The sequence below is a fragment of the Rhamphochromis longiceps genome, linkage group LG20, assembly GCF_057381845.1.
Source record: "Rhamphochromis longiceps isolate RC_006_pf linkage group LG20, R_longiceps_female_GT1.1, whole genome shotgun sequence".
Lineage (NCBI taxonomy): Eukaryota > Metazoa > Chordata > Actinopteri > Cichliformes > Cichlidae > Rhamphochromis > Rhamphochromis longiceps.
The window spans coordinates 3,443,216-3,577,500 of NC_140576.1; the positions used below are offsets into that span (position 1 = coordinate 3,443,216).

Here is a 134,285-nt window from a genome sequence, read left to right on the forward strand (position 1 = left end):
ACATAGCCTCCACCTCCACCTGCTCCATACAGTGTTTTCTCTCGTCTGTCTAACTAATGGGAAACACAAACATGATCAATATCCCCCTGGCGTGCCTTTCTCATGCGGTATACTGTGAGGTTGTGGGGTGGAGACTTTGATATCATACCTCTGGGCGATTTACTTTATAGTGGACCACAAATAAGAGCGTCACCGCACAAATGGACTACATAATGATGGGGCTATAGTCCATCTTCTGCCTGCAAGGGGGTGTTGACACGGGCTCTTAACAAACTCAATAAGTCCATTACGTTTGAAAGGCTGCCTTTCAAGAAGCCAGCTCCATTTCACAGGATGCTCTGCGATTCTCCTCCATCCATACCCAGCACCACAAAAGTAAACTACACAAAATGGTGACCACATGAAGTGCACACAGTGAATGTGAAAGGAAGTCAGACATGGCACTCTAGTCAAAAAGAAATAAACGTCTCATTTAGAAACAACAACAGCACAGGAGGTGTAACTGGAAGGCTGCTTTATTGGTAATAAAAAGGTTCGTGCTCAAATGAAGACAATCTTTCATATATTCTTACCAAGAGTCCAAGTGGTTGTGCAACACACCATCATATTGTACTGTATAACCTCTTTTATCACGGTGTCAAATGATAACAACAGTTTGAAAAGCACTTTTTTTAATTTTTCAGCAAAAAAAAGGAAGAAAAAAAACGCCCATAATAAACCATGCTTTAAAAAAAAAAAGAATGAGTCCTATAATCAAATATTGATACAAAAATAAATTTCAGATGGAAACAGAAATATATAGAAGAAAGAAAACCAAAATATAGAAGGCAAGCTGCTTTTTCACAAGCCAAGTGGGTGACACACATAGCACTAAGAACAGGACTTTTTTTTTTTGAGTTAGCTGTTTTTCTGTTAACATCACACACTGTTGAATATTAAGATGAAGTGGGGTGTCTGGATCATCCTCTGGCAGTATTTCTAAGCCGACATCCCTGATTAATGTTGTGCTCACCCCCCAAAACCTCCTACCCTCCACAGTTTCGAAATATGTTTTGGTTTCTTTCTCTCTCTCGCTCTCTTTAACATTTTTTTTCAGTGTGGCACTGACATCCAAATTTGCAGAAAAAGCAGAAAAAAGGCACATGCCATAGAGTGGAACACTAGAAAGAAACCATTCAACGAAAATAACGTGAGAATGAGAAGCAAGTACGCGACTCTGTGTGTTGAGCTGCAATGGCACTGATGTGTGGGCATGTGAGGAAAACATTTTTTTAAAAAGTCCCCGTGGTAGGAATTGTCTCAGGGTGCGTGAGGCAGTCAGTCACACCAGCTGACGTCCTTCTTGGAAGAGATCACCGGTGATGTTGGTGGGCAGTGAGGAAAAGTCACCTTCGTGTGTCTGTGACTGTGGGTGCGTCCTGTATACTCTGACCGTGAGAGATATGACAGTTAAGTGAGAAATGTGCTGGTAACATTATCCGTTTGTCATGTTTAGGCTACATCCAGTAACATCGCACATGAGATATTCCCCAACATAGAAGGGTGCTGGAAACAACCAGTTTTAGACATCCACTGAACGTGTTGCACATAAATTAAATGTGACAAACAGTGTTCTTCTGTTTTACGTATATACATATAGACATATATGTATACATGTATATATCTTTTGTATTATATAATATCTATATTTCATTCAATTTCCGTCAACAAAGTGAAAAGTGTCTCAAAAAATCCAAAAGGTAACAAATGTGACAAAGGGCATAGCTGGAAGCCATTCTATATTGTTGTTATTATTCTCTTTTTTTTTCGATTATTAGTAGTAACATTTTTAAAATTCCGTATTTACAAAAAAACACAACAAAGCATGCCGATAAAATAAAAGAATATAATACAATATTTATAGTTTCTCTCAAAAAGTTCATTCTTTTTCAGCGATTGTGCCATTTACATCAGAGCCTGCACTGTACATATATATGTTTTTGTGTTCTTTTTATTTTTTGTCTTTTTTCGTTTTGCTCGTTTTTCTTTGTTTTTCTTTTTTCTTTTTTCAAGTGTGAATGCATCATTCTAAAACATTACATCCAAGATGAGCATGGGTAAATCTGATGACGTTACCTACACCTCCTGTGGTTCTCGTTGGGAATGTATTTGGTTTCAGTGTGCAGCAGCCAAACTGATTCAGAGACCTCATATTGTAAACAGACCTCAGTCATTGTTGTACAGGGGATTCTGGTATAGGCAGTGTTAAACACACCAAATGGCATTAGTGGTGTGATGATGGATGCCGGATTTAAGTCCGGTCATCCACTTATAAATAGGACCATCACTCCTGTGTAGAAAACAAATGGCAGAACACCTATGGAGGCAGTTGCGTCTTGTCTAGAAACAGACAATGCCTCAGTTTTTTGTCTTTGTTTTTTTTTTTTGTTTGTTTGTTTTTTAATATGAAAAACACCCACAAAGCTTATTATACAACATAACTGCGTCGATGAGAGGCCTGCTGATGTATTTTTTCGGCGAGTGTTAGCCCTCCTAACTCCATTCCTGGCTAATTACTTCTGAAGCAGGTGACAGCGTTTTGAAAGGCTGCAAATATGTGAAAAGATGGTGCGAGTCTGGGTCCAACACCACACAGTGTTTTGAGAGGTCCCACAAAAGCACATTGATACACTGACAAACATGGGACTTTCAGCACTCCGACTCAGACCAAAGCACTACTCTGTTCATCTGCATTCATCTTCTCATGGCAGTCAGTCTTTAACTCTGAAGGGAAGATCTCGAACTATTTATTGGTCCACCGTTATCTGGTGACGCTTATCACACAGCAACCTCCCTGAAATACCAAACAGCATCCATTCAACACTACAGCTGAAAACCTTAAGCCCTATCGCTATCCACCTTACTTATACGCTGGGCGTGTCCTGGTGATAATTCTGCTGCTAACTCTGAGGTATCAGATGGCCAGTGTCATTCCCACTGATAAAAGCCATTAAAAGGACATCAGAGAAGGACTTCAAGGCTTTTTCCTGAAGCTGGCAACTCAACATGTTTGAAAAGCACTGCCTAAGAAATCATTCACTGGGAAATTCTGAATCAGTAAAAGTGTTCAATGTTTTTACCCAAACAATTTTGAGTTCTCCCACTAGCCCTATACACTCACACACACAAAATAAAAGAACCAACGGGAAAGAAAAAACTAAAACCACAACCATATTTCTGTCCCCTCTGCAGGAACTACAGCAGTAAAGGGAACACCAACTGATGCACGAGCACTAGTGCCATATATGGATTCCTTGGCGTGAAACATCACCTCCTCTTGCTGCCCTAATAAGGACCACAGGAAACAACAAAAGTGACTCCATGGTGAGTAAACAAAGAGATGTATGCCCCAGATTTGGCCCTCTAAATCTGTGCAGCCTCAACATGAGGATATTCTGCTTCATAATACTCTTTATTGTTGATAAACATCCAAAGCGGCAAAAAAACGCTTCGACTTCGTGTTGTTGGCTGATCCGACTGAGACTTTGCATCTGAGTACTTACATCTTTCATTCACATTAAAAACAAAAATAATTAGGAGCTGAATCAGAAGATCTGTCAGTTCAAAAAGGAAAACTAGTGAAGGGTGACAGGGATCATAGGAATATCATTCCCCCAATACTCTTTGTTTTCCATCTAAAGTTCTTGTAATTTCCCGCGTGGACAGCCTCTAACTTGTAGTCAAGCCACTGCAGTGGTCTGAGAATTAGTGTCTTGTGGACTATGATTACTCATGCATGATTCCTGGTCAAAACATGCCTTCATGCAAGTCATTTCTATGCATTGAACGAGCACAATAATTATTATTTATCTGGAACTCGGTCTGAGCAAGTCTCCTTCAGCCCAAGTCAAAACGATGACTAATGACCCCTACCCAGTGAGTGTGAAAGCCCATGTAGAAAATGTCTTTTTCAATGTCAGTATAACAAAGAGAAGATGGAAAGACCAGTGACATGGGCTAAATGTTATCTTTTTTTTCTTTCCTTTTTTTTTTTTTTTGCTGCTCAAATAATGTAAAGATGCAAGTATACTCGGCACAAACAAACAAAAATCTTTGTCTACGGTTCTGGGTTCCCCCTCCCTCACTAGTGTTTCTTTCAAAGCTAAACTTGCTTGGTTGATCACTGTTTTCTCCTCGATAAAGATGGTAAACTCAGCATTTAAGACCCTCCTTTAGACTGCTAATACAGTTCTCTTGGGATCGGCATGATCCAGTCCCGCAGCAAAGCTCCGGGTTCCACACTCGGTGGTGGCAGGTATTTCGCAATTGTCCAATAATCTTGCAGAGATTTCTGTACCTTGGCAGTTGGTCCCCAAAGAAATAGTGTGCCAATGGCCAGCACACTGTGAGTTACTGTTTTTCAGCATTGTTTTTTTTTAATTCCTCATTTCTATGAGCTTGGTCTCAATGCAGAAAAAGTTCAGCAGTAAACTGATTGTGTTTGGTTCAGCTGTCTTTGACGACATAGGAAACCACATTGCCTCAGCAGTATTTGAATATGTAAACATTTTTTTTTTTTTGTTGGGTTTTTTTTTTTGTTATATTTCTCTTGCTTGCAAATGATCATCACTTTTTTGACATTTGTTGGGTTCAGGCTCAGAGTCTCATCTGACTGTGTTTATTGGGTTTTAAGAGTCACTGAATCCTAACACTTGGATTCCCACTCATCTTTTTGGTTTTTGTCCTTCTCTTTCCTGGCCCACTCCTCCTTGTTATCATCCTGTTTCTCCTTTTCGGGTTTGGTCACGCTGTCATAAGACGGCAGAGAGGCTGTGGATGGTGTGCTCTCCTTCTTCTCCTGATTGGTCCCACCGTTCTCCAGCTTATTGTTAGCAAAAATGCGCTTGAAGATGATGCCGCGCCTGATGAGGTGAGCGCGGTAGGCATTCTGGATAGTTCTGGCAGAGACATCCTCCTGTTTGCGGCGGAGGGTGGTGGTGATGGGTTCATACGACACTTTGGAGGGGTTGGCTGCCACGAAACGCTCCTCCATCTGCTGCCTCAGCATGTCCAACTCACCGCTGTCACCCAGCACACGCTTTGTGAAGGCAAACAAGATGTCCAGGCAGTGTATGCGATCGCCACTCACCATGGGCATGTCCATGGCAATTAGTTCTATAGTGTTGGGCTTTGGCACACGAAGTGGGTGCTCCAAAGCATCGGCAAAGTCAGGTAGCTTGGCAAAAGAAATGAACTGAGAGGCAGTGGGATCGAACTTCTCCCAGATCTCATAGAAGGTCTCAAAGTCGTCCTCGCTGAGGGGATCAGCACTTTCCTCTGTAGCCACGCTGAAGTTCTCCAGGATGATGGCGATGTACATGTTAACCACAATCAGGAAAGATATGATGATATACATGACAAAAAAGAAGATCCCCACTGACGGGTTACCACAGTCACCTTTCACTGAAGTCCCAGGGTTCTCCAAGTTGGGATCACAGTCTGGCGGGTAGTTGAGGATCGGCAGTAGCAAGCCATCCCAGCCAGCCGATGTGGTGATCATGAACAGGATGATCATGCTGTTGCCAAAGGTCTCAAAGTTGTACAAGTCATCAATCCCCGCTCCATGTTTTACGTAGCCAAAGTTAGACATGCCAAATATGGAGAAGATGAACATGACGAGGAAGAGCAGTAGGCCAATATTGAAAAGAGCTGGCAGTGACATCATCAAAGCAAAGAGTAAAGTCCGGATGCCCTTTGCTCCTTTGATCAGACGAAGAATACGGCCAATGCGAGCCAACCTGATTACCCTAAACAAGGTCGGTGACACAAAGTACTTCTCAATAAGGTCAGCCAGGAACATACCTGAGAAAAAGGAAAAGGGGAAAAAAGGAAGAAAGGAAGAGAGTATAATCAGTATTTAACTTCTTGAGGTGATATTTCTAAATCATGTGCTCTCTACTTCATCTTTCATGTCTCTCACTCACCAACAATGGACAGGATGACCACCACAACGTCAAAGATATTCCAGCCGTTGGTGAAGTAATAGTGGCGGAGCGCAAAAAGCTTCAGCAAGAACTCCGTGGTAAAGATTACAATAAAGATGAAGTTGACCCAGTAGAGGACGATCTCGGTTTCATCTGACTGATCGTCCGTTTCCACCATCATGGTGACCATGTTGAGGCAGATTAGTATCATGATGGAGATGTCAAAGACTTGCTGCGTCACAAAGTCAAACACCATCCCTTGGATTTTATTCTAAATGGTCAGAGGACAAGGAGATAGACATATAATCAGGTTTTAGCCAAACATGTTATATGCTGAATAAGCTAACACATTTGTCTAATGAAAAAATACTACCTGCGGTCGAGGAATAGGTTTCTGTGGCTTTTTGGATCCCAGTTTTTTCATGGCGTTGTAGTACTTCTTCTGTTCCTCTGTCATGAAGATGTCCTGACCTCCAAAGTAAAGGGACAAAGACAGATTTGGTTATAATCATATCCCAACAAAATGGAAACTCGCTGTACAAAACAGGAAATTAAAATTTTCTTATCTTTTTCTTTTGCTGGTTGAAGTTGTCAATGATCACACCAATGAAGAGGTTCAGGGTAAAGAAGGAGCCAAATATGATGAAGACAACAAAGTAGATGTACATGTAGATATTGACTTCATAGTCAGGCTGTTTCTCCACCTTGGAGAAAGGAAATCATGTGTGAAAGCAGTTTTGTATTTTATTAACACAACATGTAAAGGAACAGTTTAAGACCATCTTGCCAAGAGTTAAAGGAAGAGTTACAATTTAATTCTCCAAATTCACTATCAAGACTGGAAACAAGAAATAGATCGGGTGGCTCCGCCCAAAGGTAATGAAATCTGCCTCTCAGCACTTCTAAATACTAATAATAAACAGTAATTTATTTTATGTAAGAAACATAAAAACTGAAATCATCATTTCATGGAATTGGGCTATTTCCCCTAAAAAGTTATAATTTTTTTGCCACTTTATCACAATTCAGCAGAAGGTTTTTAGCCAAAATGTAACAAATTAAATAAACAAAATGTTGAACTACTTTTTTAAGAGCAATTTGCACACTTGCACAAAGTTATGTATCCCAAATTAGACTCAGACAGATATATAGATATACCTCTCTTGAATCCACAGCTGCATACATAATGTCCATCCACCCTTTGAATGTGGCCTTTTAAAAAGAGAGACATGGTTAAATATTTTTGCATAAACTAAGAAAATAATAAAAAGAAAATTATAAATTGCAATCATGGCAAACCGAAACTGAAGTACATCCTGTGGTACAGCTTGTGCACAGAAAGAAGCGAGTGAACAAAGAAAAAAGGTATATGAAGAGACGAGCCAATATACACCATGAATATGAACAACAGGCATCATAGTACTGTGAAAAGCAAAAAACAAATGGATTGTGAAGTAACAACAGATCTTTAAGTGTAGAACACGAAGAAACACAAAAAATGAAAGTAAATGAGAAAGGGGAAAAAAGGCAGAAGAAAAAGGAAATGGATTCTGTGAGCGACTAGGTGTGATGCTCTCACCACTTGCAGCAGCGCAAGATAGCCGGCGCCCACATTGTCAAAGTTGATTTTGACATTCTTCCACCTGACCTCAGAATAGTTTTGGTTAATGAGTTCGAAGCACTGGGTCTTGTTGTCGACCACGCTGGTGGGAAAATATTCCTCGGATGTCTCATTGAAACAGTAGTAGTACTTGCCCGCAAAGAGATTGACCCCCATGATACTGAAAATCAGCCAAAAGATGAGGCAAACCAGCAACACATTCATAATGGAAGGGATGGCACCCACCAAGGCGTTGACTACCACCTAGACCAGACCAGGGGAGACAGGACATGACAATGTCAGAACCGTAATAACGAACACACATCACTCCACCCCTGTGACGCTACATATTGTTATGGCTTTACAGGTAAAATTCAACCATTTGATACAGGTGTGTTAAGAGGAGCTGTGAAATTCCACTATGGCTTCATGTAGATGAAAACACAGCACTGTGTGGTGCATACTGAAGTGTGGGCAATTACTAAGAAGGAGAGTTGTATCAGTCCCAGCCTAATTAGAGCAGCACTGATGCGACTCTGATATGCTCTTTGATCTGCTGAAGCATGCAGCTAGAGCTGCTTAAGGGACACTCAAGCACACACACACACACACACACACACACACACACACACACACACACACACACACACACACACACACTATAGCTCTATAGTGCCACCCATATAAATACCTTTAAGAGTCGTATGTTTATGATAAAAATGGTACATTTTTAAAAATAAAAGTCATTTTTATTTTTGATGTTATCATTTTTACTATTTTGCACATGGCTTTCACATGTGATGTGGATGCATTTATTAAAACAAAACCAGATTGTAAGTTAATATCTGCAAGTAATGGTAGCATGTTAATTTGGCTTGACTATTTATACACTACAGTATATTTGGTTCTATTAGGTTGTAAATAGGTAATAAGCATCCGCACACAAACACATGTTCCAAGGCACCAACCTTACAAATATATTTTAGAATTGCATATTTACAGTATAAATGGTACTTAAAAAATAAAAACCAATTTTATTTTTATAATGATCTTTTCTCATATTTAGTACGTGACATGTACATGACTTTCACATGTGATGTCTAGTATTAAACTACCACAGTATGGCAGAAAATGTTATAACAGTTACTATAAATAAAAGTCATTTAATGTCTGTAAGTGACTGTAACATGTTGATCTGGCTTGACTATTTATACACTACAATATATTTGGTTCTGTTAGGTTGTAGATCGGTAATAGGCATCCAAACACAAACACATGTTCTAAGGCACCAACCTTACAAATATATTTAAGAATCGCATATTTACGATATACATGGTACTTTAAAAAAAAAATCACTATAAAAAGCCACTTTTTTAATATGATAGTTTCTATTATTTGGTGCATGGCATGACTTTTACACGTGGAGTATTAAACAACCACATTATGGCAGAATTTTCAATGACAGTTTCTATATTAAAAAACACAAGTTAAGTAAGTTAATTTCTTAAAGTGACTGTTACATTTTAATTAGACTATTTATACACTGCAATATATTTGGTCCTATTAGGTTGTAGGTAGCACTCACAAGCACCCACACATACACATAAACACACTTCCCAAGGTTTATCTCTGTTAAGACTCACAAAATTGCCAAGTGTTCCTGTTATTATTTTACATGTACGTAAATTAATTTTTTATATCAATTTACAAAAAACTAATAAAGATCAAATAATAAAAGAAAAATTTGACAGTTTTGCAAGTGTGAAATACAATTTCCTGAAAAGTTGATTCTGTTCATCTGGACGTAGCGTTTTCATTTGGAGAAATCTTTTGTCACTCATCCAAATGACCTATACAGGTCAAACTTATAAAGAGTACACTCGCATAATGACTGAAACTAGCACCACTGACAAACAATGGGCTGTGAGGTCAATGATCGTTGTTGATCGATGGTCATGACAATATGCATTGATCAAGAAACTGACCTCACAGGCCATTCTTCGCCAGTGGTTCTAGTTTCAGTCGTTGTGCAAATGTACTCTTTATAAGGTTGGGGAAACCTGCAGTTAGCTAAGGCTGAAGAAGTCACTTGGATGAGTGACAAAACATTTCTCCAACTGAAAACGCTACGTCCAGATTAACAGAATCAACTTTTTGGGATTTGCTTACCTGGATGAGCATGCATCAATACAATCTGCAATATTTTTGACTACTTGATGTGTGTAAGTTTACATCAAAGAGCTTTGGTTGTCAGTAAAAAAATTTAAAGTGTTTTAATGCCATAGCATTATGAAGTGTCCCCTATTACCACCCCAACCGTAGACAGTCAATATTTCTAATACAGCTTACTTTTGTTCCCACAACTAGCCCATTAAATAATATAACATTATAGCAGTAATACATTTTTCCCACCACCACCCCAAAATCTAGCAATCAAATCCAATATCCAATGTATTTGTCATTGCCAGTACTAAGCTCAGCACATAGTGAACCGCTCACTACCAGTGTTAGGCAGGCCGACCAGCAGCTCTCAGGCAGACAGCTGAGCATGCATGTCTTTGGCAGACTCGTTTTGTGGAGCCATATTCCCTCCTCATTGCAAACAGATAGGGAGGAGCTCTAGAGCAGGATTCTCTCAGCGTGTGCACGACCTTCACCCGCTGACTTGAGCTGAATCAGCGGGGATGCAAAGGGTACACTATTCAAATATTGTTTTTTATTGTTAAATGCAAACTGATAAAAAACAACAAGAGTTTTTCAAGTAACATTAAAGGACTAAAAGGCATGCAATTCACAAAATACCAGATTTCCCTTCACAGTGGCGCCAATGCACGTGCTGAGAGAATGACTCTTTTTGATTGAGCTAAGAAACAATTTAACCGCTCCCAAAAATTCAATGTTTTGAAAAAAAAAAAAAGAATTAGGCCATGCTGTGTGGAAAGCATTCTCAAAAGAGGGAAAATGGCTTTCAAAAATGCAAAATACATGCGTGTTACATGGCATTGTGCAATCTCAAGAACTGCTCAAATCAATACATAAATAAACAGAGAAGTGTGTGGATAGAGAGATAGCAGCTAAAGAGATCAAGGCTGAAACCATTATGATATGTGGAAAGCATCTACAGCCTAATGTAGCAGAGGTGAACGACCATAGCTTGACCATAGTGTATGCAGGAAATTAATGTCAATGGGGTTCAGAGGTTACATACAAAGACCCCATAACATTTAAGGCTAGAAAAGCTAGAAAAGCTAAATCTGCCAGGTTACTACAACTTCAACTTTAGTGGATTTGTAAAGAAAAAAGGGCATGTACTGAAGCTGCATTCCTGTGAAATGCATTTGTCAAAAAGCTGGAACTGAAATTGCAGGGCAGAATTACGAAAAAAAAAGAGAGCCAAGTACAAGGTCAGAGCCATTGCGTGTTAGGTAGTGCAATGCATTTCACTGTAGCTTCACTGCTCACTCGGATCGGCTCAGTTGCATCAGGACTCAGCCAGTGACTGTTTTTTTAAAAGATGTAATTGTTATAACTCCCCATAATCTCCTGTATTTGGTGTCATCTCTCTATTCATTTGATTCTCTATTCATTTATTTATTGTTTTGACCTCAATTTTTTTTCATTTCCAGTTCAAACAAAATGGTAACTCGATTGATGAACATAGACATTATCGTAAAAAACTGATACAGCAGGATTAAATTCCTCAAGTTTGTTTCCTTTCACATTACTGGGCCACCCTCACCTCTCTTACCACATACTCCCAGTGAATGAGTTAATTCATAGGGGCATTGGTTTTGGCAGCCGTTCACTATATTTAGGCAAATGTGCCAAACCCAAAAATGACAACTTATCTTTGTGCAGCTCAAACTCAAACTGCACAATTAAACCAAAGAAATTTCAGTGAAACGTTTATGACAACATCCATAAAGCCTATCCAGGGCCTAAAAGCGCTGATGTCTGCTCTTGTGCAACGGCATCATATTTTAGTCGCTGGATATGTAGTATGAATGAAATTTCACTACGAGTCAAATTTGAAGATTGAATCCACTTATGGTCAATCTGCCCTTAAAATAACCACCTAGGCCTTTTGTCTTTTATCTGCTGGTCTGTCATTTTTGGGACATGCTTAAGAAGGACGACACATTGTCTGTCTAGGGTTGAGAGTGTTGCTCGAACGCTGTAGTGCTAGCGAACCAACGGGGTACCGTCCACCCAGAACTCAAAGTCAGAGTTTAACTGGGCCTGTTGTTGCCTCCCAGTTTCACTTCCTGTGGGAGTGGAAGGCAACAGAAAGCTAGGGCCTGCTGTATGCGCTACAGAATGCGGTGCCATGACATGACAGCAGTAATGCCTTGTGTGAAATGGCAGCCTAACATATTTGCAAAGCTTCTGCCTGCATTCCCAAAGGAAGGCATTAAGACTCGTTATACATACATTAATATGCACAGTTTTGAGAAGCATTTGCATTAAGAAGCTGCCACCAGAATGAACTGTTAGCAGATCGTTTACTTTAACAGTAGAACTCAAAGTGCTGACACTGGCAGAAGCTTAACAAATACTTTCCTCCCAAAGCCACAGCACTGTGAGTGTGTGGTTTCTGTCTCAGTCCCTGATGCAGAAAGATCCTGGACAAGCAAGAGAGAGTGTGGTGACCCTCCAGCAGTCTGGCCCAGCTGAACCGGGTCGAGGTGGAGTGAGTAGTGAAGGGGTAAGGGTGCGAAGGAAGGGGAGAAGGGGGGAGGAAAGGTGGGTGCTGCACAGTGCCGCATATGTGGGGCTGAGGAAAAGGTGGGGAGAGTCTGAGGTGAAGAGGAGAAGCTCAAACTAGAAGACAAGGCAACCAGTCCCAGTATAAAGAGAGGTAAAGACGAATGAGATCAGGAGACAGAGAGAGTAAGAAAGAGAAAGCGACAGAAGGGACTACGGGTGACAACAACCAGGTGCAACCTACTACTACCGCCAGTCACAAAGATGACCAATCAGATCTTTGTATCATAGGAAGAGACAGCCCAAGCAACCAGAGGTACTGTAGCAGCAAATAATTTCTGCTCTGCAAACCGACTCAGTTTGTTCTTACAAATAAGACACGCTCCTCTGAGCGGTTGTTTGGCAGTCGTCCTGCACACTGAGTTTTTGGTGTGACTGGTTAGGCAGAGATTTTGGTGTCCCGCAGCTCCTCGGTTCCTGCTGGTTGTTCTCGATGCCAGATGCATTGAGGGATGGTGTGAGCTGAGGAAGAGGGGAGGTTATGGGAGCAAGAGGGAGCGGGGCATGTGGAGGGGAGAGGGGTTCTCAATTGAAAGCAGTGGTTGAGAATCAGGCCAAATGAACAGCTAATTGTTGATTTGAATGCTCTATGAGATGGCATGTAAGTCTGGTTAGCTTTGACCAATTTGGCATTCACTTTGGCCAATTAAGAAGAAACAAAGTAAAATGAAGTCATCGGAAATTGCAATTTGTCACTCGTGTGATGAGGCAGCTTTGTGAATAAGATTTCAGTTGCTCTTTGGGCAATTTTAATGATGAAACAAATCAATTTATGCTTTTTTTCTTTTTCTTTTTTTGGTTGCTGTTGTTAAAGAAATTCAATTGAAATACACGTTATTCTACTAGTAATACAACTTTAGTGTTACTTTACTCAATCTCCCAGCTGCATCATGACTTCTTATTTCGCTCTAACAAAGGCATGGTACAGGATTGCGCATGGAAGGGTGACTTTTTGGATTTCATTTCCTGTTCTTTTAAAAAAAACAATCTCCCAATATTTTGGAGGTTTTTTTTAATTTGTTTTGTTTTTTGTTTTTGTTTTTTTGTCTTCTTAGTTTGCTTTTAGATCAGTTCTAGCATGCTTTAAACTGTTGAATGGGCATGCGGAAGGATCAGCTGCTTAGCTTTGGATCTTACCCTCATCCCTTCAAAACGTGACAAGGCTCTGAGGGGTCTCAAGGCCCTTAGTGTCCTGAGTGATTTAATGGGCCCTAGATCGGAGTAGCCCAGCGCATTAGCTACAAGGCTGACTATAGACACCTACACAAAAACAGAGAAGCAAAAGAGGTTCCAAACTGTTAGAAGTGAGAATATTCACTAGGGAAGAGAGACGGCCCTGGTATAGGCGGAGAGTTGCTTGACATACACACATAAATCTATGCATGTATATGCATGTATAATATTGCATTTATACATGTATATACACTGAGAGAGAAGATCAGTGTTTAGTATAGGTTTTATGTGCGTAGTATTTTTAGAAGCAGTAGGCCAGAGGGATTGTTTGTTATTTTTGGGCAGTTGACGAGATGTGAAAAGTCCTTTGTACCTGCAAAGAAATTTGTGGTTGAGAGAGAGAGAGAGGAGGTAGAGACATAAGACTCAAATAGAGGGTCAATTAGACAGAAAAGAGTGCTACATGATCTAGTAAAGATACAAGCGAAGGGACTGGAAGAGCAGAGGAAGAGGATTTGGGGAGGGAGGGAAGGAGAGAGGTTATCCTGTTAAAAACCCAACAGACTTGAGAGCCTTACCCTTGCCCCTCTAACACTGTCTCTCCATGTCGCTCTTGGGCTGAGGCATAAAATCCCATATAATTTAAGACAGACAAACTAACGGAACCTAAGAGAAAGAATACAAGTGAACATGTACAAGTGTGTCATTTTACCATTTTCTTTCTCAGACATCAAATCATATTTGCTACACAGCATTTAGAGTCATAAAGGAGAGCCACAGTCACACGAAACACACACAAGAAACAGGGATGGAGGTTAAGGGCACATCAGATATAGTTATTAGCACTGGATGGCACTGAAAGGACAAAAATACACAGAGTACAGTCGAGTTACACACAGTTAACAATGGTTAACAATAACGGCACACAACCTCAAAGGAACTGGTGAGGGCCCTTATTGTGCCCAGCAGCAGTCAGGAAGAGATCGCCACAGCTGAAGAGCAATTAATCCTCAAGTTAACTAACTACTTCACAAAACTGTGCGCACATGCTCAGCAGTGGTAAATGTACAGAACTCTTATCGTAGCAATAAATCACTGTGAAATTTAGATCATGTCTATACAATTTTGCTCTGGTAACAGAATCATTTAAAGCACTGAGTGGTATAGCCATTCTAAGCTAAGCACATAAACAGCATTGTTTTGCTAAGCAAGGAGGAAATGGACTATGGAAAGTGTGGTCAATAAGCTGCACTCACGTTCTTTGAGTGCTCAGAAGTGCAGTATTGACAGCGCCTTGATGAAGTTGCCTTAAAGGCCCTAGCCGCCATTATAGCCTGTCTTCAGCACAGGAAAGCATCGCAAAGATAAAAGGATCGCTTGGATGGATGCACATTTTTCAAGATGGAACCAACGTATCCAGCTGTATAAGAATCTGGCCTTTTTTTGCAGGAATTGTACCCTCAGGAAGTCTTTTCTTTCCATAAATGCAATTTCCGTGATGCTGAAGGGTCTAAAACAGGGGGCGCACCAGTTCCTTACAAATAAGGAAAAATATCAACAGTAAACACATGTGAAAGCACCTCCAACCAGCCACCGACACCAACCGGTCAAACTCACCGCAAGAAGTACACAACATCCAAAGCTTACCAAAATCACGGAGGGAGGTTTATAACAGGCAAAATCTTCATTTTGACTGATGCCATCATCAACACAGACGACATGAGACTTAAAAGTCTATAAAAGCTACAGGAAAAAAACACCAGGAAAAGTATCGGCTTGTATTCAGATTTTCTTCTTACTATATATAAAATGAATAAACCAAAATAAATAGACAGAGAAATTGACATTTCTCCAAGCGCTTACTTTGTGGTACTTACTTTTTAAAAAATCGTTAACCTTGCCTCTTGAATGAATTAGCATCTATACTCAGGGGGAGACAGTAAAATAAAGATTTTGCCTTAGTCTGCACTACAGTGTTTGGGGTAATTGTCACCTTCAGCCTGACCCCTTGGAGAGCCCCCATTTGGGGTGCCTGGCCTCTGGCCCACCTGCTGGGCCAGCTGTGTGGTAGCGGCCTCAGTGTCTCAACGTCCTTCTCAGAGAGCTCTGCAAGGCAAGGCCAATGACATCTGGGGCTGTGATCCCATGATGACGACAGCACAAACCAAACAGAAATAAAACCAACTGAAAACAAAGGGAAAAACACAACAAAACAATGATAATAATCTGAGTGAAAAAGAAAGATGAATGAAGTATGACCCCTGTCACCCTGATGCTCACACACCCCAGTGTCAGTTATCTAGCCTAATTTTACTGTCGTATGATAAACAGATTATTTAAGACAAAAAGGTATATTAATGTGTACTCAAATATTAAACATCTGCTTCTGTGATTTCCGAAAAACGAGTTGAGTAAATGAATGATGACGATGCTGCAGACTGACTTAATGTGGCCGTAATATAATAATAAACACATAATAAAAATACAAAACACATTTTGAATGAAAATCAGTAAAACACAAATCAAATGAAAAACAGAAAGATACATAAGAGGGAAATGAAGAGGGACACACTCATAGAAAGAGCCAAGCACATCCACACTCTTAAAAGTCACAGGCTGGTCTAATGATGGTGCCCTCCCCACCACCACCCCTGCTTTCTGAGTCCATGGCGATGGTTTCACCCAACAACACAGGACGGCAGAGGCACATGGAGGCCATGACACAGCCCAGACTCATCAAGCACAAGTTCTTTGGTTCTTTTTTCTTTTTTCTTTTGTTTATTTCTTTGGAGGGGGAGCGCTAGTGAAGACCAAACTTACCATCGGCTGCCTGTCACCCACCATCATTACATCTCAGCACAATATCACCACATTCCTGAGGTTACACTTTCAAGAGGGAATAAAAGGAGGATGGGGGAAAGAAGGGAGGAGGGACATCACTTCTCTGAAACATGGTCACAACTTGGGAAACATAGCACCTCACATTGCCCAGAGTGTGTGATGAGACAACACACTTACAGGTAGGGAGTCTAAAGTGGCGAGAACCACAATCAGTACGGCGTGGTATGATTATAATCAATACTATCAATACAAGATCTATGTGAGCTTTATGTGTCAACATTAAACATATCAATAATAAATAGCTTCTGTTGTTTTTCTGAATGCTGTTTTAAACTGTACAAACATGAAATGCTTTGTTTAGGCTTAATGTGGATTTCCTAGAGGATGTGATACATATAATATGCGTGTATTTGCTGTAGGGGGTCTGAATAACACAAGCTTATAATGGCAACCTCTGATACGAGTCCATTCACGGGGGCTGAGGTGTTGGACACTGTGGAGAGGTGGTTAGTTCAAGCAGAAAGTCAGAAGTCAGGAAATTCTTTTTCTATCCTGCTCTGCTACCTGGTGCTGACTAATTCCTGAATCAACATGTAAAATTCAAATCATTCAGGCATCTTACATCCAGATGTTTACCCTTATTTATCCCCCATTAGACTGAATTTGGAAACTCAGAAGCATCTAATATTATCTTATATAAAATTGAAAGCATTGAAATTAGAGCAGACCTGTTATGTTTTCCCTATTTCATAATGATGAAAGCTCATATTGAACATGGCCAAAGTTTCAGAAAATGAGATTATGTGGAAGTAATCCCTGTGACTGCTCTAAACACTCATTTTCAGACCTTTTCTAGTCTTGGCCCAATGTGACTGTAAGCATAGGCACACAGCTCTGGCTGTGAGTACAGCAGCCCCCGCACGCCTACTGTTTATACCTTCTGTTTGTGAGGGGCAGCCAATCGAGAGGAAAATGGCTTTAAGAGGAAAGCAGCACCAAACTGCTAGTTTCAGATGGAAGATAAACTGAAGGGCTGTGTTAGGCCCTGTATAAAAAGACAAAAAGATTATTCTGTGACTCATGCACAGCTGCTCCATAAGAGTCTAATATTAAAAACGAATGAGTAGGACATTAGGATAAATAGGTCCCCTTTAAATCTTATTTATATGTGTAGCTTCCACAGAATAGACCGGAGAATCATTCCTGTTCTGGACTTTCAGTCTTGAGTGACACGAGGAGCACAGCAGTACACAGAGAGAGAGGATAAAGGTCAGAAACACAGGCAGAGACAGCTTAACAAAAACACATCTTTGACACTTCCCATTGCTCTGAGCATGACTTGAATATGATTGTAATCATTACAATAGGTGACTACACACCTATTGTAGTCGTTAGGTGTGCTCTGATTTGATTCTAATTTGAATTGTCATCAATACACCCAAATATCTGTGTGTGACTTCACTTTATTGCATGTGAAAAAAAACATGCGGGCAGGTTTGCGGCGCTAAGCGTGAGCAGTTTTTTGTTTGAGAAGCAGAAAATTATTCCACATATTCAAGCATTTCAGTGATAAACCAAGTAAAATATGTGAATAGCTGCTTGATGGAGTGGTAAAAGGTGGCTCGGGCATGTGTGCCTTCAATATGGACAGACTCCAGTGCAGCCTTGTAAAACACTGTCCTTGTATAATGGAATTACTGTTAAAAGAGATGCCCGCTCACATGCTGCAATCCATGAAGCAGATATTCAGTTAATACCCTGACCCTACAAACCTAACCACACCCGGTCAACAACAAAAGGTACAAGCCATACGCTGACCAGTCCGGACATTAAAAAGCAAGCTAGGTGAGGTGAGTAACACTGATCATTCAGGGGGACGGCACTTTGACATATTCCCCTCACCTAAACAGCGTTGCAGATCACATGGTTGTTGCAGCCTGTCGGTTTTAATGTTTTGGCTGGTTGGTGTATATGTTATCTGATACTGATACTGCTGATCAAGAGCCTGCATGAGTTTCTGTTGCACCCTATCGCTGTTGAACCAGGGTGTGGCTGCCGAGCAAGTGACTACTCTAGTCTGCAGCTCACACAGGAGGGAACAAGAGCCAGACTTACATCCACAATGAAGAAGTCCAGCCAGCACCAGGCATTGGTGAAATACTTGACAAAACCATAGGCGACCCACTTCAGCAACATCTCCAGGATAAAAATGTAGGTGAACACCCGGTCAGCATACTCCAAAATGATCCGAATGGTCTTCCTCTGCTCAATGTACACATCCTCGAAGGCCTACGGAGAAACAGGAAACGCATTAGTTACAGAGAGAAGACGGTGACAGAAATATTACACGAGATGATTAACGATGCTTCTAATGAAACTGTATATGGCACCACAGCCCAGCCGACGGCTGAATCCTAACTGTGATTTACAGGAAGAAAGAAAATTGTAAATAAGTCCACAAGAATTATATGTCTGCATCCGACCCGTGCTTTGTATTTGGCACATTTAACAAACTCACCAAATCCCCTGTGTCCTCTCCCATCCCATTTAACCACACCACTGATAGGCTTGTGTTACCTCCTTAATGTCACAAACACTCTGGTTTTGATTTCTATTCATTTTTTATTTTTGCTCCAATTTCCCCCAGTCGCTAAAATATATACTTCACTCATCGGTTCAAGTATGTGGAATCTTGAATTTAACATTTTCTCTTTTTATTCAACTGTACAGTTAGCTTAAGTGTGAGCAAATGCTAACGTAGGCCTCCTTACCAGAGCGCCACTGCTGAGGAGAATCATGAAGATGATGAGCGTCTCAAACCAGTTGTGTTCCACAATCAGGTAGCAGGTTTTTCTCAGGAACCACCAGCTCTTCCCCCATCCCATAGTGATGTCAACATCACAGCATTTATACTTGGCCACGCACGCTGAGGACGCACAGGAGAAGAAACAACAGCAGATGTACTGAGCCAAAACAAGATGGAATGAACCAGCCCTGAGATTCAAGTCTGAGGTTTCAACATGTTTTCCTGGTAAAATCTTAAAAGAGCTTTTACATTTTCAAACTGCAATTCCCACAATGCACGTCTTTGTTTTCATTTTGCCCACCCAAGGAACTTTGCCCAAGTTGAGCCTTCACATGCGGATTTAGATTTATCTAACATAGGGTGCAAACACATTATATTTGTGTTTTTCATTTTTTTAATACATTTGCAAAGAATTTTGAGGTAAAAATGAATTTAATTCACCTCGATGAAGCACAGTGATTACTTTCTGGATGAACTGTAAATAACAAAAATAACCAGCATTTTGTTTTCTTGTTCAATATAAAATGTACCTATAAATGCACTTTAGTTTATTAAAACCTTAGATTTATAGACAGATGGTTAAATAATATTTTATAATAAAGCTCCCCTTCAACCCTGGTGCCCTACAGTTTCCACCCAGCCCCTGGGGAGTCGAGGTAATGGGTGGTGTGGAAGCAGTGGTCTCACCATCTGTCCAACAGGACTCTGGTTCCATGTATTCCTCAACCGTCTCCACCACAACCACCTCCTCCACGTCTGGTTTGATGTCGATGGTGCTGCCCTCCGAAGAACTGGTGTCATCCAGCTAAAGAAAAGCAGACGCATAAACACATTTTGTTAATGTGGTGGTGTCTTGTTTTTTTTATATTTATGTTTTTAATCATAGTTTATTCTATTTGTTTTGGGTTTTTTAAATATTTTCTTTTGTTTTATTTACTTTATTGATCTATTGATTTGATCTCGTTTGCTTTGCAAAGAACTTTGATCAACCTCGTTGCTTTTAAATGTGCTACAGAAATAAAATTCACACTGACATTAAGAAACAGACACATGTGGAAAAACAATCTCACAAGCATAGAAACAAACATACAAAAATGCAAAATACAGAAACTTTTCACGTTTTATTTCGGTACCAAGAAGCGATGGACTCATAATGCCTCTTAGAGCCTGAGGAAATGTTATTTCTAAATTACATCAGCTCTATCTTTAAATGGAAAATCTTTGATCTTTGTTTCTTTTTTTTCTGTGTTTTTTTTCTTCATATTGTAATGGACTTCGTAACAACCTTGAACATCACCTATCATCCATTTGAACACTGAAATGGAATATCAAATGTCAGATAATCTGCTCTGAAAGTCTTCTAAATGCATTTCATCAAAACACATAAGTCAGAGAGCGTCCATTCATCCGCAGTGCCTGCCTGCTCAAGCCAGTCTAGATGGCTCTATTGAGTAATGGGGTTGTATTAGTGTCTGAGCAACATAGAGTGGCCAGCCACACCCAGACTTTCACTGGCATGAGAGAGAAAATGGCACAGTGCTGGATAGCTGAGGATTATACACAACAAAAACAACACGTGGAGCATCAGTTTTTACAAATTGACAATGTAATTAGGAAGCAGTGAAAGGGCCTGAATATCATGGACATATTTCTTTGTATGCCGTTCTTTCTTTCAGTAAAATCTCCCTGAATAAGATATGCAGTCATGTTAAAAAAGAAAGTACACCTTCTTTCATTTTCACAGTTTTATATATCAGGACATGATGGGAAAAATTAGCCATAACCAGGTTTAATCATTATTTAAATACAACCTGTGATGCATACATATAAAAGATTACAGCATGTCAGTATTTATTTGATACAAACTAAGCAGTCCTGTGAAAAACTAAGTAGACCCCACAATTCAATAGTCATAATAACTTTAAAGCTGAAGTAATTGCTTTCTGAATGACTTCATCAGTCGTTCACGTCGTTGTAATATGAGGCATATCATCTTACATCAGTTCACTGAGGTCTGCATGGGTTCATTTATGCACAGCTCTCTTAAGATCCTGCCTCAGCACTGCAATGCAGTTGAGGTCTGGACTTGAGTGGGCCTTGTTTTGCAGATTTTTCAGCCTTTTGGTTGCAGAGGTGCTGCTATGCTTGAGATCATCGTCCTATTCCATGACCCAATATCACCCAAGCCTTAGCTGTCAGACAGACAGCCGCACATTTTATTCCAGAATACTTCAGTATATGAGTTTATGGTTGATTCAGTGACTGCAAGGAGCCCGGGTCATGTGGTCTTATCTGTCCAATTGTCATTTTGTTTGTTTAGATTTGACTTTGCTAACCTAAGCTGTGTTTCCATGTTCACGTAGAGAGAAAAGGCTTTCTCCTGGCAAACCTTCCAAACCACCATATTTGTTTAGTCTTTTCCCAATTTTAATGCCATAAACTTTAACATTTAACATACATTAGATCTGTAGAGTCTGAGATGTGGCTCTTGGGCTTTATGCAGTTTTAGTATTCCACAGTCTGACCGTGTGTTAAATATGCTGGGAAATCCACTCCTGGCAAGATTAGCAATTCACTTGAATGCTTTCTTACTGTAGGGTTGGATGCAAGGCCTTTGAAATGGCAAATATTCTTCCCAGACTGATGGGCAGCAACAGTTGCTACTCTGAGATCTGTAATGATGTAACGATGATGTCTTTCCCCCTTGAACAAACACCTGAATGCTCCAGACCAGCAAACTCCTGCTGCACCCAGCTGCTGCTTATCCTCTTAATTTCTATGAAAGCAGTAAGGGTGCACTTAGTTTTTCACACAGTGCTTCTGCATTTTGCTTAATCTATGTTAAACAATGGAACAGTTTAATATGTCATGTTTTGTAATCAGGTTGTATGTACTTGATGAACCTGGATCACAGAATTGCAAGAGGACGTGCTTTCTTTTTCATGTGACCCTGTCCTAGCTGTTTACACTCACCTCTTTGCTGTTCTCATTGTCTGACTCGCTGCTGAAGTCCTCTGTGTTGAGGTTCTCAAAGTCGGACTCTCCCACAGCTATTGGTACGCAAACGGTCAGATTCGGGTTGTGGATAAAGGACATGTGGTCTTCGTCGATCATGTACTTGCCCACGCTGCTGCCAATACCACTGGTAGTGCCGTTACCATTTTTGGCATAGTCCAGGTCACGGTTAATGTCCACCCCAGTGTGATTAGCGATACAGTTCAGTTTCTTGTCGTACATGTCTTCCAAAGGCTTCTGCTCATCTTCCATCGGTGGTTTCCTCAGCAGACTGGCCATCAGTAATCGCATCTTGGCTTTTATCCATGCGATGCCTTTCTTGATGCGCATGACAGAAATCTGCAGGTTGTTCGGCTCACCGTCATCATCTGTCGCCGCCAAGTTGTCAGCACTGAATGAGCTCAGCAACAAGGCAAGGAACAGGTTCAAAACCTTTAAAGAGTAAATGAAAAACAAATACATAAAAAGTGGCAGTTTTGAAGGAAGCAGGAGGGAATCCGAGTAACCAACTGCACACTTGTAAGGTAGCACCTTGTGATTTACAAGCCACACCCTAAATCATGCCATGTTCTGATTTAACATTTACTGTATTGAAGATTAAATTACACACTGACATTATGAGCTCTATTAGGTAATGAATCTATGAATAAAGTGAAAAGGGGGGTCTTTTTATAAATAAACTTCTATACGTTCATTTCTTATTTTACAACTGGAGGAGTCGCCCCCTGCTGGTCAAGTGATAGCATGCGGGTCTTCCACATTGGGTTCCCCCATTACATACAGTGTAATATGCTATGAATATCAAATATTCCATACACATTGTTTCTTCCTGTTTTACTTGTGATGCTAATGAACTTTTTTAAAATTCATATACGTGTGAAAAAGAAAAAAGGAAACAAGTAATCGGATGTTGTTGCTAAATTCTCAATTTCTGACCGCATTACATTAGAGAGCTAAAAGGGGCATTTTTTCATTGGGCACCTTGAATTCCATTATTTCCATTGATTAACTTTAGTCAGTGAGATAACTGTGATTCAAGTGGGCGGTACAAATAAATCCAATAAAGCAAAAATGGAAGAAAAGTTGATGTCATATGTCGCAGTCATAGACCTTATTTATGGTCCAAACGCTATGAATTATGCAACAGTGATGTGAGTTTGTATTGGGATCCTGAGCGGAAAGCCCTGTCTAAGTAGACTTACGTGTGTTTTAACAGTCACACAGCTAGTTATTGGCAGTGAAAGTCATGTGTAAAAGGTTTAGGCTTGTTGTCTTCCTCCCCTGTAACTCTACAGAGCTTCTAAACCTTCATCATTAAAGTAACAAAGAATAGAATAGAAGTGCAGTTTTCATACCAAACACTTTACTGAATTCTGCCTGAAGTTTTGAAACGTCCACTCGCTTTGCTCTACCTTCTGGACGTCTCTCAAACTGTGTCAAGAACAGTGCACCTGAGTCATGTGTGAACTCCCATTAACAGTTTCCAGCTAACAACATGGGACACTCACCACCAGGTTACCGATGACCATGACCATCATGAAGACGATTAGGCACATGGCCTGGCCGGCCACCTCCATGCAGTCCCACATGGTCTCGATCCACTCACCACACAGGACACGAAAGACGATCAGGAAGGAGTGGAAGAAGTCATTCATGTGCCAGCGGGGCAGCTCACATTCAGCAGAGATCTTACACACACAGTCTTTGTAATTCTTCCCAAACAGCTGCATGCCCACCACAGCAAAGATAAAGACTATGATGGCCAGCACCAGAGTCAGATTTCCCAAGGCTCCCACTGAGTTACCAATGATCTTGATCAGCATGTTGAGAGTGGGCCACGACTTGGCCAGCTTAAACACTCTGAGCTGAAGTGGGAGGAAAGAGTAGGAGGATTATGTTTTAGTCATAACATCCCATCTTTACGAACTTGTTGCTTCGATTCAGCAGAGTAAAAATAGCATAAATATACAGCAATGTTTAAATAAACACAGATTTTACTTTTGCCTCGTTTGCCTCAGATGCAGTACCAGTGCAGAGCCGGTTTTGTCTTCGTGCTTATCGAAAAACAACCCACTTTCTGACAGGTTTGAGAACCTGTTTGAGATCTGCCAGCCTGGTTTATCTTGCAGTAACTCCTAAAATATCCACATCAGTGGTTCCGACTTCTACAGAGAATTTGCGATGCTGTGAGTTTTTGACACATACGCCAGTTTTTGGGAGGTTTTTTTGTTTTTGTTTTTTTGGAAGAGTTAAATATGTGCAAACAGCTCTAGATTAAACACTGACACTGCATCAGTGGAGAAGTATTGTTCGATGTGCAGAATGTGCATGATAACACACAACAACATGATGCAATGATACAATCTCAACTCTACTTTTCTAGGCAAAGATAGATATTTACCAATCGGAATGACCGCAGGACTGAGAGGCCCTCAACGTCAGCCAGAGCAAGCTCCACTAAGCTCAGAGTCACAATGAATCCATCGAAACAGTTCCAGGCCTCCTGAAAGTAGTAGTACGGATCCATAGCTACAAGCTTGAAAAGCATCTCTCCTGCGAAGATCCCCGTGAAAACCTGACATGCGAGAAGGAGGACAAATTTAACTTGGCTTCTAAACATATATAACAGAATGTAAAGCATAATGAGTAGTAAAAGAACCGACATATTGGTTCTGCAGAAAAATGCATTAGGTTAGTACTCTCAGCTACTGCAATTGAACTTAAACACAAATAGATTATTTACAGAGGAAGCACATCTAGTTAATGTCCGTGCATGTGTCAGCTGCTCTGCAGTCACTGAGGATAAGACGGCACTTGTTTGTTCTCATCTTTAATAGATCACTGATGGCTGCCTTCAATCACACAGACCACACAGCGAACATACAGTCATGTAGGCCATACATGTTTTTGGACAATGACACTTATTCTGTCATTTTGCCTCAGCACAACCACCACAGTAAATTTTAAATAAAACAACAAAGATGTGACTGAAGTGTAGACTTTCAGCTTTAGATCAAATATTGCTTTTTAAGAAATGACAGATATCTTTATGTTTATAGTCCCCTGTTTTCAGAGATTTCAAATTAATTGGATTTAGTCTATAAATCATGGATATGACCAAATGCTGTGTTTTCTCTCTTCAGATGTTCTGTTAGACCAGGTGGGTTTGTGGCTCTTTCTGCATTATTTTTTTCCTTTGATTTATTGGGCTGAGATCTGGTTACTGATTTGACTGAAGAATATCCCATTTCTTTGCTTTGAGAAACTCTTGCTTTATCGGTTTACACGCTGAAGTGCTGCCTGATCAGTTCTGCAACATTTCAGAATTCAGCATGCGACTTCTATCTGCAGTCGCATCATCAACAAACACTAGTGACCCAGTTCCACTAACAACCGTGCATGCTTATGCCATAACACTGCCTCCACCATGTTTGACAGGTTGTGTAGCGTACTTCAGATCATGAGGTGTTTCTCTCCTGCACTCAGTTTATTTGTCAAAACAATAAAATAAAATTCTGAACTCTTAGACGTTTTCTGGCATCTTTCCTTCCTGGTCCCGAGTGTAACCTGTGGTTTACACCTTGCTGTGAACTCTCTGTATTCCCCTTCATGAAGACTTGGGTTGATTGTAGACCTCAAGTGTGATACACATGCTACCTCGAGAGTTTTTGTTTTAATTGAAATAAACGTTGTGAAGTTGTTTTTAATCATGGAAATAATTCTGTCATCATGCACTTCGGTTATCTTCTGTGGTCTTTTGGTGTTGCTGAGTTGACACTGCATTCATTCTTACTAGATTTTTATGGGTTGTTTTCTTTCACAAACATCAACCTCATACTGAGGATAACAGCAAACAGCTACAAAATGCAAGTTCAACACTTGGAATCAACTCCTGATCTTGTGTGTGCTTAATTCAAATAATCATACATAGCGAGGGAACAAGCCTCATGCGGCCATGAAATTATTTGCCACATAGTTGTCCAATTACTTTTGAGCTGTGTATAAAAATGTAATTCCTGAACAGTTAATGTAGTTCTTTAGTCAAACCCCTTGAATTAAAGCTGAAAGTCTGCACTTCCATGACATCTTGATTCTCTGAATTTAATCCACTCGGGTGGTATGAACTCGAACTCAAATCGACCTGTATACACCCTCGTGAGTTTGTCAGACTGCGTGTTCATTGGCGCGCAGGATGATGACTCATATTGCATCAAGGTGACCTAGAAACCTCCACCTGTACCACCCATTAGTCTTTTCAACTAGATTTTTATGAACCACAACTGGAAAGAACACATTTCACTGCTTTTTCAATTGTAAATTAATACGAAACAGACATACACACAAAACTGTATATAAAAGAGCGTACAACAATATGTGTTAACTTATGTGAAATGGTGCCAGTACTCTGATTTACTCCGTTTCTTAAAGAAAAACAAAGCTTTAAATGAAAACAACCAGGTCTCAGAAATTATTTAGGCACCATTTTAGAAGAGCTCATCGATCAGCCTTCATGAATTATTAACACCGCCCTCCAACCAGTCAGCCAACCAGCAGAGAAGCAGGTGCATCCACTGAACCAGAGTACAGCGAGAGAGACGGGAGAAGAAGAATGGAACATGTGTGTGCATGTATGTAAAGAAAAATCCACGAATACTAGGAAGCAGCGGGGGGTTTGGGAATGTTTTTTTTCCCTGTCAATTACAGTCCCATAAATAACACCTTTCTGTGAGCTACTGAGAAGAAGCAGAGAAGATCATTTACAAGAATACCAGATAAAAATAACAACAAAAATCCACTCACCAGATTTCCTACAGACAGCATATCTTCAAAGTCAGGGGTCATGGGGTAATGCTCCATAGCCATGAAGAGGGTGTTTAGGACGATACAGATGGTGATGGCCAGGTCCACAAAGGGATCCATGACTATAAGGTTCACAATCTCCTTGATCTTAATCCACTTGGGGCTGCACTCCCAGATCAGGAATGTGTTAGCAAACTTATACCAGCATGGGGGACACTTGCGCTGAGACTCCTCCAGTTCTGAAGACATAGCGCGGATCATACATCAAAACCAAACATACTTGCGTGCTCAGCAAACTGCATGCAATGGTATAATAGGATAGAAAAAAATTTTATGCAATGTATGTATCTGGTACTTTTGAATATGCAAAGCAGATAAGCAGGAAATTCATGTCAAACTAATCAAACAATGAAGAGCAGCCCTAGTTAAAGAATAATGAGAGAGCAGGTTAAATAGCTGGGTTAAAGTGGCAGTACCCTCCACTAGTGTGTTGGTAATGACGCTCATGACACTGTTGGCCCGCTCTTTCCGCCCAAAGGAGGTATTGAGCTGGTCCACAGACACCATCAGGGAGCCCGACAGCTTCTTCTTCACCTCAACCTCAGTAGTCGGCTGTCAGGAGGAGAGGAAGAATCAAGCACCCATGGAGAGGACATGAACACCATCCCACATCACCACCGGTGGCCGGCGGAGGGAAGTGCACGACAGCAACGGCAGGAAAAAGTAGTCGAGGATCAGAATTTTGGGGGTGGGGGGCAGGGCACGTTTCATTCTCCTCTACTTGTATGCTGGTTTCAAGGAAGATGTGTGTATGCTGTAAATGCATGCAGGTTTCAGCCAAAGTGGGAGCAGTGGTCTAGGGCTACTTGACCTAATTGTGTTTGAATGTAATTAGCTCATCCCAATTAGATAAAAAATGGATTGTGAGACACTGTGCGAGGAGAACTGCTTCTGCATGAATGCATTCTCAGTCCCGTCATGCAATAATGGAGGCTTTGCTGCCATTGCAATATAATCATGAGGTTATTTTACAAAATGTCTCCCAAATCTGGCCATTTTTAACACAAACTTGCAAATTGATGCTACTGTATCTTCCTATTTTGAAACCATACAACTTATATTGCAACCATCAAGTCAAGAGCATTGTAAATAGGTCATATGAAGGCAGGTAGTTCAAATTCATCCAGTTGTCATGCATGAGCATGCTCCAAGTCAAAGAGAAGGAGAGGAAATAACAGACATCATAACCAAAGTTTGGTTTGTCTACATCATGCTTGTTCTAATTTGGGGTTTAAATCTACCATGCTAACTAGAATGACGCACAACTAATTTGCTAATGCTGACCAGGGAGAGACTGGAAAACATAGAAAGGTATAGACAGACAAGGACAGCAGCCCTCCTTCATTTCTTAAAGTATTTTTCGAAAGCCTAATAGGATGGTGTGTATATATTTATACATATATATTTATGTAGATAGCTAGATACATATACTCTGGGATGGAATCAGGGAATTAGGGAAGCAGATAAAATTGTCTGTGGCTCTATAAAGCTGGTCCCCTCTGTTTCCTCCGGCTTCTATTGCAGATCTACCCACACAGGCTAGCAGAGGACCCGGATGCCTGGAGGAACACATCAACACACTGGAGCATGTTAACCAATCATTATATGCCATTTGTTAACAAAAACTGTGTTTCATTACTGCTAGTGTGTGAACGGGAACTTAAAACACAAAACTGTGTGTTACTTCTTTCTCTGATCTGTACACTAACGGGTCAGTGAGCAGCTGAATGATTTTGAGTGCAGGTACTTTATGAGTTATAAGTTTGATGCTAACATATTCAAAACATTAACAGTCATCATTCATTTCAAACAGTAAAATTGCCTGGAAGTCACTGATAGACCAAGTATGAAGCTAACTTGTGAAAGGTTGGTTTAAGTATAAATGCTATAATCACGTTTATTTTCCCATCCTTTGCCTACAGTTGGAGGGCAGCATACACTGCAGGGGCTGGGGGAGGGGAGGCGCGAGCGCTTAGCCAAGAGATACATACGGACTTGCAAAGATGACAGTAGAGGATAGAGAGCCAGAAAGAAACGTAACGGACGAGAGGGGGGCCATGCCTAGATAGGTCTACTCATTGACTTCCTTACACTTTCGTCAGTAGCTGCCTTATCTATTTTCACCTCAGGCAGAAGGCGTCCACCGGGCCCGGGGCCAATGAGCGACACCACGCCGTTACAGTCCACCGTGCTGTTCCTCTTGCCATGGAAGCCAGTGTAGCTGCTCCGCCGGTACGGGCTGAACAGGGAGCCTCGCCGCTCCTCGCACTCCTCGACGGTGCTGTGCTCATCGTCGGCGAATTCGTTCTCCGAGCCCACGTCCTTGCTGCGGCCCTTAAAACTGAAGATGCTGCTCTTGCTGTTGTGGCGTGAGAGGAAGGGTGAGCCCGGTATACTCAGGAGAGACTGGAGGAAGGAAATAGAAAAAGGATGAGAAGAGGAGATATTTGTGTGACGGAGCCCTGGGCCCTTCTGGGCCCATCAACTCCAGAGGACAAGATGAAAGCCAACATCTGTGGGAAATTTAATGCAGCAAGGGCTCCTTCCCACGAGGAGCCATATTCTTCTGACTAAATAAACAAGAACTAGATAATTAGGTTAGTGATATGCTTCAGTGTCAAGGTCACACACACACACACAGGACAGAGATACAGGCGTCTGAGACAAGTGCAATCTGAACATGAGTCACGACAGCAACAATCTGGAATGTAGCTAGCATTGATCCAGCTATTTTTTTTTAGCTCTACACAAAGTATGCTAGCTCACGGGAAATCAAATGTTTTGACAATAGCCCTCTGGTTGTGTAGAAGATGAGTGAAAAGCGCAAAGGATCCATTGCATGTCACATGAAGGATTTTCACAGAAAAGCGTTACATAAGGCCCGTAGGCCTCGTTAACTCGTCAGCTGAATACTTCTCCATAGAACACAAAAAAATTAAAAGTCAGCGAAGCTCGAGCACGGTCTAAGCACAGCAGCAGGACTGCTCCCTGTTACAGATTTGTGTAAATAATTCTGAAAATGAGGCCTCATACATCAACGTTGGGTACACACAAAAACAGGCCAAAATGAGGCGCACACTACTTCCAGCACAAAAGTTGATATCCAGAACAAGTGGCCAGGAAAATGCGAGCATCTCTGTGGAACCGTTGACCTATGAGACGTGTGCAAGAAAGAGGAAATGGAAGCTGATGGTGAGGTGGTCAATGAGAGGAATCTTTTTATCTGTAATGATGCAGATAGACCGGTTCTTATATCACACCTATCTATTCTATCTGAACACTCCAATACGACATGCCTCAATCATCCACTGACACAAACACTTTCTATCTAACCACACAGTTATAAGCCGATGTATCCACTGGCGAACTCGGGATGAGCATCTTACCCATGCACACTGGAGAAGCAAGGAATCGAACCATCAAACTAACAGATGACCTGCATTACCTCCTAAGCTGAAGCAACCACAATTGTTAGTCTGACTTCATGATGCACTTTTTCACTAACACACATATTAACTTCAATGAAGTGATCCAAGTATTTAGCAGTGTTATTTTAAGTTGTTCTGTGAGCGCCCTTAAGTTGCAGCTGTAACTAAAATCTCTAAACTAAAAACTTCGCTCACAGAAGACTGAGCCAAACTGTTAAAGGACGTCTGGCTTCCTTTCATTGATAGTTTTACCTCCCATTAATCAGACTACCAGATTTTCATGAATGTCATTGCTTGTCGAGATCTAAGACAGATGATACAAAATTAGAGAACCGCAGAAGAGTCAGTAGTCCACCGTATCACCAAGTTAGTGAGTGCCATAAAGCCTCCTCCGGTTGTCTCATTTATTGACTACGTAAATTTGTTGTCTGTGAATAAAGCCGATGCGTACCCTCACCAGAGCCTCAATCATACTGCAGGCCAAGTTCAGACAAGAAAAGATCAATTTCTACCCTTAAATGACATCCTCAGGCAAGTGGTATCACAATCATTTTGACAAGCTTTAAATCAGTCAGCTTGATTCCTGTAAAACAAATAAATGCTGCTGCGACACATAGAGCTGCAATGAATGCTCAGGTAATCCCAGAGGAATGTTTGACTGGAAAACCAAGCAATTAGTAAAAAAAAAAAAGTAAAATTGTATTTATATAGCACCTATCAAGATAACAATCACTAAGTGCGCCACAGAAGCTAAAACATAAAAATAAAAATCAACCAAAAGCAAGTTTAAAAAGATGATTTTTTAGCTGTTTTTTAAAAGCGACCACTGAGTCCACAGATCTCAGGCTCAAAGGGAGAGAGTTCCACAGTTTGGGGGCCACAGTTACAAAAGCTCTGTCGCCTCGTGTGTTTGACAACCAGCAAGCCCTGGTCACATGACCTCAGGGACCTGCTGGGAATGTATGGATGCAAATCACAAATAAATAAGGTCGCTCATTTCTGATTTAGTCAATTATGAGGCCCTTTGCATCAACCATTTACTGTATAGTAGAATTTGCACATGTGGAGGTAGGATATGAGGCCGATCCACACACATACATTTTAAGGCACACCATTTCACGCCTTTGTACACTATCTATGCCTAGTCTTAACCCCCACTGAGGCCCCTGGACATGTGCTTCACTACACGCTGCTCTGTAAGTGCAATCTTATATTTCACACACTGAAAATGAAAAGTAGTAAGAATGCCGTCCCTGCAGCCATGTGACTTACTGACGTCTATATTCTATTCATAGACATGAAAAGGTATCTGTTCTAATTCTGTGTGTTGTTTGAGTTTCATTTGGTCTCATTTTGGCACAAAAGGCCTCATACAGCTTTACGCTAGCCATGTAGATATTTTCTTATATGTTGGTGATTTTAGATTTTCTTTTTCCTGCAAGACTTCTAGTACCATCCCCAACATGTGTGAAAAAATCTACATCACAGCATGATCATGAGTGAAATACTCATCCCCAGAGAAGAGTTTGTCAAATTCAGTGTTTTTATTCTTGAGCTGCAAATTCTGTTTATCGTGTAAAATTACTAACAGTTTATATCTTGTTATAATTTAGCTTAAATTTTCCTTTCAATCAAAATGTCAGCATCTGATCATTGCTAACAAAAGGGAATATCTTCCTCACCTGGTTCATGATGGAAGACTTTCGGCCCAGGCGGTTATCGGGGAATCTGAAGCGGCTCCTTTTGCTGCCATCGTCCGACTCTGACTTGACAAACTTCTCGCTGTCGCCTTTCTCCTTCTCCTGCTCCTTCTGCCGCCACTTCTTCTTACGGTTGCGGCGCTCTTTAGCGCTCTTGGAGCTGAGCTTCGACATCTCGGACGAACTGCAGGAAAGACGCCCTCCTCCATCGTCTTCAACCGCATCCTCCGACACTGTGCCTGCAGAGGTTGCCATTGCAGCCGTCTACCGAGAAACGAGCACGCGAGTGAAGTCAGAACGATATTTTGACACAATCCATGAAAAAGTTTTGCCTTCAACTTGCAGAGGACTCACCTGAGCATCTTCTTGCTGCTTCTTTAGCTGCTCCAGCATCGCCTTGAATTCTTCTTCCTTCTGCGCGGCCTCTTCCATGGTGGCCTGATTCTGCTCCTCATAGGCCATGGCTACCACAGCCAAGATCAGATTCACCAAGTAGAAAGAACCCACAAAGATCACCAAGACAAAGAAAATCATGTAGGTCTTCCCTGCCGCCCTGAGGGTCTGTTAGGAGGCAGTGCCACAGAGGTCCGGGGAGAGAGAGGAAGAAAACAGCAGACCCGTGAGATCTGATACATGACTTCAACGCCACAATCAACGTCAGCCTCACTGCTCATCTCTTAATATGACTCATCAGAAAGAAATAGAAGACGTACACTGGTCTGAGCATTCCTGGGGGCAAAAATGAATGCAAGCCTCAAGTGAGGAGGGTAAATGTCTCTCACCTTCTGAGGACAGAAGAGTCAAATCTTAACTTAAAACAGCTCACACGATTTCATTTGTCTGTTTCTGATGTGAAAATAATGTGTGGAAATAAATTGAGTAAATGATTTTATACTTTGTGCTCATTAAAACCGTCCATGTGAGACTGTATTGTTCATCAGAAAGAACTGACCTACTTTGCACGCTCACTGTGAATAGCCAAACTATTTCTACAGATTTGGACGCTATGCCCACTGGAGATGAGAAGTGAGGAGACTGAGCAGCAGAGGTACAGCTGAACAGATGAACACACAAAGGAGAAAGCTCATTGGTGTCACTTTGTCTTCATGCTAACATACAATTGTTAAAGTCATTCTCGCGCTGTTATATTTTTAGGTTTAGATAAACCAGCAAACGAATAGTCATCATGAAAGGATCCCAAATTTGACTAAAAATGTTCTCGCTCATGCACCTCATCAAAAAATGAAATACGTCTTCAGGCAGCAAAAAGGAGAGAAAAAGGACTCTAGCAGGTAGAGAAGTGAAATATCCTCACCCATCAATTATGCATGCAGTTGACGTGATGCTGAGAAGTGCGTGCAGGACATTTGGCTCAAACGTTCTATTTTAGTGGCACAAAACTAAATCTTACATATATAATAAAATGCTCAGTACTGAGAAACAAATATGATCCATAGGAAGGCGTTTTATTGCTTAATGTCCTTACACCAAACCAAAAGCGGCTACGTAATGATTATTCTACACATACGGCGTACAGTATGAGCGAGAGCCTGCAGTTGGAAGCTGAATTTCAAAGATGAGAGCGAAAATAGAAATATGTGCCAGGATGCTCTCATCAGGTCTCATCGCTCTCATTGGTCATACTGTAATCCTCAGCCCTTAATATTTCATGCTTCCTTCCTTCCACTTGTACGTGGAGGCAGGGCTGTCTCCACCATTTCAGGGAAGCTTAATGTGGAACAGCCTGCAAGACAGACCAGATGGCGGTGACGGGGCCACAGTATCCACATGAGACTGAGAACAGGGGATAAACTTGGAGGTGAACTAGAGCTGAATGCAGAAGCCACCACCAGTTTTTGAATAATGTAATTTGAATAATTACAGGATGTTTGGTACACAATTTTTTATTGGCATTTGTGCTGCAGTGTAATAAAATCACTAGACAGCTGATAACCACCTCCACCATGCGATTGGTTTGTCTGTCAACTGGATCGCTTAAAAAATGTTTTTGCAAAATTGGACATGTGAGGTCACATTTTTATCCAAAATCAGTTCATTCACCGTTTGAGGCGAGTTTTTCAGCTTTAGTGGTGCAGTTGAAGACTGCTGTCATCAGGCACCAGTTTAGCTCACTGGTTGAGCAGGTGCCCACACACACAGCTGAACATATATATTTACTAGGTATGTGTGTTTTTAAAGGGATGCCAAATGCTGTCATTTTTCTGTAAAGCAAATTTACCTTGCCTTTGGGTATAAATAAAGTTACCTTGACCTTGACCTTGACTGCTGTATTTCTTCCTCTCTTCCTGTCTAATCTTCACCAGTGAACTAACCAGTAAAGGCAAAAGAAATCTTTAAAAAGCTGCTGTCACTAATAATGGATGAGAAACAAACCATCCATCGCACCATCCTTTTTTAATCATTTCATTGATTTATCCAGTTAAGGGTTGTACTATTGGGGGCGGAGCCTATCCCAGCTGTCACATGGCAAGAGGTGTGATACACTCTGGGCAGGCTGCCACTCTATTGCACTTCAGGCTAGCATTATTTATTTATCTATGCTTTTGGTGACTTTGTTTGAATTATAATATATGTTCATCAAAATTAACACCTTTGAAGCCTCGATAAAATCTGTCTAAAGGCCAAATATCAATCAGATTTCAGCACTGAGGGCTGTTACATGGTGAAACAAGCTGAAGGTGTGGACACATCTGCTTTACCAGCATGTAAAGGTTCTCCCAGAAGTCCTGTGTCATGAGTCGGAAGAGAGCCAGGAAGGCCCAGCCGAAGCTGTCAAAGCTGGTGTAGCCGTAGTTTGGATTCCTCCCAGCTTTCATGCATGTGTAGCCCTCCGGGCAGCGGCTGAGGGGTGGAGAGAGAGCGAGAGAGAGGCACATAGAGACAGAACAGGGCATTCAGCCCAAAAATGAGTCAGCACTATTTACTGATAATGTAGTCTGACTATAAGCACACAGAGGAGCTACAGCAAATCTTGGTACTCTTTTTGAAGGGTGGAGAAGGCAACTCACCCAGAGTCTGAGCTGTTCCCACAGAGCAGAGCGTCCAACTGGCCAGGCAGGAAGTAGAAGTTGGCTGAGAGGGGGAAAAAAGCAAGAAAGAAAAACTGCCAAACTGAGTAATTTCGCTCACATTCTGTCGAGATTTACTAAATTTACTCCATTCAGCGCATTTCTGACTCCAGCTCACTCAGAAATTTTGACTTCAGTTCATTTGAAACAAATTCCTTTAAGTGCCAAAACGACATATTGTTTCCCCATTCAAGCATATGGGTTGACTCATACTCTGACCTCCGTGCCAGGTCACCGTTGGTGACGCCTTGACTCTACTTACTGTCGTTCGTGATGTATTCGTCCCAGTCAAAGCCCTTACTGCCATTGGCTAGGTAACTCTCGTTGGTGTTGATTGGCCAGAACACACACTTGTGGCGCAGGTTACCCATGAAGAGCTGGAGACCAATGAGGGCAAAGACACTCAAACAGAAGACGGTCAGGATCATCACATCCGAAAGCTTCTTCACAGATTGGATCAGGGCACCCACAATGGTCTTCAGGCCTGCAGGCCAGCCACAATCACACATGCGCACGCACACAAACACACACACACACACACATTCACAAACCACACAGGTGATGCAGGAGCTCCTCATGTCCCATGTGTTAATCTCTGGAGTGTCAGCTGCTACTAGAGCTCATCTTTTTAAATTTGTCACTGGGACGAAGCCCGTAAATCCCTGCATCTTAAGATGTTCATAAAAATCTGGCTGAGACTACATTTGAAAACCTTCCCACTGAATTTAATTATAAATAGAAATAATAGATGTATTGTCATCGACTTGAATATACAACTAAATGTTCATTTTTAACTAAATTCAACATCAAAACAAAAGGGATCATTTTATAAATAAAAATCTGAACTGGTAAAATACTATAAATTTTAGATATGGGTAGTAATACATTTTGGACAAAACTGGGAGTTTACATACAGAACATCTCTAGAAACAACAAACAGGAAATATTCAGGAGCCTTCCCACTCTTTTCAGATTATTGCAACAGATCTCAAATCCAAATAATGGGCTCTTCAACAGAAGAAATTAGCATTTCATTGCCAATGACGGATGAAGTAAAAAAGAGGGGGAAGACTTTCTATAAGTGAGAGGAAATCCATAAGGAAAAGAGCACAGCAGCACAACGAGAGGCCATGAGAGGGACAGAGGCACAGGCAGGGGGGCATTAAACCACATGCAGGTCATTTAAACTCCAAGGCTGAACAGAAGCAATTCAATGCCAGTGCCGGTGTGGGCACTTTCTTGAACTGTCTTGTGTAAGGTGTCATTAGGAAAGCACTGACTCCCCATACCGCGACCCTGTAGTCTGTCTCATCCACTAAAGACAAAATCGCTTTAACTTCCAGACCAGCCTCCTCTGGCAGCATTCGCACAGATCCACGAGGAACTCAAAGATGGAGGCAGGATCGCCCACGCCCCATTTTTACTGTTCACCCACTACACGTACAGCAGGCTTGACCTGCTACAAGCTTTCGATAAATTATGATCTTAATTTAGACTTTCAAATAATCTTACTAAAAGCTCCGTCAAACCAGACATGTAAGGAGCTGCTCGTGTTTAAAGGGACCTATTATAATTTCTTTATTTCCTCATGTGCTGTTACAGCAGCTGATGTTCATGCTATGTAAGAGCAAAAACCTCAGGCTTAAAGCAGGTAAATGCTCCGTTTCTGGCAGTTTTTTTCAAGGATTTCAAGATATCTAAATGCACAGAAGCTCCACCCACCTTTTGTTTGCAAAGGACAGCCAATCAAAAGAAAGCTTGTATAACGGGGGGAATGCAACAGCTTGATGCATTCGGGGGTCGCACAAAGCCCCAGCATAATCTAAAAAAGCAGTAAAGACTTAAACTAGAACTCAGAGTCCAACAATTAAAGCGTGGAGCTAGAAATAAGCATAGCAGGTCCACTTTAAATCACCATACATCTTATTTACAAGCACATGAAAAAAATTATCAAATCAAACTAACAGATCTATGTTTCCCTGGAAAAAGCCCTCCCATTCACATGGATTACTGTTTGCTTTATTAAACAAATCTATAAAAATCAATAAAAGCTCCAATTTCATTACTTCTGTACCAGCATTTTAACAGAGAGTCCAGAATTTTGGGGAAATATGTTATTAATTTTGTGGCTGAACGCTACATTAGAAGATCAATACATCCTACCAACCAGTGTTTCGTCAGATTTTAAAAAAGCAGATACGATGTGTTAAATAAGGATGTTTGGAGCTGCTTTTAGGTGGCTGCTGTCTTTGGACAGAGCCAGGAAGTCTGTTTGCAGTCTTTAAGTTAACCAGATGCTCGCAGTAACTTTAGGTACTGGCATGAGAATGGTATCAATTTTCTCATCCAACTTTGAGCCCAAAAACAAACAAGCATATTTCCCAAAATGCCAAACTGATATCTAAATCGTCTGCACTCAAAGAAGACTTTTTCAAATTTCAGCATGAATGTGTAATTTGAAAAAGAAAGCAATCTTTAGTGGCTGTTTTGCAACATGTGTTTAATGTTCTCCGGTCAGATGTCCGGTCAGCGTTACCATTCCATCTGCATTCCCAAATATCTTTTTTTTTTTTGTGATATATCATTCAAGGAGGTCGTAAAAACAGAGAAAAAAAATCAATCAACAAGCTAAAAAACAAAAAAGAGGGCAAATCAAACTTTCAATGCCATTAATCAGCCAAGCTCTTGGTAGGCTAATATTATAAAAGCAAGTGACCGAAAAGCATCATGCAGCATAAGAGGTATGTTCACAAACTAGGCTTGGCAGTCTTCATACATAAGTAATGGGTATGTTCTATAAGATCTGTATAAGAGCTATACCTTTTCTCATAAAATACAGCTCACAGGTTTGTTTTGGACCCCATTACTAGGAATCCTCTCAAATTTCCAATTAGGAACAACTACAGGGATTAAAGCTGTCTGATTTTTCTTTTCTCATAAAACATAACATGCATATTGTAAGTTTACAGTGTTCTAACAACACATTTCTTTGCCATAAGTAACGGCATTTGCTTCTTCTGAAAAGCTATTTGAAGTTGAGTGAGTTGAAGCTATTTCTCCTTAAAGACAAAAGCTGCCTTGGAAACAAGAGCGCTACCGGGGCAGAAGAGAGTGCAGACACTTTGGAGGGCCCTAGAGGAGACTGCAAAGCCTATCAAAAATGTATTAGTACCATTTTTGATAATTTTGGAGGAAAAATAAATCAAAAAATGGTTTTCTCCAATTTTTTTTTTTTAATATCGCTAAAATCATAATAGTAATTATAATAATAGTGAGTAGAAAGGAAAGGGTGAGAGGATCAGCCTTAGTGTTTAAACTGAGTCTCACCTGGAATGACAGAGATAGTTTTCAATGCTCGGAGAACTCTGAATGTTCTCAGCGCAGATACATTGCCCAGGTCCACAAACTCTGTTATATATCTGAAATAGGGGAAGGATCACACACAGAACAAACACGATGACAAAAACCACACACGCCAAGAGCACAACACCACCGAACCAGGAGGAAACGACGCCACTCACAGAGCCTGTCCACTGAGGAGAAGGGTGGAAGGTAAAAGGAAAGAAAGACACACACACCTAACACCGACCCCGCCCCACTGCCCCCACCCCGCACCATCCTGTCTTACCTGGAATTACAGAAATAGTTTTCAATGCCCTCAACACCCTGAACGTGCGCAGAGCTGAGACATTGCCTAGGTTTACAAACTCTGTTATATACCTGCAGGATCAAACCACAGTTACAACAGCTTATTATTTACATGCAGATAAACGGTGAAAAGATCAATTCAGACAAAGATGGGCTTTGTGAGAAACAATGACATTTTGTATGATGGTCTTTTTGGGGGGAGGGGTGGGGGCTGTATTTGCTCATATGGAAATAAGTAAACTAGGTGACTTATAGTCGCTGGGAAGACACTGAGCATTAAATTGGATTTTGCAGGCTCCTGACGACTGAGAGAGAAAATGTGAATGACAAGAGTTGGATGGCGAGAGGGAGATGAATCAGACTGAATGACAGTGAGGTGTGGGTGTTGTCAAGGAGGCCGAGCAGTGTCAGATGGAGATCTTCGATTCCCAAAGAGAAAACCAGAGAAGTCTCGGCTCAAATGAGGAAACACAGAAGACGGGTTATCAGATAGGAAACAGGCAAAAGATAATAACTAAAACATCAGTTTACTTTAACCCAACCCAAATACGCAACGTATTTGTGTCCAATTTAACATCCTATTTACTCAGAGCTCGATCGAAATTAAAATACTTACGCCATCGAAATGACCATGAAATCCAGCCAGTTCCATGGATCTCTTAGGAATGTAAACCCATCTATACAGAAGCCTCGCGCAGTGATCTTTACAAGAGACTCGAACGTATAAATTCCCGTGAACGTGTACCTGGAAGACAAAGCGTTGACAGAATCAGTTCACCGCGCTAGATCAAAGCTCGCTCATTTCTAAGTGCCTGCACCTTCATTAACTGTTAAGACACCCAGGAAACGACGTTAGATAAAATTAGAATCATGCAAAATCAGATAAAACACTTTTCTGTCGGTCTAATGTTTTATTAGAATGTTGCTTCATTACATTTGAGCCACACAAATTTCCAGAAAACAGAGGTTTTCAAATACACTGCAGCATACAGCCCCATCAGTGCTTTCTTCTGAAATCTTGATTCTTGTGTGAAAAATATATAGTATGGTTATTGTGCAGAGGGTTTAAAGAGAAAATTCAAATTTAAAATTTCACAGAATTTGACCATCTGTGACTCAGATGTAGTGCCAACATAGGGACACAAACATTTATCACCCATTTATATATGAAAACAGATAAAGTGTACTTACTCTACTTGTTTTGACCACTCAGGAGGATCGCTAAAGGTCATGAATATACAGTTGGTCAAAATAGTACACATAATGATCATGCTGAAAAGAGTGAGGAGCATGTTAAGGAAAACGCAGACTGTAGTGGTAATCACATACATCATCAAGCCTCCATGACATGTAAAACATAAGAATAAAAAATACAGCTTGCAGTAGGTAACGTATGTCCTACAGTCGAGTACGCATAAACAGCCAGCAATATTTAAACAGTTAAAGTCAAGACATGAACTCAAAGCACTTAACTGAAGGTGGTTAAATGTAGCCACTACTATTAAATATTTAAACAGTATATATTTAGGGGAAATGCAAAACTACAGTACATTTTAAAGGTGCAAAGCTTTCAGTGCAGAGAGGCTGACACTCAAAGGAAACCAGGGAAACTTCAGACTTGGCTTTAAATGCCTGCAGAGGTCAGTATTAGTTGTGCCTTGAAATATTTGAACAATATTTCTGTACAGCATTAACCAGCAGTTGCAAAGACCTACACAGTGCACTCTACACAAATGTAGATTTAGGTGGGCAAAATAAAATGCCACTCACATTACTGCTTCTCTGTTTTATTTTACTTACTTTTTTATATATATCTATAAAAATAATTAATTTGTGCCTAAACTGGAAAACCTTTAATTATGCACCTTGCCTCATTTAGTATCTATGGACAGATCTTTAAATAAACCACGTGTATCTGCGGGCACCACTAACTCACAGGTTGCATTGCTGCAGGAAGGAGGCACAGTGGGGCACAGTCTGCTTCATTTTTAAACCAGATGCCCAAACAGTCGTGTGTCACATGACACACAGCTGGCTCACTTCCCTTAACTTGTGCAAATAGATAAGATAAAACAAGTCAAATAAAATATATTTCAAAAATCACATAAAATATTAACATGCAGCTCTGATCAGCTGAGGTCCTAAAACAAGTTTCCTTTTATGTCTTTAACAGTGCTTCAAATCGAGGGTGCATCCTCCAACTGTTCCTTCTGGATTCGTAGATAATGCACCGATAATGTGCTTATCGAGAGGTCTAGCTTGGCTGACTGTTAAGGATGACTCATCATTTGTGCTAGCCTTTCCCTTCAGTGATAAAATGGCTACTGCATGGCGTCCTCTGTGCTCTTTCTTGACTGTAACAAACCGACTCTCTCCTGTACCTCCACTCACAGGAAACGTCGATAGCAGCGCGAGCAGAGAGACAGAACACATCATGAATAATACACATAAACAGGAAACCTTTTCAGTCCCAGCAGTTTAGAAACCATTTCAAAGGATATGAATGTATCAAAATTTTAATAGCTAATCGCCTAACCGGATTAAAAGGACTTATTAAGTACAAGGCAGGTGTGGCACTAAAACGGAAGATTGTCTTCCCTCTATTTAGCACTATAAATGTCTGTGGAGAGAAGAAACAGAGAGAGAGAGAGAGAGGGAGACAGTTAACAATCAGAAAGATTATAAATAGACAAAGAACAATAGCAAGGAATATTTAAAAATGTATATGTCATCCTATTTGAAACATTGTGAAAACATTTTCTGCAAGGCATACACGGCCAGTATGCGGACGATAAATAAACAACGTGCATTTGGTCATTTAAGTAAAATGCTGCTTTTAAACAAATGCAAATAAAGTGAGAACTGCTGGCAGGATGACTGTGTGTTGTCCCAGAATCTCAGTGCTGCACCGCCCACTGTGGCGTCTTTAAGGGGAAGGAAACGGGCAAAACCGAGAGGAGCTTGCGAGCCACTTTCTGTGGATAACCTCATAATTGTTTAAATAAAACATGGCGATTTGCATGAAACATTCATGGAACTGTGCATTTGCACAAGTGATACGGGGCCCTTGTGCTTTTAACAAGGCATCTCTCACTCCACGCTAAGCCTCTGAAGAGACACCGACAGCGGAGTCAGGAGGGAGGGAGAGGAGGAGGAAAGAGGAGAAGCGGGGCGGATGGGTGGGGAGGTGGGAAGCAAGGCGCCTCACGGCGGTGGCGTCACATGACCGCGTGTATTTTGTGCGTTTTGGACAGAAATAAGGTGTGTGCCCGAGTTCTTACTATGACATAAACGTCTGAAAAAAACAAAATGACGAATGTGTCCACTTACAAATAAGACGGATCACCCCTGATGTCAATATTACCTAAATGAAGGGAGACGTCAGCACAGTTTCAAATGACTGGACCCACTTCCTTCCTCCAACCTTCCTCTCTTATTATAATTATAGGTCAGTGCATCTCCCTCATCATTAACACTGTCATCTACCAGTCAAGACAATCACACGCTTGGAAATGTCCCATCATGACATTTCTCTTAAACACAGCCATCGTGCACATATGCAGGGTACACATCCATGACTCACAAACAAATGCATAATTACACACATCACATGCAGCAGCAGCAGCAGCACCACAGCACAATCAATAACCACCACTGTCACCCTGACACACATGTCCTCCACAGCTATCCATGAAGCGCTTTTTTTTGGGTAACACATGACAAAAGTGCTGCTGCAAAGCTACTGAAAATTTCATAATCTAGAGCTGAACGAGGAGGAGAGGCAGAGAAGGCGGGGGGTGGAGAGCGAATGAAGCAGGCAGGCAGGGAGCAACTGTGGCAACAGCAGGCTGAGGAGAAGCAGGGCACGAGGAGCCAGAACGGGGAAGCTGGGCGGAAGACGAAGAGGAGGACGGGAGGGGGGGATGGGTGGGAGAGAGAAACCAAGAGCGGCTTCGACACAGAAGCTCGATCCAGCAGGCAGGGCTGCAGCATCTGCATCCGTGAGGGCCTCAACAGCCATTCGGCGACCCCCTTTTTTGACCCTTGTGGCAAGCGATAAATGGGCTGCGTTTATGGCGCCTTTAGCCCGAAAGCCCCACAGTCACAGAGACATTAATATATGAATGCTATAAGGCCTTCCTATGAGATGCCCATGCATTCCTTGCCGTGCTTTCGCCCTGTTTATGCCATTTGGTGTGCAAAAAAATATATTTTTGCATTGTCTCTAGAGGCATGCTGAAATATTCCTGACAATGTTATTAAAATAGATGAAAATTAAACCATTACTGTAAGGTAATATTACTGTAAACATCTTTAACCAGTCCACACAAGACAAAATGCTGCGTTTTCTCCGATATACATCCACTGATATGATGGGGCAAGAACTTGTGACGGGGTGACTTCAGTCATCTTATTTTTGAGACGCTCTGCTGTGTCTGTGGCAGATCTTTGTCCTCAGCAAAACATGTTTTGGTTATCTTGGCTGCAGCATGAAGGACAGCAAATGTGCTCATGCATCCTTGCACATGTTGTCTGTTTCATCTCTGTCCTCTCTTCATCTCTCCCTCCCTCCCTTCCTTCTATGTCCTCTCCTTGAAATCTTTCGCCGGCCTTGAACAGTGATGGCAACCACGACCCGGCCTAGCTCAGCTCAGCGTGGCACAGCCCTGCTCGGGCCACCAACCAGGCGGGGAGGGCCGTTGCTGCGTCATCACCTAGCTAGCCTCCCGGCCTTCTGTCTCAGCTATAAGATGGCCTAAAAGAGCCACGAATCTAGATTTATCTGAAAGATGAGGAGCAACCTTCCTTTACATATATTCCCCCTCATCTTTCTGCACCTCCTTCCTGCAAGGGAGCTATCCAGATGCAACCTGCCACCTCTCAAATGACAAAGACACACAGGGCAAACGTTCTCCCATCAAGGTCACCACCTGATCTGGTGTCACTGCAGCATCGGCTCCCTTTGGTATCAGAATGACACTAGATTAGGGGCCGTAATTAGATTTGCCTGAAGCCAAGAAGCAAAGACAAGAAGCAAGAGCAGAAGCGAGGCTGCACGGCTCACGCGCATGTGTGTCATTAATATGGAACACGTGGGGGGAAATAGACAGGTGAGCTGCATGTAAGCAAGTGAACAATCAACAGTGCCGTGGATCCCTGGACATGTTTGCCACGTGTCATCTGAATCGTGTCTCCTTGTGCGCCGGACTGGTGCGTTACATAACAGTCAGTGTGCACGGTGTAAAGACAGAGAGGTATAACACGGAGACAGACGGAGAGGAACGCTGATGCTGATGCTGTGCAGCCAAACGCACACACGCACAATATCTAAACAAATCTGTTCAGGTAACGACGATGACTAAACACGCCATTACCCTCCTGTTTTGTCAGGGAGGGTTTGCTATATTTTGAGATACTCTGTGTGGACCGAGGTTTACACAACGCTGTTGTCAAAACGTGCAGCAGTTTTGAAATGAATATATGATCGAAGGAGACTGTCTTGAACGAAAATGCAAATTTTGTTATATAACTTTTTTTTTGACTATAAACAGACAACAAACAACGCTACCATGGTAGAAGGTTTTAGCCTTCACTGCTCAGTCCTATTATGAACACACGAGCATTGAACTCACCACAGTACACCTTGCATTTGCACTGATGCTTAAGGAAAGGAGAGAACAGCCATTTTATGATAAATTATTCTCGCACTCCTACGAGTAAAAATGTAGAACTCTTAGAAGCATCTTTAGCTCTACAGCTTTCCACAATACAGTTTCTTTATAGTTTTCAATTTTGAGCCTCTAATTCTCCCTTTTTCAATATCTGCAAGCCGTGTCTTCTGTTCTTTAAGTTCGGAGGCTTTTGCACAACAAAAACAGTTGAGTGAAACAAATGCAGTCTCCAACAGTTTAGGCTAACAGGTGCACATTAAAAGACTGTCAAGGTCACCTGTTTGTCCTCACACTGAGGACGACCAGACGTCAGACATGACAGAAACCCCAGAGAGACACGTGTCTCCTTTAAGACGACCAGAGTCCTCTCAGCCTGCTGCTGCTTCTCTCTCCTGCCACAGATGAATTTTTCAACAATTAGGAAAGTCTGTCATGTGGAACAACGGTCTTTCAACAGTAACTGCTTCTGACCTTTTCCCCAAAGCCCTGTGAGCACATTGGAGATACAGCAACGGCCCACTCAACAGCTCGAGAGCTCGGCTCCAACACTCCCCAAAGGTCTTCGAGGAGGAAAACGTAATTACCTCCCGCAGCCTAATTATAAAATTAAAAATAACTGTAAACATAGCACCCCTGAAAGTCAAGTGTCAAAAAAAACCCTAAAAAACCCCACAGTGACTCTGCTGTCTGCGTCATTTCCGGTCATAACTTGTAACTCACTTCAACATAATGAAGTTTCTTATCTACTGAATGCTGTCCAAACCAATTATGTACTAAAATTATGAATGTCTGAGTTTATCTGATGTAACACAACGTCAGAAGGATAACAACACAATCACAATGTCTCAGGTTAAAATTTACTACAACCACTACAGTCAGATGCTACAACTATTTCTTCCAGATGCCACGCAAGCCTTGGATTTTAGTTTTAAACTGAGCTCAACTGATCACAATCAAATCTCTCAATATGAAAAACAACACTGAAAAAGATCAAAAGAAAAGTGTTTTATGAAAAAAAAAGAGTGCAAACACAAATCAGGCCAAGCACAAGGATGGAAAGGTAACAATGATGTTACAGGGTCACATTTTCACTTGCCAAATGCAATATTAAAGGTTTTTGGGAGGAATATTTTGAGCATTTTGGAAGCCTGAGAGCGAGGGACAAACATCAGAAACATTGCACTGCACCAATATTTGCAGCAATGTCAGATACTTTGTTTTAGAATAAAGCCAGCGCTCAATTTGACTAAAATCATTGTTGTGTGTGTGTGTGTGTGTGTGTGTGTGTGTGTGTGTGTGTGTGTGTGTGTGTGTGTGTGTGTGTGTGTGTGTGTGTGTGTGTGAATACTCACTTTTTGAGAATTCACGTAGAATGGGTCCAGATCCTCCAGTGGTACCGCCGCCATTCCCTTAGGGATGTCCCCATAGATGTAGGGCAGGCTCTTCCCAGCCTCCAGGTCACTGTTGGGTTTGGGCTTGTTCTCGTCATCGTCGTCACGGTAGCTGCTGTCCTGCTTGGGTGGCTTTTTGTTCTTCTCCTCTTGGATGCGCTGCTCAAGGACCACCAAAGATTCTGGAGTAAACTTCCTGAAGCTGTCAGGTCCTGGCGGTGCAAGAAGGGGTGCGGCCATGTTTTCATCCTGCAGCTACTTAGTCTTTAGGTTTGTACCATCCACGGTAGCAGCTCTGCGGGAAGCAGGAGGGGGGAATATAACATGAAATGACGTACTACAAAAATGGTGGCCTGAAATTAACAGTTAGCTGGGTGCCCATTTAGAAAGATTACAGAAAAAGGAGACAATACAGCTGCAAAATGTTATTTTATGCACCAAAAGAACAAGAAAATGTTGAGATCTTGTAATGTTAAATATATATATATATGTGTGTGTGTGTGTGTGTGTGTGTGTGTGTGTGTGTGTGTGTGTGTGTGTGTGTGTGTGTGTGTGTGTGTGTGTGTGTGTATAAGCATTTGCAGGCTAACAGATCTCCTCCATCTAGTTTATCTCCATTAAGGAAGTGAGCTGAAGAGAACCATTAACAGACATTTGTTAAATGATCCTCTGAAGCAGCAGAGTGTGTGGTTGACTTAAATAAAGAGAATATTTTAGATAAGAGTGTTAAAGAGCAACGCATAATGGTTATTCTCATAAGATGGGGGAAATATCAGATAATATACTGAGGAAGCCTTTTGGATGAGAGGTTTTCACAAGCCTAAAGAAGCCCAGTTGCATTCTTATTTCAAGCTTTCTAGTCAACCATGACCTGGATGACTGTGAACCTACACAGGCAAATGTGTAGGTTTATATAAAAACATGCATATTCAGTCATTTCCAACCTTTGAGGACCTGTTTTACCAAGAAAGAACTCCAAACCAGTGGTATATGCTTCAGTTGATGAATATGGTCGGTTTTGCCATTTCAACTCACGTTGTGTTGTTTTATTGGTTACATATATTTGCGTTGCCATGGTAAATCAGATGTTGCACAGGTTAACAAACAAATATGTAAATATTAAAGAAGATGTATTTTATAATTAATTGAATGAAGACCAAGTTCCACCTGCACAAAAAATCAAACCACAGGTTTAAAAGTCTCACCCCTCATGACTCTGTTAAACAAAAAGGCTGAGAATAAAAGGCCTTACAGTAAAGGCTTTCTCCAAAACGCAAAGAGGGTAACATGACAAATGTTCAAGCTGCAGGAACACCGGGCAGTGCTGAAGCAAAGAGGAAGGAGCTGAAATTAGAGTTCAGTTAAGCCAGACTTGAAAAATTAACGAAATCATTAGAATTTTTGGAGGATTTCTAAAACATCGCCCTCCCCTCTCTTCGCCCTGTGTTCCACCTGCTGCTGCAGCGCAAAATCCTTTCATTTCAACAGGAGCAAGGTGTCTGCAGCCTGAACAGGACAGGCGGCCATATTTGAGTCAGCGGGCCCCGTCACTTCCCTGCCTCCCTCTTACATAACAGCGTCTAATTGAAATGTTCGACGCGTTAAAGCTGGCATCACACGGGAAAGACTCCACTCTGCGTGTCCCGACACTCGGTGGAAAAAGCACAGGAGACGTGAAGCAGGTGAGGCGAGAGGTCTGTTTTAAAATGGACACCAGAACCTCGGAGCCTTCTGCTGCGAGGCTGGCGCTGTCCGCTTCAGCACTGCACGAGCTCATATTCATACACGTGCGCGCGCACGTGAGTGCCTACAAAAAAGGTGCGGGGGGGTGCACACAACCCTCCGTTCTTTTCTTTTTTCTTTTTCTTCCCCGACACCTTCAGGCCTGTAGTTTATCCTTCAAATCTCCTCGATTATTAAGTCGTGGTGGCAACACTCGTCTCGTTATCTGTCCCATCGGCTGCTGCTTACATCTAAGCCTAGCAGTGCGATCAGTGTCACACAGAAACGGAGAACATTCTGGCATCTTCTCGGTCAAATCAACTTGTTTCCTAAAGGTTTGAATCAGAGAGCCACTGCGTTTCCAATCTATTCCTGTGCTGAGCTTCACAGAGAAGCTGTGGGTTATACTGCGCAGTGAAGTGGCCCGCTACAACCAAATTGGCCAAAGCTGTATTGCTGCAGTGGGAGGTTTACATGTTAAAAATTGTCACGCTGAGGTAAGCACAACCGTGGATCAAAGTCACGAGTGTGATGTCGATGTAAAAATAACAATCAGGTACATTTTGTCCTCCCTGTGAAACAGCAAACACGGTTTTGTTTTTCTTGGGGTTTTTTGTCCTCTCCGGGATGTTCTGTGCGCTTTTGCGCGTTGTCTTCAAGGATCTGCACCACACCCGTGAAGCCATGTCGACTGCCAAATCAATAAGGCTCTATCTGTGCACAAATAACCCAGGCTGCGAAGCTAAAAGTAACACACAGTCTGCACCACGGCGTTAAACACGACGATTAGAAAACAGCAATGCTCATGTCACGCCAAAATCACCTGGAGGAATGCAAATTTCCCGTCTGTTGGTGATGGAAAGAAGATCGGGCTACTTACATAGCATCAGCCCCTTCTTGAAGCCTTGTGGGGTTTCAAGTGCATCATCCTTTAGTCCGGAGGATATAAAGAAAAAAGCCCAAATTAAAAATAAAAACCTACAAAGTTTTCTGGGCTTCGAAGAAGTCAGACGGCGCCCTGCCTGAAGCCTAACCTATGAGACATTTTCTCCTCCCTCCCCTGTTTTCTAATCAGTACCTCCGATCCTCGGTGAAATGGTTAATCTGATAAATTCCGACAACAACTGGCTGTTAAATATATTTCCCTCCCTCTTCGCACTGGTTCAGCCGGTAGATGCCCATCGAGCGCAGACACCCTGTTTCGTCGCGCTCGCTCCCCCCAAAAAAGATGCGGGGCAGTGTGCAGCTCTGCGACATTTAGGCTACGCAGGGATAGCCTACCGACGGAGAGAAAATCTGCCCTCACCTACCGACGCGCGCCAGGCTTTCCCCAACGGTTACAAGCGAAGGATACTCACTTCGTAAGCGTTACAATGAATCCAGAGAGCCGTTGCAGGACTGCAGATGTGAAAAAGCTTGGGGAGAAACTGCGGTTGTCGCCATATTGTTGCTGCTACCTTCCCCCTCAGCGCGAGCGGTTTTCCTGCATAATTGATGACTCTCAGCAGAATGTGAGGGAGTGTCGGAGAGCGCGTTTCGTAAAATCGTAAAGGTCATTTAGGCCCGCAGACTCCAAACCCCCCCAGTGAGCGCCTCACAGCACAGGATCAGGGATGATCCATGGTGAGAGACTGTGCGCAGAAAACACGCTCAAGGTTTTTCTGACAAAACGCATTGGCTCACTGTGTGAGCACTGTGTGTGTGCAGTGTGTGTGTGTGTAATGTGTGTGTAATGCAGGAATTTATCATGTGTAGGCATTCAAATAGGGGAGGCCACTACATGTCTGAGATATGGGAAGAAAATAATAGTTTCTTGAAAGACATTAAAGCTGATGAGTGAATGAAAAGACAGTTACGCACACGCGCGCGCGAACACACAACTAACGCCTTAATTGTTTCTCTTTCTCACATGTTCAGTGTTATAAACATTTGTTCACTTATCGTCACATACTTGCAAATATATTATTTAAGCCGAGCACCTCATCTCCAAATGACTGTTTTCACTTACAGGCCTCCTCCAGCACTTCGCCCTTTAATAGCACAAATTTAAATGCAAATAGGCAGCTCTTAATCCGGTAACCTGCCCTCTGTCTTTTTGCTGTTACGTAATGCGCGAGCTCGCGTGTGAATCAATGCAAACGGAGCCTCAAAATATATCAAGAGCTTTCACGTTTCTGTAGAGTAGCTGCTTTTCCGTTAAAACTTTTTTTTACGCAGATCAAAAGAGCTGAACGTGCACCTGACGTCATCGGTGGTCGGAACAGTTTCTGTTTGCGATCAAAAATACACACATATATATTTATATTTACATTTATGAAGGAAAAGAGTTGAAACTAAATGGAGTTAAAAGGTTTTCTCCTGTGTCTGAACGTCTGCTATTTGACCGCATTATCCACTTCGCCACAGAAGAGTGAGTACCTGCAGAAGTTTTAGTGTTATTTCTTCTTTTCCTCCACTTTTTAGTAAAGTATTCAGCCAGTTTTTGATTATCAGTAACTTCAGATCCTGTTTTGCGGGGGGGTTTGGCGGTTTTTTGTTGTTGTTTTTTAGCAAAGCCCCTCTTTCTTGGACCCGAGTGTTATTTAGGTGAATTTTTCTAATTTTCTAATGAACTAATATAAGTTTTGTTTTGTTTTGTTTTAAACAGGTGTCTCAGTTCAGCTTTTTGGCTAATATTGAGCAGCTAACTTTACTGGGTCCATGTGCTGACTGTGACTCAGCACTTTACCTGATAAACATTTTATTTGTGTTATGATATGATGAAGTCTCAGTGATACACTCAGTTCACTTCCTCGCTGAAAATGTACTTTCTTTGTTTCTTTACTAACAGAAAGATTAATTAGCACATCACCCGCAGTTTTGCACTTTAAGAAAAATTAAACCATTCACCCACTATTATGTGTTATCACAAAAGCAGACAAAACAACTAATACTACTTTATTCAAATTTTTATATTTTATATATATTCGTTTGGTTTCTATCACCACTGCTGTCACCAAAACCTATATAATCATTGGCTATTTTGGATGTCTGTTGCGATTTGAAAAATATTCGGTAGCACTTTTTAGTACAGCTCGGCAAGAATGTGGTAATAGGGGGGTGAACAGGAAGAAACAAGCAGGTAACAGTATAAAAATAGCAGGTTATTACCCCAGAAAGTTAATGTTGGATCCCTCTCAATAATCCAGTTAAGGCGATATTACTAGTATCCAAGTAATGTCCAAGTAATTAAGGTTAATGCTATTATCATTATATGGTAATAGTATCCTAATATGTTAAAGCGTCTACCTACAAACTACAATATTATTGTGAGACTACGACCAATATGACCTGTATGTTTGAGTGGTGAGTAACACTAGAAAGGAGCTTTAATGTGTTTTTCACATTAAAATGAGAAACACATTTAAAGTTTACGTACAAGTCAACTTAAAACCTTTTTTTTAATCTTTATTAGGTTGTGGGGAACGGCCTCTTTTTGGTCCTCCAGGTGCTTCTCGGATCGTGGGTGGCCGGGAGGCTCCCGAGGGGGCGTGGCCATGGCAGGTCAGCATCCAGATCCAATACAGACACCACTGTGGTGGCACTCTCCTCAGCACCGTCTGGGTGCTCACTGCCACACACTGCTTCTACCACCACCTGTGAGTCCCTTAAAAGTAACAGTTAGGGCACTTTGCACAGGGGGGGGGGGGGGTCCTTACCGCAACGTTATTGGCGTGAAGGTAAACGCTGACGTATATGTATATGTTTGGGTTTTTTTACACTCTTTTCTTTTGTGTCCAGACGGATCGGCCTGAGCTATTTTCGTGTGGTGGCAGGACTAAATACGCTATCTTCTCCAGGAAATTACGCCCAGGTCCGCTCCATCAGGGGAGTGAAAATGCACGATGGTTACAACATTTTCACATCCGATAACGATGTGACGCTGTTGCTGCTCAGCTCGCCCTTTAAGTTTACCAACTACATCCAGCCTATTTGCCTTCCTGGTGATGTGATCCACGAGGCCATGCTCAACCTCAGCCACTGCTTCGTCAGTGGATGGGGAAGCACCTATTACAAAGGTGGGAAAGGCCAGAGTTACTATTTTAAAATAAGAAAAATTAGTATTTAGTTTAGGGCAGGGATGTCAAACATAAGGTCTGGGGGGCAAAATTGGAGCCAATATGGCCCATTTTACATTTTTGGAAAAAGTGAATTTAAAAATTTTGGACTTTTAAACTTATTTTTATAAGTTTTACAACTTTACATGCTGACAAAGACCAACAGCCACACCCATTTATACTATATCAAAGGAGCTAAGTAATAGATAAACAAGTAAATGACAAAAAAGTTTGTTTTCCATTTTCTACCATAGAAATTTTAGTTCAACAAAAGAACATTTTGGAAAATTAATAAAACCTGTTTGTTGTTTTTGTAAATAGGAAATAGGAGAGTGAGATAGCAGAACTTTTTCTTCAATTTTACACATTTATCAGGTAGAGAAACAGATTTACTACTGATCTTTTTATCTTTTATTAACACATCTGAATGTGGGTTCTGGCAGCTCCTGGCAACACAAGTCAGATGAAAGGTTAAGAAAATGATTGAAATAGCTGAGTTTATTGATGTCAACCAAAGCATGCAAAAAGTGAAGGGGTTCTGAAGTATTTGCAGCTGTAGAATAGAATAGCCTTTATTGTCATTGTACAGAGTACAACGAAATTGGAGTTCCACTCCCTTGGTGCAAGTTTCAATAATAAATATAAATGTAAAATATAAAAAGTACAAAAAAAAAACAATCGTAAGTACTCAAACAATAGTATGTACAATATATACAGGATAGCAGCATTAATATAATGACAGTATGAATAGCAGCATAATATAATGACAGTGACGGTATGGAATAGGTTCAATTGTTTTTGTGCTTATTTACTACGGTGATAGCTCTGGGAAAGAAGCTATCCCTGAATCTGTTTGTCCTGGTTTTATGTGACCTGTACCGTCGGCCTGACGGTAATAGTTCAAACAGTTGGTTGCTGGGGTGAGAGTGGTCCTTGATGATATTGCCAGCTCTGCTGAGGTACCGAGAGTTTGCAGTGACCTCCAGGCTGGGCAGAGAGCAGCCAGTGATCTTCTGGGCTGTGTTGATGACCCTCTGCAGTACTTTCCTGTCTGCAGCTGCAGCTGTATTATCTGTATGTCCGGTTTTAGAAGTCATCAGTGCATCAGACAAACTTCTCATCCTCTGGAAGTTTAATGTGAGAGCAGGAAAAGTTTACAAAGAGAACGATGAGAAATTTTAGTAAAGGTGAAATGAACTCCACTGGCAAGTGAACTCAACATCTACTTGACTATTATGTGGCTTGCAATGCTGCCTTACATAAGTTCTTATCAACAGAGATAATGCACGTTGCTGAGCTTGTCTTAGCCTTGAAGCCTACCTCATAAGATGAAAACTAGAAAACTTGATGTTGTGAAGCTGGCATGTGCTGATTACCAAAAAGATTTGCCAGGGCAGTTGAACTGGCTCTTGAAGATTCTCAAGAACATCTTGAGATCTTGAAGGCTGCTACTCAAAATACAGCCGGCTGGTTTTCAGAGGATTGTGTAGAAATCCAGAAACTTCTAGAAAGTCAGAACCAGCCTTCCTCACAGTAAAGACCAAAACGCAGAAAGAAAGAAGAAAGAAACACTTGGAGTTCCTGATGCTACAAAAAGAAGGAGAAGAATTGCAGATTCTGTCAGATAAGAACGACTCCCAAGGCTTGTTTGCTGCACTGAAGGCAAACTGTGGTATCCACATGATGTGACATCTGACAGGAGATATGAAGGACACCACTGAGTGATGAAAGGAACAGTTTTAGAACCTCTTTAACACAACTTCAAGTCCCAGTTAGAGCTCGGCTGTGTATATCCATTTCAATGGATGAGCCATAGAAAGCACTCAAGAAAACTAGGAAAAGTCGGGTATCAGGTCAGGCTCTTATATCTCTACAACAACTCCTGGAAACAGAAAAGATCACACTGAATAGAAAGAAAGAATCAGTGAAACGCCATATGGAGATCACTGGGATGCACTCTGAAACCTGAGAAGTGCAGAGTTGTCAAATCAGGTGTTCATGCTGCGCAAGGCATTTGTTGACCAGATTACAGGGCCTCGCAAATAAGGTGGCACATCAGCTTCGAGTTGGGCGGTCACTCAGCGCAACAGATGTGGAAAACTGTCATTTCTAGGGCAGGTCGCACAAGTGTGGCTATCACAGTCTAATCTACAACTGAGTCACAATGGGCTGCTAGTGACCTGTTTTTGAATATATTATATCATGTAGATACTGAAAGCATGATTATTTTCCTCTGTTTTTAAATGTCACTCTCACATTACGTCACATATATTAATAAAGTTTTTTCAAAGCATCTTTGGTGTGTGAACTGCAGGCCCGCTGACAAACAAACTGCAGGAAGCTGAGGTGGAGCTCATCGACAGACAAACATGTAACCGGGTCACCTGGTATAACGGCATCATCACTGAGAAGATGATCTGCGCAGGACTGGAGAGCGGAGCAGCCGATTCCTGTCAGGTGCTGATCCTTGGGTTTTGTTTTTGTTTTTTATTAAGTCACTACGGGCTGGTTGAAAGAAAACTTCACGCTGTTTGTGTCTGCTTCAGGGTGACAGCGGGGGCCCGCTGCAGTGCTACAGCGAGAATCAGGATAGGTTTTATCAGGTTGGCGTGACGAGCTTCGGAGACGAGTGTGGACTTCCTCTCAAGCCTGGGGTGTACGCACGAGTCAGCATTTTTTCAAAGTGGCTGACTGCGAGTCAGACAGCGGTAGCAGCATCTGTCCACAGAGCGAGCACGGGAGTCATCGCAGCTCTGCTCGCTGCTGCTTTGACGCTGCTCTGAAACATCCAGACTGGCAGCAATAAACATCCAAACTAAAGCAAACAGCTCTGAACGCCACACGCTTATTTTTTCATATACAGTTCATAACAACAACCCTGTTAGAGCTGTCAGAGCTTTTTTAAAGGCACAGGAGAGCCACATTTCTTATTCAGCAGCTTACTTTGGAGTGATGGTGTAACTTGTTGTCAAGCCAGAAACGCTCTGATTGTTTCACATGATATCTGTGTTTATTAATTTTCTTTGTACAGCATGTAAATACAGACAGAGACACATGTATGTGATGACATATGCTTCGTCTTAAAATGAGCTCACATTTTCTAACACGTTGCTTTTGTTATCAGTAATAGAAGGAGGGTTAAGACGTGCTAATAATGGATGGTTTTTATTTCTCTGCTGCAAGGAGTTGTTTCCTTTGGAGAGACGAGTCCATTAGAAATACGAAAGCTGTAATATGACTGAAAGGCAGCTGCTTCCTTGGAATTCACTTTATTGGCGACATTTCCACAACAACTTAGCTTGCTTAGATTATCTCATAGAGTTTTTAAGGCACTCAGCAGAAGAGAGAAGAGCTTTTAAACTCCTGAGTGGGTACAAAAAAGATGTCAGAGCTTTTATTTATTAGGAAGACCAGAAGTTTCCCTTTTTTTCCCTAATAAAAGCTTTAAAACATCCAGAAAAAAACTTTATTAAGAGCAACAGATTGTATTAAGATGTTAAAAGGCTTAAGTTTAATTCCTGGATTAATGGCATGTCTGTAGGTGATTATATAAATGTATTAACAGCCTGATTTTAACTGATTAGCCTGATCTAGAGTTTCTAGATGGTGTTTTTAAGAAAGCTTTTCTTTTAAGAAACACATTTCCAGTGTCAAATAAAAATAAATTAGTCTGTTTCAGAAATCGAATTATTCTTGCATTAATATATATAAAAAAATAAATGAATAAAAAAAAAAAGTAACTAAATACACAGCTTCTTCCTTTCTGATACTACTTTGTTACACTGCAACAGGCCTAGACTGCTGGGGTCTTCCCATGATGCATTGTTTCTTTTTCGCTTTCTTTGTGTTCTCCACTCTGCATTTAATCATGACTTATTATCAATCTCTGGCTCTCTTCCACAGTGTGGTTTTATCGCTCCCCCTGCCCCTCACTCCCAAACGGGCGTAGCAGAAATCTGCCCTTCCCTGAGCCAACCAGAGGTTTCTTCCTGTTAAAAGGGAGTTTTTCCTTCCCACTGTCGCCAAATGTTTGCCAGTAGGAAGTCGTGCGATTATTGGAATTTCCCTTATATATTGTCGGGACTTTACCGTAGAATATAAAGTGGTTTGACGGGACCTTTGTTGCAATTAGTTGATCATCAATCAACTATTAACTATCTGTTGGTTCAAGTAAAGAAATATCTTATTTTATTAGATGTGAATATTTCTAAGAAACGCTAAGCAAAACTGAAGTGTGGCATCTTAACACCCCCAACACAAACACACAGAGCAGAAACACTGACACCTGCTGGAGGGAAGATGCCATTTTCTTTCTTGTAACAGCAGCTGGTTGCAGATAGATGAGAAAAGAAGTACAAGACAAGTCTGACAAAGCAATTTTTTTATTATTTGACATGAAACACATCCAATGACAGAGTGACAGTGTTTTTGTCAAGTAAGACATGTTGTTGTTGTTGTTGTTAGAAGTTATCGCACCATTAACCAGTTGAGAATGTCTTTGCTGCAGCTCGACGATGCATAGTGAACAGACAGTTGCTGAGGTATACATTGTGGGCCCTTGAGTTTGTGGGGTTTTGCGTTTGCGTGTACGAGTAAAAGATCCTAATTTCATTACCTCGCAGGTACATTTACATTTTGTGCTTAGGATAACTTTGGAGGTTTGAAATGTTCGCCATTCGTCACAACACAATATGAAAACTCTATATATTCAGAGCGCATTGTCCATCAGATCCCGAACCGATGATGATGCAAGTATGGAGTGACTGAAGACATGTTGGCATGGAAAAAGAATGACTTGGTTTCACACAAAAGGGCATCTTCTTGTAATGACACTGGAGAACAAAACTGTCAACTTTCCCTTATTGAATAGCACCAATGTCTATTGAAAAGGCTTGAAGGCCAACATGAAATTATAAAACTTTATTAAAACTTGTCAGAGTGAAACAGTAGCGACAAAGCAATAATCACACAGCAGCCTCAGAAACCTCAGAAGACGCGTGACTCCAATTTCACTGGCACGCACACACGCCGTCGGTGTCGGTCACCGATTGAAAAGTGGTTTAATCGACGCGCGACAAAGCCGCTCCTACATCAAACCAGCTGCTTGCAGATAAAGATTGCATCAGGAAAATATTGATGAAATCCCTAGAAAATATATTAAAATTCCAATTTTGGATGGAAAGAGTAAAAATACAGTGGAGGCGACATTAAAAAAACCCAGAAGAAATAAAAAAAACAAAATAACAGGTTTACCATTTTGGGAAAATTCTTACAAAAGACAAAACTTGTTGCACCATAGAAGCCAAATATCACTGCTGAACACACACGCGCGCACACACACTCACACACACACATAAAATGATATTGGGAAAGTGCACGTTTGTTCCTGCCCACTGAAACCTTTTTTGTTGCTTGCGATGTGGTAACCTTAAAATAATAACAATGCAGAAAATGCTGTCAAGTATGAAAGATCAAGTCAAGTTTTTTTGTTTTGGTTTTTTTTTATCTACAGATTCATTTTCATGTACACATTAACACCAGTAATACAGTATTTGACCTCTAAAATACAGTATACAGACATCTTTATTACTTCACTTTTTAAAGGAGGGTTCTGCAATTTTTAAAAAATCTTTTGAATCACAGGTTTGTTGCGGATTGTTCCCAGTTCATTTTCTTTCTTTCTTTTTTAAGTGTTGCCCACATTCAGAATTAATGGATCTGAGTGATGACGGTTATGTTAAAATCAGAAAGGTATGAGCACGAACATAAAACACCAGCCTTCCTCTTAAAAAAACCTTCTTTTTTTTAAAATGTATGTGTGAGTTTTGAGCTACAAACTGGTTTCCGATTTCTCGCTTAGATTCGGTGAAACAGTTCTTTAAATAAGCAATAAAAGTACAGAAGTTCCACAGGTTTAATAAGGCAAAGCTCCTCATTCTTGATTTCTTTGTTTTGCTTTTTTTTTTTTTTTTTTAAATTCAATGGTCCATTATCGTAAATGTCACCATGGTAAAAGGCACCGACTTGCCTTCAGATTTTCTACATTTATCTAATCAGCTGTGACACTAAATGAAACACGTTCTTTGATATAAGGTGGAAAACTACACACAGACTGAAAGCTAGCAGCTCACTTCAGAACCTCAGACCAAGCCAGGCGAAGCCGAACAAAACGGCCCTTGAACACAGAGAAGTTGGACCTTAAATTTTGTTTAGCGGTTTTTTGGTCTGCTATGGTTTTCAGAGCCTAGAGTGCCAAACTCCAGATTAAGCCTCCGATGTATTAACATCACATTAAAGCCACATTAGAGCTAAACATTTGACTTTATAAAGAAATTTGGCGACTTCACCCACGAAAAGAAAACCTTAAAAACTTCCCTCAACTTTCTAATTTGAATCTCTCCCTGGAAGTTCCCCATGCATGTCGGGTGATGCTGGAGCTCAGCTGCAAGAGCCTGGATTAAATTGGCCTTTGCTATCTCTCCTACTTTCCTAAGGTTACAAAAATGTCCCTGCAAAACTGTCAGACTGAGCAAGCTGGTTGTCATGTACAACCCAAAGAACAAACAATAGTTTTCAGCTCATGAGTCCACAGGATCCAGGCCAAATTCTACTGTAAAGCCTCCCTGTTGCACTTGCTGTGCCAGATTTGTATCCCTGAGGTGTTTTCCTCTTCAGCAAAACTAAATCCAGTCTGAAATGTGTTCAGTCTAACGCACCAGTGAGAGGTGCATTAGCTGTTCTGGGGTGCACAAGGAGACCACATTGAAGGTGTGATCGGACAAATTTCAAATCACTTCCGGTTAGTTCTTCTCGTGGGTGAAGTCACAAAAGTTTGTTGATGTTACTTTGTGAGATTTTTGTAAAGAAAATAAATACCCGGTGAGAAAAACTACACATTCACACAGAGACACCAACGTTCTCAAGATATTTCCTTAAAAAACAAAACCTTTAGATGAACCAAACGCTCATCTATACTGGCTATAGCTACATTTGTACAACACAAACAGTGCTGTCATTTATAGTCACACGTATTTATTTCTTTACAACATTTTAGCTGACAGATAAAGAGTAAAGAGAGTTAACTGCAAACATGGGTTAAAAGGAGAAGAGAAACAGAAGGTTGTCTGGGAATAACTTCAGAACATTCTTGGTCTCCCTCATTAACACCGGGTACTTATTTCCTCTTTAAGAGCAGCTCTTGTTGAGCGCCGGGAGGCTGTGAATGCTTTTACATGAGAGGCACAAAAACTGTGACAAAGCCTGAACATTCAGCATAGGCAGCGAAATAACTGCTGTGAGAATCCTTGGCTCGCGAAGCTTGTTTTCGTTTTGTTTCGAGCCCGCATGTAGACGTCACCTGCACTCCCAGCTGGCATGCACACCTAAACACAGACTATAGTTTCGAAAGTTGTTCTGGAAATTGGCGCTTTTTAAAAATAGATTAGTACTATCACAATCATACGAGCTATCTACCCCACCGACTCCTACTCACACCGAAGATGAAGAATCTGTTTCATCTTTACTACTCGGGTTCATGAAGTCTTTCTTTTCCCACACCAACAAGTAATTCAAGCATTTTTTTAAGATATTTTTTTGTTTCGTCATTGTCGACACTAAGTCTGCCAGCAAACATCGCGTGTGATGGAAAGTGGACGCCACTGTGCACCTGGTGGGCAATTGTGTCAGGACTGCCCGCTGTGGGCTGTGCTTGCTTGTGGCGCTTTTAATACTGATGTGGATTTGCTCTTTTTGACAGCAGCAGGCATGAGGGGTGGGGGAGGCAGGAGACAGGAAATCGAGGTGCGAGGACGTAAAGTGCAAGGGGAGAAGTTCCAGTGCACCTTCAAGATTAGACGGGTTTAAAAAAAAACTGAAAAATCTGACACATGAGCATGCATGGTTCAGGAGGAAAGCAAAAGGATAGAAAAATGAGGGGAGAATTCCATTCTTCTCTTTCTGGGAGTAATTAAAATATCCTAAAAACATGAGTTTGATTGACGAGGGAGAGGTGGGTGCAGAAAAAAAAGGATGATGGGATTTCTCCCAGTCGACACGTGCATCTACCTTTCAGGAGCAGAGAAAGTGTCAGGCCCCACAGTAGAAATCTCAGTGAACCTGGACTGCAGCAATCGAGCAGGTGGAAGTAAAGACAGAACAGTTTCTGAGAGGGAAGCATGTTGTCGTTACAGTACTTGAGTCGTTTCTCGCGTTCCCACGCCGTTTGGCATTTCCAATGAGTGTGTCTGAGGTTTTAACTTCGGGGCTGCTACTGTACACGTCCCCAAAGTCCTTCTCCCTCGTTGTCTGTTCTCGGAGCCTGGCTCAGGTTTCTGCATCAGTTGGTGAAGGGTGTTCACATGTTGTAGGCCACGTAGATGGGGTCCAGTTGGTCAGCCAGGAAGGAGTCTCGTAGATGCATCCTCTGCTTCTCTCCCCGGGAGTTGATGGGGATCACCCCCGGGTCCACGATGACCACCACTCCGACGATGAGGTGGTGCTCCTCCAGGACCACGTTGGTGACGAGTGGCACCAGGTCCAAGGCCTCCTGCTCCGAGCCGCTAAGCTCCGCCACCACCACCAGCAGGTTGGTCCATGTAAACACGGCACTGCGAAGCGAGAAGTGGGAAAAGTTCAGGTTTCTGCTACTGTTCGCTACGAGGATCAACAACGCCACGTTAAGTGCACATCTGCTGCTCCTTACCTCTCTGCGATGCTGCGGTGGGCGCGGGACACGGACGTCTCGATGTCGATGGGGTGATAACGCAGCCCCCTCAACTCCAGCGTTTCATCCAGGGATCCCACCACAAACAAGGCATCATGGCGATCTGTGGCGGGGACAAAACTATTTGATTATTTACAGTTCCAACAATATAAAGTGTCTTGTTTTAAAGATCTGGCTACAACTGTGCAACCTGTAGATTAGGGTCCAATGTTGTGATGCATTTGTGATGAGAACTTTCAGTACAACCAAGCATTTACATTTTAAAGGGTTCAACACCAATTGCTTCTCCAAGTCATTATTACATTATTACAATGTCACCAAATATCAAATGTCCTCTCACCTCCACTTGCATCCAGCAGCTCTGTTCTCTTGATGAAACCCAAGTAACTGGTCCTGGCCCACAGAGTTTGGGGCTCCCCAAAGCTGAGCCTGGTGTTGAAGTGGTCTGCCTGCAGGCTCTCCTCCCCATAAATGGTGTAGTAGCCACTGGCATTGTGTGGGCTGTTCACCCAAATCTGCACAAAAAAAAAAAAAGACTTTCTGAATTACTTTGGCTGCTAAATTTTGACAAGAAGAGAGAAATTTGACTAAAAATCAACATAAAATAAATCTTTTCACTGTCGCCCTCTTTTACTCCGTGCCAGTGAAATCGGACGGTTTGTGGCACATGTTTGCGCACTCACCTCACCAAGATGCGAGTCCCCCAGTGGGCCTCTGGTCTCTGGGTTGACTATGATGACTCTCACTCCTGGTAGGATCTTCGAGAAGGAAATGAGAGGAGAATTTCACTTTAAGACTCCTTTAACCAACTCTTTTAGTGCTCTGGTTCTGTGGCCACAGTGAGCATCACATAAGTGAGTTTTACCAGTCAGTGATCAATACTTACAGTGCCCGACTCCATGAGTGGAAGACTCTGTGGCGCTCCTCTTTCCACTAGCCTCACCCTGAGGGACACAGAAAAGACAAGCCTGTCAGTCTTTCTGTTGTTGTCCACCAGCTGCACCACGTGACTAATGTGGTTGCCTTTGTGCTGCTTTATGAGAGTCTTCAGCCTTACCTGTCGTGACGCAGGGACTTCATGTCAACATAGACAGTGGAGGGGTCTGGTCCAGCAGTGCCCTAGTGACACGGGGGGGTAATACATTAAAAATAAAGTTTTTTAGCTTACAGAACATGAATAAGTTATTATCATAAGTTATTAACATTCAGTACATCTCCTTGTGCAGCTCAGATGACATGGTTTTTTATTTTTGTTGAGCAGAACCAAAAAAAAAAAAAGCCTGATTTGGGTCAAAATGTCCTCATAAGACTGCATATTTGCGAAACCAACCTGAAGGCAGATGGCTAGGTTGACCCTCGAGCCAAAGGCGGTGCTGACGGCGCGAGGTGAAAGGCCGAGGTCTTTGAAGAGCTTGGAGAAGGACTGCGTGAGAGCGAGGCGAGGACGCTCCTCTGCTATCACCACACAGCTCCGCACGCACGACAGGTTCAGACCGCGCGCCTGCAGACACGAGCGGCTAAAGGTCACTCACTTTTAACAGGTGTAGACGGTAGCTTGACGCAAACATGGACTCTGCATTACTGAACATTTTCATCCAAAGCAGAAGGAAAACCGAATGAGGACAGATAAAGGATAAAATGAAGATGAGCACAGACAGAGACAGATAGTGATTTTAAAACAGATATGATACATGTAAGGCCCATAACGCTGTAAACATACAATCTACTTAATTAGCATGTTAGCTCGCTGGCAGGTGATCTGTCTGAATGAATAGGTGAATCATTTTTTAAGCCTGAGACAGGTGTTTATTACTCTGCTTCACAGCAGTAATATTTTCTGTCATAAAGTAATTTATCACTGTGTTGTTTGTCAGAGTAACAACAGAAATGACAGCACGGTAATCTGAGAGGAGGAACCACATCTGGGAGATTATGTGAGTGTGTTTGTGACCTTCAGCATCTCCGTCTGGGTGCCCAGGCCTTTGGTGCAGAGCTCCATGACAGAATACGAGCAAAAGGTGTCTCTGATCTTGTACTGACTGAGCGTGCTCAGCCACACAGGCAGCGAGCTCTCCAGCTCCAGGGGAGGGATAAGGATGGACTGGTGACCTGAGTAAACACTGGAAATGAGAGAAAACTGTCAGCAACAGCAAAGCTGTGTGTTACAAGAATAATGGCATTCTGTCTTTATGTTTGTGTTGGAATTACCTGGAGAGGCACCACAGGACGAAGCCCAGGCCACAGTATGGGTCCAGGCAGATGGCTACTTGGCGTGAGGAGTAGAGCTCACACTGCAGTTTAATGGAGCGGCACAGAGTGCTGACCGCAGCGTGAGACATCTGAAGAAGCAGAGAAACTTTTAAGAAATCCACCAGACTCACTCCATTAAACTTCACCTCATTAGTATGATTTTAATACCTCAATATGTATCAATAAAGACGTAGTTTGATGACCATTAGAACAGGTAGCATGTTAGAGTTAAAAATGTGTATTCTTCTTTCAGCTGCTCGTTCTAGGGGTCACCACAGCAGAACATCTTTCTCCATCTCACCCTATTCTCTAGCATCCTCCCCTCTCATATGCAGGGGCTTGCAAAAGTATTCGTCCCCCTTGAACTTTTCCACATTTTGTCACATTACAGCCACAAACATGAATCAATTTTATTGGAATTCCAGGTGAAAGACCAACACAAAGTGGTGCACACCTGAGAAGTGGAACGAAAATCATAAATGATTCCAAACAGTTTTTACAAATAAATAGCTGCAAAGTGGGGTGTGCGTAATTATTCAGTGTCATCTCCACCCACTCTACCCTGCCTGCACTCTCATCTTCACCGCTCTTTCTTGCTTTGCATGGTTTACCCTCAGGTATTTAAACTCATATACCTTCAATATCTCCACTCCTCTGTTGTATATAAAATCTGATCTAAATTAACCATTTCTTACATGTCTTTTAACCTCATAAAATCAACAGGCTCGTACTAAAGATTTGGCAAATCGCACAAGTTTTTCTTTTCATTTCTACGATACAGTGAAAAACAATCATAAGAAATTTCAACAACTTTTATTGGCAAATAAATCAGATTTATGCAAACAGTGTTTAGAGGTCCTTCTTCTAATAAGTTCTGCTGTTCTCTGTGGCAAGTTGGACATCAGCTTCTGGGCCAATTCCCGCTTTAGCAATGCTCAAAGCTGACTGCAGTTTTGTGGGCTTCTGCCTGACCACACTAAAAGCTTCCTCAAAGAATAACTTCTTCCTCCACCAAAGGAGCACTTTAATGCTTTGTGCATTTTCCAGCATGATGGATGTCTCCAGCACCACGTCTCAAGGCAAAAGTGATAACTTAGTGGCTCTGAGATCATCAAATTAACATTTCAGAGCCACAGCCAGGAAATTCCCCAGATGTTCATGCGATCAAGAATCTATGGTCAGCCCTAAAAAAGTGCGTGAATAAGCAGAAGCCCACAAACAACCTCAATACCAATGAGGCAGGAGTGAATCAGCTTAGGAGACGGACAGTCAGCATCCCAAAATGTCAGCACACTGTAAATACTGACTGTAGGCATACAGTCAGTAACCAATAAAAAAATTTGAATGTCATTTTAACTGCACAAATGTCCTTCACTATATCATAAAAACAAACAAAGTATGTTAAATAGACAATTTGTGCAACTACCAAATATTTTTGGCCATGTCTGTGTAAATATGAAAATATTTAATCTCTGTGTCATAATTCTGTTGTCAATACACTGAACTAGACCAGCTGGGTGAAGGTCAAACATCCAAGAGAAGACACAGAAGCAGAAAATTAAACATTTTCTGGCTAGAGAAATTCATATTAAAAAAAAAAAAAAAATGAAATCACAGTCATTTCTGTTTGTTTGTTATTATTATTTTTGGAGTATGTACAGGATTTGTGGGAGTAATCTACCTTGACTCCAGTCAGCATGCCTGTGGTGGACACACTGAAGTCCAGATAGGCTAGCATCTCAGCTGTAGGAGGTTTGTAGATGTGTGGAGGCCGCTTTCTTGGAAGATCATCTGTAATGCGAGCGAAGTGAATTTATGTTATGTCTTTATTGGACAAAATAAATCAAATACTTCTTGCTAATACATCTTGCTCTTAATGCTACAGTCTGATAATAGTCTGGTTGAAAGGGAAGGTGATATCATTTCACGTGTAATTTTATCCTTTCAATGCACATATTAAAAATCCATACTTTTACTTTTAACTCACTGCAACACTCTTATCTTCAGAAATGAGAGCTTAAAATAACTGAAACGTACTGTACATGTCTGAAGTTAGTCAAAGCACAAACAGTGTCTATTTCAAGCCAAACCTGCTAGCATCTAAATACGTGCACAAACGCAGCGACACCCAGCTGCTGCACGTTACTCTAAAGGCTTTCCTAATTCAGTCACCTGTATCAATGATCGTGGGCCACGTTTTGACATTGACGCTGGCAGCCGCCTCCCTGGACCTGAGGATCCTCATGAGAGGCTGTGTGGTGAGGATGCAGGCTGCTTTGCTCACCTGTGGCACACAACACAGAGCACAGACGCGGTCGTTTAGAGCCACAGATTAATGTGAAGCATTCAGTTATTGATATTTCATTGATCTCCAAAGTAAAGCCCAATTTCATTTGCTTTGCCTCAGGGAAATCAGTTATAGTGGCCAACAGAAGTATTCATTTTATTAGTGAAGGGCACTTCCGTTGATGTGATAGTTTATTAAAGTGGCGGCTAAAAAAGCTTCATATTTGTTTTAAGGTCAGCGATGCATATTTCAGTACATGAAAGTGATCCAGTATGGACAGTGCAATGTCATAACTGTGCTTTTGTCTCCGTTGCTGTTTGTCTGTCTATTCAAACAGCTCGATTTTCAGGGAAATTGGGAATAAGGAACCCTAGCTGTGATTGTGGATCACTTAAAAACAAAAACAAAGAAAAATGATGTATTTGCATTAGAGAAGACTCACAGAACTGTGTTCTCATTGTGAACTACTAGTTTTGGATAAATCATTACAAAATTAAGTGAAAAAAAATTAAACTGAAAATGAAAAATGAGCGTAGAATAAGTACAAAAACAGTTTAAATACTACTCAATGTACTCAAATAATTCCACATACATTACTCCATTATACTGTGGAAATACTCGAGTAAAAAAAAAAAAAAAAAAGCTGTGGTGAAGTGCACTCACGTCAATGATCATGCGGACAGTGGGGAGAGTAGCAGCCAGATTCTGTGGGTGGGGCGGCCTCACAGTCACAGGGATGACCCCCGCGTAGAGACAGCCATAGAAGGCGGCTATCAGGTCGATACCTGCAGGAGGAGGAGACGGGAACCTGGTTGAACTACGACGCCGTTAAAATACTACATTAAACAACAGCACTTTTACATATTATTTGATATGAAAAACTAGGAAGAGTTGAAACGTATAATAACGGCGTGCATACCCGGGGGATAAAGCAGCACCACGTTGTCTCCTGTGTTGAGACCTCCTCTCTCCATCAGGGTAGCTGTGATTTTCTCTGCTCTCTTGTGTAGCTGAGCACAAGTTGCTGTGCACACTGCTACCCCCTAGAGCAAAAACAGTGCTGGTACAGATGATCTCATACAACAAAATGGATCACCATTTACAGAGTGGCACCATTTCCGAGGTAAAAGAAAGGTAATGGTGCACGCCACGTATGCGCACGTTTCTTATGTTTACTGTATGCTCATGTTTAGCCTACCTTAGCATTGAGCAGCACGTATAAAACATGGTCAGGGTCCATTTGGGCTCTCCACTGCAGAGCTTCAGACAAGAACTGGTGCTGAAAAGGCAAAGAAAGGAATCGCTCATTACATACGCATCACAGATGGATGATTAAACACACAAACAATGTTTTAATGCACAGATATAATTACACAAAGCGGCACTGTTGGCAAATAATAACTTATTTGAAAGTGATTAAAGAGAAAAATATTTTAAAGCCTGTCTTCAAAATAACAAATAAATATATAATCAGTCCTCTCTGTGACAGATTTGTTCATTTTAAACAGAAAACACTTTAAAGTACGTCAAGGACACAGTGTGACGCAACAGGAGCACAGAGGTGTCCAGAGTATTTGGGTTTTTTAAGTTGCGAAAGGTCATGCTGGGACCATCTGCACCAGGAAGGAGGCAAACTGGAGCCACAAGCTCACAATCTGTGGGCCTTTAAAACAAAGGGGTCATGACAACTTTGATTAAAAACAAAAAGTTTCTGCTAGTCCCTCAGAATGCTGTTTCTTAAATAAAGGCACTTCACAAGATTTACGCAGTTACATAAATGAGTATTAATAGAACTATTAATATATTAATGTCATTAGCATCTCAATCTGTGGTGTCAAAAAGCCGAGGAAGCAGTGCACCAGACACACAAGGACAGGACCTGAAAGTAAAGAATCCCTTTACAAGACAGAAGCCAGGTGACCACTAGGAAGCACGTAAAAAACAAACATTAAAAAAAACAAGTAAAGATAACACCAGCTAGACGTACAGGGATATTCAGCAGTATCGCACCGTCAGACACTGGAAAAGTAATCGTTTGTGCGTCGTGCTCTGGTCAACAATGAGTGAGGAGTCACATCATGCAGACCAGCTGCCCTGGCAACTCATAAAGCCATGCTGCACGTGGGAGCGTCACAGTGAACACAGGAAGCAGAGGTGCACGTCAAAATACTTCTAATATTCTAATTCGTACTAATGCGCAGGATATACGTATAGTGCATCACAGTATATTATTAGAACATCTTCTGCAGTTATATATGCTAAGTGACAGATTATAATTGCTTAAGCCTTGCACTTGCACATTTTGTAAAAGATAAGAAACTTCTTCTCACTCAGAGGAGATCAATGTCTTTTAATTCATTGCTGACTTTTTGGTCTGGCAAAGCTGCAGCAGGCTGCTGGCCAACTCCAGGCTTAAAATAAGATGGCGACGTGGGACTATTAAATAAGGCCCGGATGAATGTAGGATGTGACCTCATTTGTAATGTGCTGCTGTATATTAGTTTTAATGTGTGGACCTCTGCTGGACAAGGAAGCTAGCCTGCACGGTCATCTCGCCGGGCTAAGCTGTACCTGGTGGCCGTCAGGTTATCACAGCTGACTGACAGAAGCAGCATGAGCAAAGAGGCGGGTGGGAGGGATGCAGGGGGGAGGGGAGGCCAGACTAGAGCCTTACCATCATGGTGGGCCACATACAGAGCTAAAGCCCAACCCAAGCAAAGTAAAGGCAGAACAACAACAGAGATTTAGGATAAGGCATCAGCAGTCATACTGCCTGACAGACGCAGGCTCATCTCATTAAACCTGCATTCATGGCATGTTTACACATCAGTTTACCTTACCAGCTTAATTTGAACAGGTTTGTATGACATTAAAATGATTAAAGAATTTGATAATTTTCCAGTTACTACATTAAATAAGCATTTTTTTTTATCCAAAATCCAAACAAGTTCAAGCTTATAATAATGTCAATACAGCAATCTGAACAAAACACTTGCTCATTAATCTTCTGCCATCTATAAAGCAACCATTGCAGTTTTGCTATAGCGTGCAAATCTTTTATTAATGGTCTCACTGTGCAGGTGTTGTACACATCATAGACACTGACTCCTTTAGATATTAAGGCAATTCAAATTCCTACAAACTAAACTGGTGAAAAACTGTGCTGCACTCTGCTAAATCCACTACTAGACCTCATATATATGAAATCAGTGGAGTTTGGTCTGTGTGGCAGTACCTTTCGAATGAGATCCTGGTCCTCCACCACGCCCAGCTCTCTCCCTATAGCCTGGGCGATCCGTTTCCCTGCCACCAAGTTGCCAACCAGCATAGAAGCTGGACCAACGTCCACTGAGGAAATCAGAAACAATCAAGAGTCGGTTACACAACGACAAACTTTCAACTGCCAGCTGATGGCACATCCTCATTATTTCTAGCTCCCTCTTCATGCTACAGCTTTATATTGTATACAAGCATGATTCCATAATGTCTAAGACAACCCACCTGGCTGTTTCTGCCGGGGCTTGGGCAGGTTTGTAACACAGGTGTGTGGGCACATGAGGATATTACAGGGGTGAAGGTTTCCCTCCAAAAAGTTCTGCTTGGTTTCACAGATGTGGATGCCTCCCAGAGGCGTCTTTGGGAGGGTGTTGGCTGGGACGAGCGCGAGACAGTACAGGCCAACCTGGTGGATACTGTCAATGGCCTAAAGATGGAACATGCATCAAGTACACGTTAATACAGAATAACATAATATTAATCAAGATGATATGAGCAGATGTGTGATTCACCTGCAGCACTCGACTCATCCACTGGAAGCTGTCTTCTTCACTGGCATCGGGCCTCTGCTCTGCCACAATCACTATCCTCTCATCATAAAACACCGTCACAGAAAACACTGCGATCCTGCACAGATGCCAACAGAGAAGTGAGTGCAAACACACAGCTAGACAAAGAAACCAGCAGAAGCTGCAGGATGCTGAAGGGATTTTTACTAATTACCAATTAAATATCACTAAATTATCCCTGCTCACATGTGTGCGTCGCTAGAACATTCTTACTCAGTGTGCATTATGAAGTAATGTAATGCATGAACACACACGCTGGGAGCACAGTGAAACCTCACTGTGGTTCACAGCGGCCTGTCAGTGTCTCACCTCCCCCTGTAAACTGTTTTGACCGGCTCCACTGCTAGCGCCGTGGCCACCAGGTCGTCTGCATTGTGCCGTCGCCCGCTCACCATCAGGAGCCCCTCAATCTTTCCCACAACAAATACCAGACTCCCCTGTGGAGCAGACATATTTAACTCAGCACAGACATCCCAATTGCAGAGTACTGGAACTACTGTAATTGTGCATGAGCGACCTACCGGTCCCACGAATCCAAGCAGGCCAGTTCGAGTGAAGGGAATTTCTCCAACGGGTGCTCCGGCTTGATTTACTGGAATCACCTAGAAATTAGCACAGATGAGAGAGACAAGTGTCATAAACACAGCACAGATTGCATTTCAAGGGTAAATATACTGCATACCCCAAAATACTGCAGTTGTAGTAGTACAACATAGTATAAGCCAAAAGAAACACTTAGTGGGTTCTATTAATAAAAATAATGGGACAATATTTAAACCATGAAGTCTATAAAGCATTTTATTAGTAAATAAGGAAATAGAAATAAAGCAATTATTCAGTGACGTCTGTGGCTCCATCTAGTGGGTAATTTAAAACTAGTACTCCTTTTCCATGAGTCCATATTTTAAATACACAAGGTCAAACAAGAAGGGACGGAGCTCATTATAGCAGAGAGGGGACGTACGGAGACTGATGTAAACTTCATATCATGTCTCATTCCACTAATTCAAAAGCCACAGCATGTTGTACCTTTTTAAGCCATCAACATTTACCATTTTAAAAGTAAATGTTGGTACAAAGCTGTAATTTGTGTGACAACATTAAACCTGTGACAGACCTCAAATGTGTTTTTGGTGACACCCGGTAGGCCGTAGTACATGGTGCCTCCAGCACGTGAGTTGATCACGATCTCTCCTATCTCGTCCGTCTTGCACAGCTGAGGAGATCCCTCTGGCTTCACAATGCACATCAGAGCTGAAACAAACAAAAACAGGTCAAAACATTAGAATTATGTAGACTTGAGCTTCTGTATTCTAAAAGAAAGGCCATACAGTCAGAATGTACAGTAAAGATGTGACAGCTGCTGCACTTCTGCACTGCCAATTACACCTAACAGTTGTGGCTAACCTCCAGGCATAATGTGACCCACATCCTGTACAGTCAGAGCAGAGTTCTTGTCTTCTGTGTTCACCCGGATCACTCCGTGGCTCAGCCCGCCCATGGACAGGATGGCCCTGGCTGGCAGCGGAGCACCTCGCGCACCTGGCCTGTACAAGGTAAAAAAATGTACATGCTTTTAACTTTTTATTCTGAAAAGTGTATTTTTCCATTTTCATGACCCATACTATTTGCGAGTAATTGCTGCATCCCTATGAATATTTACAGATTTCATGCATTTTCAATAAAGGACGTCTCGGTTAAATTTAACTGTATAAATTTTGTTCTCACAGAGATGAACAAATTTATCCCTGTATGTGTGAAAAGCACATGTCTCTCTGTTTATCTCTTTGCTCGTGTGGTTCACGTTGTACCTGCGGATGGCCACAGTCAGGGCCTCGGGAGAGGTGGCACACGGACAGATGACCTCAGGCTTCAGACCATGAGACTGGAACACATTCAGGAAAGCATCACACGAGGACACAGACCCTGAAGGTAAACAAAGGGTGAAAACATTAACAAAAGTAGGTAAAAGCAGCTTAAACCCACAGCACAACATTTTAAAATGGCCATGTATAGTGACTGTTTATTACATTAGTTACTCACATGGGTTGGCTCCATCAGCTACTATAAGCATGCGTATTGAAGACAAGTTGATGTCTTTCTGTTCTTTATGGGCCATCATGGCCCAATGGAGGTCACGGCACTTCACCAAGGCCACACGTGCTATGAGAGGGTAAGAAAAAGCCCTTAAGCATCATTTCTCTACTGTTTTCTTATTAAAACTTTTTTTCTAACATTATTATTATCCTAGCAGTCTGTAAAATACTCTGTCTTATTAATATTGTTTGCTTATTAACTAAGCAAACATAGTAAAATTATAAGAATATGGAGTATAAAAGAAAGAACATTTGGCTCAACCTTTGTGAATGTGAACCCTTTGCACCCAGGACATGGGACAGGCCTTCATGACAGCATATGGCACAGTAATGGTGTGAATTCTGTTCATGACACTCTGCAGGGAAGGAAAAAATATATAAAAACCAACAGTGTCAATAACATACTGTACCACACACCAAATAAAGGGCATCTAGTCAGCAGCAGAAACATCCAGTCTCACCGTTAAGACGCCATGCCACAAGCCCATATCTTTCTTACAGTCCAACACATTGACCAGTGTCTCCCCTAAGATAGAAAACACATGAGCAAATGAGTGCGTTCACCAGCTTCAAGTCCACAAAGTTACATGCAGTGTTTTATAGTCTCTGACCTTCACAGTAGTTACAGGCTTGTGTCAAAGCTTGACAGTGAGTCAGCATGGCGATCTTGGACACAGCGACCCCCATCACTGTTCCCTCCTTACTCGCTTTGTACTTCAGCGAGAAACAAACACACAGACAAACACACAGATGTCAACAACGTGTCAAAATTAATATCAGAGTCAAATAATAGTGTGCGAGTTACAGAAGATACATAATTGAATATATAACAGTTTACTAAAGATAAACTGAATCTAAATTAGAATGCAGAAATTAGAAATGCATTGAACTGCCTACCTCTATGTAGGCAGTGTCTGTGTTGGCAGTGGGAATGTGAGGCTGCCAGTCTTTGGATGGTTTGGTCAGGTACTTAGTGTCGGTCACTACCCATTTCATCCTTGGCCAACCTGCAACACGCAGACACAAAGAGCATGGAGCACACAAAAACTATTACAGCTGTCATTAGGAAAAAAGCTGCACTAATTACACTAATTTTGCAATAAAATGAAAGCATCCAGAGATGATTCCTGATGAGCCAGCAGCATTAGCAGAGGCAGTTTAGTCTTGCTGACCTTTGAACTGGATGATCTCTCCATTTTGTGTCTTGGGCAGCCCTTTGAGACACACCTCACTGGTCAACGCCAAACTCACACCACAGCTGCCCAACAGGAAGCCAATCTGCTGGCTCCCTGCATCCTATGAAAAGAGGCTTAGGTCAGGAAACTTCAACTCACAAGGACAGGCAAGCAGACAAAACTGTGACAACTAAAAGAAATAATAATAATAATAATAATAATAATAATAATAATAATAATAATAATAATATACTGGTGAGGCTCTCATTATCATAAACCATGCATTTGGTCCTAAACATGTGGAGCATTTTTCAGAAATCCCACAGAAGAACTGCTATGAAAACAGGTATATTTACCTGTCGGGACAGCGGCACCTCAATAGGCACAGGGATGACTTCAGCTAACAGACAGCCATAAAAGGCCACCCAGAACATGCCAGGATCACTGTTTGGATACACCAACGCCACCTAAGAAGCAGAGGAAATGATTTTCCTCGTCGTGCTACTTTACAATTTACTTAGGAAGAAATGACTGACAAACTCTTACTCGATCTCCAGGTTGAAGGACAGGCTCAGTCTTTGTGCCCAGTTTATTCAGAAGGGTATAGGCCAGTTTCAGACTGCGACTCCACAGTTTACCTATACAGGTTAAAAAAGAAAAGAAAAAAAAGAAAAGAAAAATGTCATCTTGTTTTCCACAGGCCAGATTTCTTGCTGTTAAATTGCTGTGTATTATTGTTGCATAACTGTTCCATGATCGCTTAACTTCCCAACCCACTATGGGTCCACACTGGAGGCAATGTAATGTGGGAGTTGTTCTACTCGGGCCAACAAATATTTCTTCCTTTGATCCAGCTCATATGCAAAAAATATACCTGACATTTATAGAGTGGACACAACAATACAGACACCCATATTTGTGCTCAAAATCGACTTTAATATTCCTACGAGGCAACGTGTCGCTCACCATATGTGAGTGTGTAGAGTGGTTTGCCAGTGATGTCCAGGGCAGTGAGGGCAGGGCTCTTGGCCTGAGTGGCCCCCCAGCGGGCAAGGGCAGCCTGCAGGGCAGGAGGCCAGTTACTGACCACCCCAAGGGGCTCCCCCTTCACTGGGATGATTTGACGTCCCTCAGGCTTCGGGGTGTTGGGGTCCGGTTGGGGAACTAGGCATGAGAATCGGCAAGCAAGAAACTGTGAGTACTGGGTGTAACGCTGTAACACTGTGGTGTCACAACACTCTGGGTGACTTCCTAAAGAAGTGAAAACCCTTTTCAAAACAACCAAGAGGATTTCTGTGCTGCAGTACACACAACGGTGAAAATCAAGCATGACATATTGTGTTATGTGCCACACCTTCTACGATTTCCTCAGAGTCATCGAGGAAGAATTCGCTGAGCGGCGGTCTTTTGGGTCGTTTGAGTGTGTTCAACAGCTGCTGGATCTTAGTGGACACCCTGCTGCTGACAGGCACGCCTGGACAAACACCGAGAGCAGCCGCCGTCACCAACATATGCAAACAAACAATGACACGCAGACACCCACACATGCAAGTTTATTCAAACATGAATCTCTACTTTAACACACGCTCTCTCGCTCACACAGGCAGTAACCTACGCACTAGCACAGTCAGGAACAGAATCAGCAGCAGGAAAAATTTGAAAGGGAAATATGCACACAAGGAGACACAGAGTGGACAATTCTTTCAGGAAAATACTATAAAGGAAGATTTCTACTTCTACACCTACAGCATGAGACAAACGTAAAGAGAGGTAGATATCAGGATGGAAAGCAAGCTACTTGGGGCCTCTTCGGCATCCCTCCCCTTCCCCAGGTTCGATGTATATTACCTTTTCTTTTTCCTTTTTTAAATCAAAGTCAAGACAGGGACAGGATTAATGGACCCAAAAGAAAGAACACAAAATATCGGTCGTTAGCAGCATTCACCACACAGTGACATGAGGATGATGTTGAAGGTGATCGAGGATGAACATGGGTAGATTGTATGTTGATTGGAACACATTCAATCACTTTTCTCACTGCAATGCTTTGAACCACACAGTCAATGCAAAACAGTAAAACATCGTCCGATGTCATGATTAGAATACCAAAATGACTGAACTGCTTGAAATGAGGAAAGAACCAAAAGACAGTCACCCAGATTCCAAATATTTCAGAAAATGAAGAATACTTTAGAGGTTTTTCTCCCCACATAAAACTTTATACATATTTGTACCACAGCCAGACGTTAACAGACATTCTGGCTTAAGTGAGTGTACCGTCAGCAGTATCCAGCATGCTGGAGCGGCTCTGTCCACGGCTCATGCCCCTGACTGCTGGGGGAAGATCCACCCTGGACCCTCTGTCTTGAGAAGCAGAGGACGTCACATCTGGGGGGACACTGTTTTCTGTTAGGGCGGAGAAAAATAGCATCATCAATGGCAGTGACACCATCACTGAGATTTATGGATCAACGCTGGGAGTTCTCCACCAGGACAGTTTACCAATGCGTGTGTGGGCTAGCACGTCAGCTAACAAGGAAGCAGCAGGCTGAGGCTGGGGCTGGGGCTGACTCTTGGGCTCTCCATGGGAGAGGGTGGAGGAAGCAGATGAGGATGTGGAAGAGCTTTGGACGGAGCGGTTGATCCAGTAGTCGGGGCTCTGCAGGGTCTGAGCTAGTGCTGCACTGAGTGCTGCCTTTCTGCGCAGTGAGCCTTCATCCTCTGATGCAGAAGATGTGTCTAAGAGTAAGAGAAAACGTGAAAGAAATTATAATTCAATAACTTTTAATGTTTTGGTGAGGGTATTTTTTAGGAGCTACAATCACCAGCAACCATCTGATCTCAGAGTGGGTGGAACCAAGCTTACCTGGAGGTGTGCAGGTATCTATGGGAGACTGGACAAAGGCTGAGCGCCTCTTGGTTGGCATGGGAAGAGCCATTTTCTCCTCTTTATGTTTGGCCAGTGCTGCCTGGACAGCTTCTGTATGGATGTCTACATAAATATAGAATAGAGAATAACCCGAGTGAGAAAAACAACAAGGACAAAACCTGTGAACTTCAGGTTAGTGATCATGATCAATTCTCTGGACAATGAAAAAAATCCAACTAACTCAGTGATTATATCCAAGGAGAATTATAGATTTACAGAGGTTGATAAGGTCTCTCAGATGATAAGGATGTTTAGGAACAACCCAGGAACCACCGAGGCTCGCGCCTGCCATGAAGTGGAAATTGCTGGAGCACCAGGTTATGCCATTAGCGCGCCAACGTTAAACCCCGTTGAAAGTTTGTGAGGATATAGCTCCCAAATAAATGAAATTCTATAATTGTTTTAACAATTAAAGTTAAAACAATGACTTGAATTGTTTGCATTCATTCCACTCTTGTTGTACCTTCATTCCAAATCAAAGAAACTATTTAAAGGTAAACTCCGTGATGTAAACTTTTGACCCCAACTGTACCTGTGTGCTTTTGTAGTGAATTTTGTGCTGCATACCTGATCTGTAGCGCTCGTCCCTGGCGCCTCCGCTGCGGTGTGAACGATGGTGTCTGGAGGCTGAAGAGGTGGAGGGGCCCGGGGCCTCAGGACTGGGGCTAGGGTCGGCACTGCGGCTCGGGGAAAGCTGCACATCTGGTAGAGGCAGATCCACATCTACAGAACAGAGCCCAGCATGTGAAAAGTCAATAAAAGTCTATATTTAGGGGACCATTAATAAAAGCAAAACAAACAATCTAACATGAGATCCAGGAAATTCAGACAAACAGAGCACACGTTGCTTTACATAATGCTATTACAGCAACGTGTAGGCATAAATATTATGTGACCTTCTCTGAAGCTCTCCAAATTTAGCCTCATACAGAGCCTGTGAACAGTGAAATAAGGACATGTACTTGACTGATGCAAGTTATACTGCTAACAGAGTACATGAAACTGGGTTACATTTATATTTTTAGTCAACTGTCTTTTCGTCCCGGAGGGAACTGGGTAACTGAGTCCCTGAGGAGATGATGGTTTTGAGGGATAACAGGACGAGTGAAGGAGCACACGGTCACCCCTGGAGATTCAAAGCTTTCTGGTGTATGCTCTGACATTCAAAGCAAGCTGCCAGCAAAAGTCAAACGAAAGCAAAAATCACTAAAAACAACGGGACTGAAATCTAGATTAATATACGATCTTTGCGTGTAATCACATAAATGTTTTGGCAGCACAAGTCAAAACAAAGGTTAAACTAGAGGAAAGGGAAGTGTAGTGGTGCTCTCTTTTTTTTCTTTTTTTTTTAAAATAGCTTAAAGTGACACATCGAGAACGATGTTTTTTTCATGCCGCTGCTAGCATGGTGCAATACTTTCCGAAGGAAACACCACACCCTTGCTTGAGGAAACTGACAGACAAATCAGTTTGTCTGTCACATAGTAACACAGAGAAGCTTTAGTACTTCCCCACAGCTGTAAACTGAAACCAGTTTCAGAATGTATCACATTTACTGGGTACGCACTAAATACAGCAGAAAGTCTGACAGGAACTATGGGTTTGTGCATCCGTGGCTTACCTGTGGTGATGCAGTTATTAAAGATATTTGTGCATCACTGGTTACCTTATGTGCAATTCTCATTTTGGCCACTAGAGTGCCACAGAAAGCCAGAAATTATGTTGCTAACTTGGACAAAGACAATCAACACTCACACTGAGAAGTCAGTCAAGTTTCTTCTCAAAGAAATGAAAAAAGGAAAAAAGTACAATACGACATAAAGAATCCATTTTTTGCCTCCGTTGTTCTTTTCACATGTGAAAGAATAATCAGCTCAAATGTAAATTTGAGGAATCTTCTTATGCAATCTAGCCTCGTTTTGCTTTTCAGCCTGAACAACAATAACATTGCTGACAGGGGAGGCGGAAAAAAAAAAAACACAAATGGAGAAAAAGAAGAAGGAAGGCTTTAATGCAACATGAAAAAATTCCAAGAGCAGAAGAAGAACTGGTCTTACTTGGCAAATGGGAGATGTAGGAGGCCAGCAGCTTGGCTCTCTTCTTCTCATAGCCCTTCTGCGTGATGTCACCTAGGAGAGAGGACAGCAACACCAAACTGTTAGGTTAGTCATAATTACCACACAAACTCCAGACAACTACGTACACACAGACACACACATGTACAGCCTCTGCTTTCACTAATACATTTTCAGAGGGTTGAGTCATAATAATAATAATAATCCACTTTAAACCAAATCCACTGAACTCCACATGCTGACAGCTAAGTCCATTTACAACAAGGCGAAGAGATAACGCCATTGTTTGGCCTTACATTAGCCCCAGTGAATAAACATGCCTGCTGGCTATAAAACCCAAGTATGATTCCACTGAGCCGCACGTAACCAGGCAGAGAACAGTGCCAAAACATTGGGAATAGTTGGGATGGTAAGCAGAGCAAAAAAGGAAGCCATGTGAGCCAGTTTCACATGGGACTCGGTCATTTATCTGTCCCGACCTTTTCCCACTGTAGACCCAGCACCACCCCTTCCTCATTCGGCCTCGGCCTGGCAGGATTCCCAGTGATACTAGAGTGTGCTAGAGAGCCGCACAGGCCTGACAAAGTCCATTAAACTGGGACCCCAAAACACACAGTCTGCTCACTGCAAACATGCATGAAAGACACACCCTTACATACACACACTCCCCTTGAAAACACAAACAATCCTAATGCTACAATCTCCCACACTCTCTCTGTTAGTCGCCTTCTTTTGTGTGCAGCGATAACACCGCATGCTATGTCAAGTGCCAATCGCCAAACGGCTGCTTAACCTCAATCTCCTGACACCTCCTCCACACTGACCAGTGACAATGGGGGGGACCTACGGGGGGGGGGGGGGGGGGGGGGGGGGGGGGGGGGCTGAGAGTCACTAGCAGCAACAGGGAATGCAGACCAGTGTGTGCATTAAGCAACAATGAAAGAAAATAAGGAGAGAAACGGTGAGCCAAGGTTCAGCAGGGAGACCGGAGGGAGGTGTGCTGGATAAGCCGGGGCTGGGTGGGGAGTTTCGTGTGTGACTGAGATAGAGTGTGTTTTTTCTTAAAGTTTTCTCACACTCTGGTCACTATCCAGTGGAGTGTAGGATTTGCTTGTATAAACAAGAGAATCAGAAAGGAAGTCCCCTCTATGATTGTGTGTGTGCCTGCCAGAATGAGTTAAATATGAGACTTCTTTTTTTTAATCCTTCCGATACAATTTGTAGGTTTCACAACACTCATATTAAGAGAAGCAGAGTAAAAGTGAATAACCTTGGTAGAGAAAAAGCCAACAAAACAAAGTTGAACAGTTTTAGAGTGAAAGGCAGTGTGTGACTGAGTGCCGAGTGCTTTGTCTTTCCCTCTGTGCAGGGGAGCAAAAAGAAAAAAATGGGGATGGCAAGCATTCAGCTTGGAGTTCATGCCTGGGTTCACACACTAGGCTGAAATTCAGACACAGCAGCTTGTTGCAGTCTTTGTTTCTCCATCTCTCTAGCATGCTACAGACTTGTTTATACACAGGAAAACACTCATAGGCAGACATGCAAGCGAGACAATCAGCAGCAACTTGATTGTAGTGGACTGGAGCAGTTATTGTTGTCGGAGACAAGGTTACGCCAAGCCCAGTCCTGGTGCCCAATTGGTGCCGGGAGGGAAGAAGGGGAAGAGATGGAAAGATGGACGGAGCGCCATCGGTCATTAACGCAGACAGAAGAGAGTCTGTGCTGGTGTCGGGCAAGTACAACAGACACGGATTGGCACAGGCACACCAGCTATGTGGCTGGCAGTGGGAAGAAAGACACTGAAAGGCTCTGGGTTTAAAGACTGACTGTGACAGCTGGTTCAAAACAGAGAAAAAGCTGTATGTGTTAAGTGCAAGAATGTGGTGTTTTTGAGTGTGAGCATGAACAAAAACAGTACAGTAACTGTGTGTAATCTGAGGTCAGGGGACAGGATATGAGCATTACCCCACCCTGTGTGTGTGCTGCCAAAATCGTCTCACTGTGTCTGTCTAGAGAAAGAGGAATGTGCTGATTGGAAAACACCATACTAACAGAGAGGGCCAACTGGCCAAGAGAGAATGCTCATAGTTCCAAAAATGTCCCTGAGGTGCAGGAAGCTAATGTATCTGTGCATGTGTATGTGTGTATACACAGCTGGGGCAGGTTAAAGGGCGCTTCAGCACACAAGAGAATGAATGCTGACAGGGCCTGAGGTGTACTGGCACTACAGGCCTTCCCTGTGAGATGTGTGTCAGTATGTCAAACCAGGAATGCGTACTTCGTCCAAGGATCGGCTGAACCTGCCCAGCATGCTGTGATAGAGGCACAGTATCACCAATGAATGCATCTTTAAGAGCATATTAAAAATGTGTGACAAATCTCACATCTATAAGCAATTATCAGTCCTTCTCCTTGGCAGCCAGACCTTCTAACTGACTGTTTTTTTGTGTTAATCGTGCTGTTTGTGACATTTTCAGAGCTCATTCAAGACCAGATGACAGTGACCCTGTGAGGCTTCTTTTAAAATATCCGATGTTGACCTCATACTTCAAGACAAGTCATACAGTGGACTGATCTCCTAATAGCTGGCAGCGCAGGGTCACAGAGGGGATAAACACACTCACATGAACGGCATTCCCAGCCACACTGATAACTGCGGAGGGCTACAACTTTTTCTGACACAGTAGGGGATTACGGAGCACTTCAGATTTAATCTGCACTGGCATTCTCCACTATGATCCGGCACATTAGAGCCATTTGAGGTTTTGGAGATTAACTGTTTATGTGTGCACTGTGCATCACTCCACGCGTACACATCTTGATCTTGTTGTCAGGGTGTTTTCCTGGAGGCTCCGATTGGGTCTTAGACAGGTAGCAACACACAAAGGAAATTTTCTTTCTAGTTATTTCTGATCATTTGTGAATAAAACCTCAAACTGTTACAACGATGATTACTTTCCTGTGGGTTCTTTGCTAAAGCCTCCCTGGGAGGAGGCCACAGGAGAACACCCTGGTTGTGATTTTGACTTATATGTGGCGTGACATACGCTCGAAAAAGCAGAAAAAAGATATTTTTATGAACCTGTGAAAGAGGATAAAGTCAATGGACGCCTACAGCACTGTGTGCCCCGTAACCGTGTCAAATCAAATCCAAGAACTGAAACCATCGTGAACAGTGAATTTCTCTCTGACGACATGGCTGGGCATTAAGCATTCATGACATAACATTTGCTCCCTGTGGTTTTCCAAGCAGCTCAAATGTTGAATCATCGGACTGGCTGTAGCTGATACAGCTAAAATTTCGCTTCTTGGATTACTATTACCCATGAACGGCACCCCTTTTTGTTTTCCCAAATACAAAGGGGAAAAAAGCTGTTAAAGAGAACGCTTAATGGTCAGCACATGACCTGGACGTATACACGAGGTTGTTTTTGGTTGCGATTTGTCTCGGTTTGTGTGTTTTATTGTCTTTACCTTAATGCAGTGTGATCTTCTATGCACACCTTACTCTGTCCCTCCCAACCCACTATGTCTGTGCTGTTCCTTTACCATTCTTCATTGCTCCATTGCCAATCGGGAAGAGCTGAAATTTGTATTGGAAGCAGTTTAATTCCAGCTGCCAATACCCAGAAACAGCACTGCATTTGAGATATTTATATAAAACTAAAGCAACGAGGTCAGTGTCTTTCAATCAGTGCCACAACTGCTGCCAAGATTTCTTCTCTTTAAATGATATTCATTAGGTCATGAAAAACTGAGAGGCTCAGTGAAGCGCTTTTTAATGCCAGTGATTTCCCTCAGTCCTGGAATCACTGCACAGTTCTCCTGAATGAAAAATCCAAATCTTGGCCTTGAGCTTCAACCCTGAGATACCAGCTGATCTATGGATCTCTGTTTAACAGTTAACACCCACCCACCCATCAGCCTGATCCCCACACACACACACACACACACACACACACACACACACACACACTAGAGCTGAAAAGCCTCCTGGCATCCACATGCTCATGATATATGAACAAAAGGCACTGAGACAGCATTTTTCCTTAGTTTTCTTTCACTTCTCTGTAGAGGATGTTGCAACAATCTGATGTAATCTCAGCAAACATGGATTGTGTCACAGTGAATGCAAACTCCAAGGACCCTCTCCTGTTTACGCATATGTATTCAAGCCCCCTCCCCAACCGAGAGATCTCTATAATTACTTTGAGCAGATTAGCAAGTGACATGACTGTCACCCACAATTTCCGCTTGCCTGACTGTCTTTTGCACACAGAGACCTGCATGTGACAGGTTTCCTGTCAACCCATAAATGCACACAACCATGAAACTCAAACAGGATAACTGGCTGGATTACACAGAAAGCTGTAAATAAAACCCCGCTTTTACATCTTGAAAGCCATCCAGTGCTCACATTTTGGTCTCTATCCTAATCTGTAATCTGAGATTACATCTAACCTAACAGATTATATCTCTCCGTCTGGACGTTTGTGTAGACGGGGGCACAAATGTCTGAAACAAGGCTCTGTACAGTGCAGGACTGTTTTCTAAGCGTGGTGCTTCTAGCCAGCGATACCAGTTTGCTCTGCATAAAAGTGTCTTTGTTTGCCTGTGGGTTACAGTTTGGTGACAAGAGTGATGCTAATCTAGAACACCGTTACTACCCTATATCACAAGAAATACATACCAGGGCAAAAAGTTGCTGTTCTATAAATCCACCATGAGGAAATGACTGTGAGATAAACAGGATAACTAGAAAAAACATGGAAAACAGCCACAGCCTGCACATTTACATATAAATACACACATAAACACAGGGGCTGAGAAAGGAGGAACTAACGTCACCCACAAGATCTTATTTATAGAGACTCTGAGCAGTGACACAAAAACAATGGGCAGACTGTGCCGAGAACATGGATAAATAGCACTTGACAGGAAATGCAAACGAATGAGTATGACACCAAGGCCATTTAATGGCACCTGGTCATTAGTTAAAGCAGATGTAAGAAGCTTATTTCCATAGAGCATGCTCTAAAAGGGAAGCAGTGTGGCAAGTACAAACGTTCCACTGCTGTGCTTTTGCATACCATGAAACTAATTTCATTTCAATACTGTTAACTGGGTTTGAAATGATTATCATTTTAATTGATCTGGTTGACTGACAGTAAACAGTGTTGTTTGATGACCGGGAAATCATTTAACTTACTCTTTTAAGAAAACTGAAAACATCCCTCGATCCAGCTTGTTAGCTGTGTGGATCTGCTGCTTTTCACTGATCACAAATGAAATATCTCTAAGTTTTGGAGCATTAAAAACAACCTGAGGCCCCTTATCATTAGATTTATGAAAGCTCAACTTGTGACACAGCTATGTATGCGTGATTATTTATCAAAGATTTCTATACTGTTTATATAAACATTCAAAATAGACATAAACATATGAAACATGCAGAACCACTGGATGTGACACTAGAGCACCAGCGTCATCTCCCACGCACCAAAACAAACACACACAGACACACAGCTGGACTCTCTACCACAACAGAGGAGAGAAACTTGGATTACATTACACACAAAAGAGGGAGTGTGACTTCATTTTTCTTAAGCATTCAAGGCAATGTTACACAACTATATATTAACATGGGAAATATTTATAGGTCACTATTTATCCTTTAAAATATCTAGCTAGCTATATATCCATCCATCCATCCATAGACGGAGGGAGAAAGAAAAACTTTAAGGCAGTAAAGTTTGTTCATCTAGAAAGTCGACAAGCATCCTTGACTAAATGTGGGGGTTTCCCTCAGTTTACTAGCAGTTAAATCAGGTTTTGAGTATTAAAACCAATCAGTTATCACTCAGGAAATACTTGGTTCATGTCTGAATAGTGATTCAAAAACACTAATACATAAACCTCCTGCGTCCAGCACAATGTTTTTCCACTTCAAATCCAGGCCAAAAATTCCTCTGGGACCCTGGGAGTCCATGTGGGGGTTTTGAGGCAGACAGGGAGGATGAAGTGATCTCTGGACGGCTAAAGGGAACTGCTGGCCAGATACCGTAAGTAAGGGTCTGAGTAAGTGTACTTTCTCTTGTCAAAAATCTCCATTGGATTCGGTTTGTGTTTGGTTGGATGGAAAACGCAACTCTGACAGCCCAGCCTAGTCACGATTGAGCAACAGTGCCCAAAATATGGCTAGTTACCATTTGTCACTTTAACCTTCTGAACGATTTTTATGTACATCTTTCCAATAATGAATGATGCAGAAAATAAGTGCTCAAGCTCTTTTATTAGGTATAACTTATTAAATTCTAATACAAGATCTCCCAGTGACATAAAATGGAAGCACAAAAACTTTTTAGAAAAATCCAACAATAGCACCAAAAACTCATTGGTCACCGCAGCAACTAAGTGATGCTATCATGTCAAAATCTCAGCCCTGTGTTGAATCTGTGCCACAAAGAAAAAAAGCTTTGAAGCAAAACCTCCAACCCAGTACAGTGGCCAGTGAACATAGCACGGTTATAGCATGATTATAGATACAGTTGACTCAACACTTCACTAAAACTGTTTCAACAAAAGCTCAACATTCCTGGCAGGGGTGTTGTATTAGGTCACTTTAGTCTTATCTAGCTGTCCCTAATGAAGTGAACTTACAGATAAAAATTCGACAAAAGGTATGGGAACGACTTCTGAAAATTACACCCTAAAAAAATACAACAGCAAAGTTAATAATATATATATTATATTATTATATTGTGTAATATGTGACAAGAACAGACGATGTAACACAGTTTAGTATACAGTGCCCCCCCCCCAAAGGATCACCACAGCAGATGGATCCACATGTTTTGATTTGGCACAGAAATCACGCCGGATGCCCTCGCTGACGCAACACTTCCAATTATCCGGGCTTAGCACTGGCACTTGGAGCACACTAGCTTGTAAGTCCCTGTGTTATAAGCTGGGTCTGTGCCTCTGCCTGATTTCCAATCTATTGTGTGTAAGGTGAATGCAATAGCCACTACAGATTAGAGCTATCAACACTATTATTTGAAAAATGTTTCATTTTATATTTTATTTATTGCCTTTCAGCCTGCTCCAGTCTGTGAAGACAGATCTAATTATGCCTCCCTTTTCATTTCTAAGGCATACTCTTGTAAAAATCTCAATAAATCGAATGTGAGACATAAAAGAAGTCCAAGGGCTGTGCTTGGCCCAGATTAGTTCAAATGAACAATTTGTGCGTGGCTTTCACAGATCAACAATGTGTTAAACCCATTTTCCAATAAATAATGAAGCAATGCCCAGCAAAGAGGATGTAACGGAAGAAGTGCGTCATACTGAGAACTAGAAGTGAAACCACTGTAGTGACATGTTTAACACAGGTATGCCTCACAGGAAATTACAGAGAAGGGCAAAGAAAAAATGATAAAATAAAGATTCAGCAGCTCTTAATGTGGACACGCATCTTAGTGGAACAAATGTGGGGCAATCCCACCTTTTAAACTTAATACCTGAGAAACACATAACATGCGAAGAAACACACCCACACATATGCAAACGACCAGTTCAACCACACCCGAGTCAAGTACCGAAACATTCAGTGAAGTCAGACCTTCCTGTACAGGACAGCAACAACAAAAAGTGCTGGCACGATTAAGATAAAAACAGAAGAAACAATAACACTGGACAGTCAGCATCCCGAAACTTAATTTATCCAAAGAAATAAAACAAGTGTTTCCTTCGAGCTTTTTAAGCATTCATCTTGTGCTTGAGTTTAGAGCCCTACTTCCTCCATTACTTCTATTATTATTATTATATCAAGCGTTCTAGAGCCAGCTGTGAGTTTTGAGCTGGGAACTGCTGCAACAATAAAAGCTATCAGAAAACCACAATGAAACAAAAAAGACGGAACATTTGCTTTTATTCTTCTCCATAAGAAAGACGGCTTCTTCTTCACTTTAATCTTACTACTGTTAATGTACTACGCACACTAATTTGGGTCACGCCATTTCCCTCTAGATCATCACAGGCCAGCTGTATAATCTTGGCAGTGACAAACAGTTGCTGTATAGATAAATTCATATCACGTTACTTCATCAAAGTGATAAGGCTGGCAAACAACTGAGAGGACAGATTGTGGAGTCAGAGAAACTGACGTCAGGCAAGTACAAGTGAGCTGTTTGTTAGTAAGCAGCAAAGGTTAATGCAGGTTGTCCTCACTGAGACTGTACGGCAGACTACAACTGCAATGAGCGTTCAACTAACAGGTCTATGTTTGCATAACTGAGTGAGACCAAGGCCACATCCCAGGCTGATTTCTGGTCAGATTAGCTTGCTACCCCTGCCATGAACTGTATCCCCTACAGCAACTACGCAGGTGGATGAATACTAGCTTAATCATTTATTAATAAACAGTTTTATAGGCAGACTTGTCACAAGTTAATAAAGAAGTTTTATAGCATCTGTGCTTCAATGGCTGCTTTTCATTTACAGCAGACGCTTTCAGGGTGTCATTGTTGCGGGCCGGCTTAATGAAAGATATAGACCTGTAGTTCCCTGGCTATGACAAGTTAAAATGGGTGCTGTGCCAAGCTTATACACGAATTAATTTGCACTTCCTTTGTTTAATCAGCATATAATCCAGAAACGTATGAAAACAAGTTGTGATCTTAGGTTGAGCTTTAATCATTCCAATCACAAACATTCGATACACCCTGTGGTCTGGCTGTATTTTCCCACTCTATCAAATGGCTAACTCAGAGAAACAGACCATTCACGCTCAGATTCATACCTATGGCCAATTTACAGTCACCAATTAACCTAACGTGTATGTGGGAGGAAACCAAAGTACCCAAAGAGAACCCACACAGTCACATGGACAACATGTAAACACTTTGAATCCAAGACTTTTTTGCCAACCACCACACAGCTGTCCCATTTCTTTTTCCCACATTACAGAGGATAAGTCGTGGCAATTCATGCTGTTATGTGATGCACAAATTCCAGCCATTCGTGTGCCATGACGGCTATGATGCTTTGGGTAGGGATTATAAGCTGATACCTTAAGTCGACTATGTAAGGTTTAGCAATACTCACTATACGCTCAGACAGGTCTACAAAATAAACTCCGGCTCAAGTGAGAAATGGTTGATTTCAGACGTTTTTGAGAGAACCAGCAGGAAGTTACCCAACATCCAGTCTTTACATTAGGTTGAGTCAATCGCTCTTTGGCTCCAACTTCACGTTTTATGTTTCGACTTAACCGCGAGCAAGAAAGCAAACTTTTGAAAACAAAACCCAACATACAACGAGCCTACAATAAATAACGGGCACCTAAACAGCAAATCTAAAGTAACAAGTCACGCCTGTAAGCTAGCACTACAGCATATGGTTTACTTTCAGCCTTTTTATTTTATTTTATTATTATTTTTTTTAAATGACATCAGAAACAGCAGTATGCGACATTACGTGATGGCAGAGCTTCAGTTCATCCTTTGTCTTTTTTTTTTTTTTTTTTTTTTTTTTTTAAATAAATAGGACAGGGGGAATGAATGAGAGAAAGAGGGGGAGAGAAAGAAAGAAAACCAAAGGGGAGAAGAGACGGTGAGAAGGGGGGGGAAGAGAGAGAAAAAAAAAAAAAAAAAGAACTCCTGGGTCACCTGTATGGAGAAAAAAAAAAAAACAAACAAAAAAAAACAAACAGAGGAGACAGCAAACAACAAAGAGTAACATAATAATAGAGAAAACAAAGCACCATCACAATAAACTAGCTAGTCATAGATATCAATATTTACTAAATAATAAACGATATTGTGCAGCACGCAAGATAGACAGCGCACAGTGTGCTTTGAGGCAGCAGCCAAGAAAGCTTTAGTCCGCGTCTGTGAATACCCATGTGTGCATACCTGTGTGGATCAGCATGCTTGCATTCCAAAGGTTTCTCCATGTAATGATCTGCTAGGGAGTGTGGGGGGGCCACAGCCCCGTCCTCCAGGGTGTGAAGCGGGTATGGAGGAGATCAAAACTCCAGACATCCAGAGGCCCCCAGAACACAAGAGACCATGGAAGACCAACAGAGGGGCAGCCGCGCCACTGTTCCAGTAAGAGCTGAGGAGAGTCCCAGATGAGGGCTCGCCCAGCAGCCGCGGAGCAGAAGTCAGGGGGAGTTGCAGTGACGCGCCCGTGAGCTCCGCCGGCCCCCAGCTGTGCCTGAGTGACCGAGCCCACTTTCAGCCTTTTTAAAAAGAATACCTTGTGTCTGATCACACTAATTCTTTCTCACACTGACATGAATTACTTGAACAGTCTAAAGAAAGCCAGCTTTTTCTAGTGCGACAAGTCATAATGAGTCTGCCGTGAAAAGGACCGAGTCAGTGGTAGAAATTTTGATAGCACCATGAAGTGAGTGCGATCAAGTCAGCAGCTTGACTCCGCCTAAATTCAGTCCACTGTGAAGAGAATAAAAGGAGAAAAGAAGCGTATTTAGACAGAGGCATCCTGGCTAGCAAACTGCATAATAGACTAGTGTTTCAGCATTGCTGGGTAACCACAGGGTATTGAGTGGTGAAAGTGAATGTAGAGGTATCAGGTTTCACTGCAGCAGTGTCGTAGTGAAGATAAACAGGGGTCAGAAGTGTGGGACGGACCTGACCCGAGGGTCACTGAGCACATCAGCTCAAGTATCATCCGAGTCTTCTGTTCACCTACACATATAGAAATATTGCTCAGCAATATACTCTTTATGTTGCACCTACCTCTAGATGACACGTGCAGAATTTGCTCATCGACTATGCCTAATAGCTCATGGTTTAAAGGAGGACGTTAATGCAGGAGGAGTAATGTTAGGCAGGAAACAGCCTCATTAAATCAATATTATAATCTCATAAAAAGCCATGAGCGGCCTTTGAGAAACGCTTTGATTCTGGGTGCTGAGTCCGCCGTTGACACTGAAACCGCAGACCTTATTGCTTACGTTCCACTCTCTGGACAGCTCACGGTCCTGACCTCATACCACCCACCACTCGCAATCATTAAACAGGCTGTCGTCAAGATGCGAATCTATCGCCGCTCTGAAGATCATGGCTCTCAGTCTGTGGAAGGCGCTCAACAAATGGGCAACACTTGTGTAAAAGAGGCGCACACACTGTGATGAAAACAGGTTGTCTAAACACCTGTCGAGCTCTAAAATCCACAACAACAACAAAAAAACCAGTGACAACAACTCACTTCACAAGCAACTAAAAGTGGAAGGTCACAGAGGAAGGGCTGTGGGGCGCTGTGTGTGCGTGCAATAAACCACTCACCAAAACCAAGGGCAGGTATGGGATTAAAGTGTTGTCAGTGAAGGAAAAGAGCAGCAACTGAAACTGATGTGGTTCCGATTCCTCTAAACAGCATCTGAAACACCACCACACTCCTCAAGCTCAGCCAACAAAAACAGAATATTTTAAAAGGCTTTCTGAATTATAAAACCTCACTTTATTGCTTTAAAGTCTTTAGGCTCAACATTACACTCTCTTAGAAAATATAGTCAGCGTGAAAGTGATGTGTCGCAGCAGGCAGACACTGAACAAAGTCAGTGGCCAGTGATTTTATTGGCAGATGGGCTGATCTCAGCCACCAAGGCCAAAATGACTACACTGAAAACATTAGTCTGACTTGATGGTGGTGATACTCAAAAAGCCGCCTTAATTTTGTTATATCACAGCTGAAGATTTTCAACACATGCATCACCACAATCACAACAGTCATCAGTGCGTTGTCACTCTGTGGGAGTATGCAACACGTGACACAAAGACACTTTAAAACCAGGCTACCTACTGGGATCAATGTTTGAAAAATATTACTCATTGTAATGCGGCAGTCTCAACTCTAACATTCCAAAATATGGTCCAATATTCACATAAGAGGCTCTCAGCAACGTGGGTTCAATGCTTCAAGACTCACAAGCAATTTTAGCTCATCTCCAGGAAATGACTAAGGTCAGACTTGCCAGAACAGCAGCTGTTTCAAAATATAAACCTGGCGCTTCCTTTCAAGACAATAAAAGGTAATATATGGACTTACGGGACCAACGGTGCTATTGACAGTCAGGGATTAAGAGGCCTAAGCCACACCCACAATGTTCAGTGTGTTTTCAGGGCCTTTGTTTTACCTCGCTCTCTCGAGACTTGAATTAAAGGGGTCTATGACTACAGGCCAAGCTCTAGCACAATGTGTGCTGTGGGGCCAAGAGGGGAGATAATCATCAGGTTGTTGAGGAGGCTTCCTGAGCACTTTTACTCTTTGGGAATTTTTGATAACCCTTTGGCTCTGCTCGAGTATTAGGAAGGTGAGGCACATTTCCAAAAGAACAAAAAAAACATGGCAACTGACCTTTTGGAAACTTTCATTGTACATTTACAGCAGGACTGGATTACCACTGAACTCTGGTTTCCCATCAGCCCTTCCTGTGACGCAGGCCTGCGATTTCATATATAGAAACTGGTCAGCTGCTGAGAAAATACCTCGTGTTCCTCACACCCACTTCAAAGGGCTCCAATGATCAGCTGTGGCTGATCAGCTGAAGAGCCACAGTGAAAGACAGAGTCAATGAGACAGAAATGGCGAGATACTGGATAACAAGAAGCACCGGGTTTGTGGTCAGAGTGGTCTGGATGTTTAATGAGTTAATAATACCGTACTTTGTTACCATTTCCAACCAACAATCATGTGACTGTCCCATTATTAGTCACAGTTTTTAATAGTGACAGAAGAACGCAAACCTTCGAGGATATCCAAAGTGATCCTTTAGCATCCATGACTACAGTAAGCCAAAAATATGTAAGCTACATTATTAAAGAAAATGTTACTGTCCACTGCGGTTCACACTTCATAGCACTTGATATCAGGCTGTGAATATTTCCCTGGTGCTTGTTGTTGACTACAGCATAAACACAGCATAAACGTGTTGCCAGATAATAAAATATGCAGGCTTATAAGCATCCTTTTGTGTGTGTGTGTGTGTGTGTGTGTGTGTGTGTGTGTGTGTGTGTGTGTGTGTGTGTGTGTATATACACCAAGATTATTGGTGTGTGTTCGTATCTTGCGAGCAGCTACTGGCTTCACAGCAACTTTTGGAAAGCCTTTTTTTTTTTTTAAAAGCATATCAAATAGTAATTTTCTTCACATTTTGTGTTTTTGGATCTTACAACATGCCAACATGCTATGTGTACGTGTGTGTGTGTGTGTGTATATATATATATATATATATATATATATATATATCCCCATCCATAGAGGTCCATAGAGGCTGGGGTCTATCACACCAGGCAAGACCCCAGGTGCAGGCTGTGTAAAGATGCCCCAGAGACAATCCAGCACATAACAGCAGGGTGAAAGATGCTAGCAGGCAAGGCATACATGGAACGCCATAACCAAGTGGCCGGCATAGTGTACAGGAACATCTGTGCCGAGTATAACCTGGAAGTCCCGAGGTCAAAATGGGAGATGCCCCCAAGGGTGGTGGAGAATGACCGAGCTAAGATCCTGTGGGACTTCCAGATACAGACGGACAAAATGGTGGTGGCTAACCAACCGGACATAGTGGTGGTAGACAAACAGAAGAAGACGGCCGTAGTGATCGATGTAGCGGTTCCGAATGACAGCAATATCAGGAAGAAGGAACACGAGAAGCTGGAGAAATACCAAGGGCTCAGAGAAGAGCTCGAGAGGATGTGGAGGGTGAAGGTAACGGTGGTCCCCGTGGTAATCGGAGCACTAGGTGCGGTGACTCCCAAGCTAGGCGAGTGGCTCCAGCAGATCCCGGGAACAACATCGGAGATCTCTGTCCAGAAGAGCACAGTCCTGGGAACAGCTAAGATACTGCGCAGGACCCTCAAGCTCCCAGGCCTCTGGTAGAGGACCCGAGCTTGAAGGATAAACCGCCCGCAGGGGCGTGCTGGGTGTTTTTTATATATATATATATATATATATATATATATATATATATTTATTTTAGGGGTGCAACGATATTCGTATCGATATTGAACCGTTCGATACAGTGCTTTCGGTTCGGTACGCATATGTATCGAACAATACAACATTTGTAATTTATTTTATCAACTTTCCTTCTGACGATGCTGTCTGTGTTGAGCGCTCAGTGAATCTGTGTTCGACTACTCCGCCTAGGCTGCACTGTCGAGCGCAGATCCACTGAGCGCTCAACACAGACAGCATCGTCAGAAGGAAGAGCGCAGGGCAAGCTAGCGAGACAGAAGTTGCAACAGGCAAATTGAACCTCATTCAGATCTGGCGTTTGGAATTATTTTGGTTTTCATGTGACGTATGACCCTGAAGGTAAGCGAGTCATGGACTAAAATAAAACAGTATGTTGGATGTGCCATGCAATGCTCAATTACATTGGTGTGAACTAGTGTGTTAGCGCAGTTAGCTCGTTAACGTGTTGGCCGTCTAGCCCCATGCACGGAGCGATCGGCGGTAGCTCGTTAACGGAGATTTGCCGTGTTGTGGCGTTAAGGTCATTTCAACGAGATTAACCTGAAAGCACTAGTGGGAACACAACGAATATGACTGCACATTTACGCCGACATCATCCTAGTGCAAAGACAAATACAACAAGCATGCTACTAACTTTAGCCGAGTCATTTAGACAGCTGTTAGCACATGATTCTCCTTATGCTGCTGAGAATATAGCCCAGAAGAAGCGGATAGTATAGCTTTTATTTTGGAAAGAGCCATTTCTCTGTAATAAACTCTCCTTTCCAAAGATGAGTGATTCCTCAATCAGATACAGGGCTCGCAATATCGCTAGCCCGACGTCCTGGAGCTAGCGATTTTTTTCAGTCGGGCTACCAAAATCTTTCTCTTCCCTGCCCGTCGGGCTATTGTAGGAAAAATATATGTCAATGCTTTTGCATTCTTTCAGAAATGTAGCTGGGTAATTATGTCATTGGCATCGGTGAGCCACTGTCAATATGTGACATATTGAAATCGCGTTTGAATTTGCGCTTGTTTTTTTGCTTTCACTTTGCAATGACAGCACTGATCTGTGAGTGATGATAATTTGTGCACCAATTCCTCTGACATCGTCTTATTAATCGTTAGCTTACTATGCAAACATGACAAGTGAAATCTCCCGCAGCTGAGAGGTTGATCGCGCAGAGAATCGCTGAGCTTATGTGAGTCCGTGTGTAAAAGTAGCAGTATATATATTTTAGTTCTGCTGAGCCAAATAAGACAGGTCGGGGTGAAGAAGTGACAGCCAAAGAAAAGCTTACCACAAAACGGAGAAGTTATGACAAATGAGACTATAAGGCAAAAAGAAAGTGCAGCTTTATGGTTTCATGGACAAAAGAATTTCTGTGGCTGCAATATGACGAGCTAAATAACCAGGGCTGCACATAAGTGGTCCGCAGGTGCGCATTCGCTGTCAAAATAAAAAACGCGCACAAGGGTTAGGGTTAAATTTAAAAACTGTACTTTTGAGTTAAAATATATATTTATAATTTTAATAAATGACAAATTAAAAAGGCATGAACATTTTTTTGTATCGAAAAAATATCGAACCGTGACACCAAAGTATCGAACCGAACCGAACCGTGAATTTTGTGTATCGTTGCACCCCTAATATATATATATTATATTAGAGATGGACCGATCCGATACGTATCGGTATCGGTCCGATACTGACCTAAATTACTGGATCGGATATCGGAGAAAAATAAAAAATGTAATCCGATCCATTAAATATCACAAAAGCACCTCACAAAACTTGCAACACGCCGTAACTCACCTCAGAACGTTAGCACTCGGAGCAGTATGCATCACGTGATAGAGCGGCTGTGGCATGCGGGACCTGTCGGTGGTCTGGATAGCATGTGGAGCTTCGCTAGCAACCCGGCATTTCATCTCCGACAAAGTTATCCCGAGAGAAGTAAAGCAAGTGTGTAAGTCCATCTCTGAATGTTTGTAAAGCATTCCTGCGTTAAGCTTAACAAGCGACTGCCTCTTCTTGCTGCTACTTCAATCATGAAACTGCTTAACGATCAGCTGATCGGCTTTTCTGTCGCGAGTCCGTGTCTCTAGTTTGCTTTTGGCCCACTTTGCACCAGAAAGAGGAAACCAGCGGCTGAACAACAGCAGCACGTTTAAGCTTGATAAGCTGTTGTTAGAATTTATTTAATATTACTTTCTACTCGAGGATCTTTTTCTACATAGCTGACGGCTGGTAACTGTGCAGGGGCGGATCTAGCAAAGTTTAGCCAGGGGGGCCGATAGGGCATTAACAGGGAAAAGGGGGCACAAAGACATACTTTTCTTTCTTATTCTCATTTAAAATGTCGAGCTTTTAATAAATAATTATCTGACACCCAAAGTTTTAATTTGATGTAAAATGAATAGAAGTCAATTACTGTATATAGTGACTATTAAGTCTAATATATATACCCTAGTAAGCTATAGTACTTTTTCCTTTGGAAAGGTACCATCTGTGCAGTCTGCAATTTTGTTGAAGAAAGATGTTGAATCTATTTAATATTTCTTGAAAAATAATTGATTTCTGTGCATTTTTTTTTCCACACTGCATCAAATTAAGGTTGATTACGTCGATTAAGCATCATGAGGTGGAGCGTGAGGGGTGGTTCCCTATTTTTTATTTATTTATTTTTGTTGTTGCTGGGAGTTGGAACCCTATTAGTTAGGTTGCTTAATATTTACGCTAAGTACTCTTTAAAATACCAGAATAGGGAGGATGGTGCAGGTTTAAGTTTATTAGATTGATCAGTATTGCTGAACTATGAAATATTTTTTTTTTGCATACAGGTATAACAGAATAACTTTAGTGTAGTTGTTGTTTTAAACTTGAGTATGAACTTACACAAAATGCAGCAAGATATTTAAAAAAACAGTTTTGTTGATTAAAAAACACTATATCGGATTCATATCGGTATCGGCAGATATCCAAATTTATGATATCGGTATCGGTATCGGACATAAAAAAGTGGTATCGTGCCATCTCTAATATATATATATACACACACACACACACACACACACACACACACACACACACACATATATACACGAACACACACCAATAAACTTGCACTTGCTCAGCTTTACTGTTAAACATTAGCAGGTAACGGACAACAAGACAACTAAAATCACTGGGGTTAACAATTATCACGCTTTTAACAACTTTCCAAGGGAGTCAGAAAGTAGGTGATTGGCCTAAAGAGGACAGCCCCGAAGAGGCTCTGGTATTTCACACACAACCCACGGGCGTAACAGTGACCCACATGTAGCAGCCAACCAGCTAGTTGGTCGTTCGTGGATGAGTTTGCCACTGGCTGATGTCTACTAGCCAGGAAACTCAGCCTCAGCGCCAAAGACACTCACACACTCACACACACACACACACACACAAAATTAGGACTGACTCCGAAGGATTTCGAGAGGGTGGCCTCCACTGCAATAATGGGGGAGCTTTTGTGTCAAAGAGATGCTTGTTTTCTCCTCCTCAGGCATGAAAGAGAATTTGTCTTGCCAGCCAGGTCTATTTATATTCACAAGAGCATTGGCACGGTCACGTGGCTCACTGGGCAGTGGGTATATACTAACGATAGATTAGAGGGGCTCTGCATTAACTCTCAAACTGACACCACCATAGAAAAGAAACAACTTTAATTTCCATGAGCCTATCAGACACAGATCAGAGAGTGTATCACTGAGCAATACCAGGTGTGTCACAGCACTGGCTCTGCGGGGCACAAAAAGCACAGTAGGGGAAAAAGTCCCTGACCATCACTTTCAGTTAGATAAAGTTGGTTGAGTGGTAAATGAAGGTGGGTGCATTGGAAAGCTGTGATAAATGGCCTGATATGATAAAATCAACATTCATTCTTTCCTTATGATGACTCAGAGTTGGCATCACGTCTATAAAAGCCAAAGCTTGAACAGGTTCACTCACTTTGCAGCGGATTGTTATGCCCTGAAGTAGAGGACACTCCTAATAGCAGTGACTCACAAATCAACAGGCAAGCCTAGTCTGTAAACACGTTATCTAAATACTGTTGGTTTAACTTGACATACATAAACAAGCTACTTATCACATAAATGGGTGGATATTATGTAGTGTTAACCCTTATCCATATACCTTAAACAAGGTAAGATCAACCATTATACTTCAAGTTTTCCAACAAATTATAGAAATAAAAGATAACAGAGTCCTCTCACACCTGTATACACCCAGGGAGAAATAAATTTCAACTAGTTCGGTCTTAAATTCTTATATTATCACAAGAATACACAATAATAATAGATGACACATCTTGACGAGATGAAATAGTTGCAGGTGCTGTTTAAAGATGTCCATCTTTAGGTTAACACAGAGAGTCGTCTTTTCCACGTTGTGCATTTCCACTGTCACATCAATCCAGTTATTTATGGTAGATACTACATTTTCCATCCATCTTTTGGTAATAGCCTTTTTCTCTGCTGCTATCACTATATATTTATTGATGCCTTTCGCTGATCAAAGTACTTCTGCCAAAGTCCAGCCCAGATATAAGCTCTTTAAGGCAGATACTAAATCATTTTATGTCTACACAGACAACTTAGCAAAGAATCTATGTAAAATATGAGAATAACAGACTGTTGTAACGCATCATTTGTTCCCGTTTCTTTTGTTAAATCTACCAAAGCTACCAAAGATAGCACAGGCTGACAACACAGCTTGATTTCTAAAGAGCTATTAGCCAAAGGAGCAGTGCATCATTGAGTGTCTACAGGCATCTACAGTGGAGGCTGTGTCGTGGTTTAGAGCTGCATTTCAAACAGTGGTCTTGTTGAATCTACCATCAGATGAAGTACCATCAGATTTTGATCAGTGCCATCTGGAAAGCCCTGATTGGCAACGGCTTCATTTTTCAGAATGACAATGATCCTAAACACGCCGTCAATGCAGTAAAAACATCTAAAAACATGGGATCATCTAAAGGAAGCCAGTATCCAAAGAAGGGCTTTAAATGTCCTTCAAGAATCCCGGAGAACTACTCAAAGGAGAGAAAGCTCAGGCTCAGAAAAATAAATACTGACTTTCAAGCTTGTTAAAAATTACAAACTCTGTTTTTGTCTGTTTCCCATGTTATTAACGAAATATAAAGAAATGAGCAGATACTCAAGACTTTTTCACAATACTGTCATTTAACAGGACCACGTTAGTGATATTTCAGCCAAATATTAGCACTGTACTTTTATTATTATATATTATTAATATATTATAACATATTAATAAGGCAATGAATACAATATTAAAAATGAAGTGAATGTGTTATTCATTGTTTCTGAGCTATAGTTGGGTTCCTAACTGTTAATCATTTCCAAGGAACATCAAATTGAATGTTTCAAGTATCATCTTGTTATTTCAGTCTCAAACTCACATGCATAATTCAGTCGTTGATTTCTCAATCCAACCTCACATCACGAGTGAACTCGCTCAACAAGTTCAGCATCTTTGACAATATAAAGTGACTTTCTCACACCAAAGATCTGCAGGTCTTACGAGCTGATGAGTGGGATGTCAATATAGCCCCTGGCATAAATTTTAATACGATCTTGTGTTTTTTTGGCATGCCTCAACATGTACCTGGGGAACATAAAAAAGTCAAGCTGACTTACCGCACACACCCACACCACTCAGTGTCCTGGTACTTAATGAGACCGTTTGAATAATTCAGCCAACTATAGGCCCAGAGGAGGGAAAGGGACTCCAGCCATCATTAACTATTCACAGAAGCTGTATTACGTCAAACTCACATGTGCAAATATACTGTTTACACACAAACACAACAAGACCCTTACCAGATGAAATGCCCCGGCTCTGAATCTACAAGCGGGGAGATGAAAGCTTTTGGGATTCTGACCTTCTGGGTCCTCTACAGAGATCAAACACAAGCACAAACTTGTGCAATATCCACAACAATATGTAAACACAAAAATTATAGCATGGTAAGAAAAATCACAAGACTGCTCAAATTAGAGCAGGGCGATATGGCCAAAAATATTTATCATGATATATATTTGAAAATTTGCGATAACGATATAACCGACGATATAATTGATGTGAGACAAAATACAACTCCACAACATTACTAGCGCAAAAAGACAACCTTCCATTTATTTTCACTTAAACAAGAAGCTGGTTTTTATGTACATTAAAGCTTTATAAAAATGTAACAGTGCAAATGCAAATTCCTTGCTGAAAGTTTAACCAAAAGGCATTTCCAGTAGAAATGGGCTGACATATCCTGAGCATAACCATGTATAATATCCACTGAAGTTAAAAAGAGGTGCTTTGCAACATTAAACTGCAGTGTGCAGTACGCATTTTTCGGACCATAAGGTGCACGGGATTATAAGGCACATTAAGCGAAACAAAGCAGTCAGATAAATCAAACTTTATTAAACTCATTCTTCTTGCTTCCTCCACTTCTGTACCATTGATTCATTAATGTTGAATTCTCTGGTAGCTGCTCTATTCCCATGTTGTTGCAGTATATTAATGACTAACCTCGTATTGTGGATGGATTATCTCAGTTGTTCTCCTGACTGAAGTTTGGTCCGTTTACAGCATCCTGCCATGCGATTGCATTTGTCTCTAACCATGAAGAACCTTCACGTTAACTTTTATAAGTGGAAAAGTGTTAGTGTTCGTCCTCCAGCTTCACTGTTTATGTTATGCTAACATAGCTGTGTCGCTAGCGATCACGTAGCACATCATTATATACCAGCTAGCCAAACTTCAGTAACCCTACAAACGTCACTGCTGTTTAGTTTCCTGTCTTCATTTATGTTGGAAGTGATAGCAGAGCTGTACGTTTGAATTTTTTCAGAAATCTCTTAGTCAGAACATGCAATATCATGCTTAGGTAACTAGCGAAACTAGCGAGCTAACTTCCGCTAGCTTCCTGCTAACTTCTAACTCCGTTAAATGTAATACATTTTGTTTTCATGGATGCCTGGAAGTTAAACTTTATAGTTACACCTGGTAAAGCAGCAATGCTGATCGTTTTATTAAAGATGAAAGAATTTAGACAGTTTTTAACTCTAAGTGATGCTGCAGTGTTGTTTGACCTGAAGTATACGGAGTTTAGGACCCAGATTACTCCCAGATTTAAGAGCATCTTAGAACGGCCGCTTGCATGTTCTGCAAAAAAAATGTGCTTTGTTGTGTATCTGACGGACAAACACCAAACCAGTTCCACATCACGGAAGTTGCACCATTTTTACAAACCAATTCTGGTTCATCTGTTTCACTCAACAATCGGCCATGTGCGTATGAAAACAAAGGCACTGCGCATGCGCGTTTTACTCATATTCTATCGCGATATTTCATTTTCCTATCGTTGCCTAACATTATACCGGTATTACCGTGAACGGTATAATATGGCCCAGCCCTAGCTCAAATCCAATTCAAATACAAGACGAATGACTTAAGCAGTCTCGCAAACAGCGCTGGAAAATAAACCATCTTTGTCGTTTATAATCCGTCTTTAATATAATTACACCGGAGTGCAATGTGTCCTTTTTAGACACTGTAGTGGCTTCATTAATCTCTTAAAAGAGATAGAAATCTGTCAGACAACAGTCGCTTTCTCGGTCACACTTTTAGAGCTTTATTCAGACATGTTTAAACGTGCACACACAGCAGTGACAGAGAAAGCAGTGATATTTTACATATGTGCAAAAGAGTTGTCATGCTTTGTGGCAACGAGCATTGTCGGTTGTACTTCTGAATGTGTGTGCACCATCCTGAAGCTGAGACAAAGCTACACCCTATTCACTGTGCACAGAGACAGCTTTCTCCTCTGGATTGGGACGGACAAATATCTCAGGCTTATTGTACTTTGTGAACAGACATCGTTTTAATGTACTGTTTATGTCATGAGCAGCTGTAATGCTGCGCATGCCTGCTCACTCATGCAAATGGACAAAAATTAGACTGAAAGGTGCTAAAAGAGACCTGCCAAGATTGCTTTTGCAATTTGTGTGAAAATCTGAAAGGGGTGTTGTTTCACATCTGGAAACTGGTGAATTTAGATGTGATCAGATTAATGGAAAGCAGTGCAAGTCCAAGAGGAGGTTTCCACAACAAAACAAGCTAAATTTGTCCAGGCTCTGTTAAACAAAATCTGTCAGCGATACAAGAAATGTTACCATTCTGTTCTATATAATATGCCCTTTATTAAAGCAGATGGAAAATCTCATCAAGATTGAAAACAAATCTCTTTTTCAAGAGAGATCCATCAAATGTAAATATAAGAAATGAGTACAAGTGATATTCAGTACAGAACACAAACAGTAACATGGACTCGGATCATATGCAACAACATATCAAGAACAAGAGCATCAAAACAAATCACACTCACACTGAAGAGAGCCATTTTCTCGATCCTTTAAAATGGACAAACTCCCCCACACTTCTAACAATTTCAGCTCTTTCTGTAGATTATTCCACAAAAAAGGGGGTTAGAGGAAAGAAAAGAAAACCTTCTCCCCTCCAATTCTGTTCTGACAGACGTTTGTAAAATACAGTGAGAGCAAACGCCGTACTGGTTCTGATTTTTACACATGTACGCAAATAAAACAAGACTAAACCATTTCACTCGATGGGATAAACACAGCTTTTAAATACATGTCATACACTTCCATAAATGAAGTTAAAAAAAATGACTCCATTAGCCGAGTTGATGGGGAGATTTGTCGCATGTCATTACCTCCTCTCTCCCTCGGTTTAATCTAGATAATCAAATACACAATAAAGACAAACAAAATCAAAGTATTGGGGCTGAAAGTACAATACTGATGACATCATGCTGCGAATGCTTTACAATATCAATTTTACCACATTTCCACCTGCTATTCGCAAGAGATCATTGGAACATCTGTAAGAAGCATGTAGTAAGAGGCCTGTTAGAGTAAGAAGTTGAGAAATGAAATCTGGGTAAAGATTTCATCTTTCCAGTCAGTGTAAGGAGCCTCTTATTCCTCATTTTACACCAGAGCAAAAGGCACCTTAAAAACGCACGCACTGCAACACATGTTCTTCCGTTTGAGGAAGTGTCCATCACATGTCTCCAATCTGCCTTAAATTTAGCACTGTTTTGACTGTAACAAAAACAACTGTTTGCTGTTTAACACACTGAGAAATAATAAAAACAGCTCAGAGACATTGTGAAAACCTTTATGACCTAAGTATCGTACAGAACAGCTGGAAATATTTTTTCATTTTGACTATAAAATTACAAAATAATTCTCATCTTTCAGGAATTTAGAGATTTTTTGCATCTAGCCCAAAAATGGTCGAGTAGTTCAGGTAACATGAAGCCCACACTGTAAAATCTAGGCGGAGCTGATTTTTCTGTCTGTGTTCAGACAGCGTTACGTTGTGAATGCTTTGTGCTACGGTGATACACCAAATATCCCCGTAAAGCTCGCCTTCTCCTCTTACCGGAACTGTCTGAATTTTGTCTCTAGCAAAAGTGGTAATGGAGTTACAGTCATTCAAAGAGCGCTGGACCGCGGGTAAAAATGAAAGAGTTTAAAGGGTGGGAGGAGAGTCCTCCTTGACGATTCATCAGACTTCGCCCTACATGCTGTCACTGATGACTAAGGTCAGGAAAGCAGGTAGCTAAGAAAGGCTTAGTCCATATTAGTGCTGACATGCTCTGCTGAGGGCCTTCTCTCCTTCATACACAAATGAACACAGCCTACTTCTGCTACATCTGAAGGATTGGCCCAGAAAAGAAGACTCTCTGCATACTGATCAGAGATGCAAACAGACAGCGACCCCACACACATATCAACAAGTGCACTCCATGCACTAGAAAGCGCTCAGAAGCAGATTGGGAGGAACTGCCAATCATTTCCAGTTGTATTGCAATGTCAAAACAGCACCTCGGCACGGAGCATCAGCATTAGCCGACAAACCAGAACTCATCTGTGCAGAATTTTGCTTGGGTCAGCGATTTCTCTCAAGCAAACTTGACAGACGGAAGGTGATATAAAGCAGGTAGGCTGGACACAGGGATGAACAAGACATGAACTTTTACCTCTGGCCCAGTAGAGAGATGGGAGGGCGTGCACTCCCAGTGGAAATACACACTGGGTGTCATCTTCTTGTGTGTATGACCAGTCAGCGGCCGTTCCCTTCTCTTCATATGGAGGCGGCTCATTCCAACGTACACACAAAGATCGGGTTCAGCTGAATGGCCTAAATGGCAGCAGAAGCTCCTGGCCACAGCGGCTCAGACCAGCTGAATGGTCCTCATTGTGTCCACCACAGTCACAGGGGGCTCGCAGAAATGAGTTGTTTTCTAAGAGGCCATTTGGCAGGCCAGTGTTCTTATCCGAGCAACACAGGAACAGGCATTTCCACTTGCTTCAGATGAGGGCTTGTTATGGACTCAAGAAAGACGGCCCATGAGGCACGCATCCAGTCACAAAGGGACTAACAAACTTATACATACATGGACGTGAAACGGACTTTATACCACCGCCCCCAACCCACTCTTTCCACTACACTCAGTGTCTCGCAGCTAGAATTTAAAAAGCATTGCATTCATAAGCCATGATGTCACACGAGCATGTGTTGAAGTCTAAGTGTCAACACCAGAATACTGGGAATTTGCCCGCTTCTTGTACCAACCGGTTTTTGAACCTCGTGTTTCTGACGGGCGCTCGTCAACAACAACAGAAATGCAGAGTTTTAAAAGCAGTTCCTGTTTGCAAGAAGTGCATTACTGTGCAAGTGCGTAACAGACCAAAAATAATGGTGACATGCTGTTAACCACAAAGATTAACCACAAGCAAGTTCCGATTCCGGTAAATAATCAGAAATAACTCTAAAACATGTACGGCAAACACAGGCAAAACATATTTGCATTTTTACTCTTAGTAAGTCATAAATATCAGTGTAATTTGCTATATTTATCATATATCATATTGCTATGATGCAAAACAACAAACAAATTTAACCCACAATACACCCTGAGATTTTAACGCTTGTTTAATATTATATGTTATGTCTTTGTTTTATCTGTCTGATGTATCTGGTTCTTATCTGTACTTTTATTGTTTATATAAATGCTACCAAGGAACCAGAGGGGCAGATGAAAATCAGCCTGTAATTCGCCAAACCTGACTCCAACTGCTTGTGTTAATTTTTGTACCACGTGTCCATTTATAGAAAATGAGCATAAAGATGAAGGAATAATTGGCAAACCTTTCTTAAATAACCTGTGATCTAATATAACATAGCGATCTTATAGACCTCAGTCTCCCCCTGGGGCATCTAAAGGTGTTGGCCCAAAATGATTCCCTTCCAACAAGAGTCCCTCTAGTCCCGTTTCATCGCTGTGGTGCAACGAGAGCTCGTGCTAACCTACAGAGGCCCAGCATGTTTAGTCCACATAACTGCGTTTTACTATATATGGATGTTTTAATCTGTTAACGTGAAAGTAGTACTCACAGCCCTCCATCTAATTTTGAACGCGCTATTGAAGACAACTTCACTTCCTTTAATGGCGTGTTGTTTAAAAATGTGACATATCACTGCGAGACTAATGAGAAATTTCCACATACAGGTTGTACCCAGCCTCTCACCCAGTGAACGTCTCCTGCCTCCATGGAGTGGATGTACTGTATATACCACTAATGGGCTACAGTAACCAAAACAGAACAACTGCTGAGATTCATCAGCAGGTCAGGTCAGCACACCAAATCCTTTTTAAATCTACAGCTGAAAACACCTTTGAGTAATGGACTAATATCATTATTATACTCTGATCGAACACTTTGGTATTTTTTTTGCAGTCAGTATCTTTTTACACAGTGTCATAACCCCCTTTTTAAGCCTTTATTACTCCCAGATATGAAATCATCATGTATTTACATCAAAACGCATGCATAACCAATTATAGGAGGGTAGCTATATATGATGCTATATTTAGAACAAACAATAACAAAATGCTATGGACGCTGTGGATAACTAGAGGGGTCACTGCACAGGAGGATTAGATTTAGCTGCATGTATGGGGGCCACAAAGCAGGGGAAAAGGAGGGGGTACTGTCACGGATGTGTGACAGTGTGTCATTGGTGGGGTAGTGGGGCAAGCAGCTGCTCTGGGGGAGGGGTTGATATCAGCCCTGCTTTGGATAAATGAATGGTCCCAATATTGGGGTGCATACACACGTGACAACAAGCCTCACATCACTGTGACCACAGGCACAGGGCAGTGTAGTATATGAGGAGGAGCATAGGCAGGTAAACCCGTGATTCCAGTAATAACAGGGCTGCACAGGTGTGCAAGGCTCGGTAAACTCTACGTTATCACTCCGGTGAATATCACTGAGGTCACAAACTACGTGTGGTAACTACGGGCAGTCATACATGACAGACTGTATCTTCATATGACACCACGAGCGGATGATGACTATAGGCCTGCTCATCTGATTTCAACACCACTCACAGTGACTCACACTTTTATAGCAATCAGCCGGATTTTTTTCCCAGATGAAAGTTGAGGTTTCAATTACGTCTAACTGGGAGCCATGTGGTTACAGCTGAATAAAATCAATACAATATGAAGAAGTACAACTGGATAACAAGAAAAGGGGTACAGCCCTGAACGCCTTTCAACCAAGCCACACACACACACACACACACACACACGTAGTGGTGTTTAAAGACACACATTCACACAGCAAACGAGAGGACTTCTGATCTTGTTAATCAACCTTCAGTTTTAAATGAGCTTCGAGAAAAAGAGGAATATAACAAAATAAACAGAAACAAGGGGAAATGGATGGAAGCCTTTCTCTTCCTCATGTACAATGCTGCTTGCCATGCACTGCTAGCTCAAATGCCCACATCCTGTACTAGCACAAAATAAGCTAGGTGGCAGAGCCTGAGAGCCTGAAGCATGCTCTCATTCAAATTTTTCATAAAGGAAAAGTAGACGATGAGGATGAACCTCTGGTATAACCTATGCCGGTCAGCCCAGACAGCTGAGACATACACAGCTAGCCTGACAATCTGCTACAGCATCCCCCCCCATCAGCCCCCCGCCCCTCCTTTACCTTCAGACAGCTCCAGATCCAACTCAGCCAACTGGTCTCTAACCTCTTTAGGCAGGGCGGACAAATCCACGCCGCGGTCCGCCATGGCTTCGCCGATAAACTCGAGTGGCGTCTAGTTGAAAAGAAACCGGGCTGTTGCGAGGAAACGTTAAAAAATTAAAAACAAAACTCCTCCCTCAAGACACAAAACAAGCACCGGAGTGGGAGAGACAGTCCATCCGCACGGCTGGCCCTTCCGCCATAATGGGGGAAACTCACCAACGGCAACGGGCGGTCACGTGACTGCATTTACCTCGCCTGCGTGTGTTGATTCGCCGCATCCGAGAAGGGAGGAGGAGGTGGAGGTGAAGGAGGTGAGGGTCTCACCGACACCGCTGCTCCCCCTGGCGTTTCAGTGGCGAACAGACACACACAGGGAGACACGGACACACAGTCCCCGCCCTTCATTGAGTTCAAGAGGGTTAAAAGAAAAGATTAAAACTTCTTTATAAAGATGACTGAAGGTTTTTTTTGTTTGTTTTTTTTTTTGGGGGGGGGGGGGGGAATACAGGTTTCACGCACGAAATGCACATGTTTTGTGTGATCGTTTACTTAACTGTGCATGTATAAATCAATTAAAACGTACTCTACTTACTAAAAAAACTAAACCACAAAAACTGAAACTGGTGCAGCATCTGATTCCTGCTGTTAGCAGCTTTCTGGGACTCAGAAGATAACCTAATGGCCGATTTACACTACAGAGGTGCAACAATAGTCAATTTCCAGAGAGATCAGGGAGAGAAACTTTGCTGGAGACCAAAAATAGTGTATATTTGTCACACTTAAATGCTTTGGATCATCAAGCAAACTTTGATATTAGGCAAACATAACCTGAGTAAATGCAAAATGCATTTTTTAAGTATTGATTATGTTTAGCAATCAAACCTGCATAAAAAGGTAACTACCCCCTTTGTTAAATCATGAATTAAAAGGCTTTTCTAAGGATCCACGGTGAGAGCCATTAGCCACTTATGGAGAAAACATGGAACAGGGGTGAACCTTCCCGGGAGTGGCCGGCCTACCAAAAATACTCCAAGGCTCGAGATTCATCTAGGAGATCACAAAAGAACACAGAACAGCATCTAAAGAACTGCAGGGCTCATTTGCCTCAGTTAAGGTCAGAATGTGATGCTTAGTTGCTTCAAAACGACTTGCCCTAAGTGATGGACACATGAATTCTGCTCACTACCACAAAACCACATTTCTGAATGGCTAAAAAAAACCAACAATAACGAAATGAAAGTTTTGTTGTGGTCTAAGATATATACATATAAATACAGAGACAAATATAAATAAAATATACAAAGGGGATAAATAGAATAAATAGGAATAAAAAATAAAAATACAAGTGAATTGCACATTTCAAGTATTGAGTCTATTGCACTGTTGACTATTTACAAAAAGTATTGCACAAGGTATTGTACAGTGAGGTGCAGAGGCACTACAGCTTAGTTGTTCCCCCCTCCTTTGTCCTCCTGTTTCCCCTCCCTCTCCCCTCCAGAGAGGAGTTAAACAGTCTGATGGCGTGTGGGACAAAGGAGTTTTTAAGTCTGTTAGTTCTTGTCTTGGGGAGAAGCAACCTGTCACTGAACAGACTCTTCTGGTTGTTTATGGCCGTGTGCAGAGGATGCCCAGCATTGTCCATAATGTCCATCAGTTTCTTTAATGTCCTTTTCTCTGCCACTGTCACCAGAGTGTCCAGCTTCATGCCGACCACAGAGCTAGCCCTCCTGATCAGTTTCTCCAGCCTGGATGAGTCCCTCTTTGCTGTGCTGCTCCCCCAGCACACCACAGCATAGAAAAGTACTCCAGCAACCACCGACTGGTAAAACATCCTCAGGAGCTTCCTGCAGATGTTAAAAGAGCTCAGCCTCCTGAGGAAGTACAGTCGGCTTTGGGCTTTTTTATACAGGTGCTCTGTGTTGCATGACCAGTCCAGTTTATTGTCCACCCACAGCCCGAGGTACTTGTACTTGTTGACCACCTCCACCTCCTCCCCCTCTATCTGAACTGGCAGTGGACCTTCTCTGGACCTCCCGAAGTCCACAACCAGTTCCTTAGTCTTTGAGGTGTTGAGTTGCAGGTGGTTTGTGTGACTCCATGCGACAAAGTTCCTCACCAGACTTCTGTACTCCTCTTCTTGATCATCCCAGATACACCCCATGATGGCCGTGTCATCTGCAAACTTCTGAATATGGCATAATTCAGAGTTGTAGCAGAAGTCAGAGGTGTACAGGGTGAAGAGAAGAGGGGACAGCACAGTTCCCTGTGGTGCTCCTGTGCTGCTGACCACTGTGTCAGACGTGATGTCCTTCAGCCTGACGTATTGTGGTCTGTCGGTGAGGTAGTCGGAGATCCAAGCCACCAGGCAGGGGTCCACCTCCATCCTGTTCAGTTTTTCCTGAAGCATACAGGGCCAGATGGTATTAAAGGCACTGGAAAAGTCAAGAAACAGGATCCTGACCGTGCCTTTTCCCCCATCCAGGTGTGAGTGGGCTCTGTGTAGGAGGTACAGGATGGCATCCTCCACTCCGACACCCACCTTGTATGCAAACTAGTGAAAGTCCATGCTTAGATCACAATGTGTTGTTTTGGCATGACCTTAAACCGGCTGTTAATGCTCAAAATGCTCAAAAACCATCCGGTGTGGTTGAATTAAAACAATTCCTCAATAGCAGAGTGAAAGACTCAGTGCTAGTTATGAGAAATGCTTGATTGCAGTTCTTGCTGCCAAAGGTGGCCAATTATTAATTATTAATAACCAGTTATTATGCTTAGGGACAAAGATGGGTGAAACATGTACGTGTGACAAATATGCAAAGGTATAATATTAATAATTTATAACATTGCCCAGTAATTTCCTGTTAAGAAATTACTGGAGGGTTTTTTCTGTTCTTGTAAAGAACAAACAGGAAGTGCCACACAGGCCTATATAATGCAGAGAGTCAGATATTTGAAAAAGCCACAGCACATTTCTCTGGCTCTGACATGAGTTGAGAAGAATTTGACTTTAAGTCAGTCTTTGCAAAGTTCATGTAACACACAGTTGCAGTGCTGAAAACTGCCTCTGCATAAGCTCATAAAGTGACCTTGAGCACTTACGATCATCAGTGTGGCATCTTCACTGTAACCACGCTAAAAATAAATATTCCCTTCAGCCACTCCCGCAGCAGTTTAGGACTTCTCCAAAAAGTTCTGTTAATGTTTTTTTCTTCTTCTAGGAAACATGGACATTGTCTTGCGAGGAAAACAAGCTTCAAAGCAAACTGAACATAACAACTTAATTGCAGACTGCTGTCACTCTGCATTTCCAAAAATACTGGATTACTGGACAGCAAAACACAGCTTAAAAGCAGGGCCACAGCGAGCATTTTCTAGGCCAACAAGAACCCCTTCACACACCCGTAATGTCACAGGTAGTTATAATTCTTTAACCATTTGGATTTTGAGTTAAATGTCTAAGTATATGGACTGTAAATGTACAGGATGGTTTAAACATTTACTGTTTTTTTAGTCCAGTCCTTGTACCTGAGCATTTCAGAAGAAAATGTTTTATTATTTTTGTTTGTTTGTTCCTTCTTGACTTATCACATTCACTATATTTTGAGAAAAACTTGACCTTGAAATCGAGGTCACCAAGATTTTTAGCAGATTAAACCATGATATGAATTTCAAAATCTTACATCCCCTCGTTCTTGAGTTATCACATTCACAAACTTGGATGTCCATGCCGCCTGTCCACCTGCTAGCCTGGCAGGCGGACAATACTCCATCAGCCTTTTACATCTAGCTGACGAATAAAACATATTTTTGCACCAACCAAAATTACTCCACGAGCACAGCAACAGCAGGTCACAAAAGAAACCAGAACGGCATTAAAGAACCGGATTCTTCACGTGTCAGTTAAGGTCAGAGTTCATGATTCAATAATAAGAAAGAGACTGAGCAAAAATGGCATCCATGAGAGAGTTCAAGGAGGAAACCACTACTGACTAAAGAGAGCGTAAAAGCTTGTCTCACATTTGCCAAAAAACACCTTGATGATTCCCAAGACTTTTGGGAAAATACTTTGTGGTCTCGTATTAAACTAACGCAGTGTTTCAGAAAAGGAACATCATACCAGCAGTAAAAGAGGGTGGTGGTAGTGTGATGGTCTGGGGCTGTTTTGCTGCCTCTGGACCTGGAAGACTTGCTGTGGTAAATGGAACTATGAATTCTGCTGTCTACCAAAACATCCTGAAGGAGAATGTCAGGCCACCTGTTCATTACCTCAAGCTGAAGCGCACGTGGGTTCTACAGCAAGACAGCGATCCACAACACACCAGCAAATCCACCTCTGAATGGCTTAAGCAAAACGACATGGCCTAGTCAAAGTCCTGACCTGAATCCGATTGAGATGCTGTGGCATGACCTTAAAAAGTTGGTTCATGCTTGAAATTCCTCTAACATGGCTAAATTACAACAATTGTGCAAAGATGAGCGAACCAACTCATTGCCAATTATCGCAAATTCTTGATTGTACACTGGTTGCTGCTAAGGGTGACCCAACCAGTTATTAGGTTCAGGGGGCGATCACCTTTTCACACAGGGCCATGCGGGTTTGGATTTTATTTTCCCCTTAATAATAAACACCTTCATTTAGAAACTGCATTGTGTGTTTAATTGTGTTATCTTTGTCTAATATTTAAATCTGTTTGATGATCTGAAACATTTAAGTGTGACAAACATACAAAGTAGGAAATTGGGAAGGGGGTAAACACTTTTGCACACTAGTGTAATTTGGTATGGACAAGTAAAGGACAAAAGTAGATCGGTAGACACGGTCGGCCTAAAAAATATCTAATACATATGAAAGTGTCTGAAATTCATGTACTTAAAAAACTGTTTGCTGAAGCCTCATCAAAATAGTCTCAGTGGAAGGCTGGCTGTCAAGAAGACATGCTTAAGAAAGGGAAATGTGAGACACTGTCAGTCATGGATTGGCCTCCTCGGAGTCCAGACCTCAACATTATTGAAGCAGTGTGGGATCATCTAAAGGCAGCTATCAGCCAAAGAAGAGCTTTGAATGTCCTTCAAGAAGCCTGGAGAATTAATCCTGAAGATTATTTAAAGAAATAACGGGGAATCTTATGTCACAGAGTTCACACTGTGCTGAAGAATAGAAGTGGTTATACCAAATATTGACTTTCAAGCTCATTAGAATTGTACAAACTGTTGTTGTTGTTGTTTTTGCCTTAAAGATCCACATATGTCTGCATGCTTCAATAAATCCATGCATCAATTTCCCATTTTCCAAGCACAATATTTAAAAAGTGAGGAGGGGCTCAAAATCTTTGGACAATATTGCAGAAGTACTTGAAAGAGTATTATTCAATGCCTTTGTATACATCATTTCCTTTCATATCTCTTTTTAATCAAACTAAGTCTCCACTTTAATCATTCATATTAATAATTACATTACAATAGAAAACATGTTTTGATATGATAACTGAACACAGATAAAACAGTATAAATGTTCATTATGATGTAGTTTCTTTAATTAAAACTGCAGCACTGTAAGTGTTCATGGTATTCCTCTTGGACATGCATGGAAAAGTAAATATATTCATATAGTACAGATATGTACAATACAAGGACAATTTTAGAAATTATCAGTCCAACAAAGGGAGTGTGAAAAACCATCAATACACTATGTGTAATTTTCACATTACTGTATTTCCCACTAAATTGCTATGTTTAGAACAAGTCTGGCCCATCGTTAACAGGCCAAAGACTGTAAAGATTATTGTTATTTGACCAATTTAAACAATAAGTTAGACAACGAAGCTCAAAAGACACGACCAATTGTTAAAAGGTATTAAAAAAAAAGAAGAAAAGAAAAAGAGGGGGTAAAATTTCTTTTAAAAGGAAAAAAAAAGAACAAAAAGCACAAGTCCATTTTTCTGTTGAGAAAACAAACCAACAAAAACACAAATCGTTGTGTTAAAGAAATTAGTCTATATTCATCAGCGCAATCAGAAGCGTTATGATGAAGAGTGTGGTGCTAAAGACAGCACGCAACAAAATAATACAAGAAAACATAAAAGCTAAATGCAGTTTGAATTTTCATTTCAAATGAACAATCGTCTATTTGACTGCCAGCAACTTACACAAATTGCCGAGGTCGCCGTTGAGACTGTAAGAGGAGAGGTTCAGTCAAAAGGGAAAAGGTATTAAAGTTGCTCAGCAAATTCCCATTTGTGTATACAGTACAGATAACAGAAAACCATCATTAAAGAAAAAACAAAAAAACATTCTGATATCTCTGAAAAAAAAAAAAGTAAATTGAACAGAAATACAAAGCAATAGTTAACCTGCATTACTTTAGTGCATAAATGTCCTTATGTTAATAAGTCATATCCTGTTTTTGAAATATCATATCTCGCGAAAATATTAAGAAAGAGGGCAAAAGAGGGACGGGGGGGGAAAAAAAAAAAGCAAACCACTTTGAGCATTCATGTAAAAATATATCGATATCTGGATAAAACATCTGGGGGATATTGTAAAAGAACTAGAGCCTTTCAGAAACAGTCACAAGACAGCTCGTCTTCTGCCCTTAAAGCTCTGACCACTGGAGATGTCTTTGCTCCGTCTCTCCACCAGATGACAGACAAGTACTTCAATATTTTAACAATATTCTAAAAAGACACTTTTTATTTACTTAAAGGCCTCAAAAAGCTTTGTTTATTAATTAAATGTTATATTTATTGATGTTCATTTTTTCCCAATTTATATACACTGACTAATATAATTCTCTAGAGCCGTTTTTTGCCCCCATACAAGCAAATCTGTATATATTTATGTGAGGGGGGGTATCGGAGGCACAAATGTGATCTTAAGGCAAAATGATCAAACACTGTGTGAAAGACTGTGTGTAAGTGCAAGTTACAAGCAGTGATATACTGTCATAGTGCCACTGCAACCTCTGAATCACAAAATAACAGTCAGGGTATTCACTTCTGTCCCAGGACAAGTACCAGATAGTCTTTGGAGAGATCCATTATGGCTTAGTTTCGGTTTGGTAGAGAGCATACAGAACAAGGGGTTCATCGCATTTTCAAACGAGCAGCAAAGGATGTGCAACCATCCTGAAAAGTGTGAAAATAACAGTTACAGTAAGTACAGCAGGGCCCACACACGAAGAAAACACAGTCACCAGAACAGTTACATGTAAAAATGGAAAGAGGCATCCATTTACACACCAATAAACCACCTGCCTGTTTCAGGAAATATGAAAAGGTGGAAAAAGTTCAATTCCCTTCAGGTCAGGAAAAAAAAAAAATCTGCTCCAACAAACTTGTTTTTAAATCGCAATCTAACATAATTTTGGTTACATGGGTCAATCTGGGAGGACGTGCCAATTAGTTAAAAGAAATATAGCTGCGCATACTGTATCAAAAACCCTATTAGAAAAGTCACATGCTAACAATCTAGCTAATAATGCATCAGATCAGGAGTAGGCAAACTGCTATGTTCTGATGTACATAAATATACAATCACACACACACACAGTTAATACACTTTATCATAAAGGGGTGTACATGAGGTAAGGTTTTTGGGTCTAGGTTGAGATCGTGTTGTGGCTGAGAACCATTTACTAAAGGTCTGAGTGAATAATTGAGATGTGAGTCAGAGAATTCTAGACAACTATCGCATCTTTGGAGCCGAGGATGTATAGGGAGGCATTCTGTGATGGCATGTGTGGGTGTGCGTGCAAGGCTAAAGTGACGAGGAGAACAAGGCACTGTTCCCTGCTGGAAAAAGTGTAGAGCCCTGTGTGCTGTTTATATCGGATTTAATTCACACACACAAAAAAAAAAGTTTACGAAACACCTGTGCGGCACGTGTCCACGTGGGAAGATCGTTATGGCAGTATACTTGACGCAGTCCTACAGTCCAGTGAAGAGTCCTTATTACTGAGGGTGAGGACAGTTGAGTAGGGACGCACAGGAGGAAACAGGGGGGAGGGGGTATTGGAGTCCAGCCCCTGTAGTCTATGGCAAAGTTAACAGGAAGCTCTCTTAAAAGTCTCAGTCCTTTCCCAGAAGGCTGCTGATGAGCTCCAGGCCCCAGCAAGATGGCTCCCCAGGAGGGTTAGAAAGACCACAGAGGGGAGGGGGGGCAGAGGAGAAGATGTGAAATTCTGAATTTAAAAATGAGGGAACCTGGGAGGTGGGAGTCTTTTCTACCCTGGGTGACGAGCCAAGTGTGGGCCTTGGTGGCATCGCTCATCATCTGGCAGCAGATTGAGACTGTGCAGCCATGATAATGTGAGAGGGTCCGCTCTCAGCTCTCTGCTGCTGGCCCATTCCTGCCAGCACTGACATGGCCATAGCCTCAGCTGCTGCCCTTGAGCTCAGGCCGTTTTGCCCCGTAGAAGGGCTAGGCGCCAAAGAGCTGTGCTGAATCACCGGGGCAGGGGAACCTGTAGGCTCTGACATGTCTTTCATGCTCTCGTCTGCAGCTATACAAAAAAATAAAAAGGCAACACAGGCAAAGATATTTATCTCATTTATATTGAGCACATTCCACAGTTTTCATTGCTGAAAATCTTTGGACATTATGTTAATTTTTATTCGAGTGAAAATCAAGCTATATTCAGTAACTTTATCCCGTCCAAAATCAAGGAAATGCCCCAAAAAATACTATAAATAAAACAAGAAGTACTGGAACAAAGATTTTGCTACTTAATTATAGTTCTTGTTTTATTATTTTAATGTTACCATCAGCCCTTAGCAATATCTAAATTGCAAATGTTGCTTTTTTTATCCAACTCTATTAATAATTTTTGGACACATTATTATCCACTGTGGCCGTTGCCATAACAAACTGAACCCTAATTATTTCAACAAAATTACAATTACTTTGTGGGCACTGAAGAAAACTACAGCTCACATGAAGATACTAAAGCCACAGCAGCATGGCTATATTGTAACCCAGGCCTGCTCATTTCTTCTTGCAATCACAAGTAGAGAGCTACACACCAAAGCCGTGTGTTTCGATTAAAATGTGAGAGCGACTTTGAGGTTCAAATTTCATTTTAGCTCTTTATGCTTTGCGCAATACATCTACTATATTTCTACATATCTAAGACATGCAATTCAGACTCAAGTTTCCTCTAACTTTAAATAGAACCGTGTGAACAGGGCATAGCTGTGCAGGGCTCACCTAAGTAGGCAGTCTTCTTTTGTAAGGTGGTTACAGGACAGTCCTTGTGGGCCAGCAGCAGCTGCTTTAAATGAGCCACCTCATTACGCAACAGAGACACTTCATTCTGAGAGGATGGAAAAGAAAAAGAAAAAAAATCAGACTGATTAGTACTACAATACTAAATTTCAGAAATTACATTACACTTCCCAAACCAATAAGGAAAAAAAGTAATGCTTGGTTATGTAATTTAAAATACAGACTTCCCATATTTTTCTTCCCTAATGGATTTTCCGGTAGAAACAAAAAAGTTGAAATGGTTTTGCTTCCACTGCAGAGCAGCGTACATTTCCCACAAGGCGTAAGGTGTAAATATTACCTAAAATTTCCATTTGACAAAATAAAGATATGAAACAAGATGTAGTGGTTTCCATTGTTTCAAATCTATCAGCTATGTTCATTTGCAAAAAGAATTTACTCAATACTAATGCAAACTCATTTATCTTATCTGGAATCCACCTCTCAAACTTTTACAAGTAGTTAGAAGCCCCATCACCAGCATCCACCCACTGGAGGCCCACTCACCGACAGTGAGACGTTCAAAGTGCTGAGCTCCTCGGCTTTCTTCTCTAGGGAGCTGACCCACAGTTTGCGTTTCTGTCTGCAACGGGATGCTGCCGCCCGGTTCCTCTCGAGGAAACGCTGCCTTCGTTCGTCGGGGTCATCGTCTGTCGTCCGCCGTCGACGCCCACCTGTAGGCTGTGCTGGAGATACCTGGAGGGAGAAGCAGGGTAAAGGTCAGAAGGAAACACACAGACAGACGAGATGAGTGGAAAAAAGACGAGAAAAGGGAAGTATGAGTCACAGTTTCATTTTAGCCAGCACACACCAGAGTCATCTCGGCACAACAAGAATATCCCCAATTTTCTGTTAACTAAAACAAGTGATGTGATATATAATAAAGAAAGTTTAGATGACTTAGATGTGATCATCTTTAATCCAAGTTTAAAGCATATTTTGTATGGATGAAAAAAAACATGTTACAGTCAGGAATTTATACTTAACATTGAGTACCTGAGGTTGTGCAGGTGATGGTGCGTCTGGCTGCTGGACCAGCAGCTGACTCTGTTCTGCCTTCTGAGGTACCATGGGGCTGCTGCCCATGGCCATGATCCCCATACTCTGTCCTGACGGGCTTTGCAGCGCAGCCTTCAGACGCTACAGAACAACAGTCAAATAAGCAACATCAATAACAGCCACAGGAATTTAAAAAAAAAAAAAAATCATGAAAAACTTCATTGTAACTTTGTAGAAAGTCATAATCAAAGCGTGTCTGAATCAGTGCCAACAGCATGTCTACAACTTCACTGTGCTGCGTCTACATTAACTGATTCACACTTTGCAATAACAACCTGGACAAGACCCTAGTTACCAATTTTTGGCATGTTTTAAAGTTGTTTAAAACATGGAGAAGCCTGATTCTCTCCGAGGAGAACATTTACAGATGTGCTCTCTCTGAACTGTTTTCAGCAACAGATTCATGTGACCTCCTTCAGTCAGATCTGGAGGCTTTATATGCTCCCGCAGCAGTTCTCGGATTTTGATCATGTTTGATTTAAGTTGTGACTAATTCAGCCGTGATGATTAAAAAAAGTGATTGCAGCCCTGAAGGTACACAAGCAGTCAAATGTTATATATGCATGTGTATATATATATATAAAGCAACCTTGATAATGATCATATCGTATTAGAAGCGCCATGAACAAAAAGATTCTGCAGATCAGCCCGAAACCCCCCCAACCCCAAATAAAAACAAAAAACCCAAACTAAAGTTTGTCTTTAATTACAACGATGATCATCTTCTTACGACTGAAGGAGTGAGGGGCTAGGGTAAACAGAGGAATGTGCTAAAGGGGATACTTTATATGTTTTAAATACCATAAACAATGACTGCACTCTCTCAGTTTCATCTGGGACATAGCTGCAAGGTGGAAACTGTGCATGAATCTCTGTGTGTGCATTGCACTATCATAAAATGAGTGCAAACTGTGTTGTCAGGTGAAAGGGTTACATAAACAAGCAACCACAGTAAAAGATCATATGACGAAGGACCTAAGCCTGTGCAGCGGAAGGCTGGAGGGTGAAGATGGAGACAAAAAGAACAGATAAATAGATAAAAATAGAGAGCTAATCTAGTGCTGACCATCTTGGCCTCTGAGTGGATGCTGTAGCCAGAGGGGGAGTTGGAGCCGCTGCTGCTGCCTCCCAGAGGAGGACCAGGGATCCCAGGAATGTTGGGTACCATGCACAAGGGTCGAGCCAGCTGGTGATCAAATATGAGACACAAATGCATGGGTTAAAACTAAACCAACTTCTAAGTTATAAAGTAAAGTTACAACATACTTAGACTGTTAGTCTGCCTTACATTAATGACAGAAGGCATCTGAACAGGACCAGGCAGCACAGGCACTGCCTGACCAGAGGGAAGCATCATCATAGGGTAATGGCTCGTCGGTGAACTGGAGAGACAGACAGCAGACGACAAATAAGAAGAGGAGATTCACTCTTGTGTTTGTTAATGAATTTTAAATTATGCTTTTTAAGAAATAGAACATGCAGTCCATTGCTTAATGATGAGAAAATATTTCATAGATTCATGAACTAAACTGTATTTTGTTCCTCTCAGGGTCAGCCACAATCAAATGACAAACCTGGGTTGATGTGTGTAACACAATATTATAATCCAGTAAAAAATACAATTTTATTTGAGTTGTTCAAGGTTATTGTGACTTGCTAAAAACTGAACTAAAAACTAAAACCAGTGTGGAAAACACATTTTAGATAGTTAAAATAAAAATGAAAACTACACTTGAAAAATAAATATGAATATTTAAACTAAGCTCAAATTAAAACAGAATTTTACTGTTTGCTAGTTTGGCCAAAAAACAAAACTATTACAACCTCCCTGATAAGGCAATGATGGTCATGTTTACTGAGACTTTGTATAGTTTTGTGTTATTATTATATTTATTCATCCATCTACTAAAAAATTTAAAATAATACAAACTAGACTAAAACTAAACATTTTCAAACAATAGAAACAAAACTGAGACAAGAAACCCCAGAGTGGAAACAAACTGAAACTAAACTGAATGAAAAACAAAACATCAAAATGGGGGGGAAAAAAGACTATAGTAGTTCTGATATTAATGACGTGAAATTGTTTGATCTTAGCTTAAATATGTAATTCTGTCAAATATAAATATATCTGAATGCAAACACTCCAAATTATGATTTAACATATATGCATTCCCTCTAATACCAGTTTTTAACCAGTTTAATGCTGTTTCACATTTTACATGTCCAAAGATAAAAAGTTAAGATTTATATTATGACTTCCTTCGAAACCTTGAGTGTGACAAGCAAGGGATTTTTACCCACTCTGAAGCCATTTTCACAAATGTGTGAAGTTGTCGACTTTTGTCTGAAACACTGTGCAGCGTCCGTGCTTAACTTGACTGATTCAACAGCAAATATAAACATTAATTTATCATTTTTTATTATTTATAATGGTTATAAATCCTATGCATATAATATTGCTGCAGACATAAGGAAGAATCATGTTACAGGTTCATGGGCTGAGTTTTGTGCAGGATATTGCAAGCTGTAGCTTCCCGTACAGTAATTGATGTACTACACATCGTTGGGCTTTTATGCAACACATTAATGTCCATAAATGAGAAACATTTTGATAAGTTATACCCAATTATAAAATGCATGAGTTTAGAATGCAAATAAACTGATATGCTATAAACTTTCTCTTATTAGCGTGTACTTGTTTTCAGTGAAATGTTACAGATTTTATGTGAACCATGATCATCTTTTCCATTATCCCAAGATAACATCTAAATTGCTGCTGTGTTACTTTACATAGATCTGTATATGAAAATAAAGACTTGTGTTAACAGGGGAAAACTGCAACAGCTGGTAATCCTAACACCTATTTTATAGTGTCTGTAACAGGAAAAACAAATTCAATAGTTCCCTTTAAAGCTGCGTATCTTTCTTATTAATCATGAATACTTCGCAAAACTTCACATCCTATTTCACAAGATCAAAACTGGCATAATTTTTTGTCAGAGCACAGCTTTTGGTTGTTTTTGACTGTGGCTGACCCGTCGGGACCACAAAAAAAGAAGAAAAGAAAAAAGAAAGAACATGATGGCATCTTTGATATTAAAGGTTCACTTGCAAGAACATGAGATGTTGTCACATTGTTTGCAAAACATGTTTTTTAAGCTAGAATTTATTTTAAGTTGAAGATTAAGCTTAAAGAGTTTAGCAAAGACCAACCAAAGGATTTGGAACTTAACTTACCCCAAAGTACGATTTGAGGGTGGAGCCTGTGTGATGACGGAAGTGGGTGATGGCATGGTGGGCTGCAGAGCATCAAAGCCCAAATGTAGTGGGAGGGAACCTGGACGCACAATAGTCGGGGTAGGGGCTGAATTCCTGGGTGGTGTGTCCTACAAGATTAAAACAAAAAATAAAATAAATTAGGCTTTTATGTCACACATCATTTGTACCCCCAAACAAATTTCTGCAACCACTGCAGCCACAATGTATCATGAATTACTTGCAACATCACTTAGCGATACTCCCCTCCTCTCTACACACCTATGCAATCCCCCTTATCAAGTTTTCTTGTACCTTTCCTTTAACTAGAGGCTCCCTGTTGCTGTCCGACTTCCCAGATGTGGAGTCAGGGCTGTCTGGGGGTGAAGAGTCGACTTCTACAGGTGCCTCCTGTTTCACCTTCACCTCTGATGGTGTCTGCAGGCTCATGTCCAAAGCCACTGAGTTGGAAGCAGGGAGCTGAAAATGAGTTACAGATAAAGAGAATGATCTATATGTAGTGTAAGATTAAAGTATATTAAAAAAAGAAAAAAAAAAAGGGAAGTGGGCATTCATCACAAACTAAACAGCCACAACCCCAGCTCTGAAACGCATATAAAGTGCAATAAAACACCAAACAGTTTAAAAAGAAATTGCTGCAAAAACTGAAATGTAAATGACACACGGACTGTGTGCAAGGCACGAAGTTCAAGTTTGTAAATTTTTTGACTGAATTAATACTTGAGATAAAAAAGAAGGAAGTAAAATGTAATTCTTTCTGGTCATGTCGAGTCTCTGTAGAAAATTTCTTCGGTTACTGTACACTGTAATGCACACGGTCATGCACAAGCGCAGAGATAAAAGAAGATAAAATCATCAACCGCAAGTGTTGCTTACAGAGTTCTTGGCCCTCTTCTCATCATCATCTTGTTCAAAGGAACTGGCCAGCTCATTGAACAGGCCAACCTCCTCGCAGTTCTTTAGGAAACGAGTGGGAGTAGGTGTCTGGTCTAGGAAAATGTAATGAGCAGATATAACTATTCAAAGTAACAACACCACAGTTAGTTCACACTTACACTGAATGTAAAACCCCATGTGATATCTAGTGTTGGAGCACGCTGACGTTAGGGTAAATATTGTCCATCTGAATGCTGCATGAGGACATTTAAAAACACAGTGAAGATGAACGTCTGTCTCACACGGACGAGAGTACCTGCAATAATGACCGAATCAGTCCTGGCTGGTCCGAATTTCAGCGTCATCTCATGTTTGTGTTTGTGTACTGCCAAGTGGTCCTCGTTGGTAAACCTCTGGAAAAGCAAACAAGACAAAAGAGAACATTATATGAATTAGCCAACAAGAAACGGCAACTGCGTTCTGAAGAGACATCCTGTTTTTTGTATTGCTAAAATCAGCGATAGATAATCTTTTGTGGCCAACACATGCAGTCTGTGGAGCACGCAGTATGTGACAAAAAGGTGAAAATGTCAACAACTTGATAGAGAAGTATATATAAATAAAAATAAAGGAAGAGGGAGAAAAAAAATATCGACAGAACTGACCACAAAAGCTGCAGAAATAGCTGCACACGTAACTTGGTGTTGTCCAATGAATTAGTGTGTAAAACACATGTATGAACTGTGAGTCTGTAATGATAAAAGAAAGTCTGAATTCTGTTACTTCCTTTTGGCTGCTTTCAGCTTAAGCTACAAGCAGCCTGGCGTTAGCTCAAATCAACCGCACAGACGGCATTAACAGCCGTCCTCGGAGACATGGAACTTCTTTTGAGAAGTGGTGAGGTGATTCACTCGAGAGACGTAGGAGAAATAATCTTGGCTCTGGCACCAGCCTATTCACCATTCACTGAGGCCTATTTTAGGGTCCCGTGTTGCAGTTGCGAGTTCAGTCGTGAGAGTGAAGTGGAAACACAGTCAAGTGTCGGGGGGCTTATTTTTAGCTCGACCAGGAGCATCACCAATACGTGTCCCATCTGTCTCATTCCTCTGAACAAGGCAGCTAGGTCTTGTGGAGAAAAACTATCTCCAACTAATCTCCATGTATGAGAAAATGGCAGCTAGGATTACTCCTCCCCACGCAATAAATACTGGACATCATATAATAGGGGAGCTGCTGTTGTTGTTTTTGTTGTTGTTGTTGTTAACTTGGTAGAAGGAAAATCCTGAGCAAAGCCAGGAATCAATCATCCTTGTTCTATTATGGGCATGATTCAGACTTTCCCAGTAGAGAACTGTTGCATTTAAAAGGGCAGCATTAAAACAGTATTTGGACATAAAGGATACAATAATTAGCAGCAAATCGCAATTAAAGGCCAGAAAATGTATAAACATATAATGAAGGTGCTGGCAAATGTACAGGATAGAGTACTGAACCTCAATGCCTTTAATACCGACCACTACCGCAGAGTAGTGGAAACCATCAAATCGAATGCCTTGTCAGTATTATAACGGAAATTTGATTGTTGCCAATTTTAGACTGCATTTTCATTTACATGCATTACTTGCTTGTTAAGATAACACCAAGCCTGTGTATATCAATATTTGTATATTACTCCTGTTTTAACTGCTGTGGCATGTGAGCTGGACCACTTGTGGTAAGAACCCTGCAGAGCACTAAACAGATTTTGTCTTTTGTTGTTTTGGTTTAAGAAGAAAAAAAAACCAAAAACCTCAACCCTGGTTACCAAAAATCTGATGATGTGGCTCCATCACTAACTGAAGAAACAATTCACTTAGCTTGTTAACAAAGTGGATTCATTATCAACTACAGAGCCACATTTTTCTCTCAGGAGTAGGCAGAGATGAAAACCAAGCTAAAAGAAAGTAATATTACAGTTAAGTGATCACAAACATGACTCCCCAAAAAATTCTGTAATCTTAACCAGCGAGAAGTTGTTACATGTGTACCATGACAACTTTATTCAATTTCACCTGTTTTTGTTTTTTTTTTATTTCACTGATGCCTTTGACTTTGTGTGTGTGTGTGTGTGTGTGTGTGTGTGTGTGTGTGTGTGTGTGTGTGTGTGTGTGTGTGTGTGTGTGTGTGTGTGTAAAGCAAGTGCATCTGATACCCCCGTGTTGGTGTAGTTCCTGCATTATCTTAACGCTTTAGAGCCAATGGTATCATATTTGATACACAGTTTCTACAAATTAAAGCTAATACGTGCAAATGATTTTTATTTTTTTTTATCTCATCAGAAAGTTCAATAAACACTCAATTTCCAAAAAATTTTAATTTTCTGGCAATTATTTCATGGTTCAGGCTTTAGATCAGGATCAGCAGTGCAACTGAACGATCATGTAGTTGTGCTATCGTAGCTTTGCAATGTGGGGAAAAAAGACATGTTTTCCTCTTTGTTTATATAAAATTCTGTTCTGGAAAGAATTGTAAGAATTTCAAGTGTTTTCTTTATTTTTTCGTACAATAGAATAAATATATGATCATTAGCCAAATTCTTGGATAATGCTACTCTAACATAATTATCATGACATAGAAACACCAACACAGTGATATCAGATAGTGTGTGTAAAGTGACTGTGTTTCTTAAAAAGGTGCTAAGCAAATGTGATTTCTTTTCTCATTATTTTTGTTTTGCATTTCTTCTGCCCTTTGACATAGATTCAACCAAAACAAAAGAAAGAAAACTGTTTGTTTATAACCTTGTACAGGTTCTCTAAAGTGAGGTGGCACTGCGATACTGACAACATACCCAAACATCTAGCACCACTCTGCCATCCCACACCTGTTTATACAACAGTCTGGCTCTAAAACAATGCTTTGAGAGTGACACAGCTGCAGACCAGCACTGTCATCCACATCACTTTGCCTCTTTAGGTCTCTGTTGCTTAAGCAGTAAAATAAATTAGTAATCAAACCAATGAAATATGCAGAGTATTTACATCACAAAAACATGTAAAGAAAGACAAAGGAAGGGTCCCTAGATGTCTGCGACGTTCTGAAAAGAAAATTACCAAACAACTCATCATCACTTATTTATCGACTATGCATGTTCAACTGCTTTACATGACTGCTGTTCAAACCACAATCCCATTCTTCTGATCAGAGCATGGAAGAAGTCCCAAGAATCCCAAGTATTGCGTAAACCCATAAACACTTTCTTCCTTCAGATTCCCAGGAGCCATTTCACTACTAGCTCTAAGGATATCACACCCAAATGAACACAGCATCAGACATGATGATTTCCTGTGTTGAATAATCATGAGTCTAAGAACAGACTCCTTTTTAATTTCTTCCTTCTTCTATTCTATGATATCAAACCAAGCCTCGTCGAAACACCACGTAACAGGCATGTGAGTGCACTACTGGCACTCAGCTGAGTCACTGCCTCGGCTCAAACCTGTGTCTGCAGGCGCTTAGAAGTCAGCAGTGACAGGTTGAAACAATAACGGTGCTGATTACTCACTGGAGCTTCCAGTGAGTCATTGCAAAAGGAGACAGCATTGTCTCACAAAACGGCATGCTAGCATGAATGTCATCGGTGTGATGTTAATTATAAGTGTTGCATAAATATGTCCGTTTACGCTTGCAGTGAGAACGGATCTTTTCAGGGTTGTTGTATATAGCGCTACATTAAAACCAGTGCGTTCTCAAAAAGAACGTCTATTTATTTTTAGGTTTCATATAGTTTTCTTTGAGAAGTACAATACTGTGAAGTGCAGTACTGACCTTTGGTAAGCAATTACAAAAGGCAAAGATTACTACCACAGAGAGCAGGACATGAAAAGAGAGGACTTACCTGTCCGCATCCAGGAGCACTGCACACAAAAGGTCGGTCGTCCCCCATTTTTGCAAAGAGCCTGCAATGTAACTGTGGTAGAGGAGAAGAAAAGAACATTGTTGCAGCTTTTTTTTTTTTTTGTTGGTGTGTGTACTGGCAAAATCCTGAAAACAACAAAACAGTGATGCTGTGGCTTGTAGTCTTTAGTCTGAGCAGGAAGCCGAATGGTATTTAAAAATAACCCTGGCAAGGAGGAAAACACGCACAGTGGCAGCGAGAAGAAGTTTCCCTGGTGATACTTCCTTCACACACACGGGGGCTTCGGGCTGGCCAATGAGGAGCCTGCTTACACGAGAGGACGGCAGCTACCGTTTACACAAAGACATCTCGGTCTCCTTCTCTTTCCCTGTCTCGTTTTTCCTCACTTCCAATACCTCCTTCTCTCATTACTACTCTCTCCTCACCTCTCTGCCACCTTGCCTCCCCTCCCCTTCTCGTACCCCTCATTCAATGTTTCCTGCTCTCTGAGTCAGCTGTTTCTCTGTGCACGCACATGCAATCTAAGGTTAAGTACCTCCTCATTCACTTTATGAAGGTTTTCATGTGTTTCCACACAACAGATCTCTGGCACTGGACACATTCCCATTGACCTCGCTGCGTTTTGTTCTCCAGGTCATCTTACTACTTCTAAATGAACATCTGATACTTATATTTTAAATATTATGAAATTTTGCAATCTTAAGGTGGATGGTTCAGCTCCTGAGAAGCAGGATGAAGAGTTTTAAGGTAATTTGACATAGCTAAAACTAACAAGTTTTTTGAAACATGAACATTTAACCACAGTTTATTGTTATATTAGTAAGTACTTTAAATTATGTATAGTTTTTTTTTACCAATATGTATATATTGTTAGAGTGTAGCTACCTTTTGCTAGCTGGTTGTTAACATGACTTACAAGAAAAACACATTAAACATAAAAAAGTTCATCAAAAGATAACCATTATTTCAAAAATATTTCACGGCATAATCACGCCGTTTTGTATTTCTTAACTTCTAATAAATGTGCCCCAGGATTTTAGTTTTAGTGTACTATTAACACAGTATTAACAGTATTTTGTAAAGTAAGTAAAAATAGAGGCATATGTGGGCAGCACTGTTGGCCCTTCTAATCTACTAAAAAACCTAAAAAGCTTTCCAATAAAAGTTATACACAACACCCCTCTCACCTTCTTATTATATGCTGTTGTTGAGAGTTAAATACGTGCATGTTTTATTTGTTTTCTTCTTCTGAAGTGGCAAAAAAATGCAAGCATACTGCTTCAATCTCTAATGCCACCAACCCACCCCCACCCTGCGCTGCTCTGCACAGCTGAACAACACTGCACGTGGAGACAAACTGGGAAGTTAGAAAAATAACTCATTAAATTTAAATCGGGAAATTGGAGGGGAGGGGGGAGGGGGTAGAGGCAACGGACATGAATGTTTTAGCATTCTCAGCTGGCCCAGAGTGACGTCTGGCAGCTATTACACAACACTGTCCCACTGAAAATACACCAACTGCATCGAGGACTTTGTTATGTACACACGCAGACACAACCAACATGTACACAAAGGAAAAATAAAGCCACTCACTGGTATTTATGTAATATACTGTATATATTATACTCAATGTTCTCCAGCTCTTGAGCAAAAATGTTGTCAGACTTTTGTGATTTAACACAAGCCCTAGGATGTCTTTTGTGATTCACCTCTTAAACTTTTACTTTAAAAAAAATGCTGATTTGAAGACGGGGTAGACTCTCTGTTTTTACCATCAACTGACAGTCCATAATTATCTTTCAGTTTATTGCAATTCAAAAAGCAAAAGTTTTCCAGCTTTAGAAAACATATATTTAGAAAATATAGCCGATGGGCCAATCACAGGTCTTTCAAGACCAGACCAGTTGAGCACTACCTTACAACCACTGGCAGGCAAAGTGAATAACATTATACATTATTTCATTACAACAAAACATTCTGCTGGAAAATCCTTGCCCCTGGTATTTATGTATTATGCATTTATACATGTTATTGTGACACATACCAACTAAGCATTGAGGCAGTCTAAAGTTGTCATGATACTAGAATTTCAAACTCGACACTTGTACACAGAAAAATATTCGATACCCTTTTCAATACCACAGGCAAGATTTTCTGCGTCCTGCAACTAAATAATGTCAAAGTAGTGATAACGTGAAAAAGTTAACTTTTTTTTTTACACTAATTTTCCATAAATTACAGATTTTGAAGGTTAAAGAAATTTATCTTCACAAACAAAAACTGAAAGACCTAACCGGTCTTTGATTGGATTTTAAAACTGACCTCACAGCTGGCAACAACAAAACAAGAAACAGATTTTGATAAACATTTGTTAAAAATAAAATAAAAAAAGCTCAGGTTTCTCATCTGGTCCACATCTGCCGGCAGCAGATGTTGAATACAGTTCACACTGCTCCTCAGTCTGCAGCTCTTCACATACTCAGCTCTGCTCTTCAAGACTGAAACCCGTCCAATTCTGCTGCACTGCTCCAGATTTCACTCTCTATTTGCTCCAATTAGTTCTCCACACTCTGGACTCTTTGCTCAGTTCAACTATGCTTCCCCAACTGCTCTGAAAAGCCAGCAAAATGCCCAGTTCTCCATGTGTCTGTAATCCAGTCTGTTACAGCTCAATAGCCCATTCAGCCTGCAATAATTATTCATCTTTTGTTTAACTACAGTCGACTATCATCTGTTAATGATAACATATTACTAATGTGGCTATGGGGCAATTACTAATAGTTAAACAGCTATCATTACCATGTGTGCTGGTTAGATAACTGTTTAATATTTCAATGTTGTTGAAACTAGAGCTTTACTGACCTCTGAAATTCCTTCTAAAGTGTTGTTCGGTATTATGGACAATAACTACTTCAGCTGTTAGTGAGGGGAGGAGCTGTGGGCCTGACTACAATGGTGCTGCATGCAGTTGTGTGTCAGCTGGAAGATGCAAAGACACCACTGTTTGCATTGATACTCTTGCAAACGAGTATCTTAATTTAATATTAATTTTGAGCGCAGGTTTTTTTGTGTGTGACAACAATGGTAACGTCACTCGTCCTCGCCCGATTCCCCACTCAGCAGGACAATGCAGCCACTACAATGCAAAAACTGATGAGTACAACTTCCAACATCCTAAGGTGATTGAGCAACTGCGGGATGCACCAGAGCAAACACCACACCACACAGCTACCCATACGGCCCAAGGGATCACATCGCCAAAGTCATCCAATGAGAAGCCACGAGACATTCCCAGACGTCCCCGGTCAATAGCCCAACAGGGCAGAGATGTTATGAAAGAACACGTTCACCTGGGATATAAGGATTTGAATCTTGTTTGCAGCCAAGCATAGACAAATTTTCAACAGGTAGGGTCAAAAACCAAAGAGGAGAAATCTGTTGAGTGTAGTAACATTGCAGTCTCATTACTTTTGAGTAGGGCTGCCACGATTTGTCGACTAGTCACGATTACGTCGATTATCAAAATCGTCGACGACTGATTTAATAGTCGACGCGTCGTTTGAAGCTTTGTAAGATCACAAAAGACGCAGGAATAAGTGGCAGGATTTAAGAGTGTAATAACGGACTGAAACAGAAGATGGCAGCATTGCATGTACAAGGATGTCAGCTACCGTTAAACCCCGAAGAAGAAGAAGAAGCAGCTGTGTCCCAGAATTCATAGCGCGGCCCAGCGCAGTTTCCAACAATGGCGGCAGCTAGTTAGTTTTAATGTTACTCTTATTATTCTTTCTGGGTCACAAAATAAACGTTTAACATATTTTCAGGCGAGAATGTAGCTGTGTAAACCTCAAATATCTGCTCAGTTTATCAGGACACCACATATTTTCAAAAGCGCTCCGACGTTTTCGGAGACATCTGTTACCCACTAGCTCGTTAGCGAGCCGGGGGCTAGGCTCACTAGCACCGTGAGAACACCGGACTCCCCGCAAATCGTTTTCAAACCCACCACCGTCTTTCGCTACTCAGGTTAAATATATATGAGTCACTTAGATAACTTAAAATGTTATTGTTTGGCTTTTTTTTTAGTATTTTATTTGTTCCTGAGTAAATCAGTTTGTCTGAGATTAAAGTTATAGTTTTTACACAGCTGAATAAACGTCAAGCAGACAACTGATTATCAGAAGTGTGAGATGCTCCAGAATATACTCCAGTGTCCTGTTATATTTTAGATAGCAAGGAGTTTATTAAACTTCACCGAAACAATCTGCAAATTTCATTAAAATTTAATAAACTATCATCTTGTCTTTATTTTTAGTTAGCACAGACCTTAAACACTTAAAGCTGTAAGCTAATGATAGTTATATAAGAGCAGATGCTGCTGGTGCAATAAGCTGTAGTTTTACGTCCAATGGATGATGATCTGATTAGTCGACTAATCGCAAAAATAATCGGTGACTAGTCGACTATCAAAATAATCGTTTGTGGCAGCCCTACTTTTGAGCAAAAATTTGTTTGTGAATTAAAAAGTTGCTTAGTACATAGAGTTTTTTGACAAACTGGAAAGAAAAGACAAATTAAAAATGTTTAGCATTTCACTATTTCTGAGTTACTGACCACATTAACCTGGGCTGTACCTCTAACATGTGTTGTGCATGTCATTTAACATTATTGAGTGGGACAGATTATTCATTTTTTTGGCGAGGCATAAATGTCTGAAAGTTTTCCCAATGTTGAAGTCAGTATATTTTCCTCCTTCCATCTCTCCCTCTGCAGTCCTTGAGCCAGCGCGCGATTACCGAAGCCTTGCGCTGGAATAAGACACTCTCCCGTGAAGCTTAGCTTGTAACAAACCTAACGGTTGTTTCTCGCTGCTTCATGAGAAAAGGGGTCTGCATCATATTTGCAGGCAAACGCTGCCCCTCTCTGCACACGTCAAAGAACCCATGAAACAGAGAAGTCTGATTTCTTGCAGGCAACAGGTCAGTGCAAGGCCCCTCACAAAGTGCTTCCAATCTACTGAGTCTATTTGGGTGGACGTGTCTGCAAACGAGATACTCCATCTAGCTCGTTATACCGAGGGTGTGGACTGTTTGAGGAAATGGACACATCTGGCATCAGGAGTAGGAACAGATTTCAAAGTTTACATCTTACTAAAGACATGCTAGACATTAACTTGGCTGGCTGGCACCAACATGAAATGTGGGATTTGATTTTGTGGAAAATCCACCATAAATTCCAGATGACAGGGGTGGAAAACACCATTTGTTTTCATAGCTGCCCCAACCAATTACTTAAACTGATTAAAACAGATGTATTAAGGTCTTTTCTTCAGCATCTTTTACTTGCTTCACATTAAGAAGCCATCCGTAATTACCGCCTAGATTTATTTATTTATTTATTTTTTACAGGTAGAAATGATACAGTTAAATTAATGTTGCGACTGTCAGAAGTGTCTCACTAACGTTTTCCTATACCCTCAAATAGCTACTTCATGCAGACCCCCAATTTCATGCGAGATAATCAGTCAACTCGTTACATCAGTCCTGATGCACATCACTGATATCAATTACAGGTTTTGATATCAAGTATTTTCACCTCCTTTCATCCAAGGTGACATGGAAGCACTCAAAGCGTTCTCATTTCTGTCTCTCTCATTGAGTCGATGCCAAAGTCCCAACATTAACTTGGATTTCTCCGACTCAGCAGGTGTAAGGGAACAAGTCCCAGCTATAATCAGCCACAGCCATCCAGTGTTTGACGCCGCCTGCTAGGAAACTGACTAAACAAACTGTATTAATAGCTTGCACTGCAGCCATGACTGTGGAATCTGGGGCTTAAATTGCCAGAGGGTAGGGAGACCCCACAAAGAGAAAAATAACTAAAGGGGGCTGGAGGGGAGAGGGATAAAAAAAGAAACCGTGAAAGAAAAAAATGCAAATCAAATATGTGCTTGGATAATTATGGGATCAGAGGTGAGCATTTGAGACAGGACATCCAGGTTTATGGCTGGGTGTGTGCAAGAACCAAAGTGTTTTGTTTATGTAAGCAAAGTGAGCACAAGATTTAGTAAATGGAACAAAAGAAATCCTATTCCTACTTCTGCATAACCAACAAGGCCTGAAAGCTAAATCAGTGTTGATGCAGGACAATACAGGATGGACTCAAGGGAGCTTCCTAAAATTAAATCAGAGACATTTTGTAGATTTGATTGTGGTCTGCAACTTTAACAAGCAAATATAGATTTATAACTATAAATTCAAAAAGAAGAACACCACATTGAAATGTAGCCAGTAGCTTTTACCCATGCTCTACAACACTTTCAAGCCAATCATTACTTAACTAATCTAATCAACAGAAATGCCTAAAAGCATGCAATATACACTTAAAAAAAAAAAAAGTTTCATTTTCAAGCTGCAAAGAACATTTGTGTTGGGTCCAACTTCCAAACATCTCGCATTACTCTTCAGTAATTGCATGTATTTGGTTGGACAAGACATAGTGCAGTTTTCTCAGTTCTAACACTTCTCTTAGTGAAGGAATGATGCACAACTCTGCCAAAAACATGACCTACATTTCTCAGGAAGGTGTTGACATGGATGGAGACATGGATCGTGGAGCGTTGAGCAGTTCAAATTGCAATACTGTGGATATCATTAGTACTTTTTTTTTAAGGTTTTCTTGCAAACCCAAATTCTCGCAATATATCCTACCGCCAAAAAATCTACACGAGCGCGCTTTTTTCCACATATTCGGCAATATAAACGAAGATTATTTTAAAGTTGAATTCCCAAAGTTCCACAAACTTTAGTTCCTTTGTGAAGACACCGCTAACTGTGTCGAAAAGGTTTGTCTTTTTTAGCCTCCATTACCTCTGGCTACGTACGGGTACATAAGCCCAGCCTTTTCCCGTAACAATGCCGCCTATTCTGTTCAGCAATTGGCCACGAGAGCGTCAGTTAGCGACTTCTAGGGCACTCATAGGTTCGAACCCTGTCAATAACGTCCGACAGCTGAATCTGATTGGCTAAAATCTTGAAATCAACTTTTTTTTCCTATCAACGCAAAACTAATGGCTAGCTAATGTGGCTAGCGTTAACAACAGGCCGAGCGCACACTTAAAAAGTGAGTGATAGCAGCACTTGCTACCACTTTCTGCCATGACAATAGACATATATTAAAATCAATTTAATAACATCCGACGTGAATTGCTGTATTTCAAAGTGCACTTCGGGTATTTAGAGTAACAACAGCCGAAAAGGCTAGCACTTAGTTGGTTGGCGGAGTGACACTTGAGTGCAAAGCGAGACACAGTGGGTCCGAATGAAACGTTGTAGCTCCCACAACAGTTTTGACAACTACATAGACGTGTCGTTTTAACGTCAGCAAACACTGAAAAGTGTCGTGTCGAGCGCGACATTGTAATCATTTACTATACTCGAATAATCTATGGTGAATTTAAAGGTTAATAAAGTGTTTACAAACTCACCCTCGCGCCCCTCTCTCTGACTCCCCTCTCCTCTCTCTTGGAATTTGACACTCCCCTCGACGCGGACTTATCGCGAGATTTCGTACAAGCTATCTCTGCCTGGCCACATGTAAAGAAATGCACCAGAAAGCTCCTACATTTATTTGTTTTGTTTTGTTTTAATTTAATCATAATGAAAGTTCTGTGTATATAAATTCAACCCAAATTTTCTGCAGTTTAATGATGAAACGAAACTTAATTTTTGAATATTTTTCTGACTCATCAGAAATTGTAACCCTTACTCTTACATTTTTTTTCTTGCTGCTATTTCTGTGTCTGTATCCCCCCCCCCCCCCCCCCCCCTCAGCCTTTGTATATATCTTTAAGCATAGGATGACTAGATGGGAAAACAGTCTTTATGTTTTCTGTGTCATTTATTAAAGCTTAAACAGAGAAACATTGACTTCAAGTCCACCTATACAGTGGGTGCAATTAAGATATTAATTGTAACTGACTCGTGAAAAGAGGTAAATTTGGCTTTGCAGGGTAAGAATTCCCCTCATAACTGTATGAATTTGATGGGTTTTCGAACAATAAACTTTTGCGAATATAACACATCCTTTTAATTACTGTACATCGTATGTAGAAGCTTTTTGGAAGCTTGAACTGTCACTTACATTTTTAAGATATGTCTCATTTGTCTGATATCATCAACATGTCATTAATTTAAAAAGTTACTGACTGTGCATCTGTGTGATTCAAAAAACATGATAAAACATTAAAATGATGATACTTGTGGTGCATATGGTTATTAGTTTCATGATATCTTCATTTTTTCAAGTCACTGATTGAAGTTTTGTTACATGGTATGTCACAGCTGTCAACAGTGGGGTCGTTCCCCTCTTGATTTGGTTTCCTTCCTGATACTCTCAACTTATCCCTTTGTAAAGGTACAAGCCCCAAATAGCTGGTTAAAAAAAATCACAAATGAATATGCCTGAACTTGTGATCATGTAAATGTAGCTCTTCTTATACATTTGAAAAATGCATTCAAAAATGTATTCAGATAAACTGGCTGATGTAATCTACAGCCAGTGTTGCTTAACAATAAATGTTTCCTCCGATATAGAAGTGTCACATTTACTTCAAAGGCAGTCTTACAAGCTGGTGACTTAGAGACAGGGCTAGAGGGACCCCCAATGGATAATATGAGAATTGAAGGTGCTAATGGTAGCTTTCAAATTCTTTCCAAAACACTGAAGTAACGGTATAATTGGTCATTTCTTTGACTTAAATATGTTTGTCAAGAGCTTTCCCCAGAAAAAAAGCATTTAGCATTTTAAAATGTAAAATTAAATACAAACCTTGTTTAACTGTTGTAAATAGCACTTCTATCATAACTCCATCGATACTCTGGCCATTTTTTTGCACTACAATTAGAAATTACTTCACAAATACTAAGTATAAATATATTATCCGTTTCCTCTGAACTGCTCGCTGTAGCCGCTGTGATCCACTCCAACATGTGTACTAAAACTCTTATTTTTTATTATTCATGCCCTTGAGAGAATATGTTAGATGCAGCAGATCATGAATATTACTTCTGAATTTAGGTTATACACCCACTGGTCACTTTATTAGGTACACTTTTCAACTGTACATTAACACAAATATCAGCCAATTACATGGCAACAACTCAATGCATTTTGGCAATTAGAGATGAAGACGACCTGATGAAGTCCAAAATGCACATGAGAATGGGAAAGGAGAATAGTTGGACTGCTTAGACCTAATAGGAAGGGAACAGTAACTCAAATAACCACTCCTTAAAACCAAGGTATGCAAAAGAGCATCTCTGAACATGGAACCACAAAGCATAAGGGCTACAGCAGCAGCAGACCACACCGTATGCTACTCCTGACAGCTGAGAACAGGAAAGTGAAGCTTGCCTAAAACAAAGCACAAAGGATTCGAAAAACGCTTTCTGGTCTGATGAGCATAGGGTCAGAATAAAAAAACAACATGAAAGCACGGATCTATCCTGCCGTGTAACTGTCTGCCGGTGGTGTAATGGTGAAGGGATATTTTCTTGGCACACTTTGGACCACGTAGTAACAACTAAGCATCATTTAAATGCCACAGTCTGAGTGTTATTGCTGAACATGTCCGTCCCTTCATAACCACAGTGTAGCTATCTTTGGTGGCTGCTTGCAGCTGAAAAATGCACCATGTTACAAAGCTCAAATCATCTCAAACTGGTTTCTTGTACAATGACAATGAGTTCACTAGAGCACGCTTGGGATGTGGTGGATCGGGTGCTTCACATGGTGGACCTGTGGCCCCCAAATCTGCACAACTATGTCATGTCGTCATGTCAATATGGCCCAAAATTTCTTAAAAATGTTTCCAGCTGTCAAACCTTGTTATGAAGAATTAAAGAAGCTCTGGAAGTAAAAAAGGGGTCCAACCCAGTACTAGCAAGATGCATCTAAAGAAAGTAACACATGAGTGTATATTTTGACAAAGCTACATATGTTATGTTATGTTCAGTTCATGGTAGCCTGTAGCCATGCACTGAGCTTTAATAATTGCACTTGGTATATGGTCTCTTTAATGAAAGATATTTGACATGCCAGAAGCAGGAACAAAGTTTTAAAAAAACATCATGGCTCGTGTTTTAAAACGCTGTCACTGTGAATGTTTGGTCATCAGTGACAGTGCTTACTGTAACAGTTTGTTATTAGATATAACCTGTGTTGTATATGCATATTGTAAAACAATCACAGCGCAGTCAATAACAGGTATAGACATCAAGTATTCTCTATTAGATGTAATTAATTGTGACTTGATATATATGAGCTATCAATGTGTGATTTTTGTGAAGAGCAGAGAGAAAAGAGTGAGCTGGAATATAAAGGCATTTACTTGCAGTATGTTTACAAAGAAGAAAAAAAGCACCTGTACACAAGACATGATCTAGAGGTTAACTTTTACACATTTGTAGAAAGGCAAACATAATCAAGCACAGAAATTGTCAGATTGTAGACAAGTGCTTTAACAAATTGCAAGTTAGTGAATCCTTCAAAGACACAAACTTAGTCATCATGCCATATCATGGTCCTAATACGTAACAATTTAAAATAAAGTCACTTTCAAATATCCTGCAAAATGTTGGACCAGCGAGCACCCTTGAAACACAAACTTTTGCAAGTTAAGACTGAAAACTTCCACTGATAATAAAAACAAAACAAAAAACAACAACTTTATTCCTTATTGGCAACTGGAACTGCAACTTTTTATTTCATTTTATTAAAATATAGACCAAATAAATACTAAATCACAAGACTGCAGACTTGCTATCAGAGCAGAAGAACTTCCAAAGACTATGGAGGCAAAGTTAGTGTGCCTGGCACATCATGTGAAACCAGTAATAGTTACCAACCTTCTGCTGCATCGACATAAATAAAACTGCTGCCATCTGGCATAATTTCTAATCTGCTCAAGTGTTTTCTTCTATCCATTTTTGAGCCTCACTTTTTTTTTTGGTGGGGTGGGGCTATCCATCCCAGCAGTCACAGGACAAAAAGAACGGTGCAACCCCAACAGGCCGCCAGTCTGCCACAGAGCTAACACAGAGAAAAACGAACACTCACAGCCAATTCTCTAGTTAACCTAACATGCATGTTCTCAGAGCGTGGGAGTAACCTGGAGTAACCCAGAGAAAACCCACGCAGGCATGGGGAGAACATGAAAACTTCGCACCAGCCATCCAGTGATCCAGGACGTTCTTGCTGTGTTAACCCCCACACTCTGCTTTCTTTAAATCTGATGTGTTTACTTCTATTGGTATATCAAAAATGACTGCAGCATGAGCTCTTCAGGGTGTCAGAGAGAAAGATGACCACTCCAACGCCAACATATAAACCACCTTCACACGACACACTCTATTACAAATACAGGACATGAGTGCTCATTCATCAACTGTTTGTTTCACTCTAAAAAGGTATAACGAGCATATACTCATTCTGTAATTTATGACTTTCCTCATTGTCTGTGGCAAACTCTTTTAAATTATATTTACATTTTAAAAAGTAACATTCATACTTCCTG

General features: G+C 41.3%; 5 protein-coding genes across 14 annotated transcripts in view; 1 reads left to right on the forward strand and 4 right to left on the reverse strand.

Moving 5' to 3' along the window:
- Positions 1 to 499: 499 nt before the first annotated feature.
- Positions 500 to 49,244, reverse strand: scn8aa (sodium channel, voltage gated, type VIII, alpha subunit a). Of its 5 annotated transcripts, none has more exons than XM_085394551.1 (27): positions 49,031 to 49,244; positions 45,912 to 46,245; positions 41,389 to 41,507; positions 40,079 to 40,168; positions 39,504 to 39,632; positions 38,567 to 38,658; positions 35,502 to 35,723; positions 35,180 to 35,243; positions 34,871 to 35,012; positions 32,505 to 32,711; positions 32,133 to 32,414; positions 29,147 to 29,428; positions 27,439 to 27,574; positions 26,963 to 27,201; positions 24,564 to 24,737; positions 23,671 to 24,027; positions 22,121 to 22,594; positions 19,835 to 19,952; positions 19,113 to 19,267; positions 18,457 to 18,630; positions 13,465 to 13,587; positions 7,543 to 7,827; positions 7,122 to 7,175; positions 6,530 to 6,667; positions 6,337 to 6,441; positions 5,964 to 6,234; positions 500 to 5,841 (listed from the first exon to the last, which is right to left on the reverse strand). In XM_085394551.1, exons 2-27 carry the CDS (start codon positions 46,188 to 46,190, stop codon positions 4,685 to 4,687), a joined length of 5,868 nt encoding a protein of 1,955 aa, XP_085250677.1. In that variant the 5' UTR covers positions 46,191 to 46,245; positions 49,031 to 49,244; the 3' UTR covers positions 500 to 4,684. The 5 variants fall into 5 exon arrangements, with proteins under 5 accessions (XP_085250677.1, XP_085250674.1, XP_085250676.1 ...); XM_085394548.1 differs by having other exon boundaries at positions 29,114 to 29,428; XM_085394550.1 differs by lacking the exon at positions 38,567 to 38,658 and adding an exon at positions 38,868 to 38,959 and having other exon boundaries at positions 29,114 to 29,428.
- A 765-nt stretch (positions 49,245 to 50,009) lies between these two features.
- Positions 50,010 to 54,552, forward strand: LOC146644670 (transmembrane protease serine 12). Its single transcript, XM_085392755.1, has 5 exons — positions 50,010 to 50,082; positions 51,127 to 51,310; positions 51,453 to 51,730; positions 54,084 to 54,226; positions 54,316 to 54,552. Exons 1-5 carry the CDS (start codon positions 50,010 to 50,012, stop codon positions 54,550 to 54,552), a joined length of 915 nt encoding a protein of 304 aa, XP_085248881.1.
- Positions 54,553 to 59,508: 4,956 nt separating this feature from the next.
- On the reverse strand, positions 59,509 to 104,558 carry dip2ba (DIP2 acetate--CoA ligase B (putative)a). 2 transcript variants are annotated; one of them, XM_085394803.1, is made up of 38 exons: positions 104,296 to 104,558; positions 77,131 to 77,202; positions 75,641 to 75,796; positions 75,011 to 75,136; positions 74,647 to 74,883; positions 74,422 to 74,550; positions 73,499 to 73,618; positions 73,111 to 73,308; positions 72,691 to 72,782; positions 72,501 to 72,611; positions 72,142 to 72,265; positions 71,867 to 71,976; positions 71,581 to 71,683; positions 71,431 to 71,495; positions 71,232 to 71,325; positions 70,917 to 71,036; positions 70,685 to 70,799; positions 70,281 to 70,420; positions 69,991 to 70,127; positions 69,395 to 69,475; positions 69,183 to 69,310; positions 68,817 to 68,931; positions 68,530 to 68,731; positions 68,264 to 68,376; positions 66,227 to 66,307; positions 65,948 to 66,071; positions 65,692 to 65,813; positions 64,914 to 65,025; positions 64,423 to 64,532; positions 62,700 to 62,830; positions 62,443 to 62,611; positions 61,822 to 61,992; positions 61,549 to 61,610; positions 61,378 to 61,435; positions 61,175 to 61,249; positions 60,832 to 61,006; positions 60,471 to 60,594; positions 59,509 to 60,375 (listed from the first exon to the last, which is right to left on the reverse strand). In XM_085394803.1, the coding sequence occupies exons 1-38, from the start codon at positions 104,378 to 104,380 to the stop codon at positions 60,123 to 60,125; spliced, it is 4,740 nt and encodes a 1,579-aa protein (XP_085250929.1). In that variant the 5' UTR covers positions 104,381 to 104,558; the 3' UTR covers positions 59,509 to 60,122. The 2 variants fall into 2 exon arrangements, with proteins under 2 accessions (XP_085250929.1, XP_085250930.1); XM_085394804.1 differs by lacking the exon at positions 104,296 to 104,558 and adding an exon at positions 87,063 to 87,522.
- Positions 104,559 to 109,849: 5,291 nt separating this feature from the next.
- atf7a (activating transcription factor 7a) lies at positions 109,850 to 130,248 on the reverse strand. 4 transcript variants are annotated; one of them, XM_085393199.1, is made up of 12 exons: positions 130,197 to 130,248; positions 122,690 to 122,761; positions 119,129 to 119,225; positions 118,813 to 118,925; positions 118,231 to 118,395; positions 117,898 to 118,046; positions 115,946 to 116,039; positions 115,724 to 115,843; positions 114,595 to 114,738; positions 114,106 to 114,294; positions 113,542 to 113,647; positions 109,850 to 112,837 (listed from the first exon to the last, which is right to left on the reverse strand). In XM_085393199.1, exons 2-12 carry the CDS (start codon positions 122,735 to 122,737, stop codon positions 112,605 to 112,607), a joined length of 1,458 nt encoding a protein of 485 aa, XP_085249325.1. In that variant the 5' UTR covers positions 122,738 to 122,761; positions 130,197 to 130,248; the 3' UTR covers positions 109,850 to 112,604. The 4 variants fall into 4 exon arrangements, with proteins under 4 accessions (XP_085249325.1, XP_085249326.1, XP_085249327.1 ...); XM_085393200.1 differs by lacking the exon at positions 130,197 to 130,248 and adding an exon at positions 129,282 to 130,158; XM_085393201.1 differs by lacking the exon at positions 130,197 to 130,248 and adding an exon at positions 122,938 to 123,696.
- A 1,659-nt stretch (positions 130,249 to 131,907) lies between these two features.
- Positions 131,908 to 134,285, reverse strand: part of asb8 (ankyrin repeat and SOCS box containing 8) — a 6,631-nt gene continuing 4,253 nt past the window's right edge. The window contains exon 4 of one of the 2 annotated variants that reach the window (XM_085394685.1): positions 131,908 to 134,285. This exon is cut by the window's right edge and continues 1,078 nt beyond it. The gene's annotated coding sequence lies outside the window, so the exon portion shown is untranslated. The other variant, XM_085394684.1, reaches the window with a different exon arrangement.

Excerpts from the sequence above, each read along its gene's own strand:
- atf7a (XM_085393198.1), bottom strand. The coding sequence starts at position 122,788 with ATGTTCTTTTCTTCTCCTCTACCACAGTTACATTGCAGGCTCTTTGCA. Across the intron at positions 119,226-122,689 it reads GTGCTCCTGGATGCGGACAG|AGGTTTACCAACGAGGACCA; the intron begins GTAAGTCCTCTC and ends TTGCTTTTCCAG. Across the intron at positions 118,396-118,812 it reads AGAAGAGGGCCAAGAACTCT|CTCCCTGCTTCCAACTCAGT; the intron begins GTAAGCAACACT and ends ACTCATTTTCAG.
- dip2ba (XM_085394803.1), bottom strand. The coding sequence starts at position 104,380 with ATGGCGGACCGCGGCGTGGATTTGTCCGCCCTGCCTAAAGAGGTTAGA. Across the intron at positions 68,377-68,529 it reads GCCCCGGCAGAAACAGCCAG|TGGACGTTGGTCCAGCTTCT; the intron begins GTGGGTTGTCTT and ends TGATTTCCTCAG. Across the intron at positions 64,533-64,913 it reads GCCCACGATCATTGATACAG|ATGATCTTCCAAGAAAGCGG; the intron begins GTGACTGAATTA and ends CTCGCATTACAG.
- scn8aa (XM_085394548.1), bottom strand. The coding sequence starts at position 46,190 with ATGGCCGCACCCCTTCTTGCACCGCCAGGACCTGACAGCTTCAGGAAG. Across the intron at positions 40,169-41,388 it reads ATTAAAATTTTGATACATTC|TCTTTTCAGCATGATCATTA; the intron begins ATATCCTTTGAA and ends CATGCTCCTCAC. Across the intron at positions 7,176-7,542 it reads ATCTTGCGCTGCTGCAAGTG|GCCACATTCAAAGGGTGGAT; the intron begins GTGAGAGCATCA and ends TCTTTTTAAAAG.
- LOC146644670 (XM_085392755.1), top strand. The coding sequence starts at position 50,010 with ATGGAGTTAAAAGGTTTTCTCCTGTGTCTGAACGTCTGCTATTTGACC. Across the intron at positions 50,083-51,126 it reads ATCCACTTCGCCACAGAAGA|GTTGTGGGGAACGGCCTCTT; the intron begins GTGAGTACCTGC and ends AATCTTTATTAG. Across the intron at positions 51,311-51,452 it reads CACTGCTTCTACCACCACCT|ACGGATCGGCCTGAGCTATT; the intron begins GTGAGTCCCTTA and ends TTTTGTGTCCAG.